This window comes from Amblyomma mixtum, chromosome 3, assembly GCF_055824585.1.
Source record: "Amblyomma mixtum isolate Tamu chromosome 3, ASM5582458v1, whole genome shotgun sequence".
Lineage (NCBI taxonomy): Eukaryota > Metazoa > Arthropoda > Arachnida > Ixodida > Ixodidae > Amblyomma > Amblyomma mixtum.
The window spans coordinates 154,877,238-155,020,737 of record NC_143014.1 but is presented as its reverse complement, the minus strand read 5'-3'; the positions used below and the strand labels follow the sequence as shown (position 1 = coordinate 155,020,737).

Genomic DNA, 143,500 nt, shown 5'->3' with positions numbered 1-143,500 from the left:
CAAACAGGCAGAATCGGGAGCTATCTCAGGAGTTGTGCACTGCCGCAGATGTTACACAGAAGGGTGCTGTGTCCGCTTATGTGCAGGGATGGAGCCCTACTGAGAGAAGGCAGTCATGGAAGAGGAGGCCAGCTCAGACTCGCTGGCCACAAGCGAGGAGTATGAGCTGGTCTGCCCCGAAGCACCACGGCTAAGCATCGCGGGCAATGGCAGCCAGGACCAGCTGCAGAGTCACCTGGGAGAGCTGCTAGCTGAGGGGCCTGTCCACAGGGTGCGTTGGGAACACTGCCCTACTCGGTGCCCTGCACTGAGGAGAATGTTTATTTGAGTCTTGCTCCCGAGCTGGCTGCTAGACTGGGCCATTTTGCCGGAATATAACGCATGCTTGGCTGAGCCTGTCGCTCTTGTGCATTGCAGTCATTGCAACTGTCTAAACCTACAGCAGTAGCTCAAAAGACCGTGCCCACTATTTTATAACGGGTATAAGCATTCCCCAGGTCTGGTGCTCGGCTTTTCTGGGATGAAATGCTTGGGCAGTGGGTTTTTCTTTAACACCACCTTGTGTAGGCAAAAAATACCTTGTGCCATGGTGCTCTTTGGCCAAGCTGCCCTTGCGGCATTAAAATTCATCATCAACGTCAAAAGATAGTGCAAATAAATAGGCTTATCCTTGTAACAACTTTAGTTGAGGAGAGGTGCTATGAATTAAAAAAGAAAAGACTGTACAGATGTGTTTGTAGAAGAAAATGCACGGATGTGTGTGCAATGCTCCATGCCTGTTGCTACCAGTGTCAACAGACATGCCAGCATAAGGCATGTGCATAGAAAGGTGGGAGGTGCAATACATCACCTGTTTTTGTTTCTGAGCTGTATCAGGATACAGCTGCTAAGCAAATCCTTACCAAACCTAATAGGAAGCAGGGGAATAAAGTAGTAATTCTTTTGTTTGGTAAGGCACTTCACTCCAATCAAGGAAATATTCGGCATGCCCTTGTTTTTTGTTGTTGCCTTGATTCAAGCGCAACCCTGGCAGTAGTAGTAGATGATGCACTACAGTGCACTTTGCACACTTTGCATGTGCACCTCAAGCCCGACTCACTGAGCACTATCTGGCACAGGTAATGCTAGCCAGGTGCTTGGAATTTGTCCCTTTGTTCCTGTTTTACTGCTTACCATCGCAAGTACTTTTTTCCAGAGAGCATTGCTTCTTGCTCTTTCCTCATTTCTGAATCCATTTCTGGAATTCGGATCAACTATGCTCCTGTAGAAGGCAGTTACCATGGGGTTTGATTTGTCTGTGGCATTTTTTTGTGTTCATTTTGTCTCATGTTACTCAGCTGCATGTTAACCCTAGAAAGGCTGCTGCGGTGGCTCATCAGTTATGGCGCTCTGCTGCTGACCTGAAAGACATGGGTTCAATCCCACTCACAGCAGTTGAATTTAAATGGAGATGAAATGCTAGAGGCCCGTGTACTGTGTGATGTCAGTGCACGTTAAAGAACCCCAGGTGGTCAAAATTTCCGGAGTCCTTCACTATGGAGTTCATCAAGGCCTGAGTGAGTTGGGACGCTCAACACCAATAAACCATAAACCAGTTTAACCTAGCAAGCATGACGTTAGATATGTCTTTAGAATTATGGTCAACCAGTGGCTTGTTTCTTGCCAGGAGCTTGGCCGGGGTGCTGATGACCAGGGTGGAGAAGGTGAAATGAAGACTGCATCAGAGAGTTCTCCAGAAGAAACCATGCCAGAACCCAAGCCAAGATCATCTTCTCTGGAGTCTGGTATAGTGGCTTTCTGCTACCCTGTTATGTTTTTTTTCCCAGCCATTAACTCATTTTAATGAAGTGCAAGAGAGCTGTGCAATATTTTGTTAAATTAAAAAGTTTGAAGAGGCAGTAAGAAAAGTGCAGACATCATTATCTCACATCTTTAATGGCTCTCAAACTTTACTGCTAACTGTCATGTTGTATAATGCATTCTTCTGTCTGCTTTTTGGGGCTTTGTTTTTTGTGTTCCACTTTATACCTAATCATGCCTGCCCCTAAGTATATTGTTTGTAGACAGTTTTTAATGTATAGTGCAGAAGTATAAAAATTTCTCGTTTTGTTGTACTGTATTATCTAGTAAACAAGTGAGGGGGGATGGATTCTCTTGTATTATCTAGTGTATAAGATGCGTTTTTTTTTTTTTTTAAATTTTGCTAGTGTGATCTATACAGCATTGCGTCTTATATACATTTTTTTCTTTTTTTGGGGGGGGGGGGGTGTCAAAATAATTAGGGTTGATGTTGAGGCTTCTTTAACCGTTTAGAATGGGCAGCCGCAAGTATTGCACTATAGCTGTGATAAAATGAGCCACATGGAAAAGAAAATGGCGTCACTAGTGATCATGCGGTTTTAACACGATGTTACTTCAATACGGGGACCTTAGCGCGCAGTGTTCCTAAGAACAGCGAATCACACTCAAAGCAGCGATTCTAGGTGCAAAAAGCCTATGTGCAGCTTTGCCACCAACAATCAGTAGGCGTTTTGATAGCACGTCCGAAGATAAAGCCTTTGAAGGCTTTGAGTAAAAATAAAGTGTAGCTGCTTTGCCTCTGCGAGAGTTTTAGGGCGTGGCGTTGCCTCTCTTTTTTTTTTTTTATCTTTACACGCCGCATAAAGGCTGGTTCACATGCATGGGAGCAAATTGAGTGATTGAGCGGCTCGTTGCAGCGAAAGATTTTCAACTTGTTGGAACCTCGTCGCTTTGGCCACTCGAGCTGCCGCAGTGACTTGAAACGGGTTTTCACGCCGCAGCAGCAGTAATCGCTGAAGCTTTTGCTTGCATGTGAAACAGGCTTAACTCTTTCCTGTCCGCGGGGAAAATGGTGGTTTTCAGGTCATATCATTAATATTTTTTTTTCTTTAACAAAACTTGCTTGGTACAGGAGTGTATGGTACCGAATTGTAGAGGAGGAAATTCTCTTCGCATTGTTATTATTCACAGTCAACATGTTTATTGAGTAAGAGATGAAAAAAAAAATTATCAGAAAGAAAATTGTAGTTACAAAGAAAAAACACACAAAAACATCAAAGTTTCGTCACAAAAATAACACATAAAAAAATTTCAAAATATACATTTTTTACAACAGGGATCGACGCAACATTGCAGCAAATTTTAGTTTGCTGCGAAAAGTATTAGCTGAGCTAGGAAAGGAAACAGTAGTCCTAGTGACTATCGTGCCACCGCGCAAAACAGTTCTTTGTTGCCGTGGCCGCACAGGTTGGCCGCACATGTCTCACAGAAAACATTTGTTTTTTGTTCTACCTTTTTTTCTTCGTAGCACAATTTGCAGTTCCGGTACTTTGCATTTTCTGTGGCTTGTGCTGCAGCCCCTGAGGTGAATCACGAGGCGGAAACAGAGGGCGAACATAGGGGTCCTCAGGATGTGGCTCATCAAATCCGAGGAGTTGCTCGATCAATTCAAGTCTGAACGCGAACTGATCAAATCTTGATGTCCTCGACAATTCTGGCGCTTCGGGATGCTCCTGGCGATGCGCGTCAAAAAGTATGAAGCTGTTGACGACCGCGTCACCGAGCGCCGTGCGACACTCCGGCGCGCAACGCCGAGGTCGACCCCTGGCTGTCTTCGAGCCGAAAACACGACTCTCTGCGCTGCCGGCGGCAAGTAATCCCGCCCGAAAGACGTTGACACCCTGCAGATAAGAGTTATGACCTTCAGAACACTCTGATCTTTTCCGATAAGCACGCAGCAAAAGCGGAACATTTCGAGGGAGAAAGCGAAACTTACCGAGGCATGGCTGTTGACGTTCCGGGTCGGTCTGACGCAGTTTCGCTGTCGGTGCTGAAGTCTGAAGAGCCGAAGTCGTCTTCTGAATCCTCACTGCTGCTGTTCTCGTCCAAAAACGAACTCTCAGGAGCATCAATTTCTGTGGAAACGCGCGGTTTCGGCGCAGCAGCAGCGCCATGGTAGAAACAAGGAGCGCCGGTCAGCTGACTCCGGAGGGGCTTCAAAAATCACCGCTTGGCGGAAAAAGTCAAACCAAAAGCGAAACTGAAAGAAGAGTTCCTTTGTTTCACACTGGATGGCGCTAGTTGTCCAGGAACGCTTCAAAAAGCGGGAAAACACGAACTTGAAACCATCGATAGCGGGCTATCGATGGGAATAGGCGCGGACAGGAAGGAGTTAAGGAGTATCCACACAGGCACGAAGCATTTTGCAATGGCCGCGCAAGCAAGTGCAGACAAGTCTCATTGCAGTAACTGGTAATTTGAGGTGCATTTTATACAAGTGTCTTATATACCAACTTTTTTTATATGGGGGGGTGCATCTTATACAAAGGTGCGTCTTGTACACCGGGAAATATGGTACTGTTTCTGTATGTTTATGAATAGCTGGCATTTTGCCTCTGCAACAAGTTTTATAGCGCTTCGAACACAAAAGCAATGCAAGAAAGTTGTAGAGGATGCTAGCTAGTCTGTTTGACATGTAACGTAAGTTGGCCAGTGTGGTTGCCATTTTTCTTGCTGAAGTCGCCAGAGCACTGCAGCTTCGATTATGAGCCCGTTTCATGATTTTTTGCTGCCACGAGGAGTAATTAGCATCAAACTAGCTGCAAATGACAACCCTCCTCTGTCGGTCGTAGTTAGGGTCTTTCATTTTCGGGTTTTATTTTTTCCAGAATTCGGGAGATAAAAGTCGGGCTGTGGCTGTTAGTTCAAATTCGGGTACAAGTCAGGTCATTCAGCAAAAATTTCCATAATTTGGCTTTTTCTGGGTCCTTTTTTTTGCAGCAATAAACAATTTGCTATAGTCTGATATTACTCAAAAACGAAGCGGCAAATGCCCCTCAAGGAGCCTCTCCAGCCAGTGGCATCAATCGATTTTTCCCCTCTCCCCTTTGACCGATCCTCTAGGTCCTGCTAGCGTGGAATTGCAGTGGGTGGTAGATGAATGGGGAATCACCATGGCTTAATCTGATTAACCGCCGTGTTATGATAACCAGTTGACGCAATCGGCTGGAGAGCCTTCTTTGAGGGGCATCTGCCGCTTCGTTCTTGAGTTTCATCCGACTGTATAAGCGCTCGTTTTTTCAGCTTTGTTCAGAAAAGCGTACATTCTCTATGCTCTTTCATATATGTGTACATTTCTTAACGAGCAACTCATTCCCTTGCCCTTGTGTGTTCTCTAGAAGAAGGGGCATTTTCGAGGAGAAATCAGGATAAACCTGATTTTTAAGAAATGGGTTCGGGGTACAAGAATCGACAGAATCGGGTTGTACCTGAGAACGAAGGGCTCTAGTCAGAGTTACCGTTATTACTCTTGTCTTGCATCAGTCTCACCAACTCTGCCTTCTCCCTCACGGGCAGTTGGTATAATGTTTAACAAAGACACCACCAGGCGGCTTAAAATCTTCTAGGTCCTACTGGGCCCTACTGGAAGAAGAAATTTAATTTTTTTTCCCTCCCTCTATTGCTATTCTTTTTCTCTTTGCTCACCCTTGCACATTGTTGGCACATTACCTGCGCATCACCTGGTAGGATCTGATGCTGTACAGGAGAGGGCACTTGCTGTTCCGGACAGGTGGTGGGTTGCCAAGATGGTGCTCTGTAAACAGCATGTCTCTCTTCTTGGTCACACATCAGATATGTAGTAGATTGTCATATTAAGTTTGATACCAGGCAGTCTGTTTGTCCAGAGAAGCTATATTGTAGTCAGACTTGCAGTGTAAATTGTTGTTTTACGAATGCTGTACACTGTATTATAATGTGAATGGTTTTGCCTACAATAATCCCCAAAGATTTGAGAGGAATGTGATGTCAAACAACTGACTTTCCATTACATTGATACATTTAATTGCATACTCTTCTGTGATGCTGGGCTACGGACACCCTTAGTTATGTGTACCGAGCAGCAGTGCTTAACATAGTACCCAATTTTCAGTGGCGCTGGAACTGACTGACTGACGAAGGATTGGAGCTGAAGCATTAGTTATTTTTGAACTTGCAGGTCCTGAGGTGTCTGGTCGTGAGCAGGCTTTTGAAGAAGTGGCCTACTTGGGTTGTGCAGCCATCAATGCTCCACGAAGTGAGGTGGAAATCCAGAACAACATGGCCATTCTTAATGACCAGTCCCCTGAGCAGCATATACAGGTGGCACTGGTAGTCCCACCTGACTCGGAAGGTGTTGTCACGTGAGCATGTGTTTCGTCTATCCTTCAAAAATATGGTAAAGCAGTGGTCCTACATGTGTTCGTGTGTGGCCTTACATGATACCTATAAGTATTGTTCTCTTTTGCTTTTAGTTTTTGCATACATCCTCATGCCGGTCTCTCCAGGTTTACAAGAACTATTCTGTACTTCTGTCTTGTACTATGTGTGCCAAACAACCGTGAATAATTAAGCGGCATTGCTTCTCATAAATCTTGTAAAGCCAGTCTTATTGCATATTTCGAACTGCCTTCCTTGTACTTGATTTTTACGTGCTAAGGCTACACCTTGGCAGTAAAGCATGCTGTAGGAGAGGGTTTCACATTAAATTTGGCCATCTTGACTTTTTAAACATTCGCCAGAACTGAGTGAAGGCATGTTTACACATTTCGCCTCTAAAATGTAGCCTGTATGACAGATCAAGCTCACAACCTTGTGCTCAGTAGCAAGGCATCACAGCAACTGAGCAAAAGGGGTGAGGTATTGTGCTGTTGTGATTGTTATATATCCGTGGTGTTCATGCTGCATGTATGAGACTAGTAGAGACTTTTGCAGGAATAGTAATTGAGTTACATGAAGGAAAACCGATATTGCTGTCTGTGAACACTTGATGCTTCAGTCTTGTGCAAGCCTTCTGCTATGAAACAGCCTACATCTCAACAGCTGGGTAGTCCCTGATTATTGGGGAAACAAGCTATGTATTGCGCAGCTAGAGTATGTGTAATAGGCTTCATGTGATGATTTTCTGCCACCAAGGATTGTTTTTATTTATTTTTTTAATGGAATTAACGCAGTACACTAGGAATTGTACTAGACAAAACAGGGTACACAGGATGTGCTTTTGTAAGCCGTGTCAGTGGCAGCAAAGCTGTCATCACAGTGCAGCATAGCTGACAACCCAGCTATGCATGGCATTGCCCACATAGCTGTGCTATAGATCTCAGTGCCTCACAAACTGTGTTCCACACGTTAAAATGACCAGTCTGTATAAAGGGACACTTTAGTGTGAAGCACAGTGTACTTAAAATGTTTGTGAGTAGCAGGAACAGTGTGTTAAAAGGCAGATCTTGGAAAACGAAAAATTTGCTCAACAAGCATAGCTTTCCTCAGTTTACAGCCAGCTGTGAGCACAGATCCCTACTGCCAAGTGTTGTTCATATATACTGTGGATTCACGATAAATCAAACTCTGATAACTCGCTCTTTCAGTTAATTCGAACAAATTTAATAATCTTTATTGGTCAGCTATATTTTCAGTGAATTTTAAAGGCACTTAATTCTGCCGCCTATATGCATTCGCCTAGCGTCCATCCCCGTGGTTGTTCCTGTGCACTGAAACTGTGCACTCATTACAAGCTGTTCGCCGTTTGCGCGGTGAAGCCTACTCAGAGATTACACCGCTGCCATGAGTCACCATTTAAGAGGCTGTGTAGATCCTTACTATTCTGGGGCAGTTCTGCTTTGAAACTCCCGGCATTGCACACATAATAAAGCATTGACTGAACTCTGAAAATTCATCTTTGTGTGGCAGTTTTCACTGATAAGCAGACAGCCATTGTGCAATTTTGTCACCATTTAAATTGACTATGATGTGAGGCGATTTTCGGCAGTATTTTTAGAGCGCATTTCATTATTTGACTTTTGGATAATTCGTGCGGTTTTTACAATCCCTGGGAAATCCCATTTAATATGGCTGTACTCTTTTGGAAAACTGGTGCATTATTAAAAGATTTTTTTTTTTTGTCAACTAAACAACCAGTTGGAAGCTACTGGTTGAATAAACAAAGCAGTATCTTTCATCCAAAATTTATGTTGTGCTACTTCTGATAGCTGCATCTGTAAAGAGAAACGGTTCTAAATTACCCTTTGTATGCATAGATATCTATGAAGAAAGTCATACAGTCAAGCCCGGTTATAGCGAAGCCACTTACAGCGACATAGCGGCCATAACGAAGGGATTTCAATTTCCTGTTCCAATTTTTGCATTTTCAATGTAATTTTGCTCCAGTTGTAACGAATTCAATAAAAGCACGTCAGTGGATGTAGCGAAGAGATTTCATGCCAGATCAAAAATAATCTATCAGTCAGGACTTCTTACACTTTTGAGGCAAATTTTTGGGCGAAAATAACAGCAGAACTCTGCTGACTGCAACCTTCACAGTGGTGTCTGCTCTCCCGCGAAATGAACAGTGGCTTCACTGCATCGCTTGGCTTGACGTCCCAACGTCGCGCCATCTCGCACGGAAGAAAAAAAAGTAAAAAAAAGGAAAAGAGGCGGGTCATTGGTGACATCATGAAGAGCGACAGTCTGGGCATATTGCGGTTCTTGAATTTCTTTCCAGAGCGTTCTGCGTCTCCCGTGCAGCGCATACAGAACATGTGCTATAGTCAGCCTCTGTGTAGAAACAAATGAGGCCCCCCACTTGAAATTAGAATAACCGCTCTTGACCTGTGCATATATCCTTAAAGTAAGATCTCTACCAAAACAAATCTGCTATCTAGTTGTAATGAATTGTCCTGAAATAATATTCAACGAAAAACCTCAAGCTGCCAGGCCACTGGCCTTGTGATTTGAAGAGAGATGCCAGAATTTTGGCATACTGGACCCCTTACCTGACATTGCCCGCAGAAGAGATCCACTACCTCTGTGGTGCATTTTTCCTGCAACCTGAGATTTCACTTTTACACAGTTCCATAAAAAACTGACTGCACAGCAAAATATGCAAGAATCCGTTGCACTCGAGGAAAAATAGGGTGGCTTCACGTACTTTCATACTGGTGGCTCAGAAATGATATTTATGTTGGAAGCACAGTGGTACGGGGAATTGGGAGGAAACAGTAAGACTTCCACAGCGTACATGTGAGGTGTTGCCCTAATCGGTTACAAGCAGCAATTTTTTAAAATTATTTTATTATAGAGTCCACGCAGAGCTTTAAAATTTGACTTCAGTACTTTCAAGGATCACTTGTACAGATTTGTTGCATTAGAATACGACCATCAAAATTATTTCCGGGCTGCTTTAAAAACCCAGGTGGTTGAAATTAATTCGGAGCCCTCCACTACAGTGTCCCTCATATCCGATGTCACTTTGAGACGTTACACCTATATAACATATCATACCACACCTTGTTATAATTAAAATACCCAAGGCAGTGGAAGTTTACATGTAACATCTGCAGTATTGTTGCTTATTGTTCATAGTCATTTGGCTATGGAAAGGCAGTTCAGAACCTCAGTGTAACAGTTTTGCTTGTTTCTGAAAAATTTACGGAATTTTGTCAACCCTAGGTTTCTCTGTTCTAGGCAGTCTAATTGACTGTATAGACCCGTAAAACACTTTTGGGGAATAGATTATTGTCATTAAGCATTTATGAACAAATTGCCACGAGAATTGCATTAAAAAATTGTGGATTAAGAGCATGAGCTGACACCTGTATACAGTAGAACCCCGCTGTTACGTTCCTCACTGCTGCGTTTTCCCGGCTGTTACGTCGTTTTCTTCGGGTCCCGGCATAGCTTCCATAGGATCCAATGTATTGGGAACCCCGCTGTTACGTCGTAGCCGATGAAACGTTCCTGCATGATACGTCGGAGCCGGGCACCCCGAACCCGCCCGGGCATGGAGGAAGGAAAAAGAGAGGAGAGGCCCTTTCCACACAAGACCATGGGAGAAAAGTGTGGAGGAAGTCACGTGGTTTTTTCGCGATCGGGAGGCCATCTAGTCCGGGCAGCTTAGCAACGGCGTCGTAGTTGCTGCTTGCAAACATGGCGGTAGCAGACGGTCGCGGCGTAGCATTTGCGGTGCGGCGTAGGCGTACTTTTCTCAACTGCTCGAGTTTGTTTTTGATCGTGCTCACAGGCTGACGTTGGCGCCGTTCACTCATATCTCAGGTGGAATTCGCTGCAAAACTCTCGTTGTTGCGTGCATTGATTTCAACGTGCTCGGCGACCACGATCGCACGGGCATTTCGTCTACTGCGTCACTGCTCGGAGCCGTCGGGAGACTACCGCTGTTCACTGAGGAGCACTCGCGCTGTTCGTTCACCAGTGATTCAATACGCCGTGCGCTAGAGAGGTCGTCGGCGTATTGTGCGGACGTTTCACGTCCTGCTGTGCGTGCAGTGTGCGTGTACCATTCGCGCTCCCGTTTCCATCGGCAGTGAATCCTCGTTGCTAATAGGCGGGTTCTCGCAACGCTCCAGTGATCGTCACTGGTGTTAGTGTAACTGCCATTTTCGTTTTTCGCGATTGCGCTTGTGTGAGCGGCGGGGGCCATGACATGGGCGGAGAGCGATATTTTAAACTAAGCATGCAGCTGCGCTCACTTTGCTCTTAGTATACTGCAGAAACTTTATTACCCGCCCGTTTCAAGCGTGTAACGTTTGAAGCGTCTAGCGAGCTCTAGCTTCTGGGACGTGCCGGGCTCAAGTGTATTCGTTCATATCGTGGCCAAGTCTGTGTTTCTGGTCGCGCGCTATGCTTAGACCGGTTTCCTGTTGCAGGTTTGCAATTGCTTTTCTATCTGATGTCATAGTCAAGAAGCGCGAAAAAGGCGAAGCTCTAACTGAATTAGGAGTCCTTTTCTCACGTGTTTGTTGTGCCCATGTCCTGTGATTGTGTTTTTTGGGGTAAAAAGTACTTAGTGAAATGAGGACCCACATGTGCGCTGAATTTCATTGATGTCTGTGGTTATGTTGAAGAAAAATAATTTGATGCATTCGATCATTACGTACAATAGATCAGCTTTCATTTTATGTGTTGTCATCACGAGTAAAGTGTGCTACTATGCAGTGACATTAGAAGCTAGTATTTCATCAAGTAGCGAAAAGCGGTGCGTACAGCTGCAGCTCTGCACATATTAAACATGAAACACGGCATTGAAATGATGCACAACACCGCGAAACTTATACTGCAGCCACTGGGTACTCCTAAACTTCTAGAAGTCTGAAAAGCTACGGTAATATATATTATGCACAATACTAGATCTGTGGATATGTGAAACATGCTATGTTGCCATGCTACAAAGAATGGATTTATGGAGAGGGGCAGTCACATTTTAAACATTTATTTCTTGGACTTTTTTCATTGAGAAAAAGATGTTTAGAATGGTTATCCTGTGTAAAATTTCAGATAAACCCTCCGCTGCTGTCTACTATATGCACTTTGGCCCTCTCTGTTTCTGTCACCTGCTGTTTCTGTCACCTGCGTACATACAACAACACAAAACAACAACACAAAAGCTTCTGCTCTACAACAAAGTCATCAACTGCAAACAAATGGCATTTGTCAAAACTTCTACCCCCGTACATGCAAACCTGTGGGGGCCTGTGCCCATGCGGTAGCACGCTCCTTCGTTGGCTTTGAAACGCGCGCGCAATCTGCGCGGCGGCGAAACGTCAGCATGACGTCAGCCCGGACAAGATGGCGCCGAGCTTGTTTCCGGCTTCACAAAATGTCACGTGATGGCCTCTCCTCTAATTTTCCTTCCTCCAAGCGCCCGGGCAATGCGCGCCAACCGCCATTTTGATTTTTGACGAGTCTTGGCCAGGCTTGGCTACGGAACTGGCTGCAAGAAGCCGCACGCGAGTTGGAGAGGCCGCCACTAGATGGCTATCTGCCTCGCGAACGCGGAACGAATGCCGCAATCTTTATCGTGGGAGGTGGTGAGGAGGAGGCGCGCGGCTGCGGTCGCTTATCTGTTTTTCTCAGCCAGCGTCCGCAGTTGCGACGCGCGTCTTTTCTTTTCTTTCACTGTTTCTTTTTTTTTTATATAACTCTCCTCTATCTGCAAATGACAGCGGTGGTGGCTCGGCTTGAGCCAGTCGACAGGCCCGTGCAATTTCCTTTTCATCCTTCTCTCAGTCGCAACAACATCTTTATCGTGCTTTGATGGCGTGATAGCGTTGCATAAGCGGAAGGCGCTTTCCCTTGAGGAAAAGCTGGACGTACTAAACGCAGTCGACAGGCAGTCAGGGCGGCCTACGCGGAGCAGCGCGGCGAGCAGCCTACGAACATTTCAGTGCTTGACGCTGTGCACGTCGCTTCAGCGTGGACTGCAGTGAGCGCGTGAACTGCACAGCACTGCTGCGTGCGGTGTGGCCGCACCGCAAAGCGACGCTGACAGCAATGCGGCCTTTGCTATTGAGAAACGCGTTGTTCTTTCCAGCGAGCGAAAGAAACTGCAATCCACCATTCTCGATTTTTTAAAGTCCTAGGGTCAATTTGCGGAAATAAATTGTTTCAAGTCAAAGCTGCGCTGTTTTCATTAATTTTCGGTGCTTTCCTCACTGTTGCGTTTTCCCGGCTGTTACGTTTTTTTTCCCGGTCCGGTGAAAAACGTATGAACGGGGTTCTACTGTATTATGAAAATATTGTTACGTGGCGGCCAGCCGAAGAATGAGATGCGATGAACAAGAGATGATTTAATGGCCACTGGCCTAGCGCGAGCACTCTGTCCCATACCACTGCCAGCTTCGTCTTCTTTGTCGCACTAGTGTGGTGAAGAAGACGTGTGTAGTGTGACGAAGAAGATGAAGCTGACAGTGGCACAGGACGGAGCGCTCACGCTAGGCCAGTGGCCATTAAATCATCTCTTGTTCATCGTTCATTTCTCATTCTTCGGCTGGCTGCCATGTAGCAGTATCATCAGATGGTGCACAGGGACATAAGCTTGAGAGAAAAGTGGGAAACTGTAGTTTGTCATGCTTAGTGCTCTCAACCACCACGAGCTGGTATTACGTTTGCAGGGTAATCATGTTCTATAAGCGCTAAACTCGCTGTTTCTTTTACAGTGCTGTATTACTTTGTGAGGCCCGAGCCGAGCCCGAGCGATAAGGAGTGTGGCGTGCATTTATTGCTTTTTATCATAATGCTACAAAACTCATACCAAACATGCTCACAATAAAAAGCATGCCCAGAGTGTGTTTTATATGGGCGCATCAGACTATACAGCAGTGTATTGCACTCAACCTTTATGCGCCCAACGACCACTTTGTTTGCGCTCTTGTTTGTATGTGGGGAAACTCACACAGAAACTAAAGTGTCGCCAGTATTTCCTCTTTTTTTGTGTTGCTCTCTTGTGCTTGTTGTAAAAGCTCCTGGTCTGCACATGCAATGTATGAGGACTTTGTTAAATTGGAGCCATGGCAGAAAAACACGGTGCTGGTTCACAAAAAAAAAATTAAAAAAATGTGTGGTTTCTTTTGCAATTACGCTATCGAAAAATTTTCACGCAGCAAGTTTTGTTAAATTAAGGTTCAACTTTATATCTTCACCTTCATACCAAGTAGACTTGCATCTCTTGGTAATAATGATCATGGGCCTGCAATCGAAATGTCTAAAAGTGGATCAGTTCAATGCAGGGCTGTTGCAGGGGATTGCGTCCTGTCTGCTCAACTTTGTAGAATTTGCCATTTCTTCATGCATGATACCATGCATAACAGTGCTAATAACATGCCAATTGAATTTCAAAATTGCATGGAGATGCCACGTAATGGCGTTTCCACTAGTCCCTCCCACAGAAACTAGAACAACTTAGTGTTGTGTTTAGTTAAACCAAAATGTATAACTGAAGTGATAAACATTAATGGATTATTTGCCTCATGTTGCTTAATATTGTTATGTGGCTCAAGGCGAGGAAGACGCAAGGACGACCAAGGCACAGCACACGGGTAACTGAGAGCACACAGGACAGAACGAGGCAGAGCGGGAGGGCACGCATGCCACCGAGTCACTTTGTTCACATCAGTGTCATGTGTATTATTCGTTGCAAGTGCGCATGATTTTCATGATGCACCTTTCTTTATTTTGGCACAATGTGCGCACATGCTGTCTTGCATGCAACAGCTGAACATACAAGGAACAGACCTTATCACATGCCTTGAGGTCAGTGAATGAGAACCCCTGTAGAATGCTTTATGTCAAACCTCATGATCGTAAATGAGGCGAACGAAGAAAAGCTTTGGTCATTTCAAGCATTTTTTTTAAATTGATGGATGTTTTCAATGCTGTGAAAGGTCAGTTTGCAAAGAGGTGAGGCCTTGTCACTGTGCTGGCACAGATCTATATAGAGTGCAGCAGCCCGCATTGCTGCCAGCTTGCTTTTGAGAAGAAGCTAGCAGGCGTACCCTCTCCCTTGAGAGATATTGGTCGACCCACAGTGATGGGGCGGAAGAGAAAGTGGCTGTCTGAATGAACCCTCTAGTTTTTGAAATTCTGCCGAGGGAAGCTGGGATGAGTGGAGTTTTAGCATAGTGCATTCTGTAAGCACCAGATTTTGTCTAGCAGGAATCAGTATTTGTTTGGTATAGCCATTTTTAAGCTCAATAAAAGTGCCTGACTTGTATAGTACATACCTGCTTAACAGAAGGAAGGGCAGCCTTAATCCACTGACAAGCGTTGTGACATGCGGACCTGTCTGTTGTCAAGATGGAGAAACAGTACTCTCTCCCTGTATTCAAGTTTGTGCTCCAGAGAACCCTCTTGCCCTTCTCTGTTTTACCCCTGGCTGTATGTCAAGGTGCTTGTTCAGTCGGTGCAAGTAGAATTGATGCTGCATTACAAAGTGGCAGAAAACTACAATGTGTTAACTTTCTTGTTTCCTTTTTTTGTGTGTGAACTGATGTATAGTTTTAAATGTTGGTACAGTATCTGTTCTATAATGGCATATTCACTTGAAACGGATTAATATTTGTTTCTTAGACTTATGCTATGTGTTGAATATAAGGTGCAGCAAACTTGTGTGAGGTGGCAAGCCTCGACAATGTACATGTTGACATTTGGCTAACTGTAGTTGCAGTTCCAGAAGTGTTTACTTGAACAGGCAGCACACTAGTGGTGCAGCTGGTACTACTGGCGACTACTAGTAGTATTGTTGCTCATCTAATGGTAATCATAGGATGCCTGTGTAACTGTGCCTCTATACAGTGAATTGATAGGGCACATTTTTCTTTTCTTTTTGTTTGAAATTTGTCAACAGCTTTTTTTTTTTGTGTGTGTGAGTGCTAAAATTTTGCTGTCTAAGCGAATTTTGCACTACCTTGCACTACCATTTTTGAGGGTGTGTGTTTTCTCTTGCACAGGGTGTATGAAAGCAGCACACGCAGTGAAGTTGCCAGTTTTCCGGTCCAGCGAATCCTGTTCTGTGCAAGAGGCATCCAGGGTTCCGCCGAGCAGAACTGTTTTGCTTTCACCTGCTCTCATGGAAACAGTGCCGAGGAGGCCATCTTCCAATGCCATGTCTTTCGGTGCACAAAAGGGGGGCCTGCTGCAGTACACAGGTAAATATTCTTGTGTATTTTAAGGGGGGACAAGGATTTTGAAACTAACTTTTTTATTTATGGCTAGAATATCATGAAATTTTGCACACAGATGTATTTTTTTCTTCTGATTCCAAATATGTAATCATAATTGAGCTGGTGGTCTTAGATCTTACAAAGTATAGAGTGTAATTAGGTAATTTCTTGCGCAGCTTTAATGAACTTTCTCATTGCATTTTGTTGCTTTTATTTACATGAATTGATAGCCAGAGAGTTCCCATACTCGATGACATTCTTCGTTTTTCTCTAAAGGCATCTCCTCCAGACATATTATGTCGTGAGTATAAGGTTGCAGTATTTTACACTGCATCTAGTTAAGCTAATTGTAAATTGCTATTTATATGTGGCGTAAACAAAAAAGTAAGAATGTCATCAGGTATAGGAATTTGCTGGCTATCAATTCATGTAATTAAAAGCTACAAAATGCACTGAGAAAGTTAATTAAATCAGAGTAAGAAATTACCTAATTACACTCCAGAATTTAATACCCCTGTCACACGGCCAGTTTCAATGGCCATCGAGTCGAGGGCCTTCGAGATTTTCGATCGCCATCGAACTCGAGGGAGTTGTGGTGCTGCTACACGGCAAATCTCAATGGCCATTGAAATCGTTCTCGCGTCTTACGCCAAGCTCGTGTGGCGCCACAATCGCTACGTTCGGTTTCGCGCAAATAACAAAAATATATTGACGAAACTTAATGTGGAAATACACTTTTTTGCAGTCATAAGGAGTGTTCACACTTGTTCAAAAATCCTGCAAGCGAAGCGGATTCGCTCGCCGCAAGAACTAGGACCTGTTCTCATCTGTTGACGCCCGGGCGAGTTCGAACGGCCGCGCCGCTGCTGCTTCTCGCTGTGCGCACCAAGTCGCCGCTCGCGGCGCACACAGATACAGTGAGAAAAGAGCATAAATTTATGCTGTCTACGTACCACGAGCGTATGCACGCTTACGTACACTAAACGCAGGCGCATTCCCACATTTAGTTCAGCGTGTGCTAGCAGAAACGCAAAAATAAACTAAGCCTCTAGTGGCGCCATCTGGTTGTCAAAACGGGAACCATTACTGTCAACAAACCGACTCTCTTAGGCCTAGCAGCGGCAGAGTCGTCACTCTAAGTAAAAAATAAAGCAAATTTATCACTTCTACGTTTTCTTGTAGGCAAGATGAGACGAAGTGAAAGACCGGTGCCCCATTTTTGACCAGTGAGCGGACAGAAAAAGGCAGCAACAACGAGAATTCCGTCCGAAGCGAGGGGTCCGGCTTTGAAGGGCGCCGCCATGTTTGTTGTCGTTCGAAGCAATGCTAGCAACCTTGGGCAACGCTCGAAGGCCCTCGAAATCTCGATAGAGTTCCGGGCTGCTATGCGACTCGATAGACTATTGAGTCGATGGCCATTGAAACTGGCCGTGTAGCAGCGCTCGATCGCCTTCGAGTCGATAGACTATCGGTTCGAGGGCCTTCGAAATGCCCGTGTGACAGGGGTATAAGATAACTTTTGATCTAAGACCACCAGCTTAATTATGACTACATTTTTGAAATCGGGAGAGAAAAACTCATCTGTGTGGAAAATTTCATGAGATTCTAGCCACAAATAAAAAGGTCAGTTTTAAGACCCTCGTCCCTAGGCATTTAATATAAGCTGCGTTTGCATGCCTTCGCAATCACCAGGTCCACAACCGTAAACCTGTAGGAAAATGTCAGTCTACACCTGTGTGCTGCTGTGATGAAATTCTTGTTGCTGCCTGACCAGAATTATGTACTGCAGCCTTTTTTTTACCACCATTACAATTAACTGAAGAGTTCAACTTTTGAGGCACATGAAGCAATCAAAACATTGAAGTTCAGTGTAGATGGGGTACTACACCTAGATTCTTTCTTTATTCTTTTTTTTTTGATAAGGTGACTACAAATGATTGAAAATCTGAAGCTTCAGAAACAAAAATGTTGAGTAAGTTCGCTGCTAGTTACGCTACAGTAGAAATAAATGGCAAACATGTAGCATAGACTTGGAGGACGCAGTTCTCAGCTTTTTTATTGTTTACACTTGGGGACAGGTTCCTTACTCCATGGGTTTTGGAATGCTTCTCGCAATATATTTAGAACCAGGGTACAAATGTAGCTTGAATTATTTTTCTCGCTGCTCCGCAAGATAGCTGCAGCGACCTTCATCCAAGAAATCAACTTTTCGATGACCTTGGGGCTGCGTGGCACGTCAGTGCATGCACAAGCAAAGGAATGTGTGGCTGTGAATGTGGAAAGAAGGCGCGGGCTGTTGAGAAAGAGAAGGCACAGAAAGAATCGAGTGGTCTCCTCAAAACTGAAAGAGTGGAGTTCTCCAAGTCAAGACCTCTCCATGTCGCATGCACCAAGGTTCAGCCCACTTGCGAGTTTGGTCACTTAACGTATTATTCAACCAGAATTGTTGAAATTTTTAAATTGATAGCTGGGACATCGTGTTATCCGGGAACGTATTTACCGGAAGAAAAACAGTGTTACTCTGTGGGACATTTTTTTGCCTGCGAATTTGAGCGTAAGAACCGGGAACGTATAAACAATCTTTTACTGTATTAAGCTACCATCTATCTGTTGTTGGTGCATCAGGTGCAGGTAGTGTGGGGCCAGTTTTTTTTATTATTGTAGTTAGTTCATGTGCAGCTTTGACCTCTTTTTTTTGTTTGAGGGACGGGTATGATCATAGTGATGAAGGTCTTCGATAAAATGCAATGAGGCTGGATAAAAATCTGCTGTATTTGGATTGTCTTCTGCAGGGTGTTGCAGAGCTTTGCTGGCGCATTTCGTCGAATGCCACGACAGCCCCCAGGCGCCCTGGGAGGCTCACCACCACTCAGTTCTGTTGGGACAGGAGTCCCCAACAATGAGCAAGTGCACACCTTTGAGGCTTCCCTGGATGTGCGTGAAGAAGACACACGTGTGAGTGATTCAAAGACAAAGTGTGGGATAGTGTCATGACCCATTTCTTGGCAGTTTGTAAGGCAAGGGATAAAACTAAAAGTGGATTGGACGCTTTCTAAATGCAAGTGCTTTTACTTGGATGTATACCGTAGAGATTTACAAGAATACTGACCAATGAATGAGGACCATGAACCAGCACCGAGGAAGTCTTGCATGCTTTTCTTTGTGTGATGCACCATGCTTTTTACTACCTGCTGTAACTGATTTGTGTATTATGTTCCAATTAGGGCAATTTTTCAGCATGTGCTCGAGATAAGGACTGCTTCAAGTTCCGTTGCAATACAGAGAAGATGGTGCAAGTGACAATTCAACAGACAACTGCCACTCAAGAGCTTGGCATTGAAAGGTACCCCTTTTCTGTGGTACTTGATGTACTGCGCTCCTCTTCTTCACCTTACTGTTTTGGTCTTGGCTGTGGCGCTGGCCAAGCACCTTAGATGGAGATGTACCAGACCTTGAAGCTGCGCTTTGTCATTAGTGATGAGGGCTTTGCTTAATGTGTGAAATCGCTGCATAGAAATCATAAAACCTTTGCATCAGTGACGGCTTGAAGAGGAGGAGAAGGGTGCCTTTCTTTGCTCAACAAAGAGGGGACCAATTGTCGAACACCTCATTATTTGACTGCTCTGAGCAAATGAAGCACTGAGGACTTCAGGATAAAGGTCTTTAAAGGGACAGTGAGGAGAGCTCTATTAATATTTTTTTTAAAGCAAAATCCGATAGTTCGGCATTTCATGGCTTTGTTGCCACTTGGCCGGCAGCGAAAGATGCATTTATTTCTAAGAAATTTGGATTCGAAGTTGAAAAAGTTTTTCCCGCCGCTCTGATTCAAACTTGGGATTCTCCTATGACGACACAGGACTAAGTGACGTGAAACATGACGTGCGCATGACGTAACGCAGACTCCGTGATTTCTGGCGGCCAGCAGTGCGGCCTAGCAGCAGCCGAAAAGAAAGCTACAGCCGGCCGCACGTTGAAGGCATCTATTGGCTATTGCGGCCGTCGCTACCGTCGCTTCGTTTACGTTTGCACCGCGTTTTGCCAGCGTTACGATGGATCCCGCTCTCGAAGTGGTCAAAGAAGTTCTCGCAAATAGACACCTTTATCATACCGTGTACCTTGTTACCGTTAGCGGAATACCGGGAGCCCGCCTACCGCCGGTCCGCCGGTCAGCAGGCGCTGATTAATCCCGATGCTGCAGGCGCGCGCATAGCTGCCGTGTACGTGGCGCCATCTGGCGACGTCAAGGAGATTTGCGCATGCATTGGCTGCGCCTCAGTGATTCGTGGCTGCTCGTGTCCTAGTGTTGCTAGAACCATTGGTTCTAGCAACACTGTTTTGTCCTATGATGTCATCATGCTTGTACTTGCGAGTTTGGCCTGTGGCGGCGATACCTGTGTTTTGGTTCTTGCTCTTTTCTACGTTACAAGAGCTTTGTTGTCAGTATGAGTGGCGTTTTCGTAATCAGGAGCTGGTATTCTGTCGATATAAGCCAACTTCAATTTCTCCTCAGTGTCCCTTTAAGTAATGAGGGAAATTTGTGTTGGAATGCACAAATTTTATGTTAAATGAAAGAAATTAAGTGCATGGGCTGTGCAGGAAAATGAATGAAACATTAGAATGAAAAAATAAGAAAACCAAGGAAAGCTGTTGTGTAGGTGACATAAAGGTGTTTTCATTTTTGTGTACATTTTGGAATTCCTTTGTTTTCATGGCAGGTGCTTTGGCATGCTCATTTGCCCTGGCCGGCACGTGAAACACAGTGATATGCAACTGATTGGCATGGTGAGTATTGGAGAATTTTTGTTCATAATATCCTAGTAATTCAAACCCGTCTCATTCATATATAGGAGGGGCTGAAATTTCCTCACAGGTGTCATCAACATCCAGTACTATGCAATCCTGGTTACCATATTTTACAGTATATAAAATTTGCACCTGTGCATGAGTCGCATCCCCTGCAAAACTAGTTTTTGTGAATAAAAATCTCATACCGTATAAACGCGTGTAAGGGCCGCACTTTTTTTTCCAGATTCGAGGGCCAATTTTCGGGGTGCGGCCCATACACGCGATTTACGAAAAAAGAACTTTTTTTACAGTAAAAACACCAATCAGGGAATGAGCGGCATTTATTCTGCGTCCAGTCGTCACTCGCCGAGTATTTTGACTCTGAGCTGGTGCTGTGCTCTGGTGCATGCTGATCCCAAAAGAAGCCGCGCAGCATGTCCGCAGTCAACGCGTAGCCGTTGTTCCGCACTTCCATTACATAAGCGAGCAGCTCTTCTTCCATTTCGGGAAACTCGCGTGGCTTGCCTCGGAAAGCGGGCTTTTTGCAGCTTGTATTTCTCAATGCATCCTTCTGGTTGCACGATCATCGGACGGAATCCGCGGCCGCGTTGAATTTCCTGCCTGCCGCATGCTTGCGTGTTCGAAAGCTAACTCCCAGCTAACTCCCAGCCGTATAGCTATTAAGGCGCTTGCCCATCGTGCTAAAACTGCAAAGCTCGACAGCAGCACGCGAAAGTTACAACCACCACAACTACGGCGAGCACGCTAACACGCCACAAAAACAACAAAAGGCTGGAGCTGGCGATGCTGATGTCGATGTGGATGGCGGGAGGTCACGGTGGAAAAAAAGTTTATGATGATGATGATGATGACCGCGGCCTCGGGCGCCATCCATGGACTGCACTTGGAAGCTCCAGTGCGCGTGCGTGGCCTCTGCGATCAGCGCACGTTTGCTCGCAGCCGGAGCTGATCGCGGAGGCCACGGCATGTGCATTTAGAAGGCTATTCCCGCGTGGGTCATGGAAAGTTCGGGTGCGGCCCTTACACGGATTTATATTTTTTTAAACATTTCCTTCGGGAAAACGGGGTGCGGCCCATACACGGGTGCGGCCCTTACACGCGTTTATGCGGTATAAGTCGCATCAGTGTATATAAAACGCACCTGTTTATTCGGATAAACATGTTGTTGGAACCCTGTGTTAGAGTGCGATGAAAGCACATGCTTGCAGCAGCCGTGAGCAGACGGTCCTCGACCTCTGGCCAGTGTTCCTTCTTTCTGAGGGCTGCCTGCTTGACTCGCTACTTTATTAGCCATCATACCATTGTATACATGCTAAAAAACTGATATACATAAAACAAGAAAAGTGCTGCCATGGTGGCTGAGTGGTTATGGTGCTCGGCTGCTGTCCCAAAAGATGCAGGTTCAATCCCGGCTGCAGTGGTCGGATTTTGATGGAGGCAAAATACTAGAGGCCCATGCACTGTGTGATGTCAGTGCACTTTAAAAAACCCCAGATAGTCAAAATTAGCCTGTCCCTCATAGCCTGAGTTGCTTTGGGGCGTTAAACCCCATAAAAAAAAAGATAACCTACAAGAAAAAGATATTCCATACCATGGGAAAAGCGGCCATATTCTGTGGGTTAATAAAATTGCAACTGTATCGTTTTCTCATTATTTTTCGCTGTTCTCGAGCTGTTGATACACCTAAGGTCATCACAATGCTCTAAATTGAAAAAAAATTGTTAAATTTGTGATGGTTTGACATCCTTCTTTCCCTGGCATGTTTTTCCTTTTACTGCTCATCATGTTCGGGATCAGTTGATACTTTTTCGTGTGTGATCATAGTGGAGTTCTTTCTATTTCCTTTCACTTTATTAATTTTGTTTTTTTTGGCGGCTTTCCAGGTGTCTATGGCGAAGTCCACAGTGGGGACAGAACCAACAGCCTACCAAATCACTGGTCGCTGGAATCCCCAGGAGCCATCATTTGAACTACTCAACACAGAGACCATACGAGGTAGCTGCAAAACCATGCTCATTGCTGTGTTTTAGATGAGCGTCGAGAATTGGTGCAGCAGTAGTTCACAGTCTGTTCTCATACTCTTCGTGCTGAAGCCTCTCGGGTCTCACTTAAGTTGTTCTTTCCATCCCTTTTTGTTCTGCCTCTTCTGATGATAGACACACGGGTGTATCTGACAGTGGCCGTGGATTTGGTGGTCACTGGTGTGCGTGAGCCTGTGCGATTTGTCTTTGAGACAAAAGCCAAGATCTTCCCTCAGGCAGAGAAGTTTTGGTACTTTGGACGGAAACCCTTTCATGAAGAGTTCTTCCTACGTCTAAGAGAAGTAAGGCCTGTTCCTTCGCTTGCTTTTCATTTTACTGTTAAAAAGAGCTGCACGCAAATTTTTAATTATTGCTGCTAAAGCGAAGTGAGAACTCCGGGAAATATAGCATGATTAAAATTGTGATTGAACTTGCAGCAGATAGAACACAAAATTAGTACCCCTGGAATACATAATTTGGAATGTAAGTTTGGACTATCTTTTCATTTGAATTTCAAATAATTTGAACTGGGCCCATGCTCTGACTTTCTTCTACCTCTGTGAGGATTTATTCTCAGCAAAGGCAGTCCATTTGGCAGTCCATGAGTACAAAAGGAGCAGTACCCATTACCACTTGGGGCATTGTTTTGTTTTGATTTTGAAGAACTGAACATTGAATTTATCGAGGCAGTCGCTAAGGCACTTTGATGTCACCATAATTGCGTAGGAACTGCAAGCATTAACAATATGCCTTTGTTGCTTTTACACCATAAAACTCAATGTAACTAACATTAACAGGGGCCACAAAGGGCTTTTTTTTGTTTAATGTGCACTCATAAATTGCTACAATTTTCCTAGCATGTTTTATGAAGACATCACGTGGCTCCATAGTGGACTGTGCTCCTAGTTTGCTCCAGGCTTTCAGCAGCAAGGGCAAATGGGTTCTTATGATGTGACTGCACATTTCATCGCAACTTAACCAGAGCAAGTGCTTTCTCTGCTGCTTCAACTAATCGGTGTGCACGGCCAGGTATTAATGATCATTAGAATCAGAGTATGGGCTCTGTTTTTACATGTGTAGACTTAAATAATGTGACGAATAAAGTCAACTGTAATTTTCTTTTGCGAAACGTACCATGAACATTCAGTTTCTTTTCCTTTTTAGTGTATATTTATGTGTGAATAATTATTTCTTGCTTAGAACTTTTTTTATACTTCAACACAAGAAAACTACAATCAAAGAAACTTTAGTAATTGATAAACTAAATTAATTGTACATTTAAAATTGGTACGGAAACTAAATCAGATTAGCAGGTTCCGGTAAATTTGCCTTAATAGAGTAGTAGTGGTTTTAAAAGCCATATTTCTTTTTAAATTTCATATTCCAACCCTTCAAAAGAACATGCATTGAATGCTTGTTTTGTATGCTCAGGTGCATTTTTCATTTCATGCTGCATGCACTAAGCTTCATTTTTTCGTGTGTTTTGTGTTTTCAGTGTTGCAGTGCTGGTGCTGTAGAAGTACAATGCTTTAGTTAAATATGAAGTAAAATACGGTGTAAAGCAGCTTGCATCAGTGTTTTTAGCGCACATTTTCGTGTGGTATATAACAGGTGGATCCAGAGGACGCCCGGCAGGGTCACCGCTGGGAGGTTCTGGGTGTGAGTAGTGGGAGCCAAATTCGACGCAAAGCAGCCCTATCTCTTGCCTTGGACCAGCACAGTCCTTGCCAGGAGCCCTCACCAGAGTCTGCCTCGGGAGACATAGATTCAGGTAGATGCCTTCTGCACCACTGCCGCTTGCTTTTACTTCACTTTCCTTCAGCTTGCTGAAGTACCCACGTTTATTGTGTGTGTCAGTGATGAAAATTGCACTGTTGGCTTGGTCAGTGTGGTAAGTAATGCATTGCTCCTCGGCTTTTAGTGAGGGAGTACTTTTGCGTTGGTTGGTGACAGTCTGTTGGCTGAAGCAGCAAGTTTGCCTTTGTGATGCAGATCTGGACGAGCCACTACTGAGTGGCACTGGTGAAGTGAGCAAGGACTGCTCAGCAGATGAGCTGGAGGGCTGGGCCCAGGTTCTGAACCGGTGGCGACAGGCGGGCCTCGAGGCAGGGCCCCCCAAGACCTTGGGGCCCCTTGTGCGAGCGGCAGGGGTGCCTGAAGCACTCCGTGGCGAGGTCTGGCAGCTGCTGGCAGGTGCCGCCCAGGACCCCCAGGCAGCGCAGGCCTACCGGTTGCTGCTGGCACGAGACTGCCCTTGCGAGGGCGTGATTCAGCGGGACCTGCACCGAACTTTTCCCGCCCATGAGTTCTTCCGTGATGCTGCTGGTCAAGATGCTCTCTACAAAATCTGCAAGGTACGTCATGCTAGATTGCATGCCAGGCTGGTTTGTGGACCACCCATTCCACCTCTGCACTAACTTCTCGAATCTATTTTAGTGGCTGTTTCTGCTGAAGTCCTGCTGTAAGTGGCAACAAACACATAGCAGCTTGTTCCTCTGTGTTTTGTTCATTGTTACACTAGACTGATGTACCGTATACACTTGTGTATAAGCAGCCCTCGTGTATAGCCCGCACCCCCCCACCTTTTGGCCACAAAAATTTGAAAAAAAAAAACAAAAAAAACTAAAATGCGTCAAAAAACACGCCTAGTCCCACAAAGTGCTACAAGATGGCACCAGTTAGTTTTTCCCACACTGCATTCATTATCATCATCGTTGCACAACACGACATTTCCGTGGCTTTCTGTTTCCGGTTTTCAGGGTGCCTTGCCCAGCGCCTTTTGGTCTTTGTTATCCGGTGCTTCGTGCGGAAGTGTGTTGACTGCTTGGGAAATCTGTTGTGTTGCATGTACAGTCGTGTGGCAGACTGTGTGCTTTTGAACGCGAACAAAAAGCAGTGCGCAAGCGAAGACGTCCTACACTGCAGGATTCAAACTTGAAGTGGCAAAATACACTGAGGAACATGGTAAACGGGTGGCCGGGCGCATGTTTGACATCGATGAAAAGTGTGTTCGCTGCTGGTGTATGCAAATGCAAGACCTCATCGAGAGTACCCGAACCCTAACCTGGAAGGCTTTCCGTGAGATACAGTGCAAGTTCCCAAAACTTGAAGAGGACCTCATTGAGTATGTTCGCACTACTAGAAGCAGTTGCTTTGCTGTGTCTACGGAAATGATCTGCATGAAAGCAATCGCTGTCGCTCAGCACATGAAAATTCAACCTGCATACTTCAAAGCCAGTTGAGGGTGGCTTCAACGTTTTATGAAACGGCACCAACTCTCCATCCCCTGTCGAATGACGACGTGCCAGAAGCTGCCAGCCTAATACGCGGACCAAATAATGAAGTTTCATCACTTTGTCAACGCACTCTAGAGGGAGCATGAGTATGACCTCTTACAGATGGGCAATGCAGATCTCGATGCCCCTGAAAATTGCATGGTGGAAGCTTAAGCGGCTAAAAGTGTCTCTGTGCGCACTACTGGCACCGAACGACAAAGGTGCACAGTGATGCTTTGCATCATCACTGATAGAAGGAAGCTTCCACCCTACGTTGTTTTTAAGAGAAAGACTGCCAAGAGAGAAGTTCCCGCAGGGTATTGTAGTCCGGAGGCAAGAAAAAGTTTGTATGTCCAACGAATTGTTCATAGTCTGGCTGAAAACAGTGTGGCAGAACCGACGAGGAGGCCTACTATACCGTAAAGCCTTTCTTGTGCTTGACAGCCACTTAACAGACAGAGTGAAAACTCGGCTGGAAGACTGCCGATTGGACTTGGCCGTAATTCCTGGTGGCCTGACAAGCATGCTGCAGTCGATGTTTGCGTTAACCGGCCATTCAAGACGGAATTTCAGTGGTGCTACACCGAGTGGATGGCCGCAGGCAACCACGGAACAACTCCGGCAGGGCGGCTGAAGCGAGCGTCCCTCCAGCAAGTGTGCTCTTGGATTCTGCACGCGTGATTTTCGTCTTCAGCGGACACCATCTCAAAAGAGCAAATTTTAGATTGATCCGATTGATCCATCGGTGATGATTCAGACATTGAGGTTTTTTGCCAAGTTTTAAGAGTGGAACTAAATGAAGGCATTCATGTCTCATGTCTTCTCTCGTGCACTCTTTGGAAGCGTCGTCGTGCTAGGCACGCAAGTGTGGCCTTTCCGTCTACTAGTTCTCCATGGCACTTCTGCAGCTCTGATGTGCAATACACTGTCATTTGCATTGTGCAAGTTGCCTTTGTTGTATGTTGGTGGCTTGGAGTTTCTGTTGGTCAACCTATGCAACAAACTCTTTTGTTGCAGTTCCCAAAGTGGTGAGTGACTTTTATGATGTATTGACCAATATGCAAATAAATACAGTACCACAAAAACTTGCGTATACTTTTTTTTTTTAATATTTTAGCATCTTAGATTTCCACCTTGTATAGTATGTGGATCTAAGCAATTTTCAGCCCAAATCTGCAGTTCTGGTTTTGTTATTATGCAGTGCTATCTAGATTTCGATGTCATTTCACCATGCTGACCTCGTAACGCCCATGCTATTGGAAGCAGGATCACACCTCGCTCATTGTCAAAACTACAGAAGCAGTACTTGGCTGCTTCTAAAAGGAAAATTTTTAAAGCTGCCAAATCCATTGGTATTGCATCAAGTTCTGCTCCATGAACTGGATAAGGCAGAAAGAGCCTGCAGTTACTGTCGCCGGAAGGCTGTAACAGGTCTTTCCAGCCACACTGTATAGTTGGATCATAGACGCACTTGGCCTAGCATTCTCAAAGAGCTTGTCGGTCATGCTTTCAAGAAATGTGGAGTATAGAATGTGCTCGGCTATACGGATGGCGAGTTTCTATAGGACTGTTGGAATTGAGAGCACATAGTAGTAGCGCTTAAAAAACAAGGACGACAGGGTAGAGAAAGACAGCACAGGCGCTAGTGCTGTCTTTCTCTACCCTGTCGTCCTTGTTTTTTAAGCGCTACTACTATGTCCTCTCAATCTAAACACCAACTAGCCCAGCTGTCTGCCTTAACTGTTGGAAGACAGTACACCTGATGACGATGATCACTAAAGCACAAAATGTAGTGCAAATAGATGCTTTCAGTGAGCTTTCCTCTCTGGTATTATATCCCGATGAAAACTTTTCTCCTCTTTTTGCTATCCCCAAATTACACCTCATATTATATGAGGGTCTGTATTATATGCAGGTTTTCTCAGTAGGCACTGCTGTTTTCCCAGATTTTTGACTTCGAGTCCCATCTTTTCTGATTTTGAGTTTTGGTAGTGTTCCAACATCATAACTGAAGCACCCTTCAGGACGTGCACATGCGCATCATTGGAGGGGGGCTTCGCACTTTCATGCCACATCTTCCCAGCATTAAAGGGCCTTTGACCCACCCTTGCAAGACCTTTGTGATCCTTTTCAAGTCACGTCATTAGCATGCTGGTCTGTTGTCACAAAGCCCACAGAAATGACATATTAATGGTTAGCGTTCTTGTTCAAGAAAGGAGGGAATGTTTTTACAAGGACATTGTAAGTGCATCCCAAGCATTGAAGGGCACACCTTTGTGCCTCTTGACTGGTGCAGCAGTGGTGTGCTTGTTGCATTGGGTGTGCCCTGACAGCTTTCAGCGTGCTTGCGATGCTGAGAGAAGGTCGCAAACACACAAAAAAAAGTTAAGGGTGGATCTGGCAACTTTTGGACTGTAGTTCAAGAGCTCCTGTTTCTGTGTTGTGTTGCATGATTGGTGCAGAAATGTATTCACTGCTTTTGATAGGAATGCATGCAGTTGAACCGCAGTTTGAGTTGTGGCCCATGTTATGACATCAGTGATTGCCTCTGCAACAGGCATATGCTGTCCAGGACCCTGAGGTTGGTTACTGTCAAGGGCTGTCTTTCCTCGCTGCTGCCCTTCTTCTACATGTGAGTGATGCATGGAGTATCTTGTATGAACATTCTTCAGTGATGGTTTGTTGTGTTGTTACAGTATAATGGTACTATGTTGGCATGTTTGTGCAGATGCCAGAAGAGCAAGCCTTTGGAGTCTTCTGCAAGGTTATGTCTGAATATGGCCTCAGAGATCTCTTCCGCAATTCCTTTGAATGCCTCCACCTCAAGCTCTTCCAACTAGAACGACTTATGGAGGTACCATTTCTTTGCATGCTTTGCAGCCTTGCTAGTTTTTGTTTTTGCAGATATGTGTACAGCTGGGAACCATGCAGTAACCATTATTATTGATTTATACGAGAATATACCCTCTATACTCGTGTAATGAACCTCTCCGATACTGAAGCTGTTGTTGGCTTTCTAAGCATACAGTAGCGCAGCTAGCCACGCAGCAGCGCGTGCCAAACCATCGCTGCTGTGCCGTGCTCTGCCATGTGCCGCCAGCGCTTCTGTCAAGGATGCACAATGTCTTGGCAGTCTGCGTAGTTTGCCGTGCCCATTGGACACATTGGACTTGGCACCGATTGGCACATGAATAGAGGGTGTGGTGGCATGCTGCTGAAGTTGGTTATTAATTGGGCAGCTATTCCGACTGGCAGGCAGCCTGTTCCACTTGTGTTAGCTAGGAATTTTTGCTTCATGGTACCATGTTTGGCTGCGCCTAGCGTGTTGCGAGATTGTCATTGAGCAACCTTGGCCAATTGCTATGCCACCTTCTGAACGATATGTGTAGATCCGCAAGGCCTAGCCTTTTTCTCTTTAGGTCAGGGGACACTCAAAGTTTGTAGTCATACTCCGATATTAAACAACATTGGTTCTTTGTTCATTACCTCAAGTGCCAGGCTGCCTTCTTCCCTGACTGCAATGTATAAGCATGTAACACATAGTGTTTTTCCTGTGGCTAACAAGGGCTTCATGCCCCAGTGTGTTGAGTAGGTTTGCAGATGTGCGGCCCTACAGAAATGTGGTGCACGTAGCAGCGGTGTTCAACTAAAAGCTAATTCATAAGTGTGGCCTGTGTCATGCAGCGTGTACATGGTTTTGTACATACATTAAAAGCTCATTATATAAAACTGCTTGGGAATGCCCTAAAGGTGTGAATTAAAATCTAAACTGACAGAAGTAATGAGGAGAATGGTCACATTTGGTGCCCAGATGTCAGGGAGCATTAGGGAACATAGTTTTTATTTACAAAGGAAATCTTTATTTTTGTCAGTTTCTTTTTCTCTCCTCCCTCCCTCCTCTTGGAGTGTAGTCATACTATCACTTTATCTCTGAGCACTGCAGTATGCCAGAAGCAGTCTTTGCCTCTTCAAAAGCTGAAGGATGTTTTCACGACACACTACATCTGCATCACTTGCAACTGTGATAGCCACATGTTTTTTGTTCATCTTCTAGGTTATTGTCACAGTCTTTAATATCAGGCTTTATCGCCTTCTACTTGTGCGGTACCGCCTTAATAAAATGAAAGTTTTCAAACGCTGTGCTGAATCAGCTGTTCTAGACATAATGATTGAACCACCCAGTGGGACATCCCTCTCTAAGTCCCGCCTGCGAGCCAGAGTCCATGTTCTTTTGTAGTCAGTTTTTGGATGTGGGCATCCTCGATTATCCTTATAATTTAGATGTATGTGTACTGCATATTCTTCAGTGTGTCGTGTTGCTTTACAATGTCTTCCCTTTGCCCCTTTGCCAACCTTTCGCATAATCACCACCTTCAGCTTGAGCACTTAGTGAGGTACTTCCTGCATTGTGATGACGTCAGGGCACATGCACACGCTAGGACCCTCAGGGAAACAGAGGTGGAACCTCAAGGCCATCAGTCTGTAGTAAACAGGGGTCAAACACAGAGATCAAAAGGGCCCCCCTTCCACACTTTCTTGCTGTGCTGCCCGGATTGGCCAGGAAAGCAGCACTGCCAACGTCCTGATTGTTTTGGATTCCAGCACTGTGCATGCTCCAGAAATACACAGAAGTGAAAAAAAACTGTTGTGAGTGCAATTCAGATTATTGCCCACTGAGTTGCTTTGCCTTCAAATTAACAGGTTGGTTTACACGCGGTGCTTTACACGTTCTGACAGGGCTCTGTGGTACTTAGTTTGCATTATCCATGTATTTGAATCAGTAAAGTGTGAATTAACCCATATATGCCGAAACTGCAGCACTTTGCAAAAATTATAATATCTTTTATATAAAACATTTATTTCCCTTCACAGTTCAGAATCATCCTTTATATTGGTGGAAATATTTTTCTTAGAACCGATTTTGAGCCTTCCTAAATGTAGGTTACTAGGGAAACTTGCTACCTGTTACGTGTGGTAAAGCTTCCAACATTTTACACCGAATTTAAAGTCGCATTTCTCATCATGTGCGGTGATTTTCTTTATGACTGTGCACAAAAATGATTTTTCTTGTAGAGTTACAATGTGGTCGATGGGGCCGAATTTAAAAATGATGTTCAGAGAAGACTGGTGAATCTTTCTGAACGCACACAACGCACAAAACTGAATGCACACAGAACAACCCTTGCACAGGAAAAGTTTAGACCCTCTTGAACCTACGCTAGTGGGCGCAAGTTTTTACACAATTACTTTTACACAATAACGGAGTGGATTCCAAGAGAAGGCAAGCGTAGCAGGGGCGGGAGAAAGTTAGGCGGGAGGTTGAGATTAGGAAGTTTGCGGGGATACGGTGGGTGCAGCTGGCAAAGGACAGGGTTAATTGGAGAGACATGAGAGAGGCCTTTGTCCTGCTGTAGGCATAGTCAGGCTGATGATGATAATGACAACTTTCTGACCACCAAGGTACGGGATGCGTCTATTATGTGAGTAAATACGGTAGTAGTTTCTTTTAGAGTGCAACTCTTCAGCACCTGTGCTTTGGTTGAGTGGCATGCCTCCCCATAGTTAGCATAACCGAGTGCGGAGCGTAGCGCAGGATGAAAGATGGTGATAGCAAAGAGAGCACAAGGAGGAAAGCGGAGGAGGATGGTAGGGCGGTAGTATGAAGAAGGGCTCCGTGGTGGCAACCAGCTAAGAGATGGCACCAGAGTAGCGTGCGCCGTCGTTTGGTTGCCTGAAGAGAGGCGCAGCGGCGGCAGATTGCTGTGCGTTCTACCCAGGCCAAAAACCACGGCCGCCTCCGTTTGGCATTGCGTGTTCTTTCTGCGGTTGCCTACGGTTCATACTGCAGCAGCTGCGCTCAGGAATTTCATTTCCGAGGAGTGTAATCGTCAATCAGTATTTTTCCTCACAAATTCACTACCGAGGAGTGTAACTCAAGCATAGCTGCTACACTTTTGCAAGTTATTCAAAGGTGTGGCCACATGATGACCTGGAACACAGCAATGCAGTGGTGCTGCTGTGTCACATGGTGCAGCCCAAAAACAGTCTGATTTTGCTAGTGCGCATGCTAAGATTTGAAGTGTAGAAGTAGTTATTCTTTTAACCAAATTCCCGTGTACAGATTTATTCATCATCGCTTTTTTTTTTTTACTAAAAGTATTCAGCGTATTAAACAGCCCCCTGTACTGAATGTTATGTTGTCTCTCTTGCAGGACCAGCTTCCACAGCTGTATGCTCACTTTGTGGATCTTGGTGTGGAAGCACACATGTTTGGATCCCAGTGGTTCCTAACACTCTTCACAGCCAAGTTTCCATTGCACGTAGTCTTCTTCATCTTGGACCTCTTTCTGCTTGATGTAACTACCCTCCTTTTTTTTTCACCTTGTGTTTAATGTATGCCTTCCAATATCGTTGCAAGTTTTTAAAAACAGCCAGACATTAGATTGTGGATTAAGTTATACTAAATAGTGCAGGTGCACCTCATGAATTTTTTTAATGGACTCAGGGGGATTGCTGCTGCTCTCGTTAAAAGGCTCTGGTAAAAGAGGAACTTTGTGATAGTTCATTGATGTTTGGACAGAGATCATTCTTTAATAATAAATTGTTTGTTTGAAGTATTGAAAAACATTTTTTTTGTTTTATGCAATGTCATGTTGTATCAGTAGGCTTTGCATCTCTTCGTTGTTTGAAATTTTTTTAAGTAGGGAGCCTGAGAAAGTTGGGGAGCTAGAGATTTAGTTGGTGCCCTGGAATATCAGGGTCAAAACTTATGGCTGCTCTTAGTTGGTGTTTTCTTTTGGTTTTCAGTGCACAGTGTCTGCTGTGAGTGCATAGTAGTGCACTGGCTAGACCACTATGTTGTTGTTGTTTTCTCTATGTGGCTTCTGGCATTGCGGCAAGGTCAGGTTTATATTGCTCTGAGATATGCTCAGTTGTGCATTTGTTTCCATCCAGGGCATGGACACGCTGTTCCAGGTGGCAGTTGCCTTGCTCACGGTGAGCACCAACTTGTGCTGCCCGGTTTACTTGGCAAGCAGATGTGTACAGCACGCAGAGAGGGTGTCCTGCTGACAGCAATTCTCCTGATATAGTACTAATAATACCTTTGCTGCTACTGATGATTTGATTTGTGTAGTACCAGAATGCAGTATTTGCATAATGAATAAGGTCATCCATTCAGAAATCAAACTGAGCATGTTGCATAGCCGAAATTTATATATGTTGATAAAGCACTATATAGTTGGATACAGCTCAAGAATGAACGAAGCTGCAAACACCCTTCAAAGGAAGCTCTCCAGCCAATGGTGTCGACCGATCGTCATGGCGTTGCGGTTAATTTCATTTCATGGAGGCACCTGCCAGCCACCTGTGGTTCGTGCTAGGAGATAACCATGACATCGTAACAGTCCATAAATGCCATTGGCTGAAGAGCTTCCTTTGAGGGGTCTTTACTGCTTTGTTTTCGAGTTGTGTTTGACTGTATTACTGACACTCTCCATAGAAAGCTTTGACACACGTCCAGCTGCACGCTTGGTGTAGTTTATGAGCTCTACACGAATGATGTGCATGGCCTTTGGAATGCAGCTGTCATGCCGAGACCTTCTGGCACTGGATTTTGAAGGAGTGCTGAAGCACTTTCGGGTGGCTGTCCCCAAGAAGTACCGCTCTGCAGAGGCTGCCAGGTTACTTCTCAAGACGGCTGTTGGCATCAAGGTGAAGCTCTGATCCACTGATGGTTTACTTTGTGCCAAAAATCCAGGAGGTGTGTGTAATACTAATGAATGCAGTGTGCCTGCAGTGATGGAAAGATAATATTTCTGTTTATTAGTTCAAATGGACTTCCGCATCTTATTTTGACCACACTTTATTTGCAGGTTAAGAAGCTAAAACGTTACGAGCGGGAGTACCAGCTGCACAAAGAGCAAGAACGTCAAATGGAAGATCCTGTTCAGGTTCTTCAGGTAGCCAATGCATTTGTTGAAAGTGCCTACCAACTCCCAAGTTATGAAGACATTAGGATTTGTAGGAGGCACACAGAAAAGCATCAAACTGACTCGGTATTCGTAATGTTGGGTGAAAGACTCATGGTAAAGTTTGAGAAATATAAGTAACCATTTAATTAGACACAATACAAAAAGTACTGCTAGAATTGCAACAAGGCAGACCAAAGTCTTACAAGTTCATGCTCCCATCATGGACCACTTTTAAAAATGTCTTGGTTCATGTTACGTAAGACAGCCTATATACATGGTGTATGTGCATGTGCACATATTGAAAGTGTTTTTGAGTAGGGACCAGTTTTTTTTTTTACATTTAATTTCAGTGACTTCAATTTTGCAAGCTTTCTTTACCAGATTTATATCCAGGCATTTCGAAGGCTGTCGAACCGATAATCTATCGACTCAAAGGCAATTGAGCGCTGCTACACGGCCGGTTCTGATGGCCATCGAGTCGGTAGTCTATCAAGTCAAAGGAGCAGCATGGAACTCTGTTGAGATTTCAAGGGTCTTCAAGTGTTGCCCAAGGTTGCTAGCGTTGCTTCGAGTAGCTCCAACGTGCATGATACATTCATGGTACAAAAGCATGAAGAAACATTATTCTCTGTAACTTTAATGCAAGCAGTAAAATATTAGTCTGTACAATAATTTAAAAATTGTATCGGTCTGGTTTAATGCGCATTTATACTCTCCATCACAAAAGACTGAAACGCGAGCAGTATCGGTTTCCAGAGCATTGCGGGGCTGCGACAGCAAATCGTATAAAAGGCAATGTTTCAAGACAATGCAACTGTACTTTAATAGTAACTAAAAATCTATGAGCCGCCGCGGTGGCTCAGCGGCTATGGTGCTCGGCTGCTGACCCAAAAGACGCGGGTTCGATCCCGGCCGCGGCGGCTAGAATTTCTTTGGAGGAGAAATTCTAGAGGCCCGTGTACTGTGCGATGTCAGTGCACGTTAAAGAACCCCAGGTGGTCGAAAATTCCGGAGCCCTTCACTACGGCGTCTCTCATAGCCTTAGTCGCTTTGGGACGTTAAACCCCATAAACCAAACCAAACCAAAAATCTGTGACTACAAAAAAGTGTATTTCAACATTTAGTTTAGGTTTATACAAATAATTTTGCAAAATCGAAAGTAGCAATTGTTGTGCCCCACAAGCAAGGCATAAAACACGAGAACCATTTCAGTGGCCATTGAGATTTGCTATGTAGCAGCGACACAACTCCTTCGAGTTCGATAGCTGTTGAGAATCTCAAAAGCTGTCGACTCAATGGCCATTCATACTGGCCGTGTGACTGGGGTAGTAGTCTCTCTCATCTCAGCTTTTCAGAGTGGAACAGCATCTTGCATAGCACCTTGTGATGTCTTTTGACAGCACAGAATGTTTAAGTTTGTTTGGAGAAGGAAAATGGGAGTGTGCTTATTATTTGAATAGAAAAAAATGTATTCTGTCAGTCAAAAATGTATTCTGTCAGTCAAATTAGCAAGTGTATTCATTATGCATTACGAAGGATATTTTTAATTCCTGGTCAGAGCTATGTCACTGGTCTGTGGACTGTCGTTTATTTATTTATTTATTTATTTATTTATTTACACCTCAAAGGCCCCTTTATGGGGTATTACATGCGGGGTGGGCATGGACTACGGCAGTACATGTGATTTTACAGGAGATTTTTGGTGGTGGTCTTGAATTGATGATGGTCTGTTAACAAGGCGATGTGGGCGGAAAGGCCGTTCCAGTCCTGGGCTGTTCGTAGAATGTTGTAGTATGGGCGCGCTTGGGATAAACTGCTTTTGGATGGCTGTGGCGGGATAAGGGATGGGCTGGGCAGATGAAGATGTTGTCCAGAGGTAAGGTATGAAAAAAATCTGTGGTATAGGCAAAGAAAGGTGTGCTAGTTTACAGCGGGAATCTAAGGAGTGGAGATCACGTTGGGACTTCAGTTCAGTGATGCTAGTGTGATAGGAGTAGTTCAAAAGTATGAATCTAGCCACGTGATTTTGAAAAGATTAGAAAAAATTGGTTAGGTTAGCTTGATGAGGATCAAATATGGAATGAGCATACTCTAGTTTGGGTCTGACAAGTGCAACGTAGGCGATAAGTTTTAGAGTAGGGGGCGCTAAAACAAGGTTACGGTGTAAGTAGCCAAGAGTTTGGTTTGCAGAGTTAGCAGTTTTATTAATATGCACCAAGATAGGTCTCGGGAAAAGTTAATGCCTAGGTACTTAATTGTGTCGGTTATGTTTGAAAAAGGGCTAGCATGGACAGTTTCTTCACATCTTTCTTGGAAGTTCAAGTTACCGCTGATGGCTCCACTCTTCTCATTGTCTGTGAACACGGTGTCCTCACAGTGCTAAGCCTCATGCTGATTTTTATTACAGAAAGAGAAGCAGCGCTTGATGGAGAGCAATTTGCGCCTGGAACGGGAAAATGACGAGTTGGCTCATGAGCTCGTGACGAGTAAAATCCAACTCCGTAAGGATTTGGATGCTGTAAGTGATTGCTCCCTTTTAGCCTTATTTTTCTTTTGCCAGACCAGAAAGACGCTGTTACTTGGCAGAACTGAGATGTGGCACTAGCACTAAGCCAGTTGGTAAATGAGCCTTGCTGTCTGCATTCTGTGAGTCTGCAGTTTTGACAGCTGTTAGTGGCTCACACTGCAGCATTTGCTCGCTATGCAATATTCTTTTGGCCTGGGTGAAGGACTGTCAAAAATTAAATTTAGCATTTCTATTGCGTATTAAATGAAACTTTTGCGCAATAGCTTTTTGTACACTTCCACCTACATTCTAAATAAAGCCATATTTATTTTGTGACCAGCCGTACTTACAAGTAAAAAATGCTTAGCCAAATGCATTGTGCACCAGTACATTGGGACGTCTCCATTTGACTCGATAATAACTCGAAGAAGATAGAAAATTTGTTTGAATTCAATGAAGCCGTTCAATACATTTGATGTGGATGGGACCAAAGCTTTAGTTCGAGTAATCTCAAGTTGTTTGCTCCAGAAGCTCATGGCTTTTCTTCGTGACACATTGCTGAGCGTTTTTGCAAGTACGAACGAAACACATCGGTCACAAGCCTCAACAAACATGTCAGGCCAGTAAATGCGCACAGTGCTACAGTTTGCTTCTTCAGTATCCCAACAAGTTCATGAGTTATATGTGAGTGGTACAGCCTGTTTCAGGTGTTTTTGTTCCTTTGTAATCTTGAAGGTGTCGCTGATGTGTGTATGCAGTGTGTTGAGGTATGAAGGTGGTGGTGTGATTTTTCAAAATCAAGGAAAAAAAAAAAAAAAGACTCGTTCTTAGTGGAAAGCATAAAAGAAAAACTGAAAGAACTCAGCTTGCATTGCTAGCTTGGTTGTAACAGTGTGTGCTACATCGAATCTTGTTATATTGAATAATGAATGTATTGGAAAACTTTTTATAGCTAATCAAAGCTCTGTGTGACTAAATAGTGTTTGCTTGTGCAGTGTAATGTCTTGCTCATTGTTTGGTGATAACCTTGCTGTTTGTAATTTTCTATTTGAATTTTAGTATTTTTTTAGTCATGTTAATGAGGAAATGCGGAGTGCAGTTCTCTGTGTACATAATACAGGCTATAAGCATTCATCTGTAGGTCTGTTTTTGTGTAGGCTGAAGAGAAAGCAGACATTCTGGAGAAAGAACTGCAGACAGCCACTACTGCATTGGCAGAGCTGGAAGAAGAGAAGCGCCGATTAGACACTGAAGTGGGCCAGGTATGTTGTGGGCATTTGCTTGTTGCTGGAACCTCTCCAGGGTTATGGTTTTTGCTTGCATCAGTTTTTTGTGGGCGTGCTTTTCTATTCCAGGCACATGATTTGTTGTTTTTCAGCTGTTCTGACACACTACTACTCCATGTGGTGGTCACATGCATATCGGAGTAGCATAGACTGCGGGTTCCTGCAGGGGCACAAATGCCCATGCAGATTTTAAGAAGCAGTAAGATTTTACGAGAAAAAGAAAAAAATGGGTGGAATTTTCTCTTAAAATACAGCCAGCTTTGCAACATATTCGTGACCAATTACCTCACACACTTCAAAAGGGACGATTGTTTGGCTAGTTGGTTCATGATACTGGAATGAAACAGTGCAAAAACACGGGACTACAGAAACGAAGAACACAGACACAGCGCTGACTTACAAGTGGGAGTATTTCATGCGAGAAAGCATTAAATACAGAAAGCAAGCACAAGAAAAAAGGAAAACAACACACTTGGAGATCTCATTGACTTAACTCTTTATTTCCTGCGCCCATTCAAATCATTAAACCTGAACAGTGACCCAAAATAACCCATTCTGAGTGATCCTGGCTTCTGGACAAGGAGCACCATTCAGTATGTTGCAAAAGAACTATTTTGGTTTCGGGTGTGGTATTTTCATCAGCCATCTGAGAGAGAATTTTTAAACTTCCTGCGAAACTTGTATACGCGGAGTGATCAGAGCGAGCATTGCATCCAAGGTGCCGCCCTCTTCTCGCACCGACTATACTCAGCAACGGCAGTGTTCTGGCTATTTCGCACCGTCGACATTTCATGATGCAAGTGACAGCTTTGTGTGAAAAGGCGACATCCATTCGTCTGATATTAGTTTGGACAGAGGTGGCTGCTCCACCCTATCCAGACTGTCGACAGGTGCCCATTTGTAACTTCTGTTTTTGCCATTGTCGAGGAGATCCATTGCTTTGTGAGCCTCTGTAGAGGTCCTGGACATGCTCTGAACAATTCTGTGCCAGCAGCTGTGTAGAAGGTTGAGTTTTCTCCAAGACAACCTAGGGTCGACCTTAACACTACACTGCGAAGTAGCTTGAAGTGGTTTGTGTGTGAACAAGTGATTTTTTTTTACTGATCAGAAAGTTGAGCATGAACAGTTCTGTAACTTTGAATACCTGTTTTTGACATAACACATAAAAGATAGATTTTTTATTCTTCTACTTTCTGGCTGAATATATTTAATATCTTTGTGAATTTTTGTGCAAATTTCTGAAAATTTACGAGTCAGATTTTTTTCTTTGCCATTAAAGGGCACCTGCCCAGGGTCAGGACATTTTTTAAAAACTAGCCAACTGCATAGATGAGGCATCGAAGATAACCTCTGCAAAATACTAGAGCCATGCACGCCCCGAAAAGCTGTAAAAATTCAAATCAAAGCCTGCTCGTTCTTTCCTTCCACAAGCAAAAGTCCACACCCTCTACTCTGGCTCGTTTGACGTCATACGGGTCACTTTCGCTAAAGGCGTTCCATTGGTGCGTTGTTCTGACTGACGGGAGAAGGTTGGGCGTAGCCGGGGCGTCGCGTCGTCTTTGCAACGCTTTCCGTAGCGCCTTCCGTTTTGGCACATGCCTACAAACCCGCATGAAGGGAAAAAAAAAAAACTGGAGAGGGAGCGTCTGGCGACAGCCTTGAACCCTAGTCATAAAAAGTAAAAATTGTAAAACTGAGAGGGTCAGTTCCCCCCCCCGCCATGATCACGTCATGAGATAGCCCTCTGAGTGCGCGCTCCCTTCTCAGTTTTTTTTTCCTCCATGCAAGCCTCCCAAAACAAGGTTTTAGTTACTTGTCATGTGTAGTCGAGCCTTTCACTCGCGCACTTGACCGCTCCGCACACACACCGCTTATCCTTCGTGCATCTTGTCTACGACATGAGCTTAGGAGCAGAGGAAAAACACAAACACACAGAACACATAAACACACACGGAGAAAAGAAAAGCAAACGGGCAATTGCCGGGTCCGCGTTTCGCCGTGTGTTTCGAACAAAACCGACTCCCGCCCCTCCAGTCGTGAAACAATGGGAGGCTTAAAAAAAAAGTAATGAAAAGGTGGCTCGCTAACTGGGGTTGACAAACAATATATGAAAGGATGTGCTCGCTAACAAGTTTAGGTGGTTGAGCTGATCGTGCCTCTCGATCGTTCAGTGTGCGGAGAAAATTGCCATTGCACAGCACATGGGCCTCTAGCGTTTCGCCTCCATCGAAATGTGGCTGCTGCATGCCGGTATCAAACCCACGTCTTTCAGGTGCTCAGCTGCTGACCCAAAAGACGGGAGTTTGCTACCGGCTGCGGTAGCCGCATTTCGATGGAGGCGAAATGCTAGAGGCCCATGTACTGTGCAATGTCAGTACACGTTGAAGAACCCCAGGTGGTTGGAATTATCCGGAGCCTTCCACTACGGCACCCCCATAGCCTAAGTCGCTTTGGGACATTAAACCTCATAAAACCAAAACCGCAATGCCTTTTAATAGAAATGTTGAAAAATTTGAAGCACCTAGTATATAACATGCCGCTAGCTCATTTTAGAGGCTTTTGCTGCTGACCCGAAAGACGCGAGTTCGATCCCAGCCACGGTGGTCGAATTTTGATGGAGGCGAAATTCTAGAGGCTCGTGTTCTGTGCGATATCAGTGCACGTTAAGGAACCCCAGTTGGCCGAAATTTCCGGAGCCCTTAAGTACAGCATCCCTCATAGCCTGAGTCACTTTGGGCCGTAAAACCCCCAACCCCCCTCCATAAGCCAAACCATAAACCAAAAAGCTTTTGCAAGCTTGGGGCACAAATATACTCGTAGACAACACAAACAAAAGTACAGGGTACGCCGCCGCGGTGGCTCAGTGGTTATGGTGCTCGGCTGCTGAGCCAAAAGACGCGGGTTCGATCCCGGCCGCGGCAGCAGAATTTCCTTGGAGGAGGAATTCTAGAGAAGCCGCCGCGGTGGCTCAGTGGCTATGGTGCTCGGCTGCTGGCCCGAAAGACGCGGGTTCGATCCCGGCCGCGGCGGCTGAATTTCTTTGGAGGAGAAATTCGAGGCCCGTGTACTGTGCGATGTCAGTGCACGTTAAAGAACCCCAGGTGGTCGAAATTTCCGGAGCCCTCCACTACGGCGTCTCTCATAGCCTTAGTCGCTTTGGGACGTTAAACCCCATAAACCAAACCAAACCTAGAGGCCCGTGTACTGTGCGATGTCAGTGCACGTTTAAGAACCCCAGGTGGTCGAAATTTCTGGAGCCCTTCACTACGGTGTCTTTCATAGCCTTAGTTGCTTTGGGTCGTTAAACCCCATAAACCAACCAACCAAAAGTACAGGGTACATCTCCTGGGGGGCGATGTGGAACATGAAAGCCATAAGTGTATAGCACGGACATATTTCACAGTTTTAAAAAAACAAGAGAAGCAATGGTACTTTTAGTGAGGCAAACATTGGCAACTTTGAAAGGAAGCTAGTCATGGGTGAGCACTTGTCATTGCCTTAGTAAGGAATTCCATTCTTGGAGTGCTTGCAAAAAAAGAGGCCCTAAGTGAGTTGTTAAGTCATTTATATCCTGCTGAATATATAGAATGTTGTGTTCTCATTTTTCTAGTTGTCGAAAGTGGTAATTAATTATCATTCACAATTGTAAGGGTTCCACTCAAAAGAAGCTAAAGAAGCTGAGGCATGTATAGTTTCGCTCATGTGCGCATATTTTTATGGACAAGCTACAGAAGATAAAACGGGTGGCTTCAGTGCCTGAGAGAAATGGCATTTGACTGCTCTTGCCTTAGTAAGCAGTGCAACGCACCTCGTGGATTGAAGGTCTCTTACTTTGGATGCGCTCTGCGTTCGTGAGATTTCGCTGTTATTTTTGTTCACTCAGTTTTTGTCTCCACACTCTATTGTCCCATGGCATTTTGTTATGCAATCTCACTGTGACTGTTATTTTACACCATACAGTTAGAAAATTCAATTTTTCAAGCTGACCTGACCAGCATTCGTCAGTCTTCATTTCTCATCTTGTCACAATGGCTGTGTGGCTTTCTTTGGCAACTGTTGCTGAGCATAAGTTTGTATACAGTGGAACCTCGATTATACGTCCCCCGGTCATGCGACGACCCGCATTTTACGACGAATTTGTGCGGTCCCGGCAAAACCCCCATAGAGACAATGCATTAAAAACCTCGGTTATACGACGCAAATTTTAGAAGGTCCCCGCTTCATACGACGTCTGGCTCGTACCATCCATCAAAAAAGGTCTTCAGCAAACGCAGGCCGGGATGTACCGTATTTTCGCGATTCTAAGCGATTCTAAGGAGGGGGGGGGGCATCGCGATCGTGAAAAAAAAGGGGGTGCTTAGAATCGAGTAAATACGGTAAGCACACTTTAGCCAGTCGATAACCGGTGCGTCTTAATCTTTCCACCTATCAAGAAAACCGCGGGAGCCGCTGCCCCGCTGCTCACGGCAGCCTCAACGGCCATCTTATCTTGTTTGTTGAGACTAGCCCTCTGCTGGCAAAAATGTACTGCATTTGTGTTCTGAAAAAAAAAAAAAAGATGACGATGAAGTTCAGACTTTAAAAAATATCACGGTTGATTTTCGATTATACGACACCCGGATTATACGACGGTTTCGCGCAGTCCCCTGAACGTCGTATAATCGAGGTTCCACTGTATTTGATTTCTAACCACAGGAACCATATTTTTATGAAGGCAGAGGGCTAAAATATTTTGTTTATGGCATTTCAGTGCTCAACAAAGAATCCAGGGGGTCAAATATAATCTTGAATCATGCACTATGAGTGGTGCACTGTGGTGTGCATTACAGTATGGATGTTTCAGGGCATGTAAAAATGGGCATGTAAACTTTTCTTATTGTTTAAAAAAAACACTTCTAGTGTATAAATATTATATTCAGTTCTCTACTAGTAGTAAGCAGTCATGTTATGCAGTAGAACCCCCGCTGTAGTAAACTTTGATGAAGTAAAGTGAAACAGCTGTCCTATCTCACCTTCCGTAGATGAGTGTATATATTTATATTTTCTGTTTATAGTACACTTTTAATAAAGAAACAGTTATAGTAAGGAGTATCTGTTTATTGCGGCTTAATTTATGATGTCATGGCGTGTGCAGACCTGGGCATTTCAGTCACGAACAGGTATCAGCGTAATCGGAAGGCCAGCAGTCGGAGGTAAATGAACTTCCGACAATAAATGGCGCTTTTTTTTTTTTTTTTGAGATGGCTTAATCACATAGCTCATGAGCTGCGAGGAGAAGTCAACTTGGAAGTCTTGGGATATGAGGCAAAGCGTGCCTTGCTCATGGGGGAAAAAAAAATTATAAAAAAACTAAAGCTGGCTGTGAACATGGAAAGAAGGCGGTGCAGGCCACTGAGGAAGGAAAGACACTGAGTGCAGTGAGGAGTAGGGAGGGGAGAAAGAGGCCAAATATTCGCAGCACTGGGTAGCACGAAGCATGAAGTAGCCGCGGCAAGAAGCAGAGGCACAGCGGCACTGCGTGGATGGTTTTGCCATGCTTGAATGTGCCACACGTGTTTCTTACTGTTGCCTCTTAACTGACACTGAGGACACACAAGACGCCGTGTACGCGCAAAGCTTTGGTTTTCTGGAATCAAACTTCTGCCTGCTTTTCTCACATTATATATTTGTGGCCACGTTATATTTGTGCAAATGCAGCACTTCCACAAGACTGATGAAATCGAAAATGTGATAAAATGAAATATGATAACTAAACATGTGTTCAAAATGTGTTCACAATGTGACGTCCCCTTCACACAATGCCCTAAGGGCCTGTAAGGTATTTCAAATAAATAGGTCATTAGCACATAATCAGAAACCAACACTGTCTTTATTAGGTAACCAAATTACTAGGGCCATGTTATCACTAACAATTGATTTAATAAAGATTTTTGCTGGTCCGGCAATATTACTAGAGAAGGGTTCTACTTAATTGGCCTGAACAGTATATTTCAGGTTTTTTGTGTCACATTATCAGTGGTACACGTTTTTTAGATTGTTAATCCTATAATATGAAGGAAAATGGTTGTAGCCGAAAGCACTGCATTTATATTTGGAATCATCCATCACCGATGTAGCCTGCACATAGGGATAAAAACAAACAAGATTGTGTCATTTTTTGCAAACATGTACCTGAAGTGTTGACATAATTGCTGTTTGCTCTTATGAACTTCAGGCCTTAGCTGTGTAGCTCAACATTTTTTTTTTTCTCTCATAATTTCCAAGTTGCTCTTTTTTTGTGTGTTGGAACAGCTGAAGGAGATGTGCCGGCGTGAGCTACAAACGGCTGAAGCTGAAGCTGTACGCAACACTACCATCCTGGGCGAGTACAAGCAGGTTAGTCTTGAGTCATTTTCAAACAACACATGATATTTTGCTGACTCACATACACTTATATAGACTGACATTTTGCCAGAGCTCAATATGAAAAATGTGTAAGAGGGCCAGTGTCAGATATATTGAATTATTGTTTATATCGGACACTGACAACATCTCCTTAGAATTTCCATACGAAAGCAGAGCACTATTGTTGGCATTTATCAAAATTCCATGCAGCACACCATATATATGGGGTGTATTGAACGGCACTCCCACATTCACTTTTCATGCGTGTGTGTTGATTGGCAGTGGGACCCAGCTGCGTGGCCTTGAGCACCTACTGGCATGGCTAGCCACACAGAGACGCTGTAAAACCATGTGATGAGGGTAGTGTGGGGTGAGGATTGGAGGGTAGCCTACGGTCTGGCATACCCACCCTTCACGCAACATTGCTCTCATGAGGTGCAGCCAGCCTAGATGTCCAAAGGTTACCAATGGCGTGTCACATGACTTGCTTCATTTGCCGATGTGCCGAAGGCATTACAGAAGCCAACTGTACCCTAATTTTAATTAGAATATTGTTTGTAGTATACTTCTAACAAGGTGGGACCTCTTGTGATAGGCGATGACTAATTCCAGAGCACCTTCCGCAGTGGCTTTGATGTGCTGCCAGTAAGCTAGCAGGCTGCAAGCTACTGCAGGAAGTGCTCTGCTAGCATGGATGGACCTTAATCTGCTTCTAAGTTACAGCTAAGCTTTTTGATTGGCGTAGAATAGTAATTCAGTGCTACTTATTTCAGACGAGTTCACTGACGGACATGACAAGACGGGCGTCCTGTCATGTCCGTGTTTTATTATTGATTGGTCCGTTTTATTTATTGAATTATCAATATAGCGAACTATTTAGTGATCTTCTTCGAGTTCAATATGTCTTGGATTAACTGCAGCATAAACCAGCGTTGCAGGTGTCCAAACTCTATAATGCTAGCTCTGGCTGAATTTGCTTTCCTACAGGTATTGTGGGACGACCATAATGTACGCCTGTTACTGTTCCAGCACCAATAGATTTACTCCACATTAGCTAGGCAGAGCCTTGCTGTACTTGTACACGCTGGCAGTCCAGCACAAAATTTTGGGGACATTCTTTTGCACAAAGTCTGCTCTGGGTTGAAATGTTGCACCTGTTGAGAAGGCAGTGACACGAAGTGTGCATGCAGATCTGTCGGCAGCTGAGTGAGCAGATGGAGCGGGAGCAGCGGAGAGCCAAGGAGTCACTGGGGGTGCTGCAGGCCGCAGCATGCCCCAGTTGTGCAGCACTGGTGGAGCGGGCCATCGATGAACATGGCTGGCCGCAGCTGAAGAAGTCATCAGCTGGTGACTGCGGCCGACCCCAGGAGAGTGCACAGCTGCGCCAGCTGGAGCTGGAGCTGGCCCAGACTAAGCTGGCCCTGGTTGAAGCCCAGTGCCACAATCAGGTTAGCACCTGTTTCTGTTTCACGAGAGTGTCTGCCACCCCTATCTTTTTCATAGCGAAAGGCCAGGGAGCCAAGTATGCGAGGCTCTCTGACACACTTGTGAGTTAGTAGAAGGGGCGCTAAAAAAGTCCTTTTTTAATGACCTACAAGCGTGATAATTATGATTCTCCATAGGTTCTCTCTGTCTGTTGGCACGTGGTAGGAGCTTCCCAGACAAGCATCGAGGTTACAGGTTAAAATTTAATCGTTCACATCATCCCAATCAAAAGTCCGATCCCCAAGTCGTCCAAAACACACGATTAAATAACAGGTCTCTTCGATTTGGCTTGCACTGGCTGCACCAGTTCGGATAAGTGCCGCAGTGGTGCCGCCAACGTGCAGCGCCAGTTCAAGTGCAGCGGCGACACCAGCAACACCAGTGCTGCCAAAGGCCTGCACCTTGACAAAACGAGGAAAAAAGTGCAGAGGGCGTGCGCGGCACTGGAAAAACGAGGACGACGGTGCTGCTGCCAAATCAAAGAGACCTAACTTTGCAAAACAAAGAACACCAATTGGGTCCAAGGTTCAGCCCCGGGGCGGCACCGCCTGCCCTCCTGGCAATGTTCCTTCTTTCCCCTGGAGGTGGCCGTGAGTCACCATTGCACACACACACTTGCCGCTCTGGTGACACCATCGCACAGCTGGGCCCCACCTGCGCAATCTCCAATTCTTGGAAGTCTTGGAAGAATTCTTGTCGTCGCTTACCGTTCCCACCAAGGTTGGGTTCGCACCCCTGGCGCTGCCCAGCACCATTCGGGAGTAGTACATCCACCAAGCCAGCGGCTTTCGTGCGTGAAGCTCTGATCCGCACCCCCATCCAGCAAATGGGGTGGGGGGGGAGGTACGGGACACCGGGACTAATCTCTTTAGTCTCCGGCGATGACCTGCCACTGTCCAGTTGCCGCCCCCAGGTGCAGATGGCCTGTCAGTTGTTTTGTTGTGCCAAGGCAGGTGGCTCTCCTCGTGCAGTGCTGTCCGGGCAATGGCCCTTCTCCGAAAGTCGCTGCTGCAGTTCGTTCACGTGAGTGTGCGTCGCCGCCACGTCCTTTTCTGGCCGGCCGTACAGAAGGGGGAACGTTCTTCCATTGTACCAAGGCCGCCTCGAGGAAACCACTCATTTCCGCTCCTCAAGTGACTTTGTGGTAGGCGTCGAGCATAACAGTGACCTTTCATATCTTTTTTTTTTTTTTTGACGAAATGATGTGACAGTTAACACTGTTAGCGTTGTATCAGAAAAGAAAAACTGAGCAGCTGTGTCTGTGTGGCCTCTTTATTTCAAGTTGAATATTCTTGTACTGCTCACCACCACCACAGCAGAATATTCCTGCTATATTTGTAAATGCATTTGAAGAGCATGCATTGGTTACCTGCAGTGACGCGAAAGAGTTGTGCCCTTCTGCACAGGATAGAACTTGTGTTGCATGCTGGACAACCTACTAATTTACCCAAAACTTCATATAAGTTGATGCACTTTATTAATGCTACAGCATTTGGGTGTTTGTCTCGTAAAAAATTTCCGGCTTTCTCACGAAATTCCCTGATTGGTAGAGAGAGGTCACATGACCTTGTAGCATCATCACAGCTTGCTCACCGTGGCAGGTGGCAGTTAAATTAATGATTGGCCGAGAGAGGTCGCGTGACCTTGTGACGTCGTCATAACCTGTCCACCATGGCACATGGCACGTAGCAACCTGCCCACTGGGTTATGAGCTACCTGCCCACTGTGGCATTTGGCAATGAAATGAATTAAAATAAATTCAATGCAGTTGCCACCTGCCCACCATGGCGCTGTACATGAGCCTTACAGGAACTCGGGAAGAGCAACCTGGGTTTCACAAGCCCCACCGGCGGCTGTGTTTGAAAGAGCCCCCTGCGGGGGCAGTGACGCATCGCTTAGCCGCTGCACTACTGCACCAGTAGTGGTATGAGGACACCCCGTGATCTATGAATGCAATTGAGAGGGTCGTGATGTCATCAATACCACATGACCACCAATGGACCATTTATAGGGCACCGCCAAATTTGAAAAATCTGAGAACCCCCAAAATTCAGAACTTGGACCACTGCCAAAAATTTCAGGGGACCTCCAAAATTTTAGAAGTAGGCCCACCCCAGAAAATGGTTTAAGGTGGATTAATGGGAAATAGTGGGTGGATTAAGGTGGATTCATGGGCCAGATTAGAATAATCTTTAATGATAGTCTAATGGAAGGTACTGGAACGTTCTAGAAGGTGATGACTCGTGCTTACCGCATAAAGGCAGTGGAACCGGTTCCAGCCGTAGTTTAGGCGGGAAAATCTAAACATTAGACACTCATTGTAGGTGCCATAGCAGGCAACCTAAATGCTGTTGCATTTTCTTCTTTAAGAATGTGGGTAAGAAGGCCCCAAGATTTTCTAGTTAAACTGACTTTTTGTTGTTATCTTTTTTGTTATTATTATGCCTGTGCTTATTTTTGTATGCTATTGCCCTGCTCAGTTGGTAATGGTCTTAATATTTTTAGCTGTGAAAATGGCCTGATGTAATGCTTCTTCAACACTTCTGTCACATCGCTGAAACAAGATGACAGTATGTAGCACCAGAAGCTTTACAGGGCTCACTACTAGCTTATTCTATTTGTCTTGAGAGCACAGAAGTATGCAACAAACTAGCAGAAGTTTGAGCATTACAGTTCTGTCAAGCCTCACTTCCTGCTTTACTGCACAGTCATAAGAAAACATAAGACTAACGCACCAAATCTAAATATTATTTTGAAAGGAAATGCACACCTCTGCCTGTTTTTTTTTTTTTTTTTTTTGGATAATAGTTCAAGTTAAGTAGTCCATGCATCAGTCCACATAGTGAATTGCATACATGGATGAATACTCACGAAAGCTGCAAGTACAAGCTGTATAATACAAGTGATGAGCAGGATGGATCTTCTCTGCAGTTTCATGCTCCCTCATCTCAAGGTCGAGCCGCCGCGGTGGATCAGTGGTTATGGTGCTCGGCTGCTGGTCCGAAAGATGCGGGTTCGATCCCGTCCGCGGCGGTTGAATTTCGATGGAGGCGAAATTTTAGAGGCCTGTGTACTGTGCGATGTCAGTGCACGTTAAAGAATCCCAGGTGTTCGAAATTTCCGGAGCCCTTCACTACATTTTCTCTCATAGCCTGAGTCGCTTTGGCACGTTAAACCCCATAAACCAAACCAAACAATCATCTCAAGGTCATGACACGGGCATGACCACATTTTGCACTCACAAGGGTCATGAAGGTTTCTGCTTGTTTCATTCAGCCAGAGTAAACTTGAAAGAATTTTGTCCTAGCAAGAATGGGTAACCAGTGAAGGTCAGCTACATACCTGAAGGTCAGCTACATACTACCTAGTTTCATTTATGCGTCACTTGTGATTTGAAGAGATTTCACGTATTTTTGCACAGATTGCGTTATTTTCTAGGTTTTACGGCGTGCGCCTGTTGGCATGGCGGGTGTCAACATGTAATACTTCTGAGCAGCAAAATCATTAGAGTGCAGCAACACTCAAAAGCTTGAAATTTTGCTGACATTTTTTTCATCTCAGTGTGTTTCTATAGGTTGTTAAATTTACTGCTGCATTTATATCGAATTCGTTGGTGTTTTTTTTTGCAAGTTCGACATGTGCGGTTTCGACTGTGATGATGATGATGATGCATTTTTATGCTGCGAGGGCATCTGTGGCCACAGAGTGCCATGGCACAAGGTATTTTCTTCTACTCAAGGTGGGGTCAGTGACCCATTTCCCAAGCATTTCACCCTAAAGAAGCCGATCACCTGGCAGGGCAAAGCGTGTACCCATTGCATCACCGGTGGGTACCCGGCAGCACTGGGGATCGAACCCCGCACCTCCCGCATGCGAGGCAGATGCTCAAATCACAAGGCCACCACTGCGGTGCACGCTCGACTGTGTTGACATCAAATAAAATGCTTACTTACCTAGATTCTGCTTGCATTAGAGTTCAAAACTAGATTGAAATTTTGTCCAGTATTTTTTATTTTTTTATTTTTTTCTGCTTATGTACCCTTTTCTTAGAATGTACTATCAGCAGAGTGTTGAAATTTTGTATGCGAGTAGCAACCAGTGCTTTACACAACTGAAACAAAAATTATGCACTTTGAACAAGAACTAGATTGAGCTAAATTTGTTTTTTTCTTTGTCCGTGAAATAAAATTGCCACACATCGATGTTTTTTTGTTTGTTTTTTTAGTGAGAAAAATACAAATGAATTTAGGCAATTTATTCTGGTACTGCAGGCTACATGCATTAGAGTGTTGGTTGAATACTCTCATAGATGCTGTTTTCAGCACTGTGCAAAATTTAAGCATCAGCCAGTGAAAGTAGCAGCGACTTGCAGAAAAAGGGGGGTGGGGGGGGGAATGGCAAAAAGCACCAGATCGCTGCTAACTAAGTACTGAAAATTAGGTGATCCTTGTTTGTTTAAACTCATGTCTCTTGTCATTTTTGCGTTGCACAGATACAGATCCATTTAAGGAGCATTCCCATTTGAGATGCCTCTGCCAATTTTATTTCATTGAATGTTGCCACCTAATGGACGAGAAAACTTTTTTCTACAGTGTTTCACTGAAGCCACACACTCATGCAGTGAGAGTGTCATCGCAGTTAGCGTGCCATATTTGTGGTCATTTCGTCATACGAGCTCGCACAGTATTAGTTCTCTGTAGGGTACAGACACTGCCGGCAGTGATTTGCAACATTGCTGCATGTCGCTGAATGCATCTATGTCCATTTTTCTGTGTAGAGCTCCCTGTGCAAATGAATGTTGCAGCAGCACTGTATGATGTGTAAGACCCAGCTCTAGAACTTGCACCTGACTGGAGCAGTGCATATTGTAACATATGCCATATGGCAGGTGTTGGAATTTAAAAGGAAAAAAAAAAAAAAGTGGCTGTAGCAGGCAGCATTAGTTAAAGGACACTGAGTAATCTACAGAGAGCACAGATCACATGGGAAAGGATTCGATGCAGTGTAGACAAATAGAAAGTTAAACCTAAAAATTTGGAGTGAAGTGAACTGTTTGTCTAGCAATGTGTCTAGCATCGCAGTATCAGCATGGTATCTTGTAAACAACCTTGGCATATCTTGATCTATTCTATGGATCTTACACTCTGGCGAGCTTGCTCCATAGCTTGTTTGAGGGAGTATGGGAACTTGAACGTGGTAATCTTTAGACACTGTGGCAAAAAGCCTTACTTACTCTGGAAGAGTAAGGGATAGGCGCACATTTGATTATGGCCACAGCTTTGTGTCAGGAGGGCTCGGCACAACCTATCTTTGTGTCTGTAAAAGTTGCTGCCAGAGTAAGCGAGGATTATAGCTGAAGTTAAAATAACTGCATTCAAGTTTCACATAATCCCTCATAGAAGAGCCAGCTGGTTCAGGTGGAAGATCTGTTGGAGAAATTAAAATGGTTATTACCAAAACTTCACCATTTCAGACTTGGGGAATTCAGTAAAATGATGCAGCCAAAGTGCATACAGTACTTAATGGCCTGGTTGTGCATCGCAAAGACAGGTCACGGCAAAGACTGGCAATTAGTTACTGTCATCATCATTAAAATACATTGCCATTGCACTTTCTACTTAAATCAGTGTGCATGTAGTCTACCCCCCACATGATTAATTGGACATGTGGGAATCTGCCTGAGGTCTGTATGTAGACATTATTGCATCATCTATACCTTGATGATAAACTGCGGCACAATTCCTTCACCAGTTATTTTCTCTCTGCCTTTTTACGTGTTTCTTCTGGCAAGTGTTTGTTTCTCTTAACTGAACAAACTATTGTGATTAACTGACTGAGCACTCACAATAGTGGAAACTGCAAAGTAGTTGCCTCTAGTAGGCCAAAATACGCATCAAATAAAAACTTAATGCTACTACTACATGAAGTGAACTTTGTGCTGTATAACCATGCTTATTGTAATAATTCAATATTTTTTTAATGAAGAAAATTAGTTTTGTATCATAGCAACAAAAAATTTTTGCCGCTACCAAAATTATTGCATTTAGCATATAATCTTGTGCAAGGGCCGCACCGGTGTATGGGTTGCACCCCCTTTTTTGGACTAAATAATTGAGAAAAAATATATGGTTGTATGTTTTTTTTTAATTCGTGCATGGGCCGCATCTTCAAAATTCACGCCTGTATTTCAAAAAAAAGAGCGCAGCCCTTACACGAGTTTATACGCTATAATTTATGATACTCCAAGTGAAAAGGTGAGGCAAATTTCATTTACTAGAGTTTGTCCCTCATAGCCTGAGTTGCTTTGGGATGTTAAACCCCAAGAAACCAAGAAACCAAACTGTTTACTAGAGTTGTCATCACGCGAATAGTGTGGCTAGTACATAATAGACTACTACTACGTATTTTTATATGGCAGCTAAAAAGTTAGCTATTTTCATACCAAACAAAGTGGTGCAATGCTGTTTCATGTTAGCATCATGCTATCTTCATGCATATTTATCTTAATTAGCACAGCTTTAATGTAAAGCTCATTTTTTGTGCTGCTTTCCCCTTGCTTTTAGTTGCAATAAGGCCTTTAACTCACCTGCCACTTTTGTCTGCTGTGCTGGTGATGGACATATGCGCAAACGAAATCACTGAAATCATGGATCTTGTCAGAAAGCATTTCACATGAAATAGCATTCCCGAAACATTCGTTAATAACATATTACTGCTAGTGTACCACTGCATAACTAGTGCAGCACACATAGATGACAAATATTGGGAAAGCATTAAGTTGCACAATGAAAGGACAGATGCAAACTCTTGCATGTGATAGGTGCACTGGAAGTGCATCACACAACACTGCATTTTATGCGTGCAAATGTTGTTTTAAACTAATTCCAATGCTGGAATTTGTTATTGTGAGGCTGCACTTCGCTATGTGTAAGATTTCCACTCTATGCATAGCTTCCCAGCACAGTAAATGTGTTTCTGTGCAGGACTTGACCCACCAGCTGAGCTGTGCTTCAGCAGAGCTGCAGGCATCTAAGAGCACCTGGCTGCACAAAACCCTTTCCTCCATACGTGACGTGGCTCGCAAGGAGCCCTCCAGTTCAGGGCTCTCTAAAGACCCCAGTGTGCCCTGATGGGGCCAACCTCCAGTGGGCACTGGGCCCAAGTCTGCTGAGGCTGTGCCCTGTCCAGCATCATGACAGCCACTTGATAAGACTGTATCGGGGACATTCAGTAGCACACCAGCCTGCCCACCCTGCAAACCTGAAGAGCCCAAGGCCAGGCAGTGAAAGATACAGTGGTGCCATAATGTGTACCCACTGATACATTTTGTCGGAAGGCTCACTGCTGCACTAACTCACAGGGGCTTTTCAGTGACCTTACCTCAAGCTGCTACTGCCAAAGGATGCGACTGTCAGCCATGGCAGCAACTCATAAATGGGCCGCTGCAGTGGGCGCATGTGGCAGATGACATTTAAGGCAGTGTGTGCTGTGTCACTAGTCTCTTAATGGTGGTCCAAATGCAGTAGAGAACACAAGCTTAGTTCATGTGATATTGGGCGTTTTGACAGCATGTGTCTTTCTGTGGTTACTTGCTGTAATGGAAGGTGCCAGGCAAAACCAGTGTGGGAGGAATTGCTCACTTTCCACAATGTGCTGGCTGCAGCAGCAGCCCTGGTGGTAGGAGTCTGTAAATGTGCAAAACTGTTACGACTTGCCCAATGCAAGGCGGTGAGTGCGGCTGCAGATCTGAAAATTAGTCTGCTTGCTTTTGGCAGTCTGATAGTTCCCACAATTCCAGCGATGCGTACCAAACATGGCTACTCTGTGCTTTGTCCCTGTGACGTACTAGTCTCACTGATGTGACATTCCATTAGCTGTAACAGCTGTGTCCTGTTAAGCCTTCAGCATAACAGCAGCCCAAGTTAAGCACCGGTTCAACAATGCAACATTCCTATGTCACATGATGCTTTATCTGTGTTGGTTCTGTGACTTGACGGCTTTTAGCTACTTGAACAATGCCCGGTGTTGGAATGGTACATTTTCATGTTGTGATGAAATGACCAAACTGTGTAAATTAGAGGCCTTCAGATGTGACGGTCACAATAGATGTTAGGAGCTGCACAAAATCTAATATCTTTAATGTAACTGCAGTGTTCCTGAAACCTCATACTTTTTCGACCATAATGCACATGGAATGGCTCCTGATTTAGGTAAAAGACTAGTACCGAAAGTTGGGCAGCGTTTGACATTAACACTTTGCAAGGCCATCTGATGTACAGTCTTTGTCAAAAGTTTAGAGCCCAGGGGCTTTGCTTTTAAGCCTTGTAGTGGGACTCCAGAAGCATTCGTGGCAGCCCTACCCATTGGAGGAGGCAGGACCAGAAATAATCTTACCTTGAGGAAATTTGGAGCGCTGGAGATGCACCACGAACCACACAGTGTGGCTCAGAAGCAAACCCCCTGGGCTCCAAACTTTTGACAAAGGCTGTACCATCTGCCAATTGTTTTTAATTAGAAGGTCTGACAGCATCACAAATGTGTGTCGACCTCATGTGTCACTAAAATATTGATGCAGGCTGCATTGCAAAGAGTTAAACTAAAGCATGTCATATGCCAGTTGTGCTGTATAGTATTGAACAACTGCTGCTGCTTTTTTTATTGTATGTCAGCAATGACACTCCAGGCAATAAAAGCCCCATGCTTCAAGTATAAGTAGCGTGTGCCAGAACGGGTGACCTGTACTCTGATATTCAAGGGCTATGTGTGAGCAATCCACAGTCCCCATCGTTCTCCAATAGTTTGTGCTAGAAGTTGCATAATTAAGCATATTTTGTTGAGAAATACTGCATTGAAAATTTTGTGCTCTTAGTTACAGATGTCATACTGGGTGTGAAATTTTGCACACATGTTGCATTTGGCTGCCATAAAACGCCATGCTGTACAAACACAAAGCAACAGTGCATGTTCTAGGTTTTCAGGCAATCTGAAGGTTTTTTTTTTTTTCTTTTACATCTGTTTGATGCATTGCCGCTTGGGTATTTTAGTTTTGAATGCGAGTGGGAGTATGCAAATATTTTTTCAAGCTAGCACATTAGTGTTCATTTGCATCTAGCAATCAAATTTATTGCAATATTCACTGCTTGTTCATTGCAATAATCTTTTTACATGGGTTGTAATCTTGGAATTTAGTGGTTTAAAGTAAGTTTCTCTTTACTAGTTGCAGTGTAGGTATCATGTGATAAGTGTGTATATAATCTTGTATATTGTTTTCGAGAGAGTTGCCATTGGCTGCCCTCTTTTTTGTGCGGTTTTTATTCAAACATTGTTTGTAGTTGCTTTGCTTAGGTTTTGTACTTATATGTTGGTAAACAGGGCAGTGACATAGGTTTTATGTTTTCTGTTGCCTAAAATTGCAGCTTTTTTGTAACATATATCTTCTAATCTCATACCTCAATAATGTTCAGCATAGTTGTTTCAGTTTGTAACTAGATGTGAAGCAAAGCTTTGATACCAGTACTGGAGATGCATGTGTATGTAACTTTTAATGTGTATTCGGTGTTCTTATGGCGGTCTTGTCATTTCTTTTATTTTGGTCATAATTGTGTGCGTGCATAATGAAGGAAGCAAATGATTGTGAAGAGGCGTTCCCAGTGTGTGTGATGAAAAGCACTGCAAGTACCTTTTTATCATAGAAAGAGTGTGCTTAGGTAATGTGAAAATTTGGAAGCTGCCACCAGGCACAGATTTATGGGCAGCTGTCATAGGGGATGGCCCTATGCAGACCAGATATGCCTTCCTTCTAGTATGCCACTTTGCTATCCCTAGCAAGGTTTGCACTTATTGTGCTGTGAAAAACTGATGAAATTAACATCTAGCTAGTGAAACATGTTGTTCATCACTGTTTTATTCCATATTCAATGCCAAAGCTGCACATATTTTCAGATATTTATGCTGTACACTCTCCAGATGTTTTGTGGCATGGGCCATTGAAACCCTGGTGGAAAAAAACAGGAATAAGAACACTGACAAAATATAAGATATGCACATGCAGGATTCAGGCACTTTGCTGGCACCAAAAGAAAAATGCGCATGTGAAGACATCTCCAAATGCAGTCTGTTTGGAAAAGGCAGGCAGGTGCTTTGACAGTGTTGTCTTTGCCTGCGTGTAGACTGTTTCTGGTGGGCATGTGAGCTAGCAATCAAGGCTCCAGCCAGTTTCAAAGACTGCCGGTTGCTGCCACAAGTTGCTCCAATCAGCATTGGATCCCTTCAAGGCCAATGCAGCAGCACATGAAACAGTGGCCTTTTTTTGAGGGCGCAGTGTGTTTAAATCCTTATGCCAGATATATATATATCCATCACTATACTTTTTCTCACACAAATTGACAGTGGTGTGCTAGAAGCTACGGGTGTGAGGTGACTAGTTCCAGACTTGTGTGATTTGCTGGTTGGCTCATGAGGGCGCGAGGAATAGCACACTTAATTGCAGACGCTGTTGCCTTGTGCACATTGCTTCCACCTCACTGCAAACAAGGGGCATAAAGCAAATGCAGGGCTCCTTTTTTTTTTTTTTCAGTAGCTTTTATTTTTTTAATGTCAAGAACGAAATCTGACTACTGCTTGTAAAGTGCTTGTAAAGTGTTCTGAATGGGAGCTACATAAAAGTCAAAAACTTACCGCGGTTCTTTCACCGCACTGATTATGTCTAGCTCTTGTTGGTGCAAATCAGCGCTGGTAGATAAACCTAGCATGCATGATAAACCTAACCTAGAGCGATTTATTCACAGTGCAGGGCTAAGCAGGAGGCTGCCACTCTTGCTGCAGCTGGTAGCATTTCTATCTACATCAGTTATTTGTGTGAATTTCATTAATGCCTGGCTTATTAGTGGAACCTAGCAACAGATGACACTGCAATGCCACAAGTATTAACAAGTACTGGTACATGAACTTTGACAAGTACCATAGTCCTCCAACAATGTACTAGGGTTAAGGGTGCCTCGATGCTAGTTCCCCCATGCTTGGTGATACGTGCGTCCATCTTACCAATGTTTATAAATAAATAAAAATTGCAACTTACGGCGTTTGGAGATGTAGATGTAGATTCGCCGCTGTGTGCTGTCGCAGTGCAAAAGTGGCATTTTTGGCTCGGTGGGCCTAAAAGCTGCTGGTATCAAGGCACCCAACAAGCACTGCCATTGCTCCTGCGGCATGCAGGGAGCTGCGCATATGCGCCAAGTTTGGATTGAGAATGGTCGAGTGTGTCGTGTAAATAATTTGTAGAATGTGTGCTAGTGGTAAGGGGAGCATAGTGAATCAGGGCAGTACACGCGTAATGCATGGATGGGTCTTGCGTCAGTGAAGCCTGGGTGCCTGTGTGTGGTGCTTTGCTTGGTTCCTCCAGCACGCTCCGTTTGCCCGTGTGGAGGAAGAATGGAGCACAGCTGTTGGGCTTTCTCCGTTCATAGATATACCGTATTGTGCGTTTTTATCGGAAAGACTTTGAAACTTTTTCTTACCTCAACCGCTCTCTCGTTTGCGGTGAAACTGCACACAGAGCTTGCGTATTATGGTAACTTTTGTATCGTAGCAAGTTTTACAACGGTACTTACTTAGTTGAGCCGTGCATGATGCAAAAGCGTAATCGTCTGCGTCAAGATCGGCGTACCGAAACCCAAAACACCGAATTTTTGGTGAAGGGCGGCAGTAGCGCCATCTGTCTTCTGCAGCGGAAAGCGTCACAAGGCGCCAAGGCGAGCGTTGCAAGAACTGAAGCGCTTCGAACATTTTCGGCCAACTGAGCGGGAAAAAAATGCCAGAAACAACCTTTTTAACGAGGCTGTGCCGTTAAAAGAATATTGTTTGACGTCTTTTTTTCGTCCAATGCCTTTATCCAATTCAGCTTATATCGTCTGCTTTCGTGGCTCGTCGGAGAACGACGTCGCGAAGTCCTGAGCTGTGTTTTTCTTGTTTAATTTCGTTGTGGCAGACAGATGGCGCCACTGCTGCCCTTCAGCAAAAACTCGGTGTTTTGGGTTTCGGTACGCTGATCTCGACGCAGACGATTATGCTTTTGCATCATGCATGGCTTAACTAAGTAAGTACCGTTGTAAAACTTGCTACGATACAAAAGTTACCATAATACGCAAGCTCTGTGTGCAGTTTCACCGCAAACGAGCCAGCGGTTGAGGTAAGAAAAATTTTGAAAGTCTTTACGATAAAGACGCACAATACAGTATAGGCCAGCCTTTGGCAACGTCACTAAGCCAAAGCTGTGCTGGAGAAAGAGAATATGTAAGAGGCGTTGAATTGAATATTCTGAAGGAATGTTTTAGTGTTGTTTGCCTGTAAATAAAAAAAAAGAAATATATGAAGCCAAGTCGCTGCATTCGTATACTGTTAATTACAGAAGTAGTAAGGTTTGGGGCATCGTGTGCATAACCCTATTCAAGGCAATATGAGCTATCGAGGAAACAAATTGACTAGGTATGCACAAATAAAGGGATTGCATTTCAGTCTCGTGGTGTTTCGCAAAGAAGGATGATTTTTCTTTGTCATGGCTGGCTTAGCACAAGTGTATGCTATGCAAACGAGCTCTGTAATGTGGCACACCCTTGACAACTGCATGAATGTGATGCCACGATTACATCCTGTTTCAGTCTGCAGAGATTTCCCTGCCACTGCGTCGTGGCATTTGTTTTCTCTGGACGTGAATTGATGATCGCATAACTACCACGCTCTGCACAGCTCATGAATCTTGTAATAATTGCAGCTGATGTTAGATTTCGTGATTTCACAACTTAAGACTTTGCAGTGATACAGAAAAAACAGATAAATGGACAGGACAGGCAAAAGAACAAGTCTACCAGAAAATAACTTTAGCAAGCGTTTCAGGGAAGTCTGCTGTAAGCTTTTTGAGGCACAGTAATACCAGTGCTGGCAGACGTCGGAAAACGGGCGAATTATATTAACTAGTGAAGTGATTATAACTAAATTCTAGTAGTTCACTTTTTAACTATTACTGATAGGCGCTTGATAGCAGTTCGTGGTTTGTAGCTGGCCATTAGTAATAGCCATATCAGTTTCCAGAATTTCGAAATCTATTACCCACGCCACTGTGGCTCACCACTGTGCGGAGAGCGCACAGTGACTCCACTGAGTGATGTGATTTGATTGACGTCGCTGTGCGCAAGTTCTTTCGTTCCTCTACAATGTACTTCCTCCGTGCTGTGCACTCTTCCCAGGAACGAGGTTTTCGAATGACGCGAGAAATTACCCCCTTTAATTGCAATCGGGCGCCAAGTTCATCACTTTGCTAGGTAACATGATTCATCTGTTTTCTGACCTATCAATATGCCTCAGAAAGCACCTATTTACCTGAAAACTTGTGCGTTTTTATTGTAAAGACTTTCAAAATTTTCTTACCTCAACCGCTGGCTCGTTTGCGGTGAAACTGCTCACAGAGCTTGCGTATTACGGTAACTTTTGTATCGTAGCAAGTTTTACAACGGTACTTACTTAGTTGAGCCGTGCATGATGCAAAAGCGCAATCGTGTGCGTCGAGATCGGCGTACCGAAGCCCAAAACACCGTTACTTTGCTGAAGGGTGGCAGTAGCGCCATCTGTCGTCTGCAGTGAAAAGCATCACAAGGCGCCAAGGCGAGCGTTGCAAGGAGCGCGGGGGGGCCTTTTCGTCTGCTTCAACTGAAGCGCTTCGAACATTTTCGGCCAACTGAGCGGAAAAAATGCCAGAATCAACTATTTTAACGAGGCTTTGCCATTAAAAGAATATTGTTTGACGTGTTTTTTTCGTCCAATGATTTTATTCAATTCAGCTTATATCGTCTGCTTTCGTGGCTCTCCTAAAGCGTCGGAGGACGACGTCGCGAAGTCCTGAGCTGTGTTCTTGTTTAATTTCGTTGTGTAAGACAGATGGCGCTACTGCCGCCCTTCAGCAAAAACTCGATGTTTTGGGTTTCGGTACGCCGATCTCGACGCACACGATTGCGCTTTTGCATCATGCACGGCTCAACTAAGTAAGTAACGTTGTAAAACTTGCTACGATACAAAAGTTACCATAATACCCAAGCTCTGTGTGCAGTTTCACCGCAAAGGAGCAAGCGGTTGAGGTCAGAAAAAATTTGGAAGTCTTTACGATAAAAACGCACAATACGGTATATATACAGACTGTTGCGTCGATCAGAGAAAATCGAAAAAAAAAATTATCTCGGCCTAACCATTTGTGTGTTCGGGCTCCAATTTCGCACCGAAGTGGCATTTGGCAGTCAGTTTTGTTTTACACTTCATTTTGGTGGGGTACTTGCCTGATTAAGCCAGCATTAAACGAAAATCTGCATCGTATCTCCATCGTAGATTTGTCCCCGATAGTGTCAACAGTAGTGCATGCATAAAACGTAACATTTCGTTTTCACAGGGGCGTCTATGCGATTCTTGCCGGACCCGATATGGGAGGGAAATGCAACTTTGAGAGTATTGCAAAATAACTCGAAAAATGATTAACCTTTGCGCGCAGAGCATTTTGTTTTTGTTTCTGGTGATCGCAGCGCCCCTACAGCGAAATTTCCCTCCTGAGCGGCTGCTCTGCTGCCGTTGTTTTGGCATATTTTGGCGCGTACCGGCGCACGTGGTGTGCAGCTAGGCGCGGTGTCACTTGCATCTACCTTGTCACTTCACTTGCCTGTTCACTCGTTGTAGCTAATAAGCGTTAGAATGGTGTCGTCGGGAGTCATCAAGTGCACTACTCGGCAGCTCAACCTTGATGTCACACTTACTTGCGGGCAAGCTTTCAGGCAAGTTGCTTTTTTTTTTTTCAGGGTTGTAGCGATCATGAAACTGCATGCGACGTGAATGAAAGACTAGAAGCGCGAGTGAATTGGCGCGTTTCTTAAACTGCCGCGGCGACCTTTTGGAGATGTTTCGGTGCTTGCTCAGGTGGTTAAATGTGTTGCTGTTAGAATGCCTTATAAAACCAAAATGTGAACCTGGTACTCACGTCTTGCACATCGGCAGTGCGGCGACGATGCGAAATGAAGCACTGGAGATGCGCCTTCTGGAAAAAGTCCAAAAGGAGGTCTTCCCCGTGCAAGGCGTCTATCCTCGGAACAAATGCGGTCGCTCTTTGATGGGTAGTAGAAAACTCGTGAAAAGCACCGAGGGCTGGGCATTCCCCACTGTAGATGTTCAAGGTTTGCCTATTCATTCGGTGCCGGGCACCGATGGCAAATAAATCGGCATATGTTCGTATACTGTGTCGAGCTGCATGGGCGCTGGTGGTAAGTCTCGGTGTCGTTGTTTGGTTCTGAGAAGAAAAACTGGTGAACTGGTGTCGTGCTGCGAACTTTTGCCAAAATAATATTCATTGTGTACTAAACTGCTCGAAGCAGATTGATTTTGGCCTGAGCTGCCCATACGAGGGTCACAAAGCAGTTATGAGGCACTCATCAATGATGATAGATACGTTCATTCCCCTTAACATTCCATGCGACAACCACTACTCCTAAAACCCGTACCGAATTACTGGCGCCACAGCCTATCACGGCCTGCATTGCAACGCACTTAAGGTACTATAAATGCCACCTTATGATAGCTTTTCTTTCAACATGAGGAACTGAAATAAATGCACTTTGCGAGTTCAAGACTTTAGAGCTGGCGAATGGCCAATACATTTCAAAGCAGGAAATTATCTTAAAGGTAGTGTGGGCTCATAAGTTGTTATATTGCAACAGACTTCTCTGTGGCTATGCTCTTGGCCACAATCTTTTTGATTTTCCAAAAGGCTACCAGCAGGAAAATGCTGGAGTGTCATTCAGCAGTCACTGGCTTATGGTTATTCAAAGTAACCGTGCCCATGTGACTACTTATTTCAGAAAAAAAGGTGCCACCATTTGTCTTCTATGTTGCAGCAGTGGCATAGTGGTTTGAGCGCCCACCTCGCATGCAGAAGGTGTCGAGTTTGGTCCCCAATGCTGCTGAGTACCCACCGATGATACAGTCGATAAAAGGTTTCCCCTGGCCTAGTGCTCGGCTTATCTGGAGAGAAATGCTGGGAAATGGGTCATTGACCCCACCTTGTGAAAGCAAATACCTTGTGTCATGACGCTGTTGGCCAAAGCTGCCCTTGCGTTATAGAAATTCATCATCATCATTTGTTTTCTAATGTTGCTTGGCATCTTGGCCTTCACTGGTTGTGTTTCTCAAGGGAGTACCAAAACAGATAATGACCTTTTGTTTCCAGATCATGCTGGTTTTATGATCAGTCGCAAAGTTTGTTACATGCCAAGAGGCTGCACCTCACGGCTTCATATTTTCCATGTCTGCTTTTCAGCCTTGGTCAAATTGTGTGACACCCTGCGACACAGAATATTTTTCAGATGAAGATAGTCATGTAGAATTATTGTAACGCTTGGAAAATTAATCACCTGGGCCACCTCAGCGTCCTTATAAATGCCAAGCAGGGTCCTCTCAGGCAAACTTTTTCACAGCAGCTATGTTTTTGTCAGTTGCCTAGTAATGCTCGTTGTCTTGCAAGGAGGTATGACAGTGCTCATGTTTACTGAAACTATGACAGACAGTTGCATGCATAGGCGTGCACAGGCCTCTCCATAAGGGGAGGCTTGTTCGTGGTAGTGTCTGTTCACGCCTCCTGGGTGGCAGAGAACAGTGGGGGACAAATTTTGCACCCCCTGCTGTTGCCACCCCTCTGTGCATGTATATGGCTGCATGTGATCGTGCACTGTTTCAAAAAGCACATGACAGGTGTTCAACTAATTTTGGCTAAGCCTATGGCTTGCTTGCACTCGGAGCGCTATGCTAGGCTGAAAAGAGATTGGTATACAAGGAAAGGGTGAGGCTCTGTTGCCCAGCACTTGTTTCTTACCTCTAAGTTCTCAAATTCCCACATCTCAAAAACTTCTTAAGTGACCTTTGTCATGTTGCTTGACAGGTTTTCAAATGAAACTGCAGTTTTGGCCAATTTGGGCATCGCGAAGGCAAATGCTAGCAGTGGCTACAGAGTTCCACTTACAAGACTCATCAGCTTCAGTGTACCGGACTTCCTGTTTTTTGGGGACATAGGAAATAGTGATGAGTGGAGGATCCTACTGTTTTTAAGTCTCATGATACATGATACAAACAGGATAAAGGTTTGCCCATGAAGATGCAATCTTACATTTTTTGTATTTAATGCCATACTGTCTTCGATTCCTGTTAGCGAGCACCACTGGCTTTACATATTTGCAGGCTGACAGGTTTGTTTTTTTCTTATAGCAGAAACCTTGAGTTTGCCCAAGCTGTGCACGTGCACCTGCCTTAAAGGGCAACTCTGGGTTTTTTCAAGGTTCGCATATTTTAATGAAACTCAGGTTGTCTGCTCTGTCCTGATCATTTCCACAAGTTTGGCAACCTTGTGTTTGAAGTTTGCCATTTCCATGGCTTCCGTTCAGGTGATTTCTACAGGTAACACTGTGTTTGCGCTGTCACAATCATTGCCCTCATGTTTCATGTTAAGGCCTGTATTAGGTCTTCTCAGGCATTTTATGAATGGAGTTCTAGTTTCCAGTCACTACTTCAGCCTTTCAGTGTGCATGAAGGCGTTTTTCCAGTAATGCTTGTGACGTTATTGCTGTGTCAAGCAGAGCATCTTCCCTGGCCACAAAGTTTCAGTCTGTTGTTTTTGCTGTTTAAAAATAGTTCCACTTAGTGTTTTGAAAGATGGTTTGATTTGCTGGAGATTTGGGAATCATTAATCCAAATGTTTAAAGAAAACTCCTGGATTTCCCTTGTGGCATTTATTTTTTCTGGGGTTGTGTGAATAGCATTTTTTCGAAACTGGATGAAATTCGAATAGTGTAGCTAAAAACAGATTGAGTACAAATTGAGTAGTGTAGAAACAATATACAAATAGAATAGTTTCATGATTATTCGCTACTTGTGTGGATATTCTTGCAAAATTAATATTCATGGGAAACAGCGAAGCATTATCGGTGGGTGCTATAACTTATGAAGTTAAAGGGCAACTCCGAGGGTTTTTTGAACATTTTGAGTTGATAATCATATATCATTCTGAGTCCCCTCTCTCCGGTGCAAAAAACCATTTTTCAAAATACTGAGTAAAAGTATTCTAAAATAATGAAAACCTGGAAACCAAAATCGAAACTGGGTTTTAGCTCAACTATGATGTGGCGACATGCAACCTATAATGTCACAGATACTGTCCCAAAACTTATTGTGTGCGCTTTAGCTGGCTAAACTGGTAACTGTAAGCAACAGCCTGAGTCATTGTTTGTCTGAAGGGATCAAACACAAGCGCGAAATATTGTCCTTCAGCAAACGCAGAGCAAATATCAACAAGCGCACCAACCTGTGATTTCACACACGCAAGGTTTCCCATAGAAATTGCCCCGATTGAGGCTACGAAATGTGAAATTTTAAAATTTATTTGCGCTGCAAAAAGATGTCAACTGGCTGTGAAATTTGGCAGAAATGACCTGGAAACTGCAGAGAACTTAACCTGAAAGTTTTGAGTAAAATCTATGGAGGTGAGAAAAACACCGGCGTTGCCCTTTAAAGCAGTAGCTGTTGAAAGACGCAACAGTGATCTCTACTAGGAGGCAGGCAGCATATATTCAGTATATTAGCTATGTGACCAGCATGCAATGGAAAGTGGGAAGTTACCTTTTGCTACTGATGACAGCGGCGAACAAACTAGCACCATATATCAGTTGATGAGAGGGACGAGAGCTGTAAGCCATGGCCTCCGATATTGGGCATGAAGGCGGGGTTTACTGAACCTGGCTGAACCCTGCCTTGTTGCCCAGTCTTGGAGGTCATATGTTTGAACACCATGAGCGACGCCACATGAATGTACTGTGTTGTGGCACAATGCATGCAGACGGGCCTCGACAGCGGGCTGTGCTTCGTCAATGGGGACCCTGTTTTCAAAGCAGTCATCGAAGGAAACTACAGCATGGCTGAATCGAAATGTGTGTGTAATATTTGAAAACTTTCCAAAAACTTGGGATTATGTTCGATTTGTTTCTAATAATTTTGAAGATGCACCATTTGATTCGTCCAGCCAACCATATGGGAACATATTTGGTTTGATATTCGAAAATTTAAAATATTCGCACACCCCAACTTTTTTCCATAACATCAACATATACTCTCGCCTTGTTTTTGTTTTGATGAAAAAACACTACTTCACTATAATCTACTTCATACATAGCAGGCAACACTGTCAAAGCTAGCACACCTGTTTGTGCAAGCTAAGCCCATGCCCAAAAAGTATTTTGCCCTGCAACCAAAGTGAACACATGCATACTTTATTGCAACAGAAGTGCCGTGAATGGAAATTTCCTGGACTTCGTTTTTCCTCATGCCACATTTTTGTCCTCTAATTCATCTAGACTTCGAGAAGTAAGAATGACTTTGGTGGTCTGATATGTGGCTGGTAGGGCGAATCGTCCTTACTCCATCCACACTTAAAAAGTAGTTTACACTGAGTGGAAATTATAGCCAGAGGATCTGACTACTTAGCATCTCACAGCTTTGACCATAATTTTCAGCGGTGCCAAACACTCACCGAGGCTTTGAGAAGGATGAATGATATGTGGTGGAGTAATATGGTTTCGCGGATGCACTATTTCCGCAGCCTCCGCAGCATTGTCTGCTATGTATGAAACGAAGTATAGCAAAGCTGTAAAACACGAGGTATGTGTGAAGCCTCAACCTTTGACGGAGCGCCAGCAGTGGAAGCCTTGCACAGTTGCTCTGTCAGTGCGTGGAACCTATGCTGTGGCATAACCTTTTTATGTCACCTAATATTTTATAAAGGGTGCACATATACAAACAAAGTTCTTATTCTTGCACTGAGGTATGGCTCTTCAGACTTGTGCTATTTTTGCAAAGGTGCAGTAACAGAAGCCAAATAATGGTTTCATAATTCTGTAATTTCTTGGAGGTGTTCCTAACTTCTGTCTCACAACTTTTTTTTTTTTTGCAGATGGAAGAAGAATGATGAGTCTGAATGGATGAGCACTTTTGCAGGCAGGGTATGGTGCTTAAGGCAGGACGGTGATGGAAACCTTCACTACCGTGTGCTGAACATTCCTAAGAATGGCTTGCAGTTACCCAGTTTTGGCAGCTCCCAAACAGAATGTCGTAGCAGAAAGCGTAGATGCGTGGAGGTTGCACCACCTCCAGCAGAAGGAAATGAAGAGCTTTTGAGAGACTACTTTCAGCTGGACGTTGACTTGGAAGGCCTGTACACCGAATGGTGTAAAGTTGATCCAACATTTAGAGCCACTGCTAGCTATCTACCTGGCATTCGGGTTCTGCGGCAGGAGCCCCTAGAAGCACTGATGGCCTTCATATGCTCATCCAACAATAACATCACACGGTCAGTGCTGCATCTTTTCTGCTTCTCGTGCCTTTGTCAGTGTCCCTGTATTTTTCAAGTATGTCTGTTTGTTTTTCTGTGTTGCTCGGATGCAAAGTTCGCAGTAACCCAGTGAATTGTTTGGTCTTGCATTTTGAAAAATCGAGCCGCCACGATGGCTCAGTGGTTATGGCGCTCGGCTACTGACCCGAAAGACACGGGTTCGATCCCGACTGCGGTGGTCGAATTTCCATGGAGGTGAAATCCTAGAGGCCCATGCACTGTGCAATGTCGGTGCACATTAAAAAACCCCAGGTGGTCGAAATTTCCGGAGCCCTCACTGCGGCGTCCCTCATAGCCTGAGTCGCTTTGGGACGTTAGAACCCCATAACCCATTCTGAAAAACCTTTTTCAGGCAATCTTCTCTGGGGAAAAATAACATTTTTGGTGTCCATTTCACAGTAGTTCCTGTCAGTTCTACGAAAAGCAAAGCTTTGTAGTGGTGAACTGTCAGAAAATTTATTTGGTGATGTGTGCAACCCGCACATTTTTTTCCTTTATTCTTTGCAGCATTAGTTCCATGGTAGAGAAGTTGTGCACCATGTATGGAACTAAAATTTTTGAGGGCAAGGAAGGGTCTTTCTATGCCTTCCCCACGGTAAGTAAGCCATTGAAATATTTGACTACAGTAGAATCTCTAATACGAATCTCACTGGGTTGCGGAAAAATTCGTATAGTCCAAAACGAACAAAATCCGTATATGCAGAAGCATGGTGAATAAATTCGTGCAGATCTGTTCACAGCTGAAGAGATTTATTTACAGCCGCATGGCCACAGCTTACTACTTGCGGTGCATACAGCAGTTGTGGAGTTGGCAATGTGCTCGGCGATGTGCAGGCCATGCGCCGCTGCGTACTGCACAACTAGCGATCGCGGTGTTGGCGATGTCGGGGCAGCACTTAGTGCTCGAGTGTGCAGTCTCTGCTCGCATGTTCGTATCATTCGTAGTGGCGCAGGAGAGTGCTTAGAACATCTGAAATTCTGTACATTGTACACAATGCACTCTGGTGGGGGAATTTCACAAGTTCGTATCATCCCAAAAATTGTATAAACAATGTTCATATCGTCGAGATTCTGCTATGTAATGATGTCTACATATATACTTCTATAGCTGAAAGTAACTTCAGGCTTTGTTGTGAAACTTGCAGATTGTACAGATTATTTGTTTGCTTCTCATCTACATTCCATTAAGCAAACAAGGGAAGGGGAATGAGGGGCTCGTTATAAATATGACAGAAGCCAACAGCCACAGAAACCAAGGGGCACAGGGGATTTTTTTTTTTTTAATTCATATATTTATTTTGTGGTGTTGGTCAATTTAGAATATGACTGAATATGTTATCGCTGGAGGTCGTGGGTTCGGATCCCACCGGCGGCGTGTGGTTGTTTTTTCTTCTGCTTTTCTATCAATTAGCTTTAAGCGATAACATATTCAGTAATATTCTAAATTGATCAACACCACAAAATAAATATATGAATTTAAAAAAAAAATCTACATTCCATGTTACATCATTTATTTGTGTGTTCTTCGTAAGGAATTTGAACTGAGGTGTTACCATTTATATGTGTGTTTTATGGTTAAGGTCACAAGACACTAGATATGGATGATATCCAGCCAGATTTAAAAATTGGAAACCATTGGCTGAGCTTGCACCTCATTTGGATGTCTGCTAGGGGCACCCTGCTACATATAATAGAGTCACCACTCTTGTTTTCTTAGCTTTGATCAGCAGCAGGGCTGCATTCAGTAAGTTTATGCTGCGGCTGCATAACATTAAAAAATGGCCAGGTGACTTGAGCTCTGCATTTGATTGAGCATCACCATGGCCATCTCTTAGCCAGTGGTGCCAAAAGTTTATCTTATTTCACTCATGTAATCGTCTGTGAAATCTGAACACTTCACTTGGAAAGGTACTTACCGTGGATGTCTAAGCTGGAAGGAAACCTTGTTGCAAATTTGCCATTATTAATGTGAAGCTCGCGCTACATCCATGGTAGTGTCAGCACCATAGCAAGACACCATTGGATAACCATCTCATTCACTTGCATCTCACTGCTGACTGAGCAGGCAAAAGTTAGAGCAGTGACTCATGTATGGACAATGGGGGCTGTCTAGCAAATGAAGAAATGAGGTGCGAGCCATGTCACGTTGTAGAAATATTCAGATTTTATGGACAACCTTTGTACGAGGGACGTTCTGAAAGTAAGTTTCGTCATTTTTTTTTTTAAAAGAGAAGATGGCACACCAGGTGAAACAAACAATTGCCATAAGAATCTACACTCGTTGCTGGTTCAGACTGATGAAAGGAGTAAGCGGAGGAGGAATGACGCATGCGCAGAGTGCCGAAGAAGAGAGAGTAGCAGCAGACCTGTGTGCCCAAGGATATTCTAGTAGAAATCGCGATGGTAGACAGACGTGTGCTGACAACGTGGTTGCCAACGAAAGTGCATGTTGTTATTCGGTATGAATGGGCACGTGGGTCTAGCGCGTCTGTCATCCACGAATGCCTACAGATCGTGTATGGTGTAGAGGTCATGTCTCTTTCGCTGGTTTTGCATGTTCAGTGAAGGAAGGCAAAGTGTGGCGGATGAAGGTCGAAGTGGGCGTCCCTCCACATCCATGAATGAAAACAACATTGTTAGAGTACAGGACATGTTGTTAGCGGCCAGGTGCATACCTGTGTCAGAAGTGGTGTCCACACTGTGTGTTGGTCATGCTCAGGCCAATCACATGGTCCTTGATGTGTTGAACTCTGAAAAGTGTGTGCAAGATGGATGCCGAGAAGCCTGACCCCAGATCACGAGAGTGCAAGATTGAGAATCAGCCTCGATCACTTGATGCTGTACATACGAGAGTGAAATGAGTTACTATTCAGAATCGTTACTGGCGATGAGACATGGGTGCACCACTTTACCCCAGAAACCAAGGCCGCCTCAATGACGTCGAAGCATATCAATTCACCAGTGAGGAAAGAATTCAAACTCTCACCCTTCGCAGGAAAGGTTATGGTCAGTGTTCTGGGACGCAAAAGGTCTGATTCTCCATTTCCTCCATGAAGGGATCATCAATGCAACATGCTACTGCGACACCCTCACCAAACTCGGGTCCGCCACTTGACGAAAGAGACCATGGCTCTTGAGTCTTGAGTGAAAGTGTTGCGCTCTTGGATGACAATGCAAAACCACTCACAGCAAGGCTCACACAAGATCAGATTCATCACTTCGGATGGGAGAGATTGGATCACCTGGCCTACAGCCCCGATCTTGCCCCATCGGACTTTCACCTGTTCCCTACTTTGAAAGCCGCACTCTCGGGACGCCACTTCCAAAAAAGTGCTGGGGTGGAGCAGGCTGTGCAACAGTTCCTTGCATTGCAGCACGCCGAGTTTTACCAGATTGCTTTGTTCAAACTGACTGCACACTATGACAAATGTCTCAATGTTGGTGGCGACTATGTCGAAAAATAATGCAAGGTGCATAGTTCATGATGCCATGGTGTATTTTTTTTTTTGGCAATAAAGTTTTCGTGTTAAAATAAATGACGAAACTTACTTTCAGAACGTTTCTCGTATGTTTAAAACAATCCTTAAGGATATAGTTAAAAGTTTTGGCTCGGCTTCAGGGAAAACTTCTGTCTACTTCATTGGTGCTTGTGCATTTACCGCTTTTGCATCTAGTCTTACTCATATTGACTAAAGTGTGTTGGCTTAACTTGCAGCTCATGTTATTTGCTAAGCCAGTGTGGCCTATCCAAGCTAAGCAGATGGCTACTTGTCACAACACACACCACCCAGGAAAGTTATCATTATACCAATGCAGATGTCTACCAGCCATATTAGAGTGCAGGCAATAGTATGTGAAGCCATTTTGAAGGCGCTTCCTTGTGAAAGAATACATCCAAACTAAGAAAGCTCAGTGAGTGTGGCATAGAGCTACTTGTTTGTGGAAACAAATACACTGTATTAAATATTGTGTTCCTTTAACAGGTATTGGAGATTGCTTACTCCACTACATTTCGTAGGTTTCTTTGAAAGCTTTTCTGCTCATGAAGCCGCACAGTACAGATCCCGCAAACAATTTCTCCAAATTTGTTTGTTGCAATTGAGAATTAGCTGAGGCATCTGTGCAATACACTTCTCATATTGTGTAAAATGAGGCTGTATGGTACTTCAACAGGCTTTGCAGATGAACCAAGAGAGTGCGGAGGTCAAGCTGAGGGAAGCTGGCTTTGGATACAGAGCAAAGTATGTGCATGGCACAGCCAAGGTGCTTACCTCCCGTGGCCCTCTGTGGCTCCAGTCACTCAGAGGTGCCCCTTACACAGAAGCACACCGACAGCTTATGGAGCTTCCCGGTGTTGGGGCCAAGGTAATGCTTCCATCATGATTGTTTACGAGTTTGCACCACTTCAGATTGTTGGTGTCCAGGTTATTAAATCATTACTGTGCTGGTGTCAGGTCATGCACCCTGGTTTTACTTAGATTGTTAATGTAAGGACACAACGCGACAAAAAGATAGTCGATTGTCCAGATTGGTGCACTGACGTCTTCTTAAAATTTGATTAAAACTCATAGGAGTATTCTGAGCCGTGTGTGTGCTCTGGAGGTTTGAGCTGTAGTTTTAATTACAAGTCGTAAAGTATTGGCACAGTCACAGACTTTGTGTTGGGCCATAACTAGAGTCGCAGTATCTCTAGTCAGTCCACATTCCTAGTACGAAATGAATACAGGCAGTTGGAACTGAAATATTCAAGAACTGCCGCAGGCTTTTGTGTGACTCAACCACAGAACTTTGACGCTTATGGGTTTAGAGGTACGTTTCTAGAACCAAGTCGTTACATGTGGCATATATTTAACATTTATGCTACTTTCATAATGGGGTGTCTGAGGAGTGCATCATTGAGCCCTTGCTCTGTAATATTTCATTACTTTACAGATGTTGATATTATTAAGGAATTTTTTGTTTTGCACATGAGACGCTGTGGTATGTGTGCAAATAATTAAAGGTGTTGTCCATAAAAGATGTTACGTCAAGTAAATAAAACTTAGTCCATGATTATTATTACTACTAAAACCAAGTCTTAAGGAAGCATATTGGTGGTGACCAGAGGTCGGGTGTTCAGACCTTTTTTTTTTTTTTTTTTAACTTGTCAGCTGTCAAGAATAGGCTTTTAATGATGCATTTGAAGCTAGCAGGAGGCTAAAAATAGTGCTATACATCATCCAGAATGCAGACAACAGTGTTGTGTGCTTTGTACAAAATGTAGCTTGTCTTGTGGGTTCCTCAAGTGCTTAAGTAATGTTTAGTGCCTCACTGAAGTAAAATTGGAGCATTTCTGCAAATTCTATTTTTTCAGCCACCCTGTATGCACTTCTCTTGCCAGTAAAGAATTTTTTTCTTTTCTTGAATCTAGATGCTTTTGCACGGGGGCACCAAAAGAGGAAACTGCACTAAGCACTAGTGCTCACAATTAGAACTCGTTATTGCAATGATTTCAGAACATTTTGTGTGTGCGTGTGGTTTATGTAACTTGAACCAACGATTAAAAAAAGTGGTGGACAGGAGTGGGGTGAAACCTATGACATTGTTTCCCATCATGTGGCGCTCCTAAGAGTATTTTTTAAGTTCTGATTACTTAATTAGGTGTGGTTAATTATGCAAAATTCCAAATATTCACTTTAGGGTAACAAGCGTTTTGTTAAGCTGTAGGGTTAAAAATGAACCAATCCAATTTTTTTGTAGCAAAGTACCTCCTACGTGGGCCTTTTTTCCAGCATTTCAACATTTAAAGAAAACCTGCGAAATATGAAAAAAAAAAAAAAAAATGTGACTGCACTCATGCGCTATCATATACCAGCTCATGAACTTTGACTGTTGCATACTGGGACAGCTAAATATGAGAGAGTGGTTATACACTAACAAACATGGGCGTCCGGAGGGGGGGGCAAGGGGGGGCGGCTGCACCCCCCTGGAAAATCCCTCACTCGAACTGGGAGTGATGGCCGCACGCCAGGGGCGGTGGTGCGCTCAGCCAAAAGGGTAAAAGCAGCCCCGCTTCCACGCTTTGGGTCACATCTGCGAAATGCCGCGTCCGGGCGCGCGTCGTTCCGCCGTTTTCAAACCACGCCACCGTCAGCTCTGCTGAAGGGCGACCTGTCGCAGACATACAGCGGCACCGGCGAGCATGTGTTTCGAGCCGTCTTGAGATGGTGTCTGTTTCTTTGATCTCTAGAGAGATAGCGAGACGGAGGCAGACAGTGCACAGGGCACCTTGTTTTGGCCTTCGTCGCTCGCTATAATCAGGATACGTTCGTACGCCGGCCACCGATGAATTCTTCAGGAGGGAAGGACAAATCAGCCGTGTCCACCCCCGCTTTGTCGGGCTGCTCAGGGTCAAGCGGGCGATGAGTTGGCGCCGCCGCCGCCGCTCGCTGTCTCCTCCGATCCACGGGAGAGCGCAGTTCGGTAGAAGCACCGCTTTCAGAATCTTCGGCAAAGGGGATTAGCTGCTTTTGTTCACGGCGACGCAGTCTCCAGAGGCGCCCCCACACCAGCGTTCCTTGCGTCTTCTCCGAAAACCAGCGCCTTTGGCCAACGCAGCCCGATGGCGCCTGCCTGGCTCGCCTGTCACCTCTGGCTGGGCCTCAAATCACAACAGCGCCCATGTACTGTGCGATGTCAGTGCATGGTAAAGAGACCCAGGTGGTCGACATCATCCGGAACTCTGTACTACTCCGTCCCTCATAGCCCGAGTCGTTTTGGGGCTCTGAACCCCATAAAAACACAAGAACAAATTTTCCGACCGGAGTGGCAAGTGTCCCTTCCCCTCGGAAGTCGCGCGGCGTTCCTTTCACCCCCAAAGTGCGCATTCGGGGATATTGCAGCAAGTAAGCCCTTGCACGTGTGCGCGCGCCTCTGTGTTTGTGCTTCGGTGTTTTTAGTGGCCAGTTGTCAACGAAGGTGAGAACAACCAAGACAGTGGACGAGAAAACGACGTGCGGCGAGCAGTGTGTGTGCGGTTGCTCGACTGTGCGGATGCGCGAGCAAGATGGAGCGAGGTGCATGAAGCTGCGAGCGTGCATTTATCTTGTAAAGAAGTTTTTGTTGTATATATAGTCATCTTTTGTTTTCAAAGTACGCGTTAAACCGTTTTTCCAATCAATGTGTATGATGAGTGTGCACCGAGAGCGTGTAATGAAGCACAGAAATGAATTATCACCCGTGTAATTGCGCAATTCGCCCAGAAAAATCCGAGGCGCCTACAGTTGCTGTTCAAGGAAGACTGACTAAGTGACTGTAGTTGCGTGTTTGTGAACATATTGTGCTGTGTGCTGGTCATCAATCCGGGTGAGTCGAGAACTCGTATGCAGCAAGACTGAGCACTCTTCTCCACGAAGTGATAGTATCTTTTTGCACTTTTTATTAATTGTAATTGCTTCTTCGTCGATAAACTCCAATGCATCTCTCCTAGCCACGCTTTAATTTGCTGTTTGTAATTTTTCTTTCGTGTCTGTATTTTACTTATTTATTTTTATTTATATATAAATAAATAAATTTACTCCGCAAATAGGGCCTTTTTGCAACGAACATAGATCCCCCCCCCCCCCCTCCGGCGCCAACAACCAATGGGGGCCCCCCCCTGCAAAAAATTCTGCGGACGCCCTTGCTAACAAAGGAGATATGTTATTTGTAATTTCAGAGCTTTTATATTATCTTTGCAGTATGGTGTAAACTAGTATGGAGTGAACTTGAGTGAAACTGTTTGTTATTTGTAGCACGAGTGGTTGTCACTTGATCACGTGTCATCATTGTGTGCCAGGTGGCCGACTGCGTGTGTCTGATGGCATTGGACAAATCTGAGGCAGTACCAGTAGATGTACATGTCTGGCGCATGGCCACTCAGCACTATCTGCCCCACCTCAAATCATTGAAGAATCTTTCAGCAGTTGCCTATAAAGAGATAGGTAAGCAGTTGTTTACACCATTTTTTGTTTCCATCGATATGAAGCATTTTTCCGCCTAAATAGAATATTCAGACCTTAAGAAAGACAATGCTTCCCAGCTAAATACTAGCGGTTAATTTTTTGCAGGGATGTGCCAGATTTTGCACTAAGTGTCAGAATTGATGAAGTTGGTGACATTGAGATATCGCAACCTATCAAGTGAACACCCTAAGGGTTGCGAAAATAATTTGAATTTCTAAAGTGCACATTACGCTTGAAATTGGGAAAAAAATCTGACGCTACTTCTAGTGGGAAAAATATGTCTGCACAAAAATGGCGGACAATGTGCTACCTCACTCATTGTTTGGTGAAATATAATGTACTGCATTTGCTATACGGCTTAAGAGCCAGCTTATTGCTAGCTGAAGGATGCATGCTACCTTGCTCGATGTTTCGTGAAATAAAAATGTACTGTGTTCGCTATAGAGCATAACAGCCAGCTTATTTGCTAGACGAAGGATACAAAATTCACCTGAAACCAAGAAATCAGTGCCAGGTGCAGCACACTTTTGGCGCCACCGCGGTGGCTCTGTGGTTACGGCGCTTTGCTGCTGACCCGAAAGACGCGGGTTCGATACCAGCCGCAGCGGTCGAATTTCGATGGAGGCAAAATTCTAGAGGCCCGTGTACTGTGTGTTGTCAGTGCATGATAAAAAACCCCTGGTGCTCGAAATTTCTGCAGCCCTTCACTACGGCGTCCCTCATAGCCCGAGTCGCTTTGGGACGTTACACCCTCATAAAACCAATACCAAGCAGCACACTTTGAAAAAGCTGCAAGTTCGCTTTGTGCACAATTTTGTGCATAGCATGTCTAAGGGTTAATGTTGAAGAAAACAAATCACTCTGTTCAGGTCACTTATCATGCTGCCAGCAAATACTATTATGCTTACAGAAAACAGTGGCAAACAATACAGCCTTAGAAGTGTTTGCTGGAGACAGTATTACAATTTTTGTTACCAAATCACAGGAAAATTTTTACCTGTAGTGTAGTACTGTTTAACTACTGATTTCTTTTTTTAATACTGTGCTAGTTTGCGTACTTTAGCAAGTTTTTATTGCAGTTTTGCAGAATTGTAAAATGACCGTTGTGTGCATGTGTTTACACAGTTCTTAGATGTGGTACATTTCTTCAGGATACAGAACACAAATAATAAAACAACTTGTTGGGCGAGTGTGAAATTTCGCACAAAATTGGAAAATACCATTTTTTAGTTTCTTGGCCACAGTAGTAGTAGTTAGACTTGTGGGCAGAGTAGAGTTAAGTGAATGCAGTACTTCATGATTAGAAGTGTCCACCAGTGGGTCTTTTAAAGGAAACTTTCTTGCCTGCTTTAGGTGACCACTTCAGGGAACGTTTTGGCTGCTATGCTGGCTGGGCACAATCTGTAAGTGTTGAACAGTATTATTTTTGTGTCCCTGTGTCTGCATTCTCTATAACCATAATCTATAACACAGGTGCTTTTTACTTCTGATCTGAGAAGACACACCAAGGCCAATTCCCACAGATGTGGAGGGGAAGAGCGGAAGGTTGCCAGTTAGTGATTAAAAATAAAGTGCAAAGTCCACATTCGTTTTTGCATCAGTTATGCCATGATGTTTGCATAGGTAAGTATAGTTCTACCATCATTAGAAATTTGAGCATATGTGACGTATAGTACACTACAGAAAAGTAAAAAAGATGTGAACTATGTGTTAATTTTGCACAGTGTAGGTAGTTGAGAAACTTTTGTTTTTGTTGTTCTTGTGGTTCAACCTTCTAGTGGTTCACCATTTATCTTGAACTACAGCACCTTGCTTTCAAGCATGGTAACAAAGCCCTGCCTTCCTCCCCATTCTCGTGTTATTAACACCAAGTTGTAATGCTCTGTTTTCAAACTATTGGCAGGCACAGAAGACAAAGGTTTGGAGCCAGATGCAGAAAATAAACATTTTATTCTATTCAAGCATGTCAAGAAGTTGCGACATTTTGCATGCAGAGCAAACAGAGAATGCATCTTTTTTTTATGTGATTACACAATGAGACCTTTACAACCTGGATAAACACCCCAATGGTTTCAAAAAAAGACCCAGTGTAATCTGGGGCAGAAGGCCCACCGGTTTGAACACATCAGCAGTTGCACAAATTGAATACAAATTTTCAGTGCTTCAAAGACAACCGTCACTCCACCACAAAATGAAACAGGAGCTGTTCCTGCAGTGTCCAGTGGTATCAGCCACTAACATCAAGCTGGACTAGATAGAAAATTGCAGGCCTGATGAGACTTTGTTCTGCAAGGGGACAGGCAATTTGCACAAACCACTGAACTTTTTCGACTTGTGTAAAAAAAAAAAAAAATGGAAAGCTGCACTGATGGCATTTGACAGACCTCGCGTTGGCAAAGGATAAATAATTGCTCCCATATTTTTGGTAAACGCGCCAGAATACATTCAAGTTGCCAGTCTGCACTTGCTGCAAATTGATACATAGATCGGACCTTGTGCATTGGAATGCAAGTAGCTTAGAGTAAAGTGGCACATGCGAATGAGGCACATGCTTCGCACAGAGTGGGCATGGTAATGTTTTCAATGTTGACCTACAGCACATGCAGGAGCTATGCCAGAAGCATGCCAGTGGCATATTAAATCTGTAGCGCTACTACACCTGGAGTGCAGTAGAACTGCCCTACCAGACCGAAGGAGCAAAACAACTTTCGTCTAACATAGAAGTTGTAGAGTGGGCTGAAATGTTTGCATGCTTGTCATGATTCACTTGCACCTCTCTGGAATGATGGGTCGATACCTTATCAAAGGCTGTGTTTGAGGCTGTGGTTTTAAGATTGCAATATATGGATGAACAAGCTGCATGGGCCTTCTGGTCGGTGCAGTAATACAGCAGTAATACAGCACTGCGTCTCTCATAGCCTGAGTCGCTTTGGGACGTTAAACCCCATAAACCAAGCCATTAATACAGCACTGGTACACACTTCTGCATTCCAAACACACCAGGTGTCCAGTCAGAAGGCCCTACTACCGAAGTAAAAAAAAGAAAAAAGAAATGCATTTATAGCTGACAAATTCTCTAATCTGTCAAGTAAGGCAGACATCACAAGTCTACGATGTACTCTGTGGTTGGCAATATTTGCACATTTCAGCCCTTTGTTTTAATGAATAAGCCTTCTGATGCTGTGTCTTCATTAAGTTTGCAGCTAGTAAAACTAAGAATCTTAACAGCACCGCTTCTGCAGTCTGAAGTTGTAGGCTTATGATGACTTCATCTGATTACATGTGACTTCCAGTCTTTGACCGTCACTTGCGACATATAAGGAAGACGTCATTCACTCACTGTGTGAGAAAATGCGTGAAATAACCCAAACATAATGTTTTGCTTTTCACTTTCAGTCGCAAGAAGTGACACACACGGTTAGAAACAGCAATTGTGCCGACTTGTGACCCTTCCAATCTGCAAAGCCATTTTCTAACTCTTAAGATATGGTAATGATGTGCATTACTCTCTAAAACTATTTGGTCAAGTCAATTCACTTGCTTATTGCAGCTTGCTTATTGACTGCAGTAATGCGCCATTCCCAATTAAACACCTGGTTTTGACATCTTGGTGTATGGATTCTTAAAAATTGTTCTAGTCCCAAATCTTGGGAGATTTTGCACAAGTAAATGTAGTAGTGCTGGTCACAACTGCAGGAACATCAGCATAGAATACTAATCTATGCCAGTTTTTCTCAACTGATTTCCTTCAGTATTGCTGAAGCTAAGGGCACAAGTAAGTGCTGTTGGTTTCTGTTAGGCTTCGAGGCAGTAATTTAAATTCTGCACAACTGTGAGCACAAGTTTGAAAAGAGCCTTTGGTATGCCTCCAGTACAAGAAACATGGACACCCCTCAAGGAGAGGCTGCACAGTTATGCAACTGTTGGGTATATGCTATCTTTTAGTTAAAATAACTGTAGCTCTGGCATCAACAGCATTGCAAGGAGCATACACAGTCTGGAACGGGATTAGCTTTGCCAGGCTTTTTTGTTCTCATTTCTAAACTGATGTCAAGAAATACTTTACTCGCAAAGGTTGGATAAAAAACATTGCACCTAAATGTGAAAGAAGACCCCTGGTGGATAGATAGAAATTTTTGTTCCAGAGGGGGCCAATTCTTTTTCATACTCCATTCCAAGTTTCATATGGATATGAGGCAGCTGTGAATGTCAACCACAATGGCGAGCTCTGGTTGTGTCAACCGTACTGTAAATTGCACTGGTTAATCGCTTGTTTTCTGACATGCGATATCTATTTGTACATGCAAGAAGCACTGCAAGACTGCTCTACATTAAAGGTGTATATACACCAAATTTTGGTTGCATGTTTTCTTGTTTGCAGTGATGCACAAGATATGACTATACATGAATCACCACATGGTACTCACCCATGACCACTAAATAATTACTAACAATCAACTTCTCTCATTTGCTTTGGTTTCAACAGCCGAGCTATGGCTACGATGTCATAACATGAGAAAAACATATAATTGCTGCTTCGTCATTTGAATTCACTACAACGCTAAAGCCAGCCTGCTTCAAGCAGCCAGAACAAACCAAGTGAAGGAGCAGCGATTATATTGCAGCTTTTCTCGTGCTTCACAAGGCCTATATGGACCTCTGACGTCGTAGCCATCACTTGGCTATTCAAGCCAAAACCGAAACAGGTGAGAGAAGAAATTTGATTGCAATTTTAGTGGCCGTAGGTGAATACTTCATGGTGATCCATGTATACTAATATTTTGCGCATCATTACAAAGAAGAAAACAAGCAATGAAATGAAATATTAAGTGTCCATACTCCTTTAAGCAATTGTGAATAGATGGATAGCTGTGCTGAAAAGAGAATGACAGTCCATCACAGCTGTTAAAACTGTATAAAAAGTGAAAAGGCAGAAGGTAATGCAAGATCATGGTGTGACCTAGCAATGATGACAAACTGAGAGAGTGTCGCATGAATGTGTACGTCGTTATCCACTCAGAGTTGCGCATGAGGAAGGCTTCCATAGGATAGGTGCTGCGAAATCTGATGGCAGACCAAAAGTAACAAAGGTGATTGCTGTTCATGTGCCTCTGCATCTAATGGGAAGCTTTAAGTTGGTTAGTAAGTGAAGGTAAATGCACACTTTAATAAGTGATCCATGGTAAGTTATTAACATCGTAGATTTCACTGAAAAAAACTTCCATGTTTATTAAAAAAGTTTTGGTTAATTGTAACCCTATCAATTTGTGTGCTAGCTGGTGCAGATGATTTTATGGGACAATTTTTCATTGCATAGTCAGTTATTCGAACCCAAAGGGGACCAACAATTTGAATTATCTGGAGTTTGAATTAAGGGGAGCTTTTCTTTAATGCACATAATGTTGATGGGACATAAGTGTTTGTTCGAACAATTTAAAGTTCAAATTAATGTGTCCATTATACATGCAAGATGACCAAATGTTTTATACTACTCCTGGCAGGTTGATATATTGCTCTGACCAATCAGCCATGTTATATTTCAAATATTAACATATGAAAAAGCAATTCTAGCACACAATAATTGGCTTACATCTGAAAACTTTGCATTTTTATTGTATCAATGCAGAAGCCCCAAAGCATACAGACTATGCAGACTGGTAAAGCGCACTTTAGAATTGTCACAAAAAATGTCCACAATAGTGCTGCTGCGAAAAAAATGAACAGAGTGGTTCTCCCAAAACTGAATTTTCGCAAGTCAAGAATACAAATGGTGGTCAGTCTAAACCTTTTAAGGGAGGACATGGCTTTGAAATCCAAAAAATGACCAAAAATTTTTGATAATTGTGTCTGCTTGTATGATTAGTTTTTTATGCTGTCCCAAGGTTTCATTGCTGAAATCAACCGGGAAGTACCGTAAAAAAAATTTTCGTGAACTCTGGCAGCTGTGCATTGGGGGGAAACGCTTGGAACAGTAGGCGTTTTCCTTTGTGACGGTTTTCTGCCAAGATACTCACTAGGCAGAGAAGATTTCTTCATGGCTGTTTAATTTCTGCTCTGAAATTTTCTGCTCACTCTAGATCTGTCAACGTACACTACATTGCAAAAATTCAAACCAAAATTTGTGCAAGACATTCACAGGCACGCATGCACGCACACACACACACACACACTAGAAAACAATTTTCTGAAATATAACTGAAATTTTCTGAGGGCAGTCATATAAGAACAATTTTGCTGAAAGCCACGTCCCCATTGATAAATAAATGGTAGTACATAGGTCTGCATCCGGCCTGTGCATAAGCAAAGATAGGAAAGGTTTTTCTTTTTCACGTTTTCAAAAGGTGTCAAAATAACTGAGCAGGTTACTGTCCACTGCGTAGTAAGTAGTAGCAGCTGACATTTCAAGCTCGCACATCTTCCTAAAAGGTGGTATGCCGGGCTAATTGGTAATTCGATGAAATTGTGGGAAAGTGTAGAAAGACAAACACTAAAAAGATGCATGTGTCACTGTGTGCGTATGCATCTTTTTAATGTCTATCGTCTTTCTGCATGTCTCCAATTTCTTGCTGGATGTTACTACAGATGTATCTGAGCTAGCAGTAGTGCACTGTGGACTGTTTGTTTTATGTGCACTGCCACCTTGACCACTAGTCTGTCAAACCTAAATTCATTCACTGACATTCTGAGTGCAAAACATACAAATCTGAACTTCAAAAAGATTCTGAAAGCTTATTTCACTTTTCAGTCGAGATTATCTAGTGGCAAAACTGTCTAGAGGCTAGACTGGACATGGTCCGGAGCATTACCTTCGCTGATGGTTTCCCCAAAATTGTCCTCACTCGTACCAAGTGGCTTAGAGTCACTGATAAAAAATATACTTGTTGCGCTTCAGAGTGCGATTCAGTAATTCAGCTCTCTATTCAAACATAAAAAGAAAAGGTTAAAATGCAATGAGTTTTCTATGCGTAAAATCTGTGCAAGCAAGCCATATATGCATTGGAAAGACTAATATGAACTCTTCGCCAAATTAGTAGGTACAGAATAAGCCATGAGCATAGTACATTTGCTTGTACGTTGAATTGATTATGAAAAAGCAATGCAGCATACGTCGCAATTTTCATTCTGCCTGCTGAAACTAGACCCCATTGGCCATCTTTATCCAAACAGCATAGTAGAGCCATTGAACTACAGGCTACCTCATGTGACGTGATGAGAAGGATAATGATATAGCTGCTCAGTAGACAACAACCATGCTCTGGTGAAGTGTTCAGTGAACCTCTGATCCAATGAAATGCAATCTTGGAAAAAATAATGCACTGCATGGCTAACAACAGTGTACATACAACTTCGGTTTGGTTTGGTTTATTGGGGTTTAGCGTCCCAAAGTGACTCAGGCTATGAGGGACGCCGTAGTGAAGGGCTCCGGAAATTTCGACCACCTGGGGTTCTTTAATGTGCACTGACATCGCACAGTACACGTCTCTTGACTGAATAAAAATATGGCATTGAGGTGTCAACCTTAGATTATGAGGGTGAAAGGCATATGAAATAAAACCCGGTAAAGGTAGCATGGTTCTCCATTCTTTCACAAGGTGTATGACAGCTGGTGCCATGCAAGAGCCTCTTGGATAGTAGAAAAACGCAACATGAACAATGCAAAAGAACAGCAAACATTGCCAAGTTAACCGGATGTCTATCGTTCGAACAGGCACATTTTCAGCGAAGTGGCTGCAGCTGCAGGTATGCCTTTTGACTGTTTTACAACATGCTACAATGAAGTGGTACAACTCTCTTGCACACAGAAGGCCCAAAACTCATCGTGATGCATCTACTGCAAATGAATTCTATGATGGAGACATGGTGTCACGAAGCTATCTTTACAAGTTAAAAAAAAAAAATCCCGAAAACGGCAACTTGTGCTTTAACAACGCTTGATCTACAGCAAGCATCCTAGTCTTCTATCAAAAGGCATTAATCTTTAGTACGGCAACGCCAGTTCTCGCTATGGATACCAGTATGACAATGCTGCAAGAGAGGTTTTTGCACCACATTCCTTATTTCCTGAAGCTATCACAATCTGATTTTCATTTTTGAGCCAACAAGAGAGTCCCTATTTCTTTGTAAACTCTGATGAGGCCCAGGCCGCAGTGCACAATTGGCTAGGAAGCCAACCTATGGGGCCTTTTTAACTTAGAAAAAAATCCAACAACTCGCGTGCAGCTGGCATAGACACATTGAATAGTGTGGTCATTATGCTTAATGCAAACAAGTTTTTAGTAGTCTCTGCAATAAATCGCAATATTACAACTTTTCTGGTTCCTCTTTGATTGCCTTCTTGCATTAAAGAAAGCACAATTGTGAATAGTTCTGCAGTTTGAAAACTAGTGCATTTTCTCCTCTAATCAGTTTCACCTGCTACAGATGATAGATCTAGCATCATGGCTTATTCCTTCCTTTGTTGTCTCTGCACTCATCTGCCATAGCTGTGTCAGTAGCCTTGAATCACCTTACACACAGTCACTATAATGTTTTGCAAATAGTATAGCCCATGACACTAAGTTGCGCTTAGTTTGTTAAATCACACAGCCACTTCTCTCACCCATACTCATGTATTGCAGTGTCGCAAATTGTAATTGGCAAGTCAAAAAACGTATGTAGTTGTTCCAAATTTTTTTTTTTTTTTTTTTTGCAATCCATTGGCTTGTTCGCATTCATTTCTCTAGTGAGATTGCATTTTGTAGCCTCTTTTGTTTATTTACATACCTGGCATCTGTACTTGCTTGGCTAGCCCAGAGTCAGTGCTAAACCACAGTGAAGTATGAAGCTTGTCATCAAAAATTCAAGTCCAGTCAGCTACATAATTAAAGTTTGATGTGTAAGCTTGGTTAGGCATCGTTACTGCTGTGGCGATGTCTTTCAACATCAGGCCATGCTTCCACTAAACACTAGAGGTTGTACTTCCAGCCGTTGCATGAATGAGTGCCCAGGTGAATGCTTAATTTCAAGATTAAATACAGAAACTGGACGAGATGCATTAAAATCTTTTATGTTCCCCACATTTGGATGTAATCAAATGAATGCTGCCAATGCTGACCAGTTCAGATTTTTCACCAGTATTAAGTGCAGCATCATGTGCTTCCAAAACTGCAGTGGATTAATGCTTCTGTTCTTAACAGAAACTGATGTAGCCACCCTGGCCTGTTTTTAAAAAAGAGATCCCAATAAAGAAGCAGTCTACAATAAAAATTTTATCTGCATGCATTATTGCAAAGTGCTGCTGAAGGCAGTGTATTATTTCTTGGAAGTTTGCATTGCTAATGTCAAAACTACTCCAAAGAGTACACACTGTTTCCTGTCTCAAGTACTATGCGCCATCTAACCCAAACTGAAGTTCTTTTAAATCATATTTCCTTTGAGTTACCAAAAATCCCCTTTCACAAAACACAAATAGCTATTGTTTGCAAGACATGGGTTGCAAGACATACCAATTGCCAAACAAACATACCTCGTCATTTAAAGAAGTTTGTCAACATTTAGTGATCTTGAGGAATTAATGGGACTCAGAAACCTTCCTTAGCCCCAAACCAAAAGACTGTTGCTGGGAGAAGATAAAAACAAGCAGCATACAGAACAGCTGCAGCATTTTTTTTAATGTCTTTTTATGGCAAACTGCATCACAATTTCAGTCTGCTTCGTGTTGTTTCAACTGGCTGGGCTCACTTTTCCATGACGAGGTTTGCAAAAATATAGCAACTGATGAACCATGTGACTTAAATGCTAAGTTACCAAAAACCGGCAATAACTGAGATGATGTAAACAAGCCAGAGGTGAACATAATGAATTTCTACAAAAATGCTCAGCCAAAGCTGCAAGCCTCTACAGGAAAATGCAGTAATGTGTGAAATGCAATAGGCTACTGTGACTCTAATATATAGCAGCCTACACAATGCGCATCTCCAAATCATTACTGTCATGCATTCCTTTGTTTTTTAGCTTTGACCCATCTACATGCGAATTTAAAACAGAAAGAAAACCTTAGGTGAGAGGTGTTTTAAAGTATAATACTCATATACTTTGAGGATCTCGGTGAGTGGTCACCATAATCTATTCTACAACATTTTTTGTATTGAGGTGTAAATAGTATGCTGAGTATGGACGTCTTGCAGTGCCACTTGTTGAAACCCTCGGATGTACAACAAACTTTCAAGCATACCAACCTTGCAACACAACCTTGTTCTAGGCAAGCTAAATACTATAACCATGCGGCATTAAACATAACCAACATGAACCTGAAGCCATCAAGCACACAAAAGTGGTATTACTGGACATAAATTCCAAAACAAATGTGTAACAGCAGCAGTTCAAAGTGTGATTTAACCGCAAAGCACCATACTTTTCAAAAGTGCAAGTTCCCTTGAACTTTTCTTGTCTAGGGTTGGAGTGCATGTATGTAAAGACATGATATAACAGAACAAAACCAGCATTCAAAACCCTTGGCATGTGTGCACATGCTCCTTAATGTGCACTTCAGACTGGCAGTTGAATAGTATATATACTAGATGTGCAAAATTACGTACTTTGTTCTTAGCCTAGACTTGCTTTGCCATGCATAGTGTTAAAATTGCAATGCTGCAAGTGTTAAAAAAAAAAAAAAGCATGTGCAATTTTCAGGCACTTCTGGCTGTGAATGAAGCAACCAGTCAACCTGCATGTAATCTACAGCACACATTATAAAGATACGACTTTCCGATTATTTTTATTGTGCCTTCCATTTGACTGTGATACAGGCAGCAATATCAGCCTCCAAGGTGACGTTTTATGCTCAATCATTTGTACTGAAAATAACACCATTTAGAAGCTGCTATCACTGCTTACATCAAAACAGCAAGAAGAAAACAAGTGTGGGCTTTCATGAGACCTATATCCATGCAAGCTGTGTTGCAGGCACACTGGAGCAGTGCTGAAAGCATCCATTCAATTTTGAGTGGAACCATACAAAAGGGTTTTATGTAATGAGCTGCACAAATAAACATGGACATAGGAAACAACAAATATATGAGGTGAATAAAACTTAAATGTTAAGAAAATAGAATAGGGAAAGCATCAAGACTCGGCGAACCCTGTTTTTAAGTGATGTTACACCAGCTTCTTTTAGAGCAGAATGATAACTAAATATGTGTGTACCTGCAAATAAAATTTAAAATATAATCCTTTTTTTTTTTTGTAATGGTGATCATTTATCGCATTGCTTATAAATTCTGGTTTCCCTTTTTCCGTGAAGCACTGCAATCACTACCTTTTTCAAAAGCTGTTCACAAAAAGGAAACCAGTCATGGAAATGGGCTGGTACAATACTGCAGAAACACTGTGCAAAGACGCACAAAATGGTACTGGTCATACCACAATGCATTGCAATGTTTCTGAATCCATGCTCCATGAATCCAAATTTTTAAGTGCACTAAGTCAAATGTCACACAGCACTGGTGCCTACAGCCACCTTTCAACAATCATTCAACTCATCTGCTCATGACACTAACTGCAAAAGTTCTATGCTACTGTGGACCACAACAAAAGCTGCCGGTGAGAATTTCGTGAGAAAGTGTAATGCAGCACCAAAGGGACTGCACATAAATCACAAAAAAGCCTGGTTCTCAAAACACCGCATTACATTATAGAAATACAGCTGTACATCTCGCAACTACATTATTTTCTGTCAACTAAAAAAAAATGCGCACTTGGACGAGTGAAATTGCATAAAATAGTAACAAGGACACAACAAATATTGTAGTGACACACTAGAGATAACATGGAAAACAGCTGCAGGAAAGTGCTGCTGGACAGTGCTAGCGTTTCAGCGTCAGCAAGGCCTCTGACTAGCTGGACCACAGAACCATAAAGATCATAGGCCTCATGTTTACAATCACAATAAAGCAAGGAACATTATTATCCACAACCTTTCTTTGAATATAAGAACAAAAATAAAAGATCAGGGAGCTATACAAAGCTGAATGAGTGGAATGTACGTGTGGCCACAATAGCCAAAATGAACTAAGCAGCAACTACATATCAAACAGCGATTAACTTGCATCTTTAACAAGGCCATCTCACAAATATGACAGCAAAATGCTGTAAAGCCACTTGAACACCCTGAAATGGCTTGATACCTACTTGTGTAAACCGTACAATATGAAACTTTTCAACAGCCTTTCCATTTCCTCTCTCATTCTTTGCTTTTACATTCCCTGTGTAAATGCTCAAAAAGCTAGAGCTCATTCAGAGCTCTTGAATAGTGCACTTCTTCTACAACACACACAGCAGCTTATAGATCAAGCTTTCAGCAAAGCAGCACTTGTTCTTATGTCGCAGTTACAGGCCGCATGACTGTCACTGGGTGCCTGAGGCTATTCCAAAAACCAATATACGATCAAATTTCATGAATTTTTTTATAAATATGTAACTATGCAGTGATGAGCTGGGTACAAATTGCACTATTCTTTTCTGAATGTGCAAAAAGTGATTGCAGGTGTGTTGATTTGATTTTGTGGTGACCCAGATTACAAACATACGAAAAGAAAAGACTGACTAATTCTGCTCTCTCCATCAGGGACATTTCTTTTCAGGCACTGCTGCTGTCATAAATTTAATTGTAGCAGACAATGATATAATAAAGCATCAGGTCAAAGCCTAGGTCAGGAAAGAAGCAAATAAGTAAATCCCTCATAAGCAATCACACTTGTTTTATAATAGCTGTAATGCTTCCAACTTCTTGCATTACTACAGCCCCCAAAACATGGCATCTATACTTACAAGCTGTTTTAAAATATATCTAAAGTGGTATTAAATATTTATATAATTTTGATGTACGTACTTGTTATAGACAGCCAACAATTGATAGAGCAGGACTTTACCACTGTTTTCTTCTGGTTTAGATGTGCCTAGGTTTTATCCTGGCTTATCTGTTAGTGGGGTTCTAATCACTTTATGTAGCTGCTCAACATAGCTTGCGAACATTGCTGTTAAACACCTAAAATGCACATAGTTTGGCCTGGTTAAAAGTGAGGCATTTATTTCGTCAGTGCCCATCAGTCTAAGTTAATGTGTCACATGCCATGAGCCAATGTTAATTACTCGGGTGTTGGCCACCATGATGAGAGTTTAGGGTAACAGATTCCTAACGAATTAAGCAACATATAATGAGAGATACGGTCATCTGCTTTCAAATCTTGTGCTTCCAGGAACAAGTTCCCCACTTCTAACAGCACCAAAGGTGATAGAAACTCATGACAAAAACTTCTGTGCACTTTTCTGATGCTAACAGCTTGCAACAACTGTGAGGTCCGTATGTCCTGACTGTCTGCTTTCATAGCACTGAAATTGCATTGAACAATTTGCCGTTAGTCTGTAATAGCACACATGTAGCTGTTGACCCAAGTTATGTTCAGTCCTCTGAAACAAACATTAACTCCTGCGCCATGTTCTACAAGGCACCATGGAAAACAGGACGCAACTGTCTAAAGTATGCATACCTTCAGAGCAGTACGGGGACAGGAAGCAGGCTAATAGCAAAAAAAGTATCCACACTCATATTTTTCAAGAATGTTTAACACATCCCCTAAAATGCATGTTAAAAGATCCTACTGCACATATAAGAACCAACACCTAAATACTAAAACTACTCAACAGTAGATCAGTATTTACCATAAATACCAGAAGTGGAAAAGAGGCAAGCAACCTGTGACAGAGAAAAGTGCAGCCTAACAATGCACAAGAAAAGAAAACAAAGCCACTATAAAAAAAAAAAAACGGAGAAAAAGGGTGCTCTCCAAACATGCTCACAGCTCCAAGGAATGCTTTTTGATTTTTTGATCGACTGGAAATGAAAATGCCTTTAGGCCTCCAAAAGGTTAACAAGGTTAACTGTTTATGGCTACCCACAATCTGCTCAATGGTGCTTGATGTTTAGTTCTTGCTGAATGATTTTTACTGCCTCTAGACAGCTGATTTTAACCACAAGGCTGCCTCAAGCACCCTGAGGCATCTGTCATGTTCTTTATGTTCTTCAATGGCATATGAACAAGACAGCACTTTTGAAATGAAGAATGAGTAAGCTGCATGGTCACAACTACTTAACTCTTCAAAATACCCAAAACACACATAGCATATACCCCAACGACTTGCTAAAGCTACAACCATGTTCAAAATCTCATACTTAACACAGACTTCCTAATTAGTGTGCATAATAAAGTTGGCAATGGCTCACATGCTCGGTTTCCATTTCTAGCTGGAAAATGCAAAAGAACACTTTTTTTTTCTGCACACTGTGTTTGAATACGGCCACAACACCTGCAGAAGTGGAATGAAATACTTGATGTATAGGCAGTCTAAAACAGAATGAAGTCTTTTCTGTGCGCTCAACAACAAGCTGCTGAAAGCATAAATGCCAAGAATATGATAACCACACATGTGAACAAGATATAGCCTTCAAGGCACATTCAGTCAGGACTTGCCAACTGGTACAACTGTCTTTCTGCTCTTTTGCTAGCACTAGACATGACAAAGTCCACGACAACATTCAGCCAATGTAATGCTATTTGTTCTTGTAACCTGGTATAATAAACATTGACTGAAATCTGTAACTTTGTTAATGCTTGATTTGGCTTTGCTGTGAACAGTGCGGATGGAACAACAGGTAAGGACAAGAAACACAAGGTAAAGTTATGTCTTGCGGTTCTCATTCTCATCCATCGTCTCCTTGGCGTCATTCACACTGAATTGTACATCACTGCTAGCACAACTGTTTTGGAGCCATTATCTTGGTTTCAAAGTGCAGCACACTATGAGTTTTGTTACTCTTAATGCCTGCAAAAGCAAGGAATTTCTCAAGCCAGCAATAAAAGCAATATTTTGTATCCAGCATGTACAGCATTAAAACTTGTGTGTGCATAGTATAATGTGGAGAATGAATAAAAATGATGCTCACTAAAGAAAAGAAGTGTTATATGTGACCATCAATGAAAAAAACATCTATTACCCACTAACGAGTTGGTTCCAAGAGCTCAACAATGCGACACAGCTATTACATGGTTATGTGGGAACATCTGTTAACTAAACGAAACGCTACACATATAGAAACTTCCACTGAAGATGTAAAAGCAAGGCATTCATGCTTTACGCAGAAATTTAAAGGGCAAAAGTCACAATTTTCATTTGTATGGGAGAACTACCCAGAAGTCCAAAAGAAAAAAAAAAACACTCCCTTTAAAAACATAAAGGATCTCCCTTACACCCCCTAAAGAAACACCAATATTGTGATGCCAATTTATGACTTAAATGCGCAACAAGCAAGCATGCACTTGTGAACCTAATATGTCGCGGCTAGGCTATGCAAAAATTGTACGTGTCAGTTAGCTGCCATGCAACAGGTGCGTTGTCATAGCTTTTAAACATTGCAAATGTTTTGCAAGGAATGGGTTCATTCTGCACAAAAGCAAGATTTCTTTTAGCTTGTGTCTTGGCAACACACAGCCAGCACATAATACTTATTTTAATAGCTCCAAACCAGACCTGGTGGAGTGGAAAGGTGGGAAGTGCAAATGAACAAGCTGGAACAGGGTCCTGGCTTTAGTGGTGCCTGCTCTTGCGCACCAAGAGGGCCAGGCTGGGAAGGCCATTGCTGGCTTTGCTCAGCTCCGTCACCGAAAGTGTGACACGGTCATAGTCAATCTTCTGCGCGAACACCTGATGAGAAGAAAACAAACCAATTTCACTGATCAAACCACAAAAGAATAATCTCAACACAATCGCAGATAGTTCAATTAGCAAATGCAAAGTATTTTTGGTCTATAGGTTGCACCCCCTCCCCCCATAAACTGCACTTTTCAAAATTTTAAAAGTTTTACACATAACTCACACCTTTGTATAAGTTTTCTTTCGCTATGCAGGTGATGCAGTGGGACTGCACTGATAAACGTGTGTGTGCATATTGTCACCAACATAAATATACATGAGTGAAAATCGTTTATTTTTCACTTGCGAACTACGATGGCAATTGAGCACTGCACAGGCTCGGGCCAAGCCACAAGATGTGCTGTTTCACCGGGCCTGTGCCTGGCTTTTGATTCATTATTGCAGGGAGAAGTAGTACACCTGAGGTGCTCTAGCAGAGACACCATTTAAAGGGCCATGGTGTGGGCTGAGAAAGAAAAGCTGCTGACTGCTTATTTACTTATTTGTTTGGTGTCTGCTATGCACTTCCATTTTTCTTACGCAAGGAAAATTACAAAGCAATACAGTTTTGTTCTGGCCGGCTGCCTGGAATATCTCGGAAATGAAAGAAGTCCAACGCTAAAATCTCGTTGGCTAAGAATGACATAAAATTTAGCTATGTCATCTGTGGACCAAGTTTAATCGGTGTCCACTGGTGGGAATGGCCAAAAGCATTTTAGAGCAGGCTATGCAGCAGGTGCAAATTCGATCTGGAGCAGCTACAAAAGCAGAAGCCCTATAGTGAGGATGCCATGGTTTGAAAAATGGCACGCGGTGCATGTAGATTTAGGTGGCGCAGAGTTCTGTACGCAGTCATATTGGCCAGCTCTGCGCCCAAATTTGCTTATTGTGGAACAGTTTAAGATGAGTGAAATTTTGTACTGTTGACAGTAGTGCAAATTCTTCTGTGCAAAAAAAGAGTTCTGCAAAAAATGCTGAGAAATGCCTATATCAGTTGTTTTCTTTAATATCACTTTAGCATAGTTTCTTTTTTTTAAAATAAAAAAAAAAGCCTGCAAGATTTAAAAATTGGCACATGACTCCACTTCTACATAGTGATGTTAGCACTCCAAAGTGCACTCCGACTGAAGGAACTTGCTTGGGGAAAGTTAGAATGAATAAAGAGGTCGCAATGTTCGTAGCAATCCTCCCAGGATGAGCGTGGCCATTTGGTTCGTCGAAGTTATGATACCGCAGCATGAGCGCAACCATGGCATTGTGAGTGTCCATTGCACAGGTTCAGTAGGAGGCTATAACAAGTTTCTTACAATCCAACATGGCCACACCTCTACCGACAGAGAATTTTACCACACATGCACGGTCCTCGTCTCAAGGAGCATCGCTATTTTTCTCCGCTGATGGGTTCGGCGTTGTCATGTGCTTCCCACATGATTCGCTGCTTCCTCTTCAAATGTTTCCAAAGAAAATTGCTTCAGATTCCCTTGCGCCATAACATATGATACAAGCTCAAGTTAACAATGTGGTTACCATATGCCGACCTACACAGAATACCACCCCATCATAGGAAGTGGTTAAGTTTAGTTACAACTAATATTTATAAAAATGAACTCTCTGTGCTAAAGTTTCAAACGTGGTATACTGTAAAAACAAACCGGAAGCTCGGATATTGACAGCACAGTTATAGCTAGCGACAGCGAATGAGTTCCATGTAATTGAGCGATATCAGCTGGAGCAAGTCCAGAACTTTTCTCGCATCTTACACTGACCTTACGGGATATGTGACGGGGCTATGCAAAAGCCCGATAAATCTAGAAGGACCTAAATTTAGCACTGTTTGAGCCTCTTAAAAGCAGTTTTCCTTCATATGTACATTTGCCGTCAAACGAAATAGGCTTGGATGCCGTCAGTCACCCTTCTAGTCACATATCGAGAGAAGGAACCAGAGTCATGCTTCCCTGAACATTAGGCGATAACAGCTCATCGTCACCATTAATAATTTATTATGCCCTTAAAGGCTCCAGATGGGTCATGACAAATGGGAGGGGGGAGTAGCACATTAAAAAAACCATGAAAATAGATGGACAAAATGGAAACAATAATCCAAAGCACTCAAGGAGTGCACATTGGGCGGTAGCCTCAATCTCTTCGCGTTGGTCGCGGCTCCTGGTTGCTGTAATATTATTTTGGCACAACCTTGGCACAATTTTATGAAAAACCACTAGTTTGTACTAGCATGTAACAGGTTTAATGCAATGGCGCATGTTTGCACAATTGGCGCAGCATTCCCACCACTGAAGTGTCACTCACAGTGCAGTGTCCAAGTAACTTCAGACATACATGACCAGCCATGCTGAACAATACAAGAGAAGTTAAATGGCACTTTTCAGTGATTGAAGAGTAGCTATGAAAGACTACTCTCGAACATTCAGGCTGTCTTTTTTCTGTCTTCCTCCCTCGTGTAATAAAAGTGCATTAGCGGTTTCAGAACAAAACTTATATACTTCCAATATGCAAACAAGTAACTTTCATGCATGTTTGTCAGCCTCAGAGATCTGTGACATGAATTAGCTATGTAATTTTCCAGGAAAAAGGGCAGCTTATGGGGATGCAACACAAACACCAGAAAATAGCACATGTTTGCTTGGTAGATTTCGCCAGCTTTAGCGATAATTTCTTTGACAAAATTAGGCACGAGATAAAAACAGAGTTCCAGCGTTATGAGGCAGGTGATTTCCACAAAATACCATACTCTACATCGTGTTTTCCAAGATTACCTGGGGACAGAGGGGATTCTGCATTCTATGCGCAACAGCTGCCAAGCCTGGGCAGTTGTGAGGCACTGCCCATGAAACATGTTACCAAAAAGATTTTTTGAAAAGGCTTAACAACAGCAGAGTTATAGATGCTACAATCAAAAAGTTTAATCACATTTTTTTGTAGTCATGCCCTCTCTGAAATGGATTCTTTAATATGATGGGCAACTTGCCTCTGCAAGTGACATCTGCTTTCAAGGTAGGGACAGGCCTACATTAGAAGTCAACGTCGTGCAGTCTGTCCGCACAGTGCTAGGCATGCATTTACACCTGTCGCCACTAGTGCGGGTCACACATCCTGCTACGTTAAAGCATCACTGTTTTAACAGCAAAGCTGGTCAGCACGGTAAAGCTCTGGCACTAGCACTTACTGCAGATGCAGTGCACCAGCGCACATGCACTACAGCTGCTAAGCGAAAAGAAGTAAAAGAATAAGAATGTACAGGCTTCATACAGAAAGGCAAACAAACTACAAAGTAACACCAAAATGCTCGCTTGTTTATAATGGAATATGAACAACGCAACCAAAGAGTACAAACACAGTGCATAGGCTACCAGACACCAAAGAAAGCACATCACCCATCAGACAGAACGATGGAAAAATCAAATCCAAGGGTCTCTTGAGCAGCAGCTGTGGACAATTTGTCACTATAGTCAGATATAACATAAGTCTGCAGTGAAGCTCCACCCACATTCAGGACAGCTGTACAGAATTCCTCCACGACAAAAAAGTAGTCTGCTGTTAAAACCTTTCTTGTTGCCTAAACAAGACGCTAATCACAAGAAAGAAAATTATAAGCTCTATAATTTTGATACCTGGCTTGTTTAATAAAGTAAAACATTAAGAAGCTGACTTCGTTTACTTTTGTAATTGGCCAGTGGAGTAATACAGGATGCCGCGGACTGCAGCCCAGTGTTAACTGCTGCTGTTTTTTTAAGTTGTATCCTATTACAGCGAATGAAGATGTGATCAAGGCAAGTAGCTATATTAAGAAGGAATACAGGCAGACTTTAGTTCAATTCTCATACCCTTTAAATAACTGTGCTGACAAAAACTTACCGAAAGCAAAAGGTGCAAAGCATAGCCCTCCAAGATAATCTGACTGTGGGCCTACCTGATTAGCGGCTGGAAACTCGTGCCTGTGCAGCAAACGCCCATTGATGTATAAGCAGCCTGCTGCTCTTTCCTCTGGCAAAGTCACAGTCTGGTACTGGAAGGTTGCTTCTCGCTCCACTTGCTGCACAAAAATTCCACAAACATGCTCAGTAAATGGTAGATTGACTGCTGCAGCTTCCAATAAGCACATGCTTAGATAAAACAGAGAATATGACCATATAACCTCTTTATGTCAAGTAGTGAATTAAAAACAAAAGCATTAAGTTCAAAGATTAAGCCAGAACAGGCTTCTTTCCTGTGGCATCGCTTGTTCACATACTCATTATGATTCTTACCTGCACATCAACATCCGAAGCAAGAAAATGGGAAAATAAAGGGAATATGACAATGCTTACTGGAAAAGAGAAATTCATACAATGCCTCGTATGCTGCCAAATAATATCGGCCATGTCAACAGTAAACAGCCCAACAAATGCGTGACCAAGCTAGCACCGGGATGTGGAGTGTCTTATGCAGAGTTCTCTGTTGTCAAAAGCCCAAGACATTAACTCTTTCCTGACTGTGCGCACTGACTATCATTACATTAGCCTGATAATGATTGATGCGAATACCAAATTCAAATGTTTTCTTGCTGTTCACGAACATGCTGAGCCATGTGCCTTGAGGCTAGAACACTACAGTTTACTTTTCTTTTTAGCTCGTCTTTGTTCAGCGTGGCGACGATTTTTGGACCGCTTGTGAAAACAGCATAGTGTAGGGGTTAAGAATGCTCGCCTCCACCAGCATGGCATGCACCCTAAAATGCGGCAAATCTCATGATTCAGCTGTGTCTATGACTGATTTTGTCGATGATCTAGGTAGCAGTGACTTTAAAGATGCTGCCTCATCATCCGTGTTGTCCATCTTCCTTGTCCCATCTTTCATGCTGTTTCTCAAGATTGTCTGACTTTATATTCCAAATCATTTGACAATTTTCTCTTCCCCTCTGCTGAACTGCCCTCTTTGTTCCCTCTATCACACCTGTTAATTTCCTTTTACTTATTACTGCTTTCTGAACACTGACTACACATTTGCTGCCTTTAAATCTCAAATCATCTTAGATCTGCGTGATGGTCTTGTGTAGTGAAGGAAGAAAGGCCTTACACTGCATAAAAATATCGATATGCCCTGCCATTTCCCTGTCTTACATACACTAACAGCAAATATTGCCTATGGCATCAACTTTCTTGCTACTAGCATTTTGCCCTCAAGCCCTCAATCTTAGCCTGCAAATATAAAGCAGTTCTCTTGAAACTGCTAAAAAGATGTCTCCTAAAATTTAATCTGTAGCCATCCTGCAGAGTTCTAATGCTGATCTACGTAGCATTTTCTGTGGCCATGAATTTTTTTGGATATCTCACTTTATTGTTTCAAAGCTATGCTGCTATCTTGCTTTTCTCCTTTGCATCATTATTCACTTATAAGCCACCAGGTTCCTCCTCTGTGCAGTGTCAAAAGCATAGTGGTACAAGTACCTGAAAACTCTTGCTGTCAATCGCCTCTCCTCCATATGCCTGAACCGATCATCACACTCAATCTTACTTTTTGCCTTTTATGCCTCAAACATTAATCAGGCCATTACCTCCTTGAATTTCTTCATCAGTCATGCAACCGTGTGTGCTTAAAGCTAGCCTGGCGATTTTATTTCAAGCGCAGAATTAGTGCCAGAAGAAAGGCACATGACAGAATTTGTAAATGCCTGGCACAGCACCACTGCACCCTCACAGTGACACTTCCACAGTGACACTTCCTGGGGAGTAAGAGCCCAGTCCTCCCAGCTGCTTGGCAGTGGATGTGACAAGCACCCATAAGCAAGGTTCATAGTGTAGCCCATAGTCCACAATCTATGTCCTTTATGTGGCCTGTCACCCAAGTTTGCACAGCATAACTTTTTTTCTTCCTCTCATTACTGTGAAGTATGCGGTGCAAATCCATACCCTCTTAACAGCCTGTGCTTCTGGGCTGTCTGACAGACAGATGACATCCGGTCCAGCCATGGAGAGAAGGGCCTTGAGGTGGTTTCGTTTGGGCAGTTTGACAGGTGTCACAGGGAACTCGGGGAATGCTGCAGCCAGTGCTCGTGCACCTGCCTCATTGGTCCGAGGTGATATGCCCACAAAGAATTCTCGACCTGCGCCATAAACTCTTGCTTCATCATTGTAGCCAGGGCTTTGAAGTGAATATAAATGCACAACATGCAAGAATTTGCACTCACTGAAACTCCAAATATACTGCAAGCATAGCATCACCTAATACTTGCATCATTAAAGTGATATAAGACAGAAGGGTGAGAAGAAACACAAGTCAAGATGTGATCATTCAATCAAGTGGTATTGTTTCCGAAACAGAAAGAAGTCTGATTTAAATACAACTCTTGAGGCATACCTGTGAATAACACATTTCCACCTTCAATGACAGCTTTTGGGTCCCGGATGTCAATTACAGCTATGCCCAATTCCTTCTTAATGGTCGCCCGGATTATGTCCAACTGCAATAAAAAACACATAACTGATATACATACACACATACATACATATGTACATACGTGCATGCATGCATACATACATACATACATGCACACACACACACACATAACATAACATACACACGTGCATGCGTGCATGTGTGTGTAGAGCGAGTTTGAAACAAAATGTGTTCAAAATAAAAGCAATCAGTATTTATCAGAGCTATGACAGCAAACACGCACAAAGTAGTTAACCAGCATAATGTGCTGTCTGCAGTTTTTCACTGTTTGTTTTAATGCCCATCCGTAAACACAATGCTCAGGAAAGAGTGAACCGGTATGAAGACAGGGTGGGGGAGAATTGGCACAAAAAGGTGGAAAGGGATCTTACAGTAAGCAAATATTCAAGAACATGTGTTAGGACACGAGCCACTATGAAAGTTATGCCAGCTCTTTATCCAAAAGGTGGATAGATGGATGGCTGATGCATTTATATCACCCTTTTTGATCAGTCAGACCTCGATATAACGAACATATATATTACAAATTATTGGCTATATCGAACTCCTCGTAAATTTTTTTGACAAACGCATGCAATTTCTACTTTATATATCGAAAGCGGTTGGCCATGGAACGGATATATCGAACTCCCCAGCGCCAAACTGTACCCGTTCAGATGACAGTCGGCAGGCTTCGCCGCACTGCACAAATGACTGGTGGTGATGCGGCAAGCGTTCGCGCCAACGTTTGCACTTTTATCTCGCACTCGCCAACAGTGGCGTGTAGTGTTGCAGTCTGGCAGTCAGCACGCGTTCACGCCTCTGGCATCCGTCGACAGCACCCAGGAAGCAGCAGAGCAGGTGGTTGTAAGCTTGCAGTAACAATCCTGCGCACATGTCGGCTGGCGCGGAGGTGGTGAAAACGGCGACTGATTTCGCTCTGACGTACCGCTTTCCACGCGACACGGGTGTGATGCGGGGAAGCCGCCCTTCCATCTAGTTGACCTCCCTAGGTGGCAGGTAGGCCACCTAGGTCACGTGACCGTGTGACGTCCTTGCAACCTGCCCACATTCATTCGCAAGTAATGCCAGAAATCTTCATAGTTTTTAAGGCTTAAGTTGGCTTTCCATCCAAGGTCATGCGCAACTGATTCACTCGGTGAGCCTCTTAGAGTAAATCTTTCTTTCTGGAAAATGCTCTATTTATTTATGCTTCTGGCGCTCAACAGTCTTTTAATTGCTACTCTTAAAATACGTCCAGAGGTACAAAGGTACAGAGGTACAAAAAGCCGCTGTACAAAATGTACTCAGTGGTTGAAATGTAGAACAAGCTTCTTGTAGTAGCTCTTTTATAGCAGTTTTTGTAGCAGACCTGCCATCTTTTGTAGCAGAAAGAAATTGCTCTTCGTGGCAAACTTTCAATCCTTGCAGACTCACTGCGGTGGCTCAGTGGTTAGGACACTTGGCTACAGAGCCAGAACACCTGGGTACGAACCCGACTGCACTGGCCGCGTTTCGATGAAGGCGAGACGCATAAGGCGCCCGTGTGCTGTGTGATGTCAGTGCCCTTCCAACTTCCTCCCTTCGCTGACCCGAAAGACGCAGGTTCGATCCCGGCCGCGGCGGTTGAATTTCTTTGGAGGAGAAATTCTAGACGCCCGTGTACTATGCGATGTCAGTGCACGTTAAAGAACCCCAGGTGGTCGAAATTTCCGGAGCCCTCCACTAAGGCGTCTCTCATAGCCTTAGTCGCTTTGGGACGTTAAACCCCATAAACCAAACCGAACCAAACTTCCTCCCTTCCCTCATGACGCGGTTGAGGTGTCCACAAAGAAGTGAGACAGTAACCGCACCTTTAATTTCCTGATAACCAATCATTTCAATCCTTGCAGCATGTAAAAAAGGGAGGCTTTTGCAACCGGCAAGTTCATGGTCACTATGGTCACACTCATGCAAAAAATAACTAAGCCCACTGTAACGAGTTAGTGGACCGAGCAATGCCGAGAGGCGGACCGGCTCGGCGGTCGCCGTCAACGGCTAGGCTCGAAGGAACGGACGATGATGCACGCGCTCCACTGCGCAACGAACAACTGCTCCTAGAGCCGTGTCCTTTTTATTGCCTTGCTGCCTCGCAAGTTCTAAACCGTCGGCACCGGGTGGCGCCACAAAACAAAACATGAAACCGAAACTGTAACACCCACATGCCATCTTTACAGCACTATCATCTCCACGAAAAAAAAACGAAAAAAAAAAACAAAAGAAAACAAAATGCGCAAATAGAAAAAGATTTGTCGAACACAAAGTTATTTTTATTCAGGGTGAAGACATGATGAGATATGTGAAGAAACTCAATAAAATGCAAAAACGATTATAGCTTCCAAGCTAAAGACTGCAAGTATTATTTCTTGCCTTTCCTCAATGATGTCAGCTTAGACAATGCAGCTGCAAGCAACGAAACTGGCGAAATGCGTTTAAGGTTACTATCAAAGGGTGATGGAGCAGCGCATTGCCGGAAAAACACAAAGACTGCTCGTGAAATGGACGAGCAGCGACAGCTCGGTCTACAACGGAAGCGGGACGATCCCTTCTACGTTCCTTCACAACGCCTGGAAGGAAGCAACAACAGTTAATCACAGCTCCCAACGCGGGATTTTTGATGAGATGTAGCCTGCTCGTGCTGTCACATTTGTAAGAAAATCAGTGTAGTGACTTAAACAGCAGTTTCTTCTCAGCATATCATGACCGCATTACTGATCTGTGCCCCTAGCTTTGGCATTAGCTGAAATTCGGCACACCATTTCTCGCTTTGTTTTAGATGGTTCACTAGAGTGTCGGTCGCACCGAATGGCACTCGAAGCGCGCTTTTTGACAGCTCCAACAAGCTTCAGTTTAAGAAATTTTTCGGAAATTCTCCAAAGTACACTCCGGGTCCTTACAGTGGTGTTAGTTTTGCTACGGCTGTTGATACATTCCACCGTACAGTGAAATAGTGAGGAGAGTACGCACAACCTTTGGCACGAAAATGAAACTATGATGCAGTGCTCATACAACATAAGACATACAACGGTGTGAAATCGCTCCGGGCGTTTTGTTCCGTTCATTCACTTTCTGTTTCCCATTTTAAAGGATTCAGTTTCTGAATTGTAATTGGTAACATAACAGCAGTCGTCGTTAAAACATAGTTGAAGTGCAAGCGTACCGCAGCATCGACTGCTCCGCTATCCTCAGCAAGTAAGAAATTGAGACCTTTACCACAGCGCGTAGCGCGCGCCGCCAGAGCGCACGCGCTGATTAGTCCAGACGCGGCGAGAGTGCTCGAAGCTAGCCAGCTCTCAAGGCGCTCTGCGCATGCGCACTGGCGACGCGCGCTACGCGGTAGCGGTACCCGCTAAGCTAAAAGTCTACATTTAGCATAGTGCGTACCGCGCGGCGCCAATGCGCATGCGTACATGGTCCTGAAGCAGGAGATATACCCGCAGTTGGTGGTGGGCAAGTGGCGCCATTTGGCGCCGTCAGGGCGATCTGCGCATGCCCACTGACGACGCGCGGTAAGCGGTACTAAAGATTTCTAGCACCGTTTACGTGCACGCCGCGTATATCTTATCGCAGTGACCAAAAACTCGAGGAGCTACTGGCGCCCTTTAGTTCGGCGGTGCGTCCACGGTCACGACGCGATGGCGTCCCGCGTAGTGGAGCGGTTTTGTTATTCGAACCGCTAGAGCGGCCGCCGCGGCTGTCGATCAAAGCGCGATCAGCTTCCGCGGGGAGCCACTGTACATGAGCAGGTCGTCCTGAGGGCGCCAGGCGCCAGCCAGCTGCGCGCAGGCCTGCCGTGTCAGGACCAATCACCGCGTGCGCAGTGGTGCCCCGCGGACGCGGTTCATGGTAGCGGATAGCGCTAAGCTATAAATCTCTATTTAGCATAGCGCGTGCCGCTACCGCTTACCGTGCGCTGCCAGTGCGCATGCGCTGATTGGTCTTGAGGCAGAAAGACTGTTCGCAGCTGGCCGGCACCTGGCGCCATCTAACGCACTCAAGGCGATCTGCGCATGCACACTGACGTAAGGTGCCTCGATGGGTCAGCGCCGCTATCATGGTTGAGACACAGCTTCCGCCGGGTACATACTGGGTCCCACCCTCCCGTTCGGATGCACTGAAAGCAGTGCAACGACGGTCCGTTTGTAACAGAATTTGCGGTTACACTCGGAGACAGGGAGGAAAGCGGGCCTTTGTCCCAGTGCCGTGGGGCGTGCGTTGTTCGGGCTAGGCGGAGGGGTGAGAAGGGGAAACGGGAGAGACAATGAGGAGCCCACGAAACGGGGACATAGGGCCGTCTCCTTCCCTTTCCTGCCTAGCCTCTGCTGCACTGCCCCCCCCCCCCCAAAAAAAAAAAAAAAAACTGTCCCGAATACAGTAAGTACCCGGAATTTTGTGTATTTGTACTCCAAGAAGGGGTGGTACCAGACATTTTTGAAACAGTGAATTGGAGTTTACGTTAAGATCCCCAGGTGGTCTAAATTATTCAGGAGCCCTGCACTACGGCATCTCTTCCTTCTTTTCTTCTTTCACTCCCTCCTTTAGTCCTTCCCTTGCCCGGTTCGCGAGTGTCAACCGAGATATGTGAAACAGTTACTTCGCCATTTTATTTCCTCAAAAACCACTTTTCGTTTTCGATCAGTCATGTAAAAGCACGTAATATTTCTCAGCATTTTTTCCAACAAACTAGGCGCCCTGTGAACAGCCGTACCTTCGGGCACCGAATGCAGCTGAAAATTACAAACTTTTCCAACAAACAGGATGACTTATGGAGCGAAAGCTCCACTCTCCAAGCTGCAACTTTCAAGGTCATGGACATGGCCGTTTAACCTTGAGCCAGGCTTCACACGCGTGACGTCACACCACGTGATTAGCCACAGCGGAGCTGAGCTGCGCCGCCGTCGCGCCGAGCCGCCGTATGACGCAGCAATGACGTCACACCATTCTTCGCTATAAATACTGCCGGCTTTGCTTTCGCTCGCCTACTAGGTTCATGAACCTCAGCCAATTTTTCCAGCTGCAGCAAAGCCACACATCTCCCTCCTTCCTCTAAAAGAAAAGGCGGAAAGTTGGGTAAACGGGCTCGTTGTTGACGCCACAACCACATCACCAACGAAATTCCTCGGGCGTTTTCGTGCAGAATTTAGACACCTTTAGCATACCGTGTTACCGGTACCGGAGTACCGGAAACCCGCGCGCAGCCAATGCGCATGCGCATTTCGCCTTGATGGCAACAGATGGCGCCAGGTACCCGGCAGCTGCGCGCGCGCCTGCTGTATCAGGACCAATCAGCGCGTGCTCACCGCCGGTGGGCGGGCTCCCGGTACTCCGCTAGCGGTAACGGTAACACGGTACACGGTACACGGTATGCCAAAGGCGTCTATTACAAACTTGTTCATGTTCGCGCCGTCGTCCGCACCACCAGCTGCCCTGGGTGGCAGGTGACAAAGTGGTGACAAAGTGGAGAAGGGGTAATTCTACTCTCCTCTTTCTGGGGAAAGTTGGAGGGGGAGTGTGGGTGGAGACGGGTAGAAAAAGTGGAGAAGAAATGCCCTCTCTACTTTTAGGGCAGAGGAGGGAGAGGGAAGGAAAAGAGATGATGGGAGGTGACGTGGTTGGTTCCAAACAACGGCGTTCAAAACCCACCGCTGGACAAGGATGGGTACTTAAGTCCCCCGCCCCGGCGCCTTTCTTTGCTGTCACAACACACAGCTAACGCTCAAACATTCGCGTGATTTGTTCTCTTAGCTGACAGCAGTGGGGACGAGAGATTTATTGTCGCTATACGGATGACTCTCGACGACCGGAGCAAAAATTACGAGGGACTTTAGCGGCTAAAGTGGTGAAAGGCGAAAGCCTGAGTGCTGCATTCTGCTACGCGATTGTTCACTTCACAATCTGTAGGTGCATTAATTAACTGCCAATTAATGACGCTTACTTTTTGCCTTTAGGAGTGGAACGCGACAGCGACAGCGCTACCAGGTAGTCCACGGTGCGCCACCACCCGTTCGGCGCGATGCGTTGCCCTTTGAATGCAACGCTTTTTGAGGAAAGGAAATGGCGCTGTAATTCTCTGTCATCTCGGTGGACACCTGAACCTCGCCGTAACGGGAAGGGAGGAAGATGGGAGTGAACGAAGACACCGTGTTCACTAGACGCGCCTTTGTTCATTCCAAACCATCGAGCTGGCATGACGGAGTGGTAGCGTGCTCGCCTAGCACGCCGCAGACCGGGGTTCGATTCCCGAGCTCGGCCAATTTCCTGCTCGGTTTTGTTTATTTATCTGGTCTGACTAGAAAGGTTGATTAGGCTAATTGGTTAAGTAAGTCCCACTAACTTGGAGCATCACTATACGATCCCTTTAATTGGTTGCATGGTTAGTAGCCAAAGTACAATTGGCCCCGTTTGAAATTCGCGCAATGAAACGTCACGACCGTTTCGACCAATTGAAAAGCGTGACATTTCTGTCGACAACTTCTGCTTAGAACGATGAGGCATTAAAGGCTTCCGCCTTAATAAGCGGAAGCGATCAAAGAAACGGCAGCCTTTTACCCACAACATCCCTTTGACAGTTTAGCCCAGCGTGTTTGAAGGCCCTGCACAGGTGAAGTAATGAGCCGTCTGCGATTTTTGGGCCTATTGACCGGATTCCGCTGTTATGCTGCCTGAAGAAGGGGGTACCGAGTAGCACGTCCTTCACAGCTCGTGCCAATTTTGCGTCCCTGCGTTCCTGCGCTGCTCACTGTTGGGACAAATGGCCGTTTATCGGCATCTGCGTGACATCATTACCCTGCACTCTCAGGGTGCTCTTTTGTGCGGCGGTGTGAAAGTGGATAGATCAACAAACGGCGCTAAATGCGTCTGCGCGAATTTTTTTGGCGGGTGAAAGAACCTGAGATGTCGATAATGAGTTTGGCCGGGGAATGGCTTCTCTTTCCGTCAGCGTAAACACTGAAGGCACATATTTTAGCGGTGCGAAAAACGAGAACAAAAGCCAAAAACGTAAAACGTAACACAACGCGCAAAGCAACGCAGGTTACGTCTCCGGCTCTTGTGCTCGTTTTTCGCGCTGCTAAAATATGAATCCGCAGTAACTCGCCCAGTTTTCTGTCCTTCTTACGACTTGAAATATTCTCGCCACGTGAGGAAGCGCTCTCCTTTCCACGATCGTTGACTGGCTGAGTTCTAAACCACATGAGATCGAAGTGAGCTATTGGTTGTTGGTTATGCTGAAGGCGAGGTTACTGGTTTCTCCGTGAATCAATGCTACTTTATTCCTTCTTTGCTTCTTTGTATCTTCTAGAAAAAAAACCTTTTTGGTGAAATTGTTATCGAGTAACACGACTCGTCAGCTACGAACCAGGAATATGCCATCTCAACGTATCATCATCTTACTTCTATTTAACGTTATTCAGAGGGAAACCCAACTATGTGCATGATTTTGTTGCTGAACAAGCTAACAGGGAGCTCAAGTTTGCCATGTCTATTGCAGCGCCGCAACACACGGCATAGCGAGAGGAGCAAGCAGTTTTGGGGGCGCTCTTGGTGTTATTCCACGCCACCTTCCTGAGCTTATTGGCATGAGCTTCTGCGCTCTGTCGAAGCCACACGTGGTGCGTGTCAGTTATCTGGGTTATGTGTACAGAAGCGAGGCAAATAGTGCTATCAACCAAACGCGTGCTTCTAATCGTTCAGAATGTGCTCTCGCGTTTGTAGCGGCCCAAGCGACTGACGGCAGCAGTTTTTGGTCGCCTAGTGGAATAGTTTGGTTTATTGAGGCTTAACGTCCCGAAGCAACTGAGGCTATGAGGGACGCCGTAGTGAAGGGCTCCGGAAATTTCGACCACCTGGGGTTCTTTAACGTGCACTGACATCGCACAGTACACGGGGCCTCTGGAATTTCGCCTTCATCGAAATTCAGCCGCCGCGGCCGGAATCGAACCCGCGTCTTTCGGGTCAGCAGCCGAGCGCCGTAACCACTGAGCCACCGCGGCGGGGCCCTAGTGGAATAACTGCAGTGCCACCTGGGCAGCGCAGGTTCCCTATAAGGAAAGAAATTTAGAAAATGAACAGCGCAAAAAATAGTTATTGCGCAGCTCATCGCCATGTGAACAGTCGTAACGCTCAAACGACGGGAGTAGTATAATCCTACACAAATCGGCGACCTGTGCACTATATATTACAAATACGAAGGAAAACGAAATAGCCGCGGTCAGTTTTCAGTGCAGCCAGCGCACTGGGGATCACAACAGCCCACGATAGCTTGTCGATTGCCGTGAAATCAGAGCGACTGCATAGCGCAAAAAAAAAAAAAAAAACATACCTCAAACCGCCAGAACATGCGGAGCACACACTTCGAATCTTACAGGCGCTCATAATCAGCCGCGTCACATACCACGCCCCCTTCCACACATTCATCCGAACGGAAATGCAACGACTCAACACGCCATTCAGAACGGAAGCAGCACTGGGACTACCTCCACACGCCTCCATATACGACTGGGAGTTCACAATACGATCGAAGAGCTGAAGGAAGTGCAACGGCCAAGCCATATCAACCGACCAGGACGAACCAAGGCGGCGAGTGCGCTCCTCGCCGTCTATGATATCCTGTCCCACACAATGGAAACCTAGAAGCAGTAATCCTACTAACCCCCGCAATACAAGCACGAATACAAGTGGCACCCATCCCCAAACACATGTACTCCGATTATCACCAAGGCAGAAGACGAACCAGGCCCAAAATGCTGATTCCATCAATCGGACAAACACCATCAACCCTGTACACGGGCGCAACCAAATACCCCGAGCGGAAAGCCACGTGTATGAAGATAGCCGATAAAAAAGGACAAGCAATGCAAACAGGCCCCGATACCAACATCCTCCGGCCAAACGGCGGAGGGAGCCATCGCGCTTGCATGCCATATATATATACGGAATCGCAAGCAGCATTTCGCGCCTACGCAACCCCTACAGATATATGCCGCATGTTATCGAACCCACAGAACTCGATGCAGACCTCCGATACCAGGATAATCTGGCACCCAGGAGACAAGTCTCTAACGAGTGCGCACTCGCCCGAGAACTTCCTGCCAGGGCCCGAAGGTCGGACCCAACGAGGTCGAAATAGGAGGCCCTGAGCTGCCCACCTTCTCCGACACAATATACCACAACAAAACACACAGATTTCGTTTGGTGTATATGGGTTTAACATCCCAAAGCGACTCAGGGTATGAGGGACGCCGTAGTGAAGGGCACTGAAAATTTCGACCACTTCGGATTCTTTAACGTGCACTGACATCGCACAGTACACGGGCCTCTAGAATTTCGCCTCCATGGAAATTCGGCCGCCGCGGCCGGGATCGAACCCGCGCCTTTCGGGTCAGCAGCCGAGCGCCGTAACCACTGCGCCACCGCGGCGGGGCAAAACACAAAGAACTCTTCAGTCGGATACAACTCAAGAACGAAGCAGCTGCCCCCTCAGAGGAAGCCATCCAGCCAATGGCGTCGACCCACCATCATGGCGTCGGTGTTAATCCCTTGGGAATCTGCTAGCGAGGCATCGGAGAGAGTGGCAGATGAGATGGAATTAACCACCGCTTAATCGTATTAATAGCGGCGTCATGAAAATCGGCCGACGCTATTCGCTGGAGCGCCTCCTTTGAGAGGAATATGCCGCCTCGTTCTTGAGTCGTATCCAACTATATGAGTGGATGCCCGCATGCGGCGACACATCCAAACCAACTGCCAGTATAATCTCTACCACTGGCACCAGGGGCGCAGCCCGGGGGCGAGGGGGTTCGGTGTCAGACCACCGCCCGAAATTTTCTGAAAGCGGCAATCCCCCTGCGCCCCCCCCCCCTCCCCCATTCGGCCTTTTTTTCGTCCATGATATTTACACACCGCATCGAAAGTTTCATGTATGGCTGCGACCATATTTTAATAGCGCTCTTTTTTCCTCGCCCAACAGTCCCGCGTTGAATTTCAAACAGTGGCCCTTATTTTTGTGTTTCAGTAATTATTCAGGAATGTTCCGGTACATATGCGTTCTCTGTTGTTTATTCTCGAAAAGATTAATGTACGTCGTCGCGGCTCTGTAACAGAAAAGCGGAAGTTATTGCAGAAAAGTGTCACTCTTCTTCGCCATCGCACGACGCGTGGCACTCCTTTTAATTGTAGGCACAGTTCACCGAATTAAACATGCCTTTTCACGTCAGCCTACTTTTTCTTCCTTTGCATTGTTCTCAAATGATCATAAACTGTAGCGAAAATATTTTTTTTTAAGCGCCTGTGCAGCCGAGCACAGGTTCACATGCATGGGGTAGAAGTTTTGACAAATACCATTTAAATGTTCTATTACAGTGAACGAAACAATTAACCCTTCGGCTTTATTGAAGCATAAAAATGGCTAAGATATTGTCTGGGCGTATGCTCTTTCTTTTTATTTTTATTTTTTACCGGCGGCGTATGGGGAACCTGCGCTGAAGTTTGACGTGTCGATTGCAGCGCCGTAACACACAGCATAGCGTGAGGAGCAAGCAGTTTTTGGGGCACTCGTAGCGCTATTCCACGCCACCTTCCTGAGCTTATTGGCATGAGCTTCTGCGCTCTGTCGAAGCCACACGTGGCGCGTGTCAGTTATCTGGGTTATGTCTACAGAAGCGAGGCAAATAGTGCTATCAACCAAACGCGGGCTTCTAATCGTTCAGAATGTGCCCTCGCGTTTGTAGCGGCCCAAGCGACTGACGGCAGCAGTTTTTAGTCGAATAGTGGAATAACTGCAGTGCCACCTGGGCAGCGCAGGCTCCCCAACACCCCCTGAAAAATAGTTTTGGGTACGCCACTGACGGGCACCTGTCCTCCCCACACGCAATACCCCCCCCCCCCCCCCCCCCCAACCATGCTGCATGCGACAACTCTCAACCATTCCGAATGTCCTAGCCCGCCAGGACTCATGGGATGCTGCACTGTCCAGCCTGGACCCACAAGACCAGTAGCAGCTGTTCGACCGGGCCCGCAGGATCATGGCAGTTGTCAGAGCCATAAACCGAGGATCCACCCGTGTGGAGCAGCATCACCACACTCCTTAAGCTCCGTAAAGTTTATCACTCTTAGTGAAAGAAAAAAATGTGATGGTCCATTTGCGTAATTAGGCGAATTATAGGTGCGCTAGCAGTTCGGTTTTCCCTTCCGTTCCGGTGTTCGGAACCAGTGTTCACGGATGGCAGTAGTTCGGATAGCGAAGCGATAATGGGTTAGTGTTCATATATGCGGAACTGGTCTTCTCTTTTCTCTCCACTCAGAGATCCCTGGAGTCTTCCTATACCACTCCTGGCGCAGTGGTCAAGCGGGGTGTGCGTGTGCGTGTGCGTGCGTGCGTAATAAACCTGGGCAGGCAGGCAGATTGCCCACCACCCGGTGGGCAGGTGAGCAACCAGCCACAAAACAGACTTCAGGCAGACAAACACCCAACGGCTAAATGCGGGGAATGGCCACTATAAGTGCTAGCGAATTTCCTCCGCATCAATACAGTTAATCACCCTATTTTTTGTCTTGTCGTGAAGCGCGATGAATGTTTCACGATGCGCCACCACATGCGCAGTTGGCACCCCGCAGAACTGGATCGTGGCAGCACCACAGTATGACGTTTCGCACAGTATTGTTTTTATGAAGTGCAGCGTGTCGTGCTGCAAGGCCAAATGACGCCGGGTCATGCATGCGTAGCGCCTAGGCGGGTATACTACACAACAACTGTGCTTGTTACGCGCGGTTTACAAAATAAGTTCAACCTGGTCGAGTGTTGCTTTCGACATCGCCATGAAAACATGTCCTAAAGTAGTTAATCACTGAGTCAAATAGCACAGCTAAATAAGCGCAACTCGCGTATCGACCGTATGCGCTTTGTACAGTCGTGAGCAAAAATGGAGACCACGGTTCGGGCGCGGGAGCGGCTGCGACGCCGCACCGCGGCGCTGCTATCTCGCGGCGCAATAGGCGCAAGGGGGTTTAGCGGCGCTCGCTCGCTGCGACAGTGCCCCGAGTAGCCCCGAGTGACGACAAACTTCACCCTCGCGCGGGCGCCTATCACGCTTGATAAATTTCTTGGGCGACGTTCGCCTACTCTGCAGCCGAGGATCGCGACGAAGGGGAGCGTGCATCGCAAAGCGCCTAAAGTCTCTGAAGGGAAAGTATGGCCAACTGCTGCCCTCCTCCCTCCGTTTTCGGCGCGCCTTGACGGTTACGCGTCGATGCCGTGCCTGTCTGCATCTGCATGCTGTTGGAAAGTACGCGCGGCTTCCTCTCGACTCCCGAATCATTAGGTAGAGACGAACACATCGAGACCTAAAAATACAAGGCACTGTGCATCCCCGCTTCGAACACACCCTACAAATAAATATTAAAAACGTCTGGAACTCACACGCTGTTTATTGCCGTGAGAAATAAACAATCTGAACGTAACATTCAACTTATACTTAGTGAAGTTGCCATTAACGGCAATTACACAATCAGCTCGGCGCGGCATATAATCATACAGTGATGACACAATGTCGGGGCGAGCAAGAAGAGTCTGCCATTCTTGTTTCACGGCAGTTTCACGGCGACGTAGTCGTCTCTACCAAATACATGTTCAACTGTAACTGCTGTGAGCGATCCTTCGACGTTTCGAAGAAAAAACTTGAGTTTTATTACGGCCTTCGGCAAGTCCGGATTTTTCTGGCTCTCTGACTTTAAAAGGAAAAAAAAAAGAGAGACAGAGATAGGAACACACGACTGGGCTAGTTGTTTGAGCACTCGCTTTGCACGTGGGAGGCGCAGGGTTCGATACCCAGCGCCGCTGGATACCCGCCGGCGATACAATGGGCAAGCTTCCGCCTGGCCTGGCGCTCGGCTTCTCTGGTGTGAAATGTTCGGAAATGGGTTTTTGACTACACCTTGAGTAGGCAACAAAAAAGGGCCACAACGGGCTTTAGCGCACAATGCGGATTTCGGTTTCTCGCGGATAGATTTTTCATCGGAGGGAGGGAGGGGTTCCGATGCTTTTCACCCCAGAAGAACCAGGCCAGGGGAAATCTTGTACCTATTAGAAAACCGGTGGGTTACCAGTGGCACTGGGGATCGAACTCAGCCCCTCCCGAATGCGAGGGGCACCACCTTTAGCAGGCTGCCGGGTCGTTCGAAGCTGGGCTTGGCCCGCGAGGGGCGCAGCAGGGTGTACGGAGCTCCACCCAAGCGCGCATCCCTGAAGAAAGCCGGGCACCAGGAAGGGGGACGCTTGAACCCATTTTCACCGGTGGGCGTCCGGCGGAGGGTTCCGAACCAACTACTTCCCGCAGCCGAAACGGGTGCCAAAAGCAGACAGACGAAGCGCTACATATTATCCCAACACTTCTACACACCTTCCTTAATCATATGTCATGCACCGGCCCCCGTTAAGGCCAGAAAAGCGGATCTATGTGTGATCCGTTAAGGATCACACTGAGAAGCAGGTTGTTGGGAACGGGGCCACAAGCCCACCGCTGAGTCCAGTGTTAAAGATGGGGCTTCTATCCCACCGCTGGAACCAGAGTTGAAGACGGAGGGGTCCTGGAGATGACTAACTCGTTTAGCCCCGCAGGTACCGGCTCCGAATGACGATGTCGGACTGCGTTATCGAGGAAACTGTACAGAAGGGTTTATTCTACATATTTACAGATGAGAATCGAATGCCATCCTCCGATCACACAACATCCCGTTAAATACGGTTCGCGTTCCCCAAATCCCTGACTAGGGAACTTAGGTCGAATAACGTTGTCCAATCGGATGGGCCATTGATGACGCTGGCGGTACCACCCCCGGCACGGGGCGGTGCTGAAGCTCTCTCGCTCTCTCACAGCTTGGGGGATGAGAAGGGGAAGACAGTCATCAAACACAGATGCGTCACCTTGACCACTGCCGCAAGTGTTCTGTGCGTTGCCTCCGTGGGAAAGCAGAATCCCGCAGTCTCCTCGCAGGTGGTTTAACCTTCTCGAACTCCCCCGCCGGATGGCCGAAGCACGAGACCCCTTCGACACAGCGTCTTTCAATTAGCAGCCTCGCTCAGCGTGACCTTGCGTAGCATCATCCCGTTCGGTGAGCCGAAGGCCGACTCGGCCAACGTATACCGCTGTCCGCCGTGCTTCATGTGCATCTCTGCTTCCAGCGTTGCTGCTGCTGTCCCAAGTTCTCGCCACATCGTTGCCTAACGACGACACTCGTTTGACAGTAATTTCTCCCAGGCCCGTGGGAGACAGCGTCCTTCGATCGGTTCGGAGGTTCGGTGATTTGGAGAGCAACAACCCCCGTCCGTCGTCGTCTATGCTTCTGCCGCCGGCGCCAGGTCTCGTTGTCCACTCTTAACAAGGTGCAAACTCGCCAGGGAGTGCCGTAGTGGGCCGTAGCGCGCCTGCTGAGGCAGGAGCAGATTTATGGGCCACTACTGAAGACGGCAGTCTTATTCGAACCATGTATTTGTTGGACTTTTTCCGCTGAAAAAAAAAAAAAAGGCTTCAGCATGGTTCTCTTATACAAATCCCCCATAAATCCAGCCCTGTGCTGAGGAACGCTTGAAACTTTTCAGTCAGGGGCACGCGGACCCTCCCACCCCGCTTGTCGAGCACAGCAAAGACCACCACGCCGGCGTTACACAGGCTGTGAAGGGCTTTTTTTGGCCCGCGACAAGTTTCCGCCCGCACAGCGCCAGGGGTCCTCAGACGTGACCGAAGATGTTTCCGCCGAGCGCGGCCTCCCCTCCTCAGGGCCGCGCGACTCGTTCATCGACAGGCTGCCGCGCTGTCGGCGGCCGCAACGAGCCCTGATGAGCACGCAAGGCCGCCGCACACCGAGAGCTCGCCCAGGGGGCCCCCGCACGCCCATTGGCGCTTCCTTTCGGCGAGACCGGAGGGCTGTGCTGCATTTCCACCAGCCGATGCGAAGGTCTGAACGGCGCCATGGAGTTGGAAAGAGCGCCAGTGTGGCAAGCTCCAGTGAGGCGGTGGAACACTGCGCAGGCTGCTTTCCACGTGCCCGGCCCATGTCATGACCACACAGACACATCGCCAGTTCTTCCGCTTGACGGATGCCGGCGCAGCCACATATAAACCTCTTCTGGCAAGACGTTCCCATCTGCGTTCCTAATAATAACAAAAACGGCACACGGAAACGAGAGCGCACCAACTGTCTCTCTGAGGGTGGACATCGAACAGGCGCGGTGACAGACGGTGACAAGGCCCACTGCACATGCGTGCGCTTACCGCAAGCAGCCAAGCCGCCTATTTTGTTGTCCGCGGCAGTATAGTAGCGGTAGTGTGGCTATCCGCGGCGCCGTCTGCGCGATAGCCAGCTTTGTTTGCCGCCTTGAATGGCATTAGACCCGCACGCAGTACTTTCCCATCGTGGCATCTATTTTAGGTTTGGTTTGGTTTATGGGGTTTAACGTCCCAAAGCGACTAAGGCTATGAGAGACGCCGTAGTGGAGGGCTCCGGAAATTTCGACCACCTGGGGTTCTTTAACGTGCACTGACATCGCACAGTACACGGGCCTCGAATTTCTCCTCCAAAGAAATTCAGCCGCCGCGACCGGGATCGAACCCGCGTCTTTCGGGCCAGCAGCCGAGCACCATAGCCACTAAGCCACCGCGGCGGCCTGCATCTATTTTAGGGCAGCTAAAAAACAAAAAAACAGAGACGTACTATGGAGTTGCGGTACAAACCGCTCCAGGCACAGCGCTGAAAGGGAGGGTGCAGTTGCTAAGACGGGGGGAGTGGGTTGACCGAGGCTGCAACGCTTCACCTGAAGGCTGACACTCGTACCTTCGTGTGTGAAATGCTCCAGGTGACCACGAAAACGAGCTAGACCGTCTCTTTAGCGGATTTTGCCAGCAGAGCATTCCTACGCATAGCGATATATGCTTTTTGTTTTACATCCCCAAACAATGTTTGCATTCTTGTCACTTTACCTCCCGTTAATTATCAGCGTCCATCCAGCCATTGACATATATCACAAACCGCTTTTTGCATCGCCTCCTTTGTTTTAAAAACAAGACTGTCTAACATAAGGCTCAAATGTTTATTAAAGTTTACCCTGTCTCCTGTCCCTTGGAGTAATTTAGCGCTGTTTTAGTTCGATGATGAAACACCAAATAGCCCCGGTCCTTGCTCTTTCGTCGGAAATCGTGGCCGCTGAGTAACACCTCCCCACCAGCGTTCTTCAGAACTCGGGAAGAACATTCACCCTAAAACTGAAGCTTGGGCGAGTTGGTAATCCACTGAGTAATTACAGCGAGATTTGAAACTGGACAGCACTCGTCCTCGTCTGTCCTCCTCCGTCCCATGGTTTCAAATCGCGCTGTATTACTCAATGAACATTCAGAATAGCAGCATCATTGCTCGAATTATGCAACTCGGGTGGTACTACGCAATGGTCGAAAGTGATGCGGTTGCTAGTTCATGGCACATACAGTAACATGCTGCATACACGAGTATGACTTCTGGATCCGTACAGCAGTTGGCTAAAACAGGCAGAATATTGTAGACCGTAGCCTGTGCCCCGGACTGCGTCTTGCGTAGCTTTATTTGTCAACAGCACGCCACCATCGCAACTCTACCTCGCCGCAAGGTACAATTCAAGGCCTCGGATATTCATCACTAATAAAGCCGCCGCGTTATGGCGCTCGGCTGCTGACCCGAAAGGACGCGCGCGTTCGATCCCGGCCGCGGCGGTCGAATTTCGATGAAGGCGAACTTCTAGAGGCCCGTGTACTGTGCGATGTCAGTGCACGTTAAAAAACCCCAGGTGGTCGAAATTTCCGGAGCCCTTTACCACGGAGTCCCTCATAGCCTAAGTCGCTTTGGGACGTTAAACCCCCATAAACCATAACCATAATTCATTACTAATCTACACGACGAGGGGCAGCAGCAATATGCGGTGACAACACGGTTATCCAGAACTTATTATTCACATCCTAAAATAATCCACCCAACCACCGAACAGAAACAAACAGGTAGTTTCCCGTTTCCACGCACCAGTCACCTCATTCCCACACACCAAAACTACAGCAACTAAATGTCCCAGTCCTTTTTTCACCGCCGCTGATGCAGGGCGGAAGGCGCAGGACGCACACTCAGCTACAGGTTCCTTGGACGTGCCGACTGACACCGAGGAGCTAAACCGAAGAGAGTCGATAGAAATTTTACGCGAGTCCATGCACAAACACTCCTGGGCAGACGCTCGATTTGCACATCCGCGATAAAGAGTATCGCGGTATTCCGCGTCTGCCAAGCTTTCCCTTATGGTTAGATCCGAGCACCGAGTAAACGAAAAGATTTCCCCCAGTGTGACATGATTTAGAATACAAGCGTTGAGTTTGTTTTGTTTTTTTTTCTTGCAGAGTTCCTGCGCTGTAAAGCATGGGACGTCCCGCAGGAGCACACCGTGTCAAGTGCAACACGCTAGTGCTGTTGCCATTTATAGAAGCCAGACAAAGTGCACCCTCGTTATGAAAGTGAAAAGTAAAACTACACGACGAATTAGTGAGTGAAAGAAGAGGACGACGGTAGGATGAAGCTTCATGCGTATTAAAAAAGAGCTTTTTTTGTTCATTCTCTTCGTCTCTTTGCGCAGTTAATCGTCGTGCAAATCAAAGCTTTCGATTGACGAAAAAATACACCCCCCTGCATTTTCCGAATGTACCACACAATGTTGACAATAATAATAATAATAATAATAATAATAATAATAATAATAATAATAATAATAATAATAATAATGATGATGATGATGATGATGAGGCACAGGTCGCGCCGTAAGGCCGGCCGGAAGTCACGGCAAATTCTTTCCAGGTGTTGTGCCCACTGGCGACAGCACTTTTGCATCTACGAACGTTGCATTCGTTCGCGGGCCACTTCTACGTCTTTGCAACGCATGAAACGCGTGGGCAGAACCATTCGCAACCGTGACAGAGCCGCCAGCAGCACACTCCTCTCTCTCCCGTTATCTTGCGAACAGCTAAAAACAAAGAACGAAAAAAGGCCGCAGACTGCGAACGACTGGGCAAACCGCAATTCGACTAACCTTCGGTCAAAACTACGCCACGTGGTGACAGCGGCATACATACACTAGGGGCACGGAGAGATTAAAAACAGTTAACTGTGTGAACGGGCGCCCACGAAGCAGCCCACTAACCTGGCGGCGGAGAAAGTGGCAAACACAGTCGGCCTTCGTCGAAAGGGATCGATCCCTGCTATCTCTTATTTACTTCCAACATTCCGCGTTCTACCGGCGCTTATCGTGGCAGCAAGCATCGCGGCAAATATGCGGCCAGCGCGGCCGAAAGGACGCCGCTCGGCTGCGGCGAAGCCACTAGAAAATCATCTCTGCAGGCGTGGGAATAGAAAACATGGGCTGCTCCCACAGAGACAGACACGTCCCTTTCGAAGACCCTCCCTATTCACTCTCCACGTGAAAAGTTGTACCATCGTTCAAGGCGGAATGAAAGCTGACATCTCATCGCTGCTCTCGAGCAAGGCTTTACGCATGGCTGGGCAAGATACTTCAAAATAGTATCTTCGATACGATACTCGATACCTTTGAAAATTGTATCTCCGATACAGATACAAGATACAGTACCGAAGTCAATTTTCGATACATATACTCGATACTGTATCTTCGATACTTCGATACATCACTAAAATATCAAATATAATACAGGTTATATTACGACTAACAAAGTTTACATAACTGAACTCACTGTCTAATAATTCCGGTAATATAATTGGAGAACTTAGGAAATGTACGCGTGGTTTCTGTAACCTTTAGTGTATTTCTATGGAGCACTTTTCCTGAAAGGACTTATAAATGAATCCGACCGCATGGATCTGTTGAAGCTCCGCTGTCTGCGCAGTTGGCCTTGTTAGAACTTTAATTTGGACTAAAGCCATATACCAGGTGTCCCAGCTAAATGTAACCAAGCTTTTAAAAACCACGGGGTGTCCTAGCCATCTGAAACCAAATGAGGGTTGCTTACAGTCCCGTGACCTAGTCTGCAGTATTTTTTTCATTCTTCAAGGTTGACTAATTAGTTAAGCTTAATTAACTAACGTTTTATTTATTGACTTCAGGAACAAAGTGTTAATGGAAAAGTTGTAGGAAGGAAGTGTCAATGGAAAAGTTGTAGATCGCTTCGAGAAACAGGTTACTGAGACTTTTGTAGCAAAGTAATATTTACGTAAAGTGGTTTTTTTACCGCGCTTTTAACCATAACCCGCACAATAAGAAAAAGCTTCCACATGACAACTGTGCCACTTCAACGTCCCAAGACGCGCCTTAGAGAATAAAGTCCGTTTTTTCTGAAGTCCTCTCCTCGATAAGACTTTGGGTGCACATTCGGGCAGAGAAGTGAGCGAGCAGCTGGTCACGTGACAACTTTCTTTTAAGGCCAATAAATGAAGATACGTAAATCGTAACTTGACGGAAACAGCACTACTAGCGGTTTTTCGAGGTGATCTAAAACTTTTTCATTTACACTTTTTTCCTGAAGTCAATAATTAAAAAGTTAGCTAATTGAACTTAACTAATTAGTTAGCTTATAAGAGGGGAAAAATACTCAGGACTAGGCCACGCGACTATGAACAACCCTCAGTTGGTTTCACTGGACTAGGACACTTCGCCTTTTTTAAAAGTTTGGTTACATTTAGCTGGGACACCCGGTATATGTTGAAGTGATCGCTTCCATAAGCAGCCTAGCGAAAAATCATTTCACCCAAAGTTCCTCATACGAACCAATCTGTGAGCACTTGGCTATATGAATAAACCTGAAACGTTTTCTGTTTTCGGTTCGATACTATAGAGCACTTACCCGATGGCCTGTGCCTTTGATCAAACTAAATGATGCAAGCTCCGTGTGCTTGGGAACCGAACAGTTAGTTTGCCAGTACTGCGATAACAAACTTCTCAAGCTGAAACTATTCTTGAAAAGCTGGAATTAAAACAACAACAAGTAAAATGGCTAAACGTTTTTATTAGGCTAAAGATATTCGTTACGTTTACTTGAAGGTCTTAAGTAACAACATTTGCTCGAACCGCCGGTCCGAAAGAGCCCCGCGATGTGGGCGCGCTATAAGGGAGGCAAATGAAAAAAGCCTCTCTACAGGAGCAGACGAGCCCGTCCCAGTATTATACTTGACGAAGGCGCCTCTTATCAGTGGATAAGAATGAAGCATAGCCACGTCAACTCGAGGATCTTGTAAATAATTGAGAAACTGAAGCTTCACTAACGCCTTCTGAGAGCTACGACTGGTTATACCGCTTGTCTCTTCAAATGAAAAGAATGCGTCAGCTGACGCATTTGATGCTGCTGGTGCCGACGATCCCACTGCCTCGCGTGCGGAAGAATGCGCGGCTTGTGTTGTGCTGACATAGTCGACAACAGCTTCTTCTGTAAGCTTCTGAGCATGACGGCGGAAGTCTTCCATTTCTGCTCGCAACCACCGCAACTTGAAATAGGGGTGTAGAACAGCAGCAACTGTTGCCTCTTCTGCACTCGGTTTCATCTTCAAAAGATGGTCAAACCTGCGGGTGAATCCATTTCTAACTCCGAGAAACGCTGATCCAGAAGTGGTAGCTTGGGAGTTAGCTGAAAAGCAGCGAAGATGCTGCCGCCCGTCTTGTACTACCGCCTGAGCGAGCGCTTTTACAGGTTTTTTTTTTTGTATCGAGTATCGTAAAATACACGATACACTAAAAATGTATTTTCGATACCGATACTCCGATACTCTAGTTTTCGGCACGCGATACCTAATACCGATACACAAAATGTATCGAAAGATAGTATCGAAGATACATGTATCTTCGATACTGCCCATGACTGGCTTTACGTACTGCGCCGCTTTAACTAAACAGCAAGTTGGAACAGTGACGCCATCACTACCGACGTTAGCGCGAAGCTACCGAGCTGAGTCGGGCTGGTTGGTTCATGTTGAATGGTACGGCAAAACAGCGCTGACGGACAGGACGGAAGAAGATGAGACAAACACAGCGCATGTGTTTGTCTCATCTTCTTCCGTCCTGTCCGTCAGCGCTGTTTTGCCGTACTTAGTTGGTCGTCAGGCTTAAATGTGAACATTTACAGAAACAACACAAGGTATTCAGCAACATGTTACCTTCGCATTTTTTTTTTTCGTTTTCTGCTCAAATCGGGTATTTGGCCCCGACCTGCGACGAAGAAGCGACTTTAACAGCCACACTATGCGCGAAACAACCGCTTCGCGGCTGAGCGCGATAACCAAGGCAAGGAGTGCCGGCAAGAAAACGTATGGATGGATGGATGGATGGATAGGAGCGCCCCCTTTGAAACGGGGTGGTGGCAATTGCCACCATGCTCAGCTTTTCTTTATTTATTATTTTTTTTGTTTACTGTGTTGGCAATTCTCATTAAGATTCTCCATCAACTTTGCCTACGGTTTCCTACTATTCTAACCTTATGCCACATCTCTGCTTTTCAGCCACCAATCCTCCAATCGCTTTTTGCTGACTTCCACTGCAGATTTATTTACATGACCATTGTTATCTTTAAACCCTAGGGCCTCAGAAAGAGTGACTGTGCCTGCATCGACATCCGGATGGATACCATCACATTTGATTATGAGGTGTTCAATTGTTTCCACAGATCTACCACACACTGCACATGTGTCATCTTCTTCGTTAAATTTCTTTTTGTAGCTGCGCGTTCTAAGACACCCTGATCTAGCTTCAAAAAGTAGGGCACTGCCTCTTGAGTTATCATAGAAAAATTCTTTCCTGATCTGCCTTTTCCAGAATCGATATAGTTCTACACTATGTTTCTTTTCCATTGAATTCATCCAATTTTTAACTTCCGCGTTTTTAACCTGTCGTTTAATGCTCTTTCTTTCTCCGTCCTCATGACCGGCATACTTACTGGTTAGTTTTCTAGTTCTTTTCCGCCACTGTGAGTCAACGTTCTTTCTGTATAAATATTTAAATACCTTAGCTGCCCATCTGTTATCGTCCAATTTCCTCAGGCGTTCTGCATATAGTATTTTACTCTTAGCTTCCCGTGCCTCGAATGATGCCCAGCCCATATCCCCTTGTACTGCCTCGTTTGTGGTTTTGCCGTGGGCACCTAGTGCTAATCTTCCAACAGCTCTCTGATTTACGTCTAATCTCGACTGAACTTCTGCCCTTAAGCACAGAACCGCATTGCCGAAAGTAAGTCCCGGCACCATTATTCCTTTCCAAATACCTCTTAGTACTTCATATTTGTTGTACCCCCATAATGCCCTATGTTTCATTATCCCGGCGTCTCTTCGTCCTTTTGCCCTAAGAGCCTGTTCATGCTTTTCCGTGTATATCTGCCCTTCGTTTAGCCATATCCCGAGGTATTTGTATTCGGCCACTTTGGGTATTTCGTGGCCTTGTATTGTAAGCACCTGATCAGTTGTATCGTTAAAAATCATCACACCTGATTTAGTTGCGCTAAAACTGAATCCTAGAGCGTCTCCTTCGTCTCCACAGCAATTAACCAAAGTTTGTAAATCTTCCTGGCTATCTGCTAACAGTACAATATCGTCCGCATACATTAAACCCGGGAGTCGCTGCTCAACTACATTTCCGCCTAATCTGTACGATAGATTATAACCCAGATTACTTTCTTCTAGCCTTCTTTCCATATTTATCACGTAAAGCATGAACAGCAGCGGTGATAGAGGGCAACCTTGCCTTAATCCTTTGTGCACCCCTACAGTTGTGGTACTTTTTTTCCCTTCCCATGTAATTTCAACTTCATTATCTCGGTAGATTTCCTGTAGAAAATCAATTACCTCATCACCAATACCTAAATCTTTCAATATGCTCCACAGGAGTACCCTGTTCACGTTATCGTATGCACCGCTTATGTCTAGAAAGGCTATAAACAGAGGTCTATTTTCCGCCTTAGCTATTTCTATGCATTGGGTAAGCACGAACAGGCTATCATCTAACCGCCTACCCCTTCTGAACCCATTCTGAAGTTCTCCGAGTATCCTATTCCCTTCTACCCATGACTGCATTTTTAATTTCACCGCCTGCATTGCCAGCCTGTACATAACAGATGTTATCGTAATCGGACGGAAGGATTTTATGTTCATCTTATCTCCTTTCCCTTTATAAATCAAATTCATTTTACTCTGTCTCCAGCTGTGCGGAATTTGCTGATTTGTTATGACTGCCTCCAATGCTTTTATCAGCGCGTCCTTGCTTCTTGGGCCAAGTTCATTAATCAGCTTAATTGGAATTTCGTCTATCCCTGCGGAAGTGGTTTTAGGGATATTCGCTTCCGCCTTTTCCCAGTTAAGACTAGTCAGTTCTAAGCTGTTCTCTTTTGTGCTGTCCTGTGTTGCCGCCTCACTTGGGGAGATTACCCCATTGGCGTCGCTAAAAGACGCAGCTATAAATGACGTAATGTAGTCCACAGCATCGTCTCCCTCCAAACATTTTCCCTCAGCATCTATAATCTGTTCCTGCTTTCTTTGATTTGTTTTTCCCAACCAGCTTATATGGTTCCAGAATTTTCTTGGCCCCCCTTTATTTGCCTCGCGAACTTCAGCCAGCCATTTATCAGAGGACTGCTTTATTTTAGCCTGGACTAGGACCTGAACTTGCTGTTTCTTTTGTCGATAAGATTCCCATTTTTTTCCTATTTCCTCTACAGATAACTGCGCCCTCTTTGCTTCTCTGTGTTCCCTTGAAGCCACCCGTCGTTGTTCGATGGCCTCCTTAATTTCCATATTCCACCAGCTTCGTGGCTTCCTCTTTCCTCTCCAGCGGTTAACTCCTTTCACTTGTTTCATTTTTGTAGCGATGAGCAGTTCCAACTGATTATAATCCCAATTTTCCATGTGGCGTTCCTCAATTATTTCTTCTATATCGGCTGATATTAGCGCTATTTGTTCATCATTTAATTTTGCGTTGTCTTTTGGACTTCGTTGCATTTCTCTTTTGACTAGGGCTCCCAACTGTAGACTAATACGTTTATGATCACTTCCTAGGCTGTCCTTCCCCTCTTCGTCTATTTCCATTATTGCGAGCTTGCTATAGATGCCCTGCGACATTAGACAGTAGTCAATGGTTGTTTGCCTGTTACGGGATTCCCACGTGATTTGACCCTCACATTTAGTTTCTCTATTGACAATAACTAAGTTGTGCCGCTCACACAAGTCTAGCATTAACTTCCCGTTACAATCTGTGTATCCATCCAGATCACAGCCTGGTAGAGCGCCCTCCTTTCCATCGTGTCGCCACCGTGTATCGCCACAAGTAGGGCTGGAGGCTATTGACGCGCACCAGTGATCTGTGACGCGCACTTCTGTTCCCATTTGTTGCGCTCTCAATGGTACCTTTTCCACTGGTCACTTGCGAATCTGTAACTGTATTCCGTCGGAGAGTCAACACCGGGGTTCTGATAGCCCGGGCAGCTTTTTCGGCTCGCTGTTACCACAGGCGCAATGCAGTGAATTCAGCGCCCCTGTGGACTGAGCATGAGCTGCTTCTTCACGTTCCATGAAATTGGCATCGAGAATGGGATAAAAAAAATCATCGAATACTTTCAGAAGAGTTCGATGACCTGTCTTGAGCAGGGGTTAGAATTCCTATGAACATAGTCTTGTATCAGAATGTCGGCCTAGTGATTATGTCTCACATTTAAAAGGAACAAAAAAAGGATAGGTTTTAAAGACATCCGAGACTGATCTATCAGTGAGGATTTGCAAACAATGCACAGCACTCTGTGAGTTCTGAGCTTCCTTCGAACACCCAATATGCCATCATTTAAGTAATCCTTTTTTTTTTTCTCATACGCTTTTTGGCGCACTGAATAGAACACATCATCTTCACTACAGAATATACTATTTTAGAGTGTTTGTAAACGCTTGGCGCAAAAAAAAAAAAAAAAATTCAAGCTCAAGAAAAAAGAACAAAAATTCTACCGTAGCCTGAGTCGCTTTGGGACGTTAAACCCCTATAAACCATAAACCAAAAATCCTACCATAGCCCTCCTGCTCTCCCTACAGCTCTCACCAAAAGCTTTCGAGTCGTCGACCAGGGAGGGGGGGTGCTTTAATGATAACAGCCCGATAACATTCCACGTCGTGGAAGATAACAGTGCATTCCCAGCAAACGCGGCAGCACTGACGCAAGAACGTAGAAACGGTCACCGATGTTGCGTCGAAGGCTTCGAATAGCATGCACGAACCAATCGTGACTGTACAGCTGCTGCGATAACATCACGACCTATAGCATCAGCGCATATGAAAACAGACAGTCGTGCAAGCGTGATTCACCACACCCAAATAACACGCTGGAGATGTAGATGCGCGCGACTTTCGAGATGTGATGAATGGGTGTGTCACTTGGACACACATGAACTGCTCCAAGGTCTAGGATATCAAACATGCGTATCACTGTGATAAATAACACCGCAACCTGAGCACAGTATCAACAAGGTCGTCAGAGACTTAATGCAAGTGAAACTCTGAAAACAATATTATAGTTTACACATTCGGCAACTGACAAGAGAGCTCACTGATGGGACAGTTAGAAACAAAAAGCTGTCTACGCCACCCCTGTGACCGCTCCACTACTGCAACGGCAGAAATATGCTTGTTTCTTACTTCTTTCTGGCGCTGTCCGTTGGCTGGCCTGCAGATTAAGGCAGCACCGTTGCAAATGATAGCGGTGTCATCAACGAATGCGCAGTCCGGTGTTGACTCGTCGGCCTGCAGTTCGATGACATCTAGGTCGAGGCTTCTAAGCGTCTTGCAAAATTCCTCGTGCTCTTTTCTCGCCAATTCAACGTTTATGTCGCCTATAACGCCCGACGCACACTGCTTGACGCTGTTAGGAACTCGACACACGATCGCGTGCGTATACCGCCCGAACGCCATTTTGAAAGTGCTTGTGTTGGCAAAGCAAAACTCGCTCAGTCGGACGCAAAGCAGTTGAAGTACTTGCTACTACAAGTGCAATCATATCTGTATAAGTACGAAGTATGATGTTCAGAAGAACTTGTTTACAAGCAAATATATTGTAAAATATGCATAATTGTTAATATACCTAGGCATAATATTCATCGGCTTATGATTAGAGGCAGAGGATTGGTCGAGAAGCCATCGTTATCGGCATCAATTGAATTGTGTCAAAATGGAAGCTATTCACAAAGCGTTAGTGCAAGAAGTCGAAAAATACAAGACTTTGCAGAAAGGTGAATGATCTGCAAGACTCACAGTGTTGTAAATACCTAGTTTACACATCACCTTTTGGAGCCAATTCGGTTACTACCTGAAGTAGGGTTGCTGTGTGGCTTTGCTTGGGTTTGCCGGAGACGCCCTGCACGCGGCCGCCCCAGTGCTGGTTTGTGAGCTAGGCGTGTCAGATATGTGTAAACCCGACGGCTGTCTTAGTGATCCAGAGGAACATTAATGACACAGTATAGCATGCTTCTCTCTAAGCACATGCTTTATTTTTTCGTGTACGTGCTGTGGGAGCTGAAGTGAAGTTGTGATTGTGGGCTGATGATGAGGTTCGTGGTGATGGAACCTGATCAAAGCAAATTCGTAAACTAATAAACGTAGCTTTGAACTAATTTGCGAAGTTGCTGGGCAAGATTACATTAAAAGTGAGTTGTTTATAACCGTTGCCTATTTCTGCTTTCTTAATTCATCGTTTTGTATCATTTTCTGGTGGCCGCCCACGCGGTAGTGTTGGCGGCCGATTACCAGGACTGCGAAAGTGATCATTTCGCCTGTCGATAAATGGACTAATGCGTTAATCAGCTGTAAAATTTACAAACCCGTCGAGTTATTGGTCTTTTTTTGCTAGGGTCTTTCCAAGTTTTATTATGCTTTTCGCACTGTTACTGCGCAAAGCAGCAGCTGCGTAAGCCAGGTTCGTTCGGCGGGTGTGCAACATGCCATAATAGGCAAACGAGAACGACGCTGTCTCATATATTCTACGGAAGGTTGCGTATATCATTTCTGAACGACTGATTATGAGCTTGTTAATGGTTTTTATTGAACGGGAATTTTTTTCCAATACCTCAATTATTTTTTGCTCTCTCAGCTTCGTACTATGAGTTTCTTTTATTGGCACTGCGTTGCCGTAACACGTTGCTGTATTCCGCAGGCTTGAATATGAAGGCTTTATAAAGCTCCTTACTAACCTTTCTTGCTGATCGGATGTCATACACTTCTGTGAATTAAATAATCATATTCAACGTGTCATTCCTGTAGCAGTTGCTAGCACTTCCCGTAAAAAAAAAAAAAAAATCTGTTCTTTGCTGTGCTCATGTGTACTAGCGCTGTGAACCGAGTGTACGTCAGAGGTACTGCAGGCGGTGTAATGTTATGTCACTGGCACTATGATAGTTCACCATGCATACTTCCACTAAAATTTCATGGGGGTGTGGTGGTATAGGGAGCAGCTTAAATTAACTTACCAGTTTAAAAGGCCTTTTCACATAGATGTATTGAGATTCGCATTCCATATCCTGTCTGAGCTTGCTTGTAGTGGAGTGGAAGATACAAGCCTGAGGTAACAGTCTCCACAAGTGGGCTGTTCTCATGTGCTCAAAAGCCGACCATACTATCTGGCCTCGAAGCCATCACCTCCCACTCGTAGCCTCCACCCCACTATTGACATGTTGAGGGATAGAGCGCACACGTGTACGCATGCACGCATGCACCAGTTGAATGATTTACCCTAATAATCTGTGAGGGCACTTTATGCTTAGCACAGTGCAGAAAGAAGTAGTCCGGAGTGGGTGTGTTTTAACTGCCATTGTGTTACTGAGTGTCGCACAAAAATTACTAGTCTAAAGAATTTGTGTTTTGATATTTTTCCTGCAGACTTCCAAAAGACATACAATCTGCGGCAGAAATTGGACTCCCAGTTGAATGAAAACAGCGTTGTCAAAGAGGTAACACTGTTACTTAATTTCATTGATGATGAACACCTGTGATGTGCATTATTAATTCTGATTGATTGTTCAGTAACAAAACTGTGGTACTTCTTTTATGTATGTCACACATTTTTAATGCAGGCGTGTACAGACATTACACATTTGTCTGAGCTCCTGAGTAGTATGCTTCATTGCACAGCGCCACCATCCGGTAGCTTTTGGGTTTGAGGTAGCTTGCCTCTGGGCACACTTAGCATGTGCTAAGAGACAGTCTGTCCTGAACCCAGAAGCCCGCAATAGGTGTCACTGACACATAACAGGGCACTCTGTTTGAGCATTCTAGATGAGTGTATGGTTCTCTGTGCTGCTAGCAGCAAAGATGACTGAATACAGAAGCGTGAACTGGAATTCCTTGTGTGCGAAGTGGCTTGTCTAAAACAGAAGTTGCAAAGGAATTCAACATCCCTAAGTCAGCGCTGTCACGGATCCTTAAAAACAAAGGCGCCACTCAAGGGGCTGTCAAGAGTGGGACCTTCGCTGCAAATCGGATGTGGATCAGGACAACGCCATATGAAGAACTTGGAAAGGTTTTTTTTTTTGTGGTTTAAGCGTGCGCGGAGTGCCAATTTTCCGATATGCGGTCCCATTTTGGAGCAGAAGGCGCGGGAAATAGCCTTGCAAATGGAATCGAACATTTCAGTGTCAGTGATGGATGGCTGAGCCGATTTAAAAAGCGCCATGACCTTATCTTTAAAACCATCTCAGGCGAAGTGCTGCAGTCAACAGAGCAGTTTACACCGACTGGCAACAGGAGAGGCTGCAGGAGACTTTAAGCAGCTATGAGCCGCGAGACGTTTTAAACATCAAAGAGATTGGCCTTTTTTATAAGGCCCTTCCATCGAAGACTCGCGTACGAAGGTGAAGCCTGCACAGGTGGGAAACATGGCAAGGAGCGCATTACTGTACTGGTGGGTGCAAATATGACAGGGGATGAAGAGTTGAAGTTGCTCGTGGTAGGGAAGTCGAAGCACCCACGTTGCTTTAAGGGTGTTCGAGACGTTCCAGTGAAATACCAAGCAAATGGAAGAGCGTGGATGACGATGGCAATTTTCAAAAATTGGCTACTGGAGGAAGACGCATGATTTACTAGGCAGGGCAGGAAAGTTGTCTTCAGCGTGGATAATTGCCCTGTCCATTGCCAGGTGGAAGGGCTGAAGTCAATCAGTCTTGAATTCCTACCAGCCAATGCCACAGCCGTCATCCATCCAATGGATCAAGGAGTGATCCAGAACTTAAAGGTTCACTACCGCCGCCAGTTGCTCCACCGAATGCTGCTTTGTGCTGACAGTGGGATGAATTACATCATTGACTTGCTGGCATTCATACACATTTTGGCCCATGCCTGGGAAGAAGTGCAGACGACGACAGTGAAAAGTGCTTCCATCATGCTGGCTTTGAAGCACAAGAACCAGTACCACATGAAGAGGCAAGCACAAGTGCTGATGTTGATACTGAGGCCGACACCATATTCAGCCAAGTAGTGCCCGATGCCCCTTTCTCGCATCAGGACTATGAGGCATTGGGTGCAAATGTGGCCACCTGTCGCGAGGAAATCCTCGAGGAAATGATTGCTGAAGTGCAAGCTGAGGACCGATCCTCCTCCAGTGATGAGTGTGAGGAGGATCCTGGGCCCTGTACAGTGCAGCTAGAGATGCGGTTGTGCTTTTGCAGCACTACTTTGAGCATGAAGAGGGTGCAGAATTTCTTCCTAGCCTCTCAAACATGCACACTTCCTTTGTAAAAAAAAGCAACTGAATAATGTGAAGCAAACCACTATTCATTCTTTTTTTTCTGCACGCCCACTCAGTAAGGGCTGAAGCAATTTTAATAAAGTTATGCTTCATGAAATATGCATACTTTGCTTACATGCAACTTCTGATAAATGGAACATTTTTTTAATCCCCTTCAAGTTCCGTTTGGATGGTGTCATCACGTACTTGGACGATATTCTCATGACTGTTTCATCAGAAACTGAATGTTTCTGATGATTTGCTGCGGTACTGGGACGTCTACAGCAGGCTGGCTTGAAAGCCAGTGAAGCGAAGTGTTTGTTCGCTGTTCCTAGGCTGAAGTATCTGGGGTTCTGGATCTCCGCCAAAGGTGCGCAGCCTACCAAAGAGAAGGTGCGAGCTATTGTTGAAGCACTTTTGCCGACTAACAAGAATGAGCTGCAAGCGTTCTTGGGACTACTCGCATTCAACTGCCGGTTTATCAAGTACCATGCTAAGATTGCCGAGAGTCTGCATCGGCTACTCAATAAGGGAGCCAGTTGGAAGTTGTCTTCTGAACACCAGTTGGCTTTTGACGAACTTAAGGAGGTGCTTAGCGATTCTACAGCACTAGGGTGAGAACAAGGCCATTTTCTTCTCCTGTGACGTGTCACCATACAGTCTTGGCACTGTTCTCGTGCAGCCATGTTCATGGGAAAGAGGTTCCAGTGCTTATGCTTACAGAACTTTGGGCAAGTCAGAAAGGAATTACTCGCAACTTGACAAGGAGGGACTTGAAATAGTTTACATTATGATCTACTTCCTCCAGTACGTTGCTGGACAGGAGGTTGTCGTTTACATGGATCACAAGTCGCTGCTGGGTATAATGGGACCGGATCGTCATATTCTCCAAGGATGCTGCGATGGTGCCTCATACTGGCCGCTTATAACTACAAGTTGTTATATCGACCTGGCACGAAGCATCAAAATGCCGATGCTCTGAGTCGCCTGCTGTTGCCTAGCATCAATGACAAGTCTACGCCACCGGGGGATATCTTAATGATTGAGGCAGTGCACATAGCTCCCTTAACGGCCGCTAATGTAGCGAACCTCACTAGAAGAGACCCTGTTCTGGCTGCCGTTTATCGCAGTCTTCAGGCTGGCGACTACACAGCGTGGGTTGGAATAGATTTTGCTCCGTACAGGGCTCGGAAATCGGAACTGTACACACAAAGGGTTGTGCTCTATGGGGATCGTGTAGTCATTTCGGTTGGTCTCCGGGATGGGCCCATCCGACTTCTACACGTCAGTCATCGAGGAATGACAGCTATGCGACAAGCTGCACGCAGTCATTTGTGGTGGCCATGGCTTGACCAGATATCGAAGAGTGTGTGACTGGATGTCAGATATGTCAGTCGTATGTCAAAGTTAGACCCGCGACCCCCATGCCAACATGGGCAAGACCTGAAACTCCCTGGTCAGTGCTTCATCTGGATTTTGCAGGCCCAGCCAATGGGAACTGTTACCTCATCGTGGTAGACACAACCACAAAGTGGCTTCAAGTTTGCCACCTACGAACTTTGATGTCAGCTACGGTCATCGAAGAGCAACATTCAATGTTTGCCACATTTGGCATTCCAGAGATGAACGTCAGCGATGACGATTCGGCATTTTCATCGACAAAAGCTAAGGTGTTTTGGCAGAGGAACGGCATATGACATGTCACAAGCTCGCCATACCACCGTGCTACCAATGGACGAGCTGAGAGAATGGTTCAAGAGACTAAAGTGGCGCTCCACAGATTTCAGAAGGGAAGCCTTGCATGTCGGCTTTCAAGGTTCCTGTTCACGCAACACACTCATCAGACGCCAGCCAAGCTGATGTTTGAACATCAGCTCAGGACGGCCTTAGGTTCGATTCGTCCAGCAAGTGCGCCCATTGAGGAACACAAGAGCCTATCCATTCCTGTCTACATGGCAGGACAACCTGTGTTTGTGCGCAATTTCACCGGCTCACTGAAGTGGTGGGCTGCCAGCGTCACCAGACAGATTGGCAGGCGTTCATATGAGGTATCTCTGCTTGACGATGGCCCACTTCAAAAGGAGACATGTCCACCACATGCGAAAGCACCTGTCTACCGACGACGAAGGCTTTGAACAGAGCACATTGTTCCGTTACCCAGATCTGGCACACACGGAGCTACCCGGGATCTCGCATGTTTCCACCCAAGACGCCGCCATGGCTCCCCCAGAAGTGTTGGACAGCTTTGACTCTCCTACCTCTGTTACTGGCAGTGCTCCATCCATATCGGTCCTTTCTCCCAGATCGTCGCACGGAAGACAGCTTAAAAAACCTGACTTTTACACTTGTTAAAAAGCTGCGCTGAGGGAAGAAATGTTATATTCTGCCAGGGGTCCCTCTGGGCGCCTGGCGACGACAACGAAGTGCGTGCTTGGGGGCCTTTCTGGGGCACTCGCTGTCCTAGGTAAGGCTACGGGCAGCAGCCCTGTGTTCCTAAAATAAATCTTGTTCTGGTTCCAACTCAGCTGATACAACAGACGCTAGCATGAAACTATGCAGAAGCTTCAAAAAGAAAATGTCATGTTCTGGCTAATGTGACTGTTCAGCTGCCGTTCCATATTTGATCATCTCCGTGTCACAGTAATGCGTATTGCGACACCCCGTCAGTTAAAAATGCTGCCCAGGAGTATTTGAGCCCAAAGTCAACCAGTGGGTGCGCTATGCGCATACACACCTTTTAGGCTGTTGGAGGCAACACACGCACGTGATGTGGGCGTGGTGCCGAGACCTGACCATTGCGCAGGTGCGATGGTGCCATGCCACACCAGCAAGAAAGCTTCCCTCCAAGAAAGCACGCTCCCGGAAGACGGCTTCACGCAGTTTTGCATGAAGGTGCATGGAAGCTGTCTTGTGGGGGTATACTTTCTTGCACAGAAGCATTTAATATATTCCTTTCTTTGGCAGTGCCATGCGGACGCCCTGCGAGTTCTGTCACAGGGTTGCCATGGTTCGCGGTCGCTGCGAAAGTTCGTCTTAGCCAGCGTGCATGCAAAACAGTTAGCCCTAAGTGGATTTTTTTTGTTCATTTAAACCATGTGGGGAACTAACCAAATGATCTCACATTGTTCATCTTAACCGAGAGTTCATCGTAATGGGAGTCTACTGTAGTTTTTGTTCCCTCCAGATGCCATGAAAAAGGAGACCAGTGTCATGGGTTCGACTCACATTCGTGGCTATTTATATGATTTATTTTTTACCTTAACGTGGCGTTGCTGTTGCTAGGTGATGGTACAACATCCAAAGATTCTTGGTCAGTGTTGGTGAGCGTGTGAGTGCTTTCGCGCTAAAATTTTCTACGCTCATGTACATTTGTGGTGAAGAGAGCAGCCGCAGTGTACTTTCCCGCTTGTGTGCTTCTCGTGCTTACGTCTTCGTGTCAGCCGAGCACCGCATCCAGGGACATTCATTCCAGTTGTGATTCATTGCCATAGCCATAATGCACATTTAAACTGCTATGTCAACCTTATTCGTACTAGGCCAGTGTGCATTAAAAATGGATGGAACTAGAGTTGCCACATTTGCACTTTGCTATTTGTTTCAGTTGTGCAATGTGATGACCTCAGCACTCCGGCATAAGTTTTTAAAACAACGAAGCCAGGTTTAGTGCAGGAGTGCGCACTCCAGGAAGGATTGCCGAAGATGCTGATGCTTGAGCCAGCACAGAGATTGATCAGAATTGCCCTGGCTAAGAAAGATATGGAGGCAAATGAGTTGGATTAATTGCTTCTTGGTGAGGCAAGCACAAGTGTGCAAGGAAACATGAAACATGACAGACCTGGCTGACATAAATGAAAAACTGGTGAGGTTTTAATGTAAAGGAGATTTAGTAGTTTTTCGAGCTTTGTGAAGAAAGGTGAAGAGCTACAAATCAGCACATTCAAGCTACTGTGCTCGCGATTATATGCAAAGTATGGGCTCTTCCAATAAACATTGTATGACATGTTTCACTAAGGCATCTCCTCTTCAATTATGCAGCATAAAACTTAGAACTTAAGACCTGTCAGATGCAAAGTGTGTGCCATTAATAGCAGACTTAATGGTGTAGCACACCTTTAAAACAGACTCAAACTTTTTAGCATCGTCTGCCATTGTTAGAGATTTAGAACTGAAAATCCATATGCTCCAAAGTGCTTCAGGTTTAAAATTTTTGTGCTTCAAAAATTACTCAAAATTGAATTTTATGAACACTATCACTGATACCTGCTCCATTTTGTTGCTTCGAAACCTTCTTCAAAATGCCATGAGCCATTAGCATCACTGAATGTTGTGGTAATGGGAACTGTATCTGTAATGCACTTTTCTATATGTTTATGCATGTCATACTGCTCATGAAAAGAATGCTAACAGTTGTTCAACGTGGCAAAATCACCAAATTAGCTTGAATTTGAAAGCTTGCAGAGTATTAGTCACAACAGCTGAACAATGCGATCACTGAATCACTGGAGCTAGTGAAAAGTATCATGTTAAAGTTTTATTTGTGTCAAGATGACAGAAGCAAATTGGGGCTCTACAGTGAAAGTCAGAGATTGCCTTGGAGGGCACCGTCAGTTGCGGTGCATTTCTTGAAAATTGAAATGGGGGAGAGCCTGTTACTTATGCTGGTGATTATGTTTCGAGAGCAGTGTATATTTCATCTCATGCTAGGTTGAGCACGTAAATGGAAGAGCTTATTGTGTCTTGTTTCATAATGAGTAGAATTTTGGAATGTTTGCATTGTTATAATATAAGAGCTGCTGCTTCCATTCAATTGCAGATTTTTTTTATTTTGTGACCCCTAATATTGTTCTGCAATCCATTTGTCATCTGCGCAGGAGCTGGATCTTCTGGAACCTGAGGCTGGAGTCTACAAGCTGATTGGTCCTGTACTTATCAAGCAGGGCCTTGACGATGCCAAGCAGAATGTCAACAAAAGGCTAGAATACATCACAGCAGAACTGTTAGTACTGTTTGATTTTTCGGGCTAATTCTGATAGTTGAAGCTACTTGTTTTTATAGTCTGCTATTCTAGTGGCTAATGGTTTTACATATGTTGCTATAATCTATTACTGCAGTATTACACATCATGACATCTTGCCAAGCATTCGTGTTGTAGATGTAAGGTGCAGGCTAACTGGTAGTAAACAGGAAGTACAGAAAAGCATTTGCTGAGGTAGGAGGTGTACCGGAAGCCTTTGTGAGTAATTGCACATCTGTTCTCTTTGTCCAGATTGTACCTTGCATTTAAAACTGAGTAGAGAACTCACTTTCTTAAGCACTCTGCTGTTCATGATTTCTTTTGTAGTGCACCTACGTGAATCAGTAGGAGAAGCTTTTCATCTCTGTGTCTCATGATACTTTTTGAGATGCTTGACTGGCAAAGTGATATTCAGTGAAAGCAAAAATACTTTTGCTTCCCAGTTGCTCTCCTATCTGCATGCCACTTCTGGTAACAATGCTTATTGTTGACACCTTTTTCTGCACACATGCTCACGCCCATGCGCGGTTACGCATTTCGTCATCTAAAATTCCAAATGTGGGGCATTAGCCAAAGCTGTTAGTTGAATATTTACAAAGTGAAACAAAGTACAGAGCTTAGTACACTAAAGAGGCTCAGCGTTGTACCAAAACATATATTCTTTGTTGGTATCCCGCTATGAAGAGTCACGAAAGTATGGGTGTGGGCATGGCATAATTAATAGAGGTCATTGTTAGTGGAAGTTACGGTTTCACATTTAAAGGGTAAACATTGAATTCTCTTTCACATGAAATGCTTTTAATGATGCTCAGGACTTGTGATAAGGGCTATTTAGACAAGACTAGTAAAATTGTAAATATACTCGATTGGTTTTATAATTTCATTACTTGCTACTGAAAAAAGTGGTAAACTGAAAGCAGAATGTAAATGTCACAAACTCTATTTATTCTGACCACCTCTCTCTAATCCACACCATTCAGACCTCTGGGCACTATGGACAAAATATTCTTATTTCAACATGCAACATCTTCTTGTAGCAGACAATACCAGCAGTGTAATACTGTGCATTCCTAGGATAGGCCGTGATACAAACGAAGCATGAAGGCACTTGCATTTCTGAGTATTCGCATTCCACACGTTTGTCAGCTCGAACTCTTGGGAGCAAATACTTGGCGGAGGTCATGCAACATTGCTTGTGTTTGGGATCACCAAGTACTTCGGTGATGGTAGTGCTACTGTACCTAATCTAGAAGTTCTCAGACATTGATTAGACTTTTGGTCCTTTTGTATACATTGTGTTTTGGAGAAATGATCCATTTTCTGCAAATTTCTATGTGGTATTCGGAACTGAATTTTTTTTTTCCTTTTTGCATCACATCATGCCATTATATAAGTAGTAATTTCTGCATAATACATAACTTTGTTTGGAAACTAGGTGTAAAGTGTAGTTAAAAATAGTTTTTATATATGACTAAGTACTAGGAAAGCCAGGTTGCACCTTGAAACAGTGATAGAATGACACTGTAAGGGAAGTTCGAATTGGTGCGAAAACTCACAAGAATATGTTAATAAACTACGATTTTGAGAATAGCGTATGTGGTATATGTAAATCCTTCACCAGCAGATGTTTGGGAAAGGGTCATGAAGTACTTCCCAAGCCCTAGCTCTATTTACTGTCAGGAACACGTTTCCTAGCGTTGGCAAGGGGCTGTACATCAGATATGGCTTTATGACTTAAAGGGACCCTGAAATGATTTCGGTGGACATATTCTAGTGCAACAGATCTGTAGAGGTGGTCTTAGTTTGTATTTGAGTCAGATTTGAAAGCGAAAGCTCTGCGTGGGCCACGTAATTTAGAAATAATTTTTAATAATTGCTGCTCGCAGTACCTCGCAACCGATTAGGGTAACACACCTCACCGCGCGCCCCCTACCCCAATGATGTCAGTGGGCAGAAGAGCCAGCCTTCAAGCTCGCCCCTTCTGCCCACTGACATCATTGGGGTAGGGGGCGCGCGGTGAGGTGTGTTGCCCTAATCGGTTGCGAGGTACTGCGAGCAACAATTATTAAAAATTATTTCTAAATTATAGGGTCCACACAGAGCTTTCAAATTTGACTCAAATACCCACAGAGATCACCTCTACAGATCTCTTGCACTAGAATATGCCCATTGAAGTCATTTCAGGCTCCCTTTGATTTCTTATTGTTATGCATCTTAGGAGGCACAGTAATTTGTTGGGTTTGTTGGTTTTATACTCCTGTCAAGCGGACAAGATAAGTGCACTTACGGACAGTGTCACTCGCTATTAAGTCATCATCATCATCATCAGCCTGACTACGCCCACTGCAGGGCAAAGACCTCTCCCATGTCTCTCCAATTAACCCTGTCCTTCGCCAGCCGCGGCCACCATATTCCCGCAAATTTCTTAATCTCATCCGCCCACCTAATTTTCTGCCGCCCCCTGTTACGTTTGCTTTCTCTTGGAATCCACTCCGTTACCCTTAAGGACCAGCGGTTATCTTGCCTATTAAGTGCACTTTGTCAAATCTAAACATCGCAAGTGAGTCACGAGGGCTGAGTGCGTAACCTCGACAGCAGCGACTTTGAATGCACAATATGTACGGTGCATAAAAAGTACTCACAAGTTTACTTTACTTGCTATAACACGTTTTTTTTTAAATATTTCTTCATGCTGCACGCCGCCATCTTGTTTGTTGTCAAAATTCTGGATAGTCTTGGCTGTTCTTGTCTTTTTTTCTATTTCTATTTTTTTTTTCATTGTTAGAACTGCTTGAGCTCATTTTATTTGCGCTATCATGTCAAACAGTCAATTTTTTTTTTTTTTTCCGTCGACCTCTTAAAAAATTTCACTCATTTCGTGACACCATTTTTTTTTTTTACTACAAGTGCACTTTGCCTTCCTGCTTAGCACCACATAGCCTAAAGTGTCACTTGGGATGCACAAGCCTACTGCTCGTAAGTGCACTTAACTTTTCGCTTGACAGGAGTATCAGTCAGGCATGTTTTTATTTTCAAAAATCGAAGCTTAGATTTGTAAACGCAAGTAGCCAGCCTGCAATACATACATATAGTTAATTTTGTAATCGTTTGCCAAAAGTCATACTATTGTTGTCAATAAAGAAATGCCATCATATCTGAACTTAATAATGCTACATGACTTAGTCTGCTTGATAATTCGAGTGTATGTTGGCCTTAGAGCTGTGCTTAGTTGCGTAAATCTTTTAAGCCTGCAACATGACTTGTATTTTTGCTCTCTCTTCCTGTTCAATTACATCTCAGGAAAAGGCATGACACACTGCTTAAGGACTTAGAGAAGAAGCAGGAAGCTCAGAGGGAGGCCATCCACAAGTTGGAACAGCAAATCCAGCAGTCCCAAGGAAAAGGTGCTGTCAAGATGTGATTAACTTAAATTTGTATAAATTCTCCTGCTTGTGAAACTTATGTTGAGTTATTTGTTAAGACTGTGTTTTCTGACACAAAATTATAAATCCCATTTCCGCATTTCTTTTGAAAAAGTGGCATCTAAAAATGAAATCAGAGTTTTACTCGAATGACAGAAACCTTGAAGTGTAAAAGGGTTTCCAATAAACCCACACCACTGCTAAATGAAATGTTAAATAAATGCTTTGTGCTGTCTTTTTCTAGTGTGCCTCCTCAGTTTGTACTTCATTGCATGGTTATTCACAAATAGTGCATAAACAGTCTCAGAATGCCAACATCATCATGGGTGTACCACTCTGCAGCCGAGCTGCATGCACTGTGATACCATTGGGCTCAACACCTCAACCTATCCTAAAACATTTTTAAACAGTTGTGATCTGAGAACCCTGACCATGCCCTGGTTCAACCAAATTTGTGTCCATCGTTACTGCGCCTTTCCTTTCCTTTGCTCAAGAAACATTTTTGCGTTTTCTCTCAGGTGCTCCTGAGCACTGAAACTTTCAGTACATTGTTACTAGGCCTGAGCAACAGTTACGTGTATTCGCAATGTCCGTAGACCGTATCACCACCTGATGGTGAGAGCAAGAAGTACCAGGAAGAGGGTACTGTGGGTGACTGGACAGCAGTGTAAGCGCGTTTCTTGTTTGGTGAGCGGCATATGCGATGATGCAGTGATAGCATAGAGGTATAGCATCCGCCTCATGTGCAGAAGGACCAGGGTTCGAATCCCGGTGCCGTTAATCAGAAAGAATTTCGGTTGGCTATTCTGCACAGGGGAAGGCAATGAGGGGATTAAAGAGGGAAGAGAGAAGGAACGGGAAACAGTCACAATCTGTCAATCAAGGCAGTCTCTCTCAAAAAACAAAACAGTGCCTTGTAAGCCTTGATGGCAGTCGACTGTTGTGGCCACAGACCGAGGGTCTTGGCCTCTGTGAAAGGGCGAGGATCAAGGCGGTCCAGAGCACAACGCAGCTTATGTCTTTCGGTCACAAAGACAGGGCACTCGCACAAGAGATGAGTGATTGTCTCTTCACAGGCACAGTTTACAGAAGAAGGGCTGTCGGCCATCGCGATCTGAAAAGCATACTTATTTGTGAAGGCAACGCCGAGCCATAGACGACACAGTAATGTTGCTTCACAACACGCTACATCACACAGAAGATGGAGGCGCAGTCCAGGGTCCAATGCCCGAGGCAACGGTTGCAGAACTCTCCCGTGTTCTACACTGAAAGTGTAAGCTCCAGCCTCAAGGAACGAAACCCAAACGCTGCATCAGCTCTCGTTAGAGGGATATTGACAGGGATTCCGTCATTGTGGGCAGAATGGGCAGCTTCGTTGGCCTGGTGATTGCCATGAATACCGCAGTGGCCCGGCAGCCACTGGAAAATTATGTTATGTCCTTTCAATGTAGCGCCATGGTACAGCTTACGAATTTCTGCAACGAGTTGTTCGTGTGACCCGCGGCATAGTGCAGCTTGCAGGCCTTGAAGGGCTGCTTTAGAGTCGGTAAAAACTGCCCAGTCATGTGCAGATTCCTGAGTGATGAACTGAACTGCAGCCCGTGGGGCAGCTAGTTCTGCACCAGTTGAAGTGAGATAGGACAGATAAGGCGTATACAGTACTAAGGGGCGAGCATGTACTTTACTATCATGGATTTGTGGACAGATGAGAGGTAGGTGTGGGATTCCTCATCAATCGGGATATAGCTGGCAACATAGAGGAGTTCTATAGTATTAATGAAAGGGTAGCAGCTATCGTAATTAGGCTGAATAAGAGGTACAAACTAAAGCTGGTGCAGGCCTACACGCCTACATTGAGCCATGATGACCAGATCGTTGAAAGCTTCTATGAAGACATGGAATCAGCAATGAACAAAGTAAAATCACAGTATGCTGTACTGAAGGGCGACTTTAATGCAAAGGTAGTTAAAAAGCAGGCTGGAGACCATGCAGTAGGTGACTATGGCATAGGCTCCAGGAACAGCAGGGGGAAGTTGCTAGTAGAGTTCGCAGAGAGAAATAATTTATGGATCATGAATACCTTCTTCTGGAAACGAAAGAATAGGAAGTGGACGTGGAAGAGTCCAAATAGTGACAATAAAAGTGAAATAGACTTCATACTATGCGCTCACCTTGGTATTATGCAGGATGTGGAGATCCTTGGAAAGGTGCATTGTAGCGACCACAGAATGGTAAGGTCTCGAATTAGTTTAGACCTGAAGAGGGAACGGAAGAAATCGGTGAAGCGGAGGCCCATTAATGAGTTAGCGGTAAGAGGGAAAGTAGAGGAATTCAGGATATCGCTGCAGAAAAGGTATTCGGCTCTGAGGAAGACGATCTTAATGTTTAAACTATACATGATAATATCAGAGCTATCATTATGGAGTGCACAGCAGAAGTAGGCTGTGGGATGGTTCAACAGGATACCGGCAAGCTATCTCAGGAGACAGGAGATCTGATTTTGAAACTCCAAAGCATGAAAGTGTCTAACCCTACGGACAGAATAGATCTGGAAGAGTTATCAAAGTTAGTAAATAAGTACAAGGTAGCCGACTTAAGGAAGTTTAATATGGAGAAAATTGAGCATTCTCTGAAGAATGGAGGTAGTCTAAAAGCAGTGAAGAGGAAGCTAGTCATAGGTAACAACCAGATGTGTGCGCTGATAGACAAAGAGGGCAGTGTCAATAGCAATATGGATAAGATAGTTAAAGTAGCCGAAGAGTTCTACATAAATCTATACAGTAGCCAGTGTAATCAAAATGTTAATGAGAGAGGCAGTAGTGCACAGCAATGGGACATCCTGCCAGTAACAAAAGAGGAAGTAAAGAAAGCCTTAGGAGCAATGCAAAGGGGAAAATCAACTGGTGAGGATCAGGTAACAGCAGATCTCTTGAAGGACAGAGGGGAGATTGTGCTAGAAAAACTATCCACCCTGTATACGCAATGCCTTATGATATCAAGCATACCAGAAGCTTGGAAGAATGCTAACATTATCTTAATTCACTAGAAAGGAGATTTCAAGGACTTGAAAAATTACGGATCGATCAGCTTACTGTCTATTTCCTAGGTATTTACTAAGGTGATCGCAGATAGAATTGGGATAACCTTAGATTTCAATTAGCCTAACGATCAAGCAGGCTTTTGTAAAGGATACTTGACAGTAGACCATATTTACAGTATCAGTCAGGTGATAGAGAAATGTGCAGAATATAAACAACCCCGATATATAGCGTTCACTGATTATGAGAAAGCATTTGACTCAGTGGAAACCTCAGCAGTCATGCAGGCATTGCGGAATCAAGGTGCAGAAAAGTCTAACGTGAAGGTACTGAAAGATACCTATAGCTACTGCAGAGATACCATAGTCCTTCGTAAAGTCAGCAACAAAATTCGTCAGGAAGGGTGTCGGGCAGGGAGACACGATCTCGCCAATGCTATTCAGCACCTGTTTGCAGTAGATGTTCTGAGGCCTGGATTGGGAACAGTTGGGGATAAGAGTCAATGGAGAATACCTAAGTAATTTGTGATTCGCTGCTGACATTGCCTTGCTAAATCACTCGGGAGATGAGCTGCAAAGCATGATATATGAGACAGACAGAGCATAATGGTGTGTGTAAAAATGAATATGCAGAAAATCGAAGTAATGTTCAACAGTCTTGCAAGGGAACAGCAGTTCACAGTTGGGAAGCAAGGTGCTGGAAGTGATTAGGGAGTACATGTACTCAGGGCAGGTAGTGGCTGCTGATCCACATCATGAGAGGGAAATACAGTGCAACCCCGTTAATACGTAGTTGGCGGGGACGCGGGAAAAGTACTCACTGTCTAGTAGTACAGCTTAACCAACTGGTACAAATTTGCCATTATTCCCGATCCGAAAGAAGAAAAATTCAGGCACAATAAATTTCTCACGAATACACGTACGTACGTGCACTCTATTTGTTTGCTGCTGATCTGAAGTCATTTTCAGTTGCCGCCACGGCGGCCTTGCGGCGACAACAGCAGTCTCAAAATCAGTGAGACTAGGGGCAAGCTTTTCCATGAGGCCCATCTTGGCGAACGCCCTCATACCCGCCAGTGCTCGAGCAGCTTCCGCCACAGTAGGGCTGAAATCTTATGTTGCCAAGTCGTTGCCGCTGTCCTCTTTCTCAATGCCCTGATCACCTTGGGTTGGCGCAGCAGCGGCAAAAATCTTGCTGTCGACCTCGCCGAACATTTAGAAGTCGACAGCGTCCGCACCACCCTGTCGCTCCCAACACCTCTGTTGGTAGGGCATCACAGTCATCGGCGGGATCGCTTGCGCACTATGAATCTCACCCGTGCAAAGCAATTCTGTACTGTAACGGGGTCAAGTGCTTTACGCTTCGCACAGCACCAGCTCGGAACAAAGGACACCACCACAAAACGCGCGTTTACTCGCAACACATCCACAATGCAACCATGCAACTGCTCACAGTGCAAGGTGGTCTGGCAAGATCACATGGGCAGGGTGGACACTGATGGTTACTGCAATAGGGCTGGCGACGATATTACTCAGCGATGATTTCGCGCGCAAGAACACAGAAGCGGCTTACACTTCCTGGGCTCCTCATTGACATGGACATCACCACACTCGCGGAACATGGCCGGAATTGCATTGAATCGCCGATGACATAGTACCAGCGGTGCGCACAATGATGCTTTTCGGAAAGGCGGAAAACATTTTGTGTCAAAGCACGGTGCCTGCCAAACTGCGACGGCAAGTATTCATTAAGCGGTAGGCATTTCATGAGCTACTACGCCTTAAGCGGTCAGCCAATACATGGGTTTCAACGGTGGTTAAGCCGAGAAATTCTCACAACTACATTTTAGCTGCAGCTACTTGGTAAGCAGGTACGTATTAACGAGGTTTTACTGTAAATAGAAGAATGAGAATGGTGAAGAGTGCATATGGCAGCTTCTCTCAGATCATGAATGGCAGTTTACCAATATCCCTAAAGAGAAAAGTATATAACAGCTTATCTTATCGGTACTCACCTATGGGGCAGAAATGTGGAGCCTAACAAAGAGGGTTCAGTTTAAGTTAAGGACAATGCAGTGAGCTATGGAAAGAAAAATGATAGGTGTAGCGTTAAGAGATCGGAAGTGGGTGAAGTGGGTGAAGGAACAAACGTGGGTTAATGACATCCTAGTCGAAATCAAAACTAAGAAATGGGCTTGTGCAGGGCATGTAATGTGAAGGCAAGATAACTGAAGAGAAGGCAAGCGTAGCAGAGGGCGGCAGAAAGTTAGGTGGGCGGATGAGATTAAGAAGTCTGCGGGGATATGGTGGCCGCAGCTGGCAAAGGACAGGGTTAATTGGTGAGACATGGGAGAGGCCTTTGCCCTGCAGTGGGCGTAGTCAGGCTAATGATGATCGGCATGCGGTTGTCCCTATTTCTTCCTAAAGGCATGGAGGTGAAATGCGAAATCAGATGAATGCGCTGGTGCCGCAGTGTGCAGATCAAACTGTCTATAACCGAAAATTCCCCCATTATTTGCTGACAGATACTTAGCATAAGTAAGGGTGGGTGGTGAAGCTTCAGGTTGGTGTATGTGCGTGGTGCCGCCAGTGAAAGTCTGCAGTGCACATTTCACTGCTAGGGATTTATTCTCGAGGTTTACAGATTCGATACTAACTCTTCTACACACGGAAACATGCTTCTTGCACTATGCATACTAATATCTGGGACCCTATTTTCTAATGATCCATTTCGTTTAACCATGGCCTTAATCTTGACGAAAGCAGCAGTAGGTGGTGGAGCAAACGACTAATCACTAGCACAGCCGGTCTGGTTGTGGCACCGTCGGATGCAACAAGTCTGCAGTGAAGGTTCACTGGCTTCGCTCACATTCAGACCACCGCACAGAATTCCTCCATGGCATATAAGTAGTCCATTGTTAAAACTTTTATTTTTACTAAAGGAGAAGCTTATCACAAGAAAAAAGTTGTAAGCTCTAGAGTTTTGATACCTGGCTTGTTTAATAGACAAACGCTAAAAAGCTGATTTTGTTTACTGTTGTGATTGGTCAGTGTAGCACTCTGGCATTCGTTCCAGCCTCTTGCAGCACGAGTCTTTGGCTGGCCTGCACTCTCCGATGTGGAAGTGCAGCCGTAGGGCAGCACAGTGGCGTAGCCAGAAGTGCTATGAAAAACGTAAAGGCCATGAAATTAGCAAGCAGAGGACAAAGGTTTTAATGAATCTTTGAAGAACCTTTACATTTTTGTACATATGCAACGGCCAGGAAAAAATCTCAACAACGCTGTCCTTCCTTCTAGTGTACTGCGCAGCGGCAGCTGTCACCGGTCATGTATTGTGCGTTATTGCACCGAAATTTTAGTCGCAACAACGAGCACATGTATAAACAAGAAGTTCTGCAAAATATGCATTAGAAGTGCGAAGATAAAATGGAGTATTAGAAATGCGAAGATACAACTTGATAAACGACAAAAAAGTGTCAATGGAAACAAAGTCACTGTATGTGTACACAAAACCTCGCGACAAGATATTTAAATACATGTATGTCTCCATTAAATCTACGTATCTAAGCAAAAGTCACTCTATATAATGCTTCAAACAAGGCAAATAAACATCTTGCGGAATCACAGATAGTAAACTTTACACACGGAAAGACAGATGATCCAGGCAAGAACAAAACTATGATAGCAGAAGTTGCGATATGTGGGCCATGCTGCGGTTGCGACAGCACCATATGGTTACAATAATAGAGGAACAATGCAGAAATCAATACAAAAGTACATATTTTTTAACTGCCTGACAATTATTCTGCACCCATAATTACAGAAGGGTATTCCTTTGGTTCAAAGAAAAAGTAAAAGCAGTTAGCTAAAAAGGAAAGAGAAGGACAAACGAAAGCCATGAACGGTGCCGCAAGTTGAAATAACCAATATCGGAGTGTGTATGTTGGGAAACGCCGCGTGGGCAGGGCTTTGAATAAACAAGGTCAATCAAGATCACTTATTGATGTCCTCAAAATTTTCGTATTTGCATGGTAATTTTGATCATGATGCTAACTGATGCTTGCATTACATGACTACAGGTGCATGGCCGTTGCCATGAAATCCAACTCGAGTTGGCAATGTTAGCGCCAAAATGTTTTTTCTAGTCTGAAAAAGACATTGTAGGGGACAAAATTGAAAGATTTCCGGCGCCGGTGGTTGTTTTGGTCAGCGGTGTGTGACAGTTCGAAGGGGGGGGGGTTGAATTGAATTGAATTGGCTTTTTATTTGCAGGAAACAATACAGATGAATCCCTGCGGGTGGCGTAAGGCTAAAGGCTTGGAAGCCTGACGAGGCCTTAGCCCCCTCACATCAGTTACAGCCTGCAGCAGCAGACACACATTTTCTGAATTTAAGCATGTACGCGGTTGCAATAGGATAACATGTTCACGCTTTTCAATTACAACACAATGAATACGAGAAATACACAGTACAGTGCAGCAATATAACTAAAGTGCAGTTCAAAAGTTTTGAGCAGGAATGACGGTACATAGGCATCAATGTACACATGAAAAGAAACTAAGCCATAACTTGCGTACGTTGCGTACAAACTGCAAGTTTCTAATAACACAATTGAACAGAAGTGAGTATTAGCGTATATCACAGTCTAACAAAGAGCAGTACGAAAGGGAAACAAAAGAACAAAATTAGAATAATAGTTGCAAATGCATGATAACCATGTAGAAGATGTTTACTGTATTTGTAATGCGTTTATGGTTCTAAAATTGTATTTGAGGAAAATAGGAATGCTCGATAATTTCGTTTGAAGGCTCTGAATGGTTGGCTGAAGTCAACATAAGATTCGTGTATGTTAAGCAGTCTAACTATTTGATAGTCCATAGCCTGTTTGCCATAGTTCGTTCTGTATTTTTGTACCTTTCTCTTACGATTCCTGATTGCATATCTCATGGAGGCATGCTGGACGTTATCGGAAGCCCCATAAGCCCCACCCCCCCACCACTTACTGGCTACGCCCCTGGTGCAGCATGTAGGTTGGAGAAGGGAGATACGACAGTTCTCTTAATGAAATGATGACGCTTCTTTCTTGAAAGGAAGGAGCTGAGTAATTGTTCGTGGCGTCATGACTGTAAACCTAAGCCGTGAAGTCGAGGCGCATAGGCAGCATTTCAGCTCGCCTTCGCAAATCATGTGTATGTGTAGTACATGCTGTTTTTTTTTGTTTTTTTTCTCTGTGAAACGGCTTGCTCATAGCGACACTTCATTGAAATTTGCTGCTTGAAAATTCACGTGGTTTCAGGATTTTGGCACCCGTTGAAGTCGGTGGCACGCAGTTGGCTGTAATTTGGTGGCGGTGCCAAGGCTAACAGACAATCATGCAGGCCTGCGCTCGACCATTCGTTTTGGAAGCAGCCAGTGCCAAGCTGCACTTCAACTGCCTGAACTGATGCTGCAGACACTGCATGCTGGCGGCACTGCCGCGGAACTTCATGGAATTATAGGGCAGCAAGCGCAGCCAAATCGAAGAGACCTTACAGCCATGCACTGTCCTGCCACTACATCCAGGCCGGCTGAATCACACGGACCACTCTGCGTCAATTCGTCGCACAATTAACTGACACCAGGTACATTTGCAGAAGCTGGATTACAGCCGATAAAGCTCGTCAGGCGTGGCAAACGCATCTTCGTATCCTGCCATGCATCGTCGCCGGTCCACTAGGGCAACATGAGTTCGACTGGGATGCGTTTATGCAAGAAAGTGGAATAATAGATCTATATCTGTCACGACCAGCATGAGGTATTCACTTCCTTTGCAGTGCTGTGGCCTCGACTCGTGCTTCAACCCTCACACTTTACTGCGGAAGTAGTACCAATGACACAATGTGAAAATGCTGGAGTCTGTCTATAGTAGCCTCGCAGAGTGAAGCCGCCACCCTCCAGAAGCCATCCATCACCTACCCACCCTTCAAACTCCAGAAGCGCCACCCACCACAAACCCATCAGCCTCCGACCACTAGAAGCCCACTCAGCAGCAGAAGGAAAAAAACGACGGTGAAATCGAATTCAAAGACGCAGCTGCCCGCCAGTAGGACAACCAACCGGCCACCTTCCGACCCCTGCTCCACCCTTCAGAAACGGCGCCCACCATTCATCCACCTTCACCCGTGAGAAAAATGCTGCCGCATGTGTGAAGTCTTGGCTTAGAGTAAAATCATTCAGTGCAGTAACAGTATCAAAGTGATCATCGAGGGTATAATCGAACTGCTTTCGCAGAATGTTTTATTACTGCTTCCTCACATCTGCGCATGTCCGAGTACTCCATGGATCACGTTGGTCACACCTCTATCCTTCCTCACCTGCTGCTTCCCTATCTCGTCCTGTGCCTTTCCCGCGTCTTTCGGG

The 143,500-nt window shown here is 44.7% G+C and overlaps 4 protein-coding genes across 5 annotated transcripts in view; 3 read left to right on the top strand and 1 right to left on the bottom strand.

Moving 5' to 3' along the window:
* Nucleotides 1-56,328, top strand: part of GAPcenA (GTPase activating protein and centrosome-associated) — a 60,227-nt gene extending 3,899 nt beyond the window's left edge. The window contains exons 2-23 of the mRNA XM_089581613.1: nucleotides 87-271; nucleotides 1,667-1,784; nucleotides 6,017-6,200; nucleotides 15,297-15,494; nucleotides 18,302-18,464; nucleotides 18,734-18,852; nucleotides 20,225-20,291; nucleotides 22,199-22,310; nucleotides 22,472-22,638; nucleotides 23,948-24,107; nucleotides 24,329-24,690; nucleotides 28,169-28,243; nucleotides 28,340-28,465; nucleotides 31,824-31,967; nucleotides 32,566-32,607; nucleotides 33,196-33,324; nucleotides 33,486-33,572; nucleotides 35,992-36,102; nucleotides 37,248-37,352; nucleotides 43,668-43,751; nucleotides 44,951-45,208; nucleotides 52,229-56,328. Coding sequence (XP_089437739.1) covers nucleotides 116-271; nucleotides 1,667-1,784; nucleotides 6,017-6,200; nucleotides 15,297-15,494; nucleotides 18,302-18,464; nucleotides 18,734-18,852; nucleotides 20,225-20,291; nucleotides 22,199-22,310; nucleotides 22,472-22,638; nucleotides 23,948-24,107; nucleotides 24,329-24,690; nucleotides 28,169-28,243; nucleotides 28,340-28,465; nucleotides 31,824-31,967; nucleotides 32,566-32,607; nucleotides 33,196-33,324; nucleotides 33,486-33,572; nucleotides 35,992-36,102; nucleotides 37,248-37,352; nucleotides 43,668-43,751; nucleotides 44,951-45,208; nucleotides 52,229-52,375 — 3,114 coding nt within the window. The 5' untranslated portion in view covers nucleotides 87-115 and the 3' untranslated portion in view covers nucleotides 52,376-56,328. The remainder of the gene's footprint in view (nucleotides 1-86; nucleotides 272-1,666; nucleotides 1,785-6,016; nucleotides 6,201-15,296; nucleotides 15,495-18,301; nucleotides 18,465-18,733; nucleotides 18,853-20,224; nucleotides 20,292-22,198; nucleotides 22,311-22,471; nucleotides 22,639-23,947; nucleotides 24,108-24,328; nucleotides 24,691-28,168; nucleotides 28,244-28,339; nucleotides 28,466-31,823; nucleotides 31,968-32,565; nucleotides 32,608-33,195; nucleotides 33,325-33,485; nucleotides 33,573-35,991; nucleotides 36,103-37,247; nucleotides 37,353-43,667; nucleotides 43,752-44,950; nucleotides 45,209-52,228) is intronic.
* Nucleotides 56,329-59,715: 3,387 nt separating this feature from the next.
* Ogg1 (8-oxoguanine DNA glycosylase) lies at nucleotides 59,716-75,265 on the top strand. Of its 2 annotated transcripts, XM_089581611.1 has the most exons (8): nucleotides 59,716-60,052; nucleotides 64,153-64,243; nucleotides 65,263-65,658; nucleotides 66,208-66,295; nucleotides 69,874-70,065; nucleotides 73,517-73,661; nucleotides 75,036-75,085; nucleotides 75,156-75,265. In XM_089581611.1, exons 3-8 carry the CDS (start codon nucleotides 65,291-65,293, stop codon nucleotides 75,237-75,239), a joined length of 927 nt encoding a protein of 308 aa, XP_089437737.1. In that variant the 5' UTR covers nucleotides 59,716-60,052; nucleotides 64,153-64,243; nucleotides 65,263-65,290; the 3' UTR covers nucleotides 75,240-75,265. The 2 variants fall into 2 exon arrangements, with proteins under 2 accessions (XP_089437737.1, XP_089437736.1); XM_089581610.1 differs by lacking the exon at nucleotides 64,153-64,243 and having other exon boundaries at nucleotides 59,724-60,052.
* Nucleotides 75,266-75,613: 348 nt separating this feature from the next.
* LOC149352438 (N(G),N(G)-dimethylarginine dimethylaminohydrolase 1) lies at nucleotides 75,614-121,858 on the bottom strand. The gene is made up of 5 exons (XM_089581612.1): nucleotides 121,554-121,858; nucleotides 95,763-95,865; nucleotides 95,315-95,508; nucleotides 93,337-93,459; nucleotides 75,614-89,420 (listed from the first exon to the last, which is right to left on the bottom strand). Exons 1-5 carry the CDS (start codon nucleotides 121,824-121,826, stop codon nucleotides 89,304-89,306), a joined length of 810 nt encoding a protein of 269 aa, XP_089437738.1. The 5' UTR covers nucleotides 121,827-121,858; the 3' UTR covers nucleotides 75,614-89,303.
* A 195-nt stretch (nucleotides 121,859-122,053) lies between these two features.
* Pfdn6 (prefoldin 6) lies at nucleotides 122,054-134,307 on the top strand. The gene is made up of 4 exons (XM_089581609.1): nucleotides 122,054-122,143; nucleotides 123,786-123,856; nucleotides 130,500-130,624; nucleotides 133,943-134,307. Exons 1-4 carry the CDS (start codon nucleotides 122,083-122,085, stop codon nucleotides 134,061-134,063), a joined length of 378 nt encoding a protein of 125 aa, XP_089437735.1. The 5' UTR covers nucleotides 122,054-122,082; the 3' UTR covers nucleotides 134,064-134,307.
* Nucleotides 134,308-143,500: the final 9,193 nt, after the last annotated feature.

What these genes read in the sequence shown, in the direction of transcription:
- Ogg1 (XM_089581610.1), top strand. Translation starts at nt 59,973, where the DNA reads ATGGTGTCGTCGGGAGTCATCAAGTGCACTACTCGGCAGCTCAACCTT. An exon ending in TCCAACAATAACATCACACG is followed by an intron (nt 65,659 to 66,207) that starts GTCAGTGCTGCA and finishes TATTCTTTGCAG; the next exon opens with CATTAGTTCCATGGTAGAGA. An exon ending in AGTTGCCTATAAAGAGATAG is followed by an intron (nt 73,662 to 75,035) that starts GTAAGCAGTTGT and finishes TGCCTGCTTTAG; the next exon opens with GTGACCACTTCAGGGAACGT.
- LOC149352438 (XM_089581612.1), bottom strand. Translation starts at nt 121,826, where the DNA reads ATGGCGTTCGGGCGGTATACGCACGCGATCGTGTGTCGAGTTCCTAAC. An exon ending in TGGAAATGTGTTATTCACAG is followed by an intron (nt 95,509 to 95,762) that starts GTATGCCTCAAG and finishes TTTATGGCGCAG; the next exon opens with GTCGAGAATTCTTTGTGGGC. An exon ending in AAGCACAGGCTGTTAAGAGG is followed by an intron (nt 93,460 to 95,314) that starts GTATGGATTTGC and finishes ATTTTTGTGCAG; the next exon opens with CAAGTGGAGCGAGAAGCAAC.
- Pfdn6 (XM_089581609.1), top strand. Translation starts at nt 122,083, where the DNA reads ATGGAAGCTATTCACAAAGCGTTAGTGCAAGAAGTCGAAAAATACAAG. An exon ending in ATACAAGACTTTGCAGAAAG is followed by an intron (nt 122,144 to 123,785) that starts GTGAATGATCTG and finishes TTTTTCCTGCAG; the next exon opens with ACTTCCAAAAGACATACAAT. An exon ending in GAATACATCACAGCAGAACT is followed by an intron (nt 130,625 to 133,942) that starts GTTAGTACTGTT and finishes ATTACATCTCAG; the next exon opens with GAAAAGGCATGACACACTGC.